The following is a 139,231-nucleotide window of genomic DNA, read 5'->3' as shown; positions in this document are numbered from 1 at the left end:
CAAGACTGTAAGAGTCCTGAAAGCAAAGATCCTGGTCTGTTTTATTCAACGATAAATCCTAAGTGCCTAGAACAAAGGGCTGGCACCCAGTAGGTGTTCAAAAATATTGGTTTAATGAACGAATGAATGAGAATAAAGATGAGATTGACAAGAAAGCCCAGGCAAAGGAGGGTTTTGCGTTTAAAGATGGAGGCAGCCTGATTGTATGTATGGCTTAGGGCAACTCTCCAGTTTGAAAACACAGGAGAGTAATGGGAATTAATGTCTCAAGGTCTTGGAAGTGATGAGTTTCAGAGAACACTTGGAGAGAATGATCTGGTTTGGGGAAGTTGTGATGCTGGGAGGTAGGTTCATTGAGTGTCTTAAGCAAATCTGTCAGGCTGAGTTTGTGTCAGCTGGGAATCCCAGCACTGATGGTCTTTTTGAACAAAGGAGTGACAGATCACTGTGGTGACCGCTCAGGGTCATTGTGTTGCACGGCTCAAGAGACATCACTCACAACCCCATAGAGCACAATGTAAATGTTGTCCTTGGAAGCTGTGTGACACGGCAGCCCCTTGAGAAAAGAGTGGCACTAAGAAGGGTACAAGGCAGAACTGTCTGATGGGAAGCTCCAGAGACACAATAAGGCCTGACGAAGGAGTGGCATGGGGATGGGTCAAAAGTCACTGAAGCCGGGATTTCTGCCTGAGCAGAATTCACACAAATCCAGATCTAATAGCAGGTTGGAAAGTAAGAGGATGAGAAGTAGTGAACGTACGTTGTTTATGGAAAGGCCCTCAGGATGAGACGGCTGTGCTGGGGAGATAATGAACTGAGGTTTTGGTAGTTGCACTTACTCAAGAAAGAAGGAAGTCCACTTAGATATCGTCAATTTTTTAAGAATGATTATAGATAAATTACTAGATAAGACCCATGAAGTTAGTTCAATACATACTCCTAAAAAGGAGGCTATTGGGAGAGCCTGTGACTTTTGAGATTGAGGTAGGGAGGTCACCTACGTCCTACTGAGATCATCTTTAGTGACATGGGATCCAATCCCCTCCCGTGTCCACTGTCCACTCCGTTCAAGTCAACCGTGTTCCATTCCGTTCAATAGACATTAGTTGAGCATCTACAAGTTCCTAGCATCAGAAATAAGTAATAAATGGGATGGTTCTCTGCTCCTGACTGGCTGTCAGGCTAAAAAGGGACAGAGAAAAGCACCTGGAACAGAATGTGGAAGGCGTTACACTGAAGTTTCTGCAGGGAATTGTGGGATGCCAGAGGCAGAAGTTTGGGAGGGTTAAGACCCCTTATCTGTCTGAGTTTCCTATGGAGATGAGGCACAGCTGAGCTTTCATTGGTCATCTTTCTTTCCCAAACCCCAGGAGCTGGGGTGCACAGGGGCAAGAAAGGGTACAAGAAGCTCAGGAATTCACATTCACTCCTAGGATCCCTTACTGCACTCAGAGTCATAGAGGTAGCATTGGACTCAACTCAGCCACTAACTGGCTATGACCTTGGGGTGCCCCTCACTACCTATGAGCTTAGAAGTGGGGGGGGGTGTCTAGTCCTACATGGAGGCCCTCTTGACTGCCTGGTACCTTCCTTAGCTAGCCATGTCAATGAGTAGAGCCCAGGGATGATGAGTTCTGTGCAAAAGCCCTCACCTCCAAGAAGGCTGCCCAGATATCCCATTTCCTCTGCCTGGCAAGAGTCTTTATAAACTCTAAGATCCAGCTCTGAGAAAGCTTCCACTGTGGAGCCTCCCCTGACCTCCCCGGAGATGTTCCCACTGTGGTAGTACTGGGGGGCGGGGGGGTCTCAGTGTGTAAGAGGGAGAGGTTTGCACATCACCCTTCCTAGGTTGTGAATTCCACGCAGCCAGGTACTGGGTTTTACTCCTCGTGTTCCATTACCTAGCACATGGCAGGTGCCCAATGCTTATTGGATAAATAAATGATTGAATGTCAAAATTGTATGTCTTCCTTCACCACCCAGAGCCAACGTCACTGCTCCTGGAAACCTTCCCTTGTTGCCCTGGGTAAAAGTCACCCTCTTTCCTCATACTGTCGTCAAGGGCTCTGAATATCTCCTACGGAGCAGGAGCCGGCGACCATTTTCTATAAAGGACCAGAGAGTAACGATGGCTTTGCAGGGTACAAGTCGCTGTCTCAACTATCTTGGTAAAAAATAGAGCAGCCAGGGACAAAACATGAGTGAAGGAGCGTGGCTGGTCCCAGTAAGACTATTTATGGACCCTGGAATTTGAATTTCATGTCATTTCCATATGTCACACAATATGATTTTTCTGTTGATTTTTTTCCCAACCACTCAGAAGATGTAAAGCCATTTTTAGCCCATGTGCTGAACAAAAACAGGCCGTAATCCCGATTTGGCCTGCAGGCCAGCGTGTCTCAGCACCTGCCACAGAACTTATTTAGATCTGCTTGCTCACAGCCTTATTTTGGTGTCTCCCATTATCCTATGAAAAGAGTAAACTAAGTAAGAACACAGCCTCTGGAGATGGCTGGGCCTATATTCTAATTCTGATTCCAGACGCCCTCCTCTCCCTTCCTTCCTTTTCAGTCACTAGAGGGGGCCTAAAAAGGACAGGAAGATGCCAGAACTCCTACAAGGGGCGGGGGAGAGGTACATTCCTTTCCCAGGGTTGCCAGAACATGCCGGAACAGAGCATTCAAAATAACAGAAATGCATTGTCTCACAGTTCGGGAGACTAGAAATCCAAGATCGAGGTGTCAGTAGAGCCATGCTCTCCCTCTGACCGCTCTAGGGGAGAATCCTTGCTTGTTCCTTCTAGCTTCTGGCATTGGCCCGTAGTCCTTGGTGCTCCTTGGCCTATATGTGTACTCCTCCTTGTGTGTCTACATATCTTCTTCCGTCTGCGAGTGCCTCTATCCAAATTTCTTTTTTATAAAAGGACACCAGTCATATTGGATTAGGGTCCACCCTGGTGACCTCGTTTTAACTTAGTTATCTCTGTAAAGACTATTTCCCAGTAAAGTCCAACTCTGTAGTTTGGGGGGTTAGGACATCGACATATCTCTTCTAGGGAAGGGGACGCCATTTGGGTATCAGAGTAGGGTAGCAACCCAGCAGGGAAGGGGACTACACGCAGGTGGGTAAGCAACCAAGTAAACATACTGAGGACAACAGTGTGGTTTCTCACGGCCAAGAGGAGAGGGGCAGGCTGGAACGGACTCTGTGTCATTGCATTGGAGAGGAGCATCAGTGTGAACTTAAGATTTTCAAAAAGTGATAGATCTAGAAATAACGAGAGCTGTACAAACACGGTTCATGCATGCATTCATTCATCTACTTCCTGGCTCTCTCCACCGCAAGGGCTTAAGCAACAGTGAGCCCTAAATACCATTGCCCACTAATGAAACAAAACAAAACACAACACAACAGCAAGGAAAGAAAAATCTAGAATTCCCGGGAGAAATGCCTGAGCCTAAGGCTGGGGCAGGAGAAGTTCAAGATAAGACGGGCACATCTTAGGGGGCCTGAATGTCAGAGAGGCCTTGAGGAGTAATGGGGATACGTCAGAAGGCTGTGGGAGCCACGTTGAAGGAGCTCCTACTGGCCAAACCTGGGTTGATCCAAACACCCAAACAAATAATTGTGGTGATCGGTGGTATCCATTTACTAAAATAGGAATCCGTAAGTTTACATTGATTAAATACAGAGATAAAAACATGAGAAGAAAATAAAGCTCTTCCTATAGTTACGTTTCTTTCTTTTTTTTAAATATTTATTTATTTTTGGGAGACAGAGTGCAAGCAGGCAAAGGGCAGAGAGAGAGGGAGACACAGACTCAGAAGCAGGCTCCAGGCTCCAAGCTGTCAGCACAGAGCCCAATGCGTGGCTCAAGCCCACGAAGCCCTCCAAGCAGGATCATGGCCTGGGCCAAAGTCGAACGCTTAACCAAGGCTCCCCAAGTTACTTTAGTTTCTTTAGTTAGTTAGTGCCAACTAACAAACATAGAAGGAATGACGCCTTCAAAAGGGGCAACTGTTACGACAGCTGTAATTTAGTTAAGGAGCATCACTGCTTGCTAAATCAGCAGGTCGAAGGAGGGGGATGATGGAATTTCACACAGTCTCAAAATATCTCTCCACAAAATACTCATTGATTTATTCAAAAGGTGGGGGGAGGGGAGGACTAATTTGACAGTGAGAAACTTGGCCGAACCTCCCCAGTCATGTGACAAAGTGAACTTGAAAGCTGACAGAAGGCCCCAAGAAGAACCTAGCATCACTTCTCTGTGATCCTGGCCAAAAATGATACCCTGGGTCGAATTCTGAGGAAACCCCAGACCAGCCTACACAGTGGAGATGTTCTGCAAAACACCTGGCCTACAGACTTCACAGACATCAGGGGGAGGAAAGGCACGGTTCCAGGTCGAAGGAGCCCGTAAAGATGGGACGTATACACACAGAGTGTGGTCCTGGGTTGGCTCCTCTGTTATAAAAGGCCTGACTGAGACAGTGAGGCTTGGAAGGCATCGTGATGTCCTTCAAGGGACTATCGAAGTGCTCAGTGCTGCCCTTAACGCTTTCCATATTTTGAAATTGCTTTGGAACGAAAGTAAAAAGAAAAAAAAACTCACCACGGTAACTACAGTGTTATTATAGACTAGCTATGTTACCTCTGACATGTTATTTCACTTGCTTCGCCTTCGTTTCTTCATCTGTAATATGAACATAATAATGGCTACGTAAAGGATATTGTCAGGAGTAGAATAAATCACCTGAGTAAAGCACGGGGTCTGCTGTCTGGCCACATCATGAAAAGGCTCAGCCCAGAACCGTTATAGTGTCATGTTCTTGCCATCTTTATCACAAATTTCATAGACTTTAAGATGTCACCAATTGTAAGATACATTCTTATTTTATATGCCACTGGGAAATTAAAAAGATGCCCAGTTAGGCTGACAAAGTGATTCTTCTCATGTAGAGTGTTTAATATGTATTGAAAGGGCTAGGTTTTTTTTATTCCAGTATAATTAGCATACAGTGTTATATTAGTTTTAGGCGTACTGTGTAATGATTCAACAATTCTAGCTATTTAAACAGGGAGTACCATATGATCAGCAATTCTACCTCTGGATACATTTTTTTAAATGTTTTAATTTATTTTTGAGAGGGGGGAGAGACAGAGAGACACAGAGACACAGAGACACAGGGGCAGAGTGCAAGATGGGGAGGGATAGAGAGGGAGATACAGAATCTGAAGCAGGGTCTAGGCTCTGAGCTGTCAGCACAGAACCCAACAAGGGGCTCGAACTCATGAACCGCAAGATCATGACTTGGGCCAAAGTCGGACGCTCAACCCACTGAACCACCTGGGCGCCCCAACTTCTGGGTACATTCTTAAAAGAAGTGAAAGCAGGGACTTGAGCAAATATTTGTACGCTCCTGTTCATGGCAGCTTTGTTCTCAATAGCTGAGCAGCTCAAATGGCCATCAACAGATGAATGGATAAACAAAATGTGGTTTAATCATACCATCGAATATTATTCAGACTTTAAAAGAAGGAAATTCTGACTCATGCAACACTGTGAATGAACCATGAAGACATGACGGTAAGTGAAATAAACCAGTTGCCACGGGATGCATGTTGTAGGATTGTACGAAGCACCCAGAACGGTCAGAGTCACAAAGGCAGAAAGTAGAACGGTGGTCGCCAGGAGCTAGGATGAGGGGGAGTGGGGAGTTATTGTTTAAGGGGGACTGACTTCCGGTTTGAGATGATGAATATGTTCTGGAGAGGGACAGTGGTCAATGTGAATTCACCCAATTCGCCCAACAACGTGAGTGTACTTCGTGCCGCTGAACTGTCCACTTACAAGTGGTAAAGATAGCAGGTTTTATGTTATGTATATTTTACTACAATTGTAAATAAAAATATAGGCACTGCTAATTTACGGTGGGAGAAATCAGAGTAATGGTCCCCTTTGAAGGATTGTAATGGGGAAAGGGCACAGAGAGAACTTCTGGGGTCTCAAAACGTTCTGTAGTCAACCTGGTGGTTATATGAGTGTATAGATTTATAAATATCCATTGCATTGGACACTTAGGATTGGTGCACTTTAGAGTATGGAACTTGAAAATATTTTAAATGCAAAAATGCAGGGTGCCTGGGTGGCTCAGTTGGTTAAGCATCCAACTTTGGTTCAGATCCTGATCTCATGGTTCGTGGGTTCGAGCCCCACATTGGGCTCTGTGCTGACAGCTCAGAGCCTGGAGACTGCTTTGGATTCTGTGTGTGTCTCTCTCTCTGCCCCTCCCCTACTCATGCCTGTTTTTATCTGTCTCAAAAATAAATAAACATCATAAAAATTAAAAAAATAATAAATGCAAAAACAATAGAGAATTTTTCTTATTATCTGAGCAAAACTTCAGAAGTCCTGGGCAGAGAGGAGCCAGGCAGCTGTCCAAGGCAAAGCAAGTTTCCAGGGAACCCGTTCATTACCCACCCCTCTCGTCAGAACCACGCTGAGGAACCACACACCTCATCTCCCCTTGTGGGGTCCCTCCCCCACGTCAGAGGCTCCCCTCAAGGACGTGATCAAGCTTTTCTTGTTCTATTTCCTTATCTTTTTGTTGTTGCTTGCTTGTTTTTATATCATTGGCAACTTTATCTTAAAAGCTGCAGGTTGTGGGGGCGCCTGGGTGGCCCAGATGGTTTAGATCCGACTTCGGCTCAGGTCATGATCTCACGGTTGTGAGTTCTAGCCTTGCGTCAGGCTCTGTCCTGACAGCTCAGAGCCTGGAGCCTGCTTCAGACTCTCTCTCTCTCTCTCTCTAAAAAATAAACATTAAAAAAAATTAAAAGTTGCAGACTGTTGAAATCTGATGTACTGTATTCAGGGCACCTCACTGCTGAGTCCTGGTCACACGCTCCCTCCCCACCCCCCACCCCAATCAGTGCTCATCACACGGGGAGCCCAGAGGCTGGGGGGGGGGGTTGCACTTGGGCCACCTGAGGAAAGGGTCTGACCTGCTTGCTGCAAGGAACTCGGCAGAGCTAGGACAGGGAGCGCAGCGGCAGGTACCAGGGTAGCCAGTTACAGCCACCAGCCGCAAGGAAAGAGTTAAGCCTTAACCACTTATGGATGGAAGACGAGAGACTAAGAGACTGTACACCCGCAGAAAGCGCCCTTTCCATTTGCCCCATAGGATGGCGTGGAGGGTGCGGGGATCCTCTCACCGTTGAGGAAGCCATTTTACTGAGCCTGGGGGTGGGGGAGGGGGAGGGCTCAGAGTGGAAAGAACGGGGTGCTGAGTCAAAGTGGGGAAAAGTGTCCAGGTGCTCCTCTCGACTCAGACCTCTCCCCGAGGCCTCCGATGCAAATATGTGAAAGATCGTGACCTTCCAGGGGCCCTGAGTCCTTGACCACAACTCCCTCAGAGGCCCCCTCAGAGAAGACACAGTGTACCCCAGTCTGGTGTGGGAGGGTGGCCTTCCCCACAGGCCTGCCAAGGAAGGCTTCCCGATTGCCCACCGAGAGAGGGCGGGGCGCACAAGTCACACCCAGTTTGTTCCTCGCTGGTGTGGGCGTCCTGCGTTCTCTTGGTGGGCAACGCGGGGCAGGGGGTCCGACTCAAGATATCCCCCAATGTGGGGGTCCAACCCAAGGTATCCCCCAAGGTGAGGCCTTCCACCCACGCCGGGCCCGGCCAGCCCTTCCTGCCCGGAGGAAGGCCAGGAGTCCAGTGGTTCTGTGAAAGGTTCCCGGCCCCACCCCCTCATCCCCACCGCTGCCACCGCATCCCCTTCCCTGGGAGGCGCCCTCCTCCTCTTGCTGTCTTGGCTCTGGAGAAATGGCCCTGTTTTCTCCGTCTGCCTCAGACTCCATTATGATTCACGTAACAGTAGCACTGTTACTGAGTCTATCTGTATTTAAAATGTCATACTCCGGGGGCGCCTGGGTGGCTCTGTCAGTTGAGCACCTGGCCGTTGATTTTGGCTCAGGTCACAATCCCAGGGTCCTGGGACCGAGCCTCATGTCAGGCTCTGTGCTGAGCATGGAGCCTGCTTAAGATTCTCTTTCTCTCCCCTACCCTCTCGCCCACTCTCTCTCTCAAATAAATAAAATAAAATTTCATACTTTGTTGGAGATTTTTTGGTGCTGTTTTCTTACAATATTGCTCTGAAATATTATTTATCTTGGTTGCTGAGTGCTTGTAACCCAAGGGTGTGCCTCGCTCACTTTGCCGTAACCCCAACTCCGCTGTGTGCTCGGGAGTCATTCATCCGTGTATTCCAGACAGCCACTACGAGCCTCCTCTGTGCCAGGGCGTGTGCCAGTGATAGGGATTGAGATTCGGGCCACACACAGGGTTGTGGGACGGGAAGGACAGCCAGGCGCACTGAGAGCTGTGGGACAGTGTGGGGAGCTGCCAAACGTGTCACAGGGAAGCAACACAATGCGGGATAGCCCTCGGGAGCTTCTCTGCAGCGTCACATTGGAATCTCTCCACAACCCTTGAGTGTTTGCGGACGCTTACAAGTGGGTAACGGGTGGGGTCCGGAGGCCTGGCAAAGTCACACGCAGATAACTTGGTAACTCCCGTGAAGTCGCGCTCTGAGCAGGTGGGAGCCGGCCCAGCTCCGTCTGGCTCTGGGCTGTCACCTCCTCCGGTTGTCACAGCCCCCTCCCCCTGTGTCCCCTGGGGCGGCAGAGCAGGCTGCAGGAAGCAACTTGGCTTTGAGCTGATGAGCTGACAGAGGATGGTAGGTGTGTCCAGGGCGGGGGCTGCTCACACAAGGAACAGCACTGACCAAGCCAGTAAGGCCCAGAAAAAAAAAAAATTGGTATCTCGGTGTCCCCAGCTCTAAGAAGCTGGGCAATCTTGTGCGGAGTCACTTGTGCAGAAACAGGGCTGGCCGGTGTCGCTTCCTCTTTCTGCTTCTCTGTTTCCTAACTAGCACGTCAGCATTAATAGGAAGCGTGACAGGCTCCCTGTCGCCTGGACACTCCGGCAGCAGGCTTATCTGTCCCGCCACGAAGAGGTACGGCCTGGCTGTCAGGGGCGGGCTGGGGAGCGGTGGGGGAGACCCAGGCTGCCAACGGAGACCGCGGAGCGCCTGGGAGAGCCTGGGGGTGAGGAGTGGGCAGGCGTGCTCAGGGACTTGGGGAGGTCAGGGCTGGCTCAGTAGATCGTCCGGGCTCCTTGGGCAGCCAGTGGGTGAACGACAGCCAGCAGCGCCTACTTCCTGAGCGTCGTGTGCAGGGCTTTCAGGGCAGGGGGACCTCATCCGGGATCCAGCTGTCCTGGCAGGGAGGACATCTGGGGAAGTGGGAGTCAGACACCTGTGAAGCGTCCCTCTTCGCTTTGCTGCTAAAGTGTTGCTAAGGAGTTGGTGGCAGTGAACCGGCTTCTGCCTCCTTGTCTCTGGAGCCTGAGCACCTATAGCCCTTGATATCCTGGTTTAATTTTTTTTAATGTTTATTTATTTTTGAGGAGGGGGAAGGGGCAGAGAGAGAGGGAGACACAGAATCCAAAGCAGGCTCCAGGCTCCAAGCTGTCAGCACAGGGTCCGACGCGGGGCTGGAACCCACTTACCGCGAGATCATGACATGAGCCGATGTCGGACGCTTAACGGACTGAGCCACCCAGGTGCCCTCCCCCCGACATTCTGGTTTAGAAAAGGAGATCTGGATTGATTTTTGTGCATGGTGTGAGAAAATGATCTAGTTTCATTCTTCTGCATGTTGCTGTCCAGTTCTCCCAACACCATCTGTTAAAAAGGCTGTCTTTTTTCCATTGGATATTCTTTCCTGCTTTGTCAAAGATCAGTTGGCTGTATACTTTTGGGTCCACTTCTGAGTTCTCAATTCTGTTCCATTGGTCTATGGGTCTGTTTTTGTGCCAATACCATACTGTCTTGAGGATGACAGCTTTGTAGTAGAGGCTGAAGTCTGGGATGGTGATACCTCCCGTTTTGGTTTTATTTTTCAGTATTACTTTCGCTATTCGGGGTCTTTTGTGGTTCCATACAAATTTTTGGATAGTTTGTTCTAGTTTTGAGAAGTATGCTGGTGCAATTTTGATTGGAATTGCATTGAATGTGTAGAGTGCTTTAAGTCAGGCAGAGAAGGACAAATACCATATGTTTGCACGTATAGGAGGATTAGGAGGAACTTGACGGAGGACCAAGGGGGAGAAGAAGGGCGGAAATGGTGGGGGAAAGGGAGAGAGGCAAACCATGAGAGACTCTTGAATGCTGACAAAAACTGAGGACTGATGGATGTGGGGGGGAGGGGGGGATGGGCATGAAGGAGGGCACTTTGGGGATGAGCACTGAGTGTTATGTAGAAACTAATTTGACAATAAACTATTTGTAAAAAAAAAAATAAAATAAAATAAAAATAAAATAAAAAAAAAGAAAAGGAGATCTGGAGAGTGAGGGTGTGTGTACGCTTCTATGGATGTCGTGGGGGGTGCAGGGGTGCAGAGAGACTGGGAGGGGAGGGGGAAACCCAGAACTTTGTTGAGTTCCAGCCCAGAGCTTGGTGTGGTTTTGAAAGCTCACTTTGGAAGATGAGAATCTAGGTCCCCCGTGCACAGACACCTAGATTTCCCCCTCGAAGAATGGGTTAGTATCACACTCCACCCTGAGCTTCCGTTGCTCAGTCGGGTTCAGCCCCACGTGTGTGTTCTGCACCCAAGTGTATGAACTGCTGGGGGATGGGGGTAGGGGGTTGCATCTAAGGGGGTTTCTGTCTCAGGGTTTGTGCAGGTGCGTTCATTTGCCCTGTGGATGGGAGCTGGGGTGTTCCCAAGGTCCCCACCAGGGTCGGAGCCTGTGGGGCCCCTCCAGACAGGTCCCAGTGACAAGTTGCAAATGTGTAGTTTCTAGTCTTCAAAGATTCCGTTGCGATTCTGCATCACCAGGTTCTGATTTTCTCTACTTCTCGCCTTCCTAATAGTTTTATAAAGTGTGGAACCTTTTCCGTTAGCTTTTGGTCACTGCCTTTTTTCATTCACCGGTTTACTCATGTCATGCCAACACGCAGATACTGCAGAATAGTTCCTCAGTTGTTGGATGAGCGTGTTTTGTACTAAGTGAACACATGGGTATGTGCTTTACCAAGCGTTAGAATGATCCAGAATTATGCAGCATAAAAGACAAAGTGCCAACTATCCCTATCCACTAGCCTCACATCCTACTCTATACCATACGTGTCCTTTCAAAACATTTTCTAAGCATGCTGCAACTATATAGTTTTCCTTTGTACATAAATGCGAGTCTAATAGACATATTGCTCGGGGCGCCTGGGTGGCTCAGTTGGTTAAGCATTTGACTTCGGCTCAGGTCTTGAGCTTGAGGTCAGTGGGTTTGAGTCCGGCGTCGAGCTCTGTGCTGACAGCTCAGCCTAGAACCTGCTTTGGATTCTGTGTCTCCCTCTCTTTCTTTCTTTTTTTTTTTTTTTATTTATTTCTAGGAGAGAGAGAGAGAGACAGCGTGAGCAGGGGAGGGTCAGAGAGAGAGGGAGTCACAGACTGAAACAGGCTCCAGGCTCTGAGCTGGCAGTCAGCACAGAGCCCGATGCGGGGCTCGAACCCACGAACCGCGAGATCATGACCCAAGCGAAAGTCGGACGCTTAACCGACTAAGCCACCCAGGCGCCCCATGTGTCTCCCTCTCTTTCTCTCTCTCCCCCTTTCCTACTCATGCTTTCTTTCAAAAATAAATAAACATTAAAAATATATATTTTTTAATGTTTATATATATTTTTAATGTTTATTTATATGTATATATATATATACATATATATACACATGTTGCTCTGTGACTTATATTTTCACCTAATATTATTCATCTAATATTATATATATATATATATATATATATACGCAATAAATACATGTTGCTCTGTGACTTATATTTTCACCTAATATTACATTTTGGACAACATTCCACAATAACACGAATCGATTTAAGTCATTTATTAACCTTACAAAATGGGCAGCATGTATTGGTAGGGGCCACACCACAAGTTACTCCATCCCATACTGATAGACATTTTTTTTCCCCATTTTTTTCCACACAGGTGAAGGTGCTTCTGCAGCCCAGATGCCTTGAAGAAGAATTTCTGAGCAAGAGGTTGTGCATTTAAACATTTAAGAAACACTGTCAGATCATCCTCAAAGTAGCTGAATTAACATACACCCCCACAGTCTTGCATAAAGGGCTAATTTCTCTTGGGGAAGATGATCAATCTTTAAGCTGTGTCCAATGGAGGGATGAAAATTATCTGACTCTTGCTTGGATTTTTCCTTTCCCTGATTATGGGTGAAGTTATGTCTCTTCCATATGTTCTTTGGCTCCTTTTACGATATGTATAGAATGTTTTGTCCATTTTCTTACAGGTTCTTTGCCTTTCACATATTTACTGTAGGAGTAGTTCATTTACTAAGTACATTAACAGTTTATTTACATAACCTTTAAATTATGTTTCCAGATTATCACTTGTCTTTTTTCTTTACCATGTTTATGATACTTTCATCTAAGAGTGTGTTAATGACCTTCCAAGTCCAATTTGTCTTTATTTTTACTTTATGCTTTCTGGGTTTGGTGTCTTGTTCAACCCCTAAGGTTAATTAAGTACATGTAATGCTTTTTATCATTTTAGTTTTGACTTTTAGGCCTTTAATCCACCTAGAATTTGGAAGGGCAAGTAATATGTAAAATAATAATCTAGCTTAAAAACATTATCAGCTAATTGTCTCAACGTCATAATTAAGAGTATGTGGCCCATCCTTTCCTCTGTGATTAGAAATGCCACTATTACTTCCCAAATTCCTAGTTGGTTATTTTCCTTATTGTTTACTATTCCATCTGTCTACATTTATACTCCTCATCACTTTTCTGGCTAAGAGAACCCATCTTTCCGGTTTAGCTTGTTATAATCTAGAATCGGTTTGTCAAGCCTGTTAAAAATCCTTTTGGAGTTTTGACTTGCGTTGCGTTGAATTTAGAGATTATTTGGAGAGAGGACTGATCACTAGAGATGGCAGTAGTGGGCAGACTTCCCCTGCTTGTGCCCCCGACAGGAAGGGCACATTCTTCTTTGACTCTGACATCACTACAGATTTGTCGTCGATGCCCAGAAACACCCGCGTGCCCTTCAATGCCTCGTTTGTCAACGTTCACTGGTTCGTGTGCTTAATCAGGAATGGCTTCTGTATTTATCGAATATTGAGAAGCATCTGTGGAGATAAGCTGATCCTTTTTTCCCCCTTTAATCTGTTGGTCTGATTCTTTTAATCACAAAGAGGTTTCTTAATGGCTGTTTCTCTGTTTCTGGAATAATCCCCATGTGGTCATGATACATTCTTCGTTTAAAAGCCTTTGTCAGATTGTCCCATGACGTTCTTTTTGTCTGGAATGAACTTATGTTTTGTTTTGTTTTGTTTTCATTTCCAGTTTTTACTCCTGCCTTACATTTCTTCATGCGTTTGGGAATGTTGGTGTGCATGTTTGTTTCGAGTGAAAAGGCGCTTGGTTTTTCTCTTCTCTGTTTTCCCCTCTTCCTCCTTCTCCCTTCCCTCTCCCTGTCTGCCTTCGCTCCCATGCTTACCCTTCACTCTTAGTGGCTTTTTAACCCTTACCTTTTTAACACGTGTATGTAACATATTTTCCATCAACATTTGGGCGTAACTAACACACATATGTTCCTTCAAAACAGACACGATCCTAAACAAGCTTTCCGTTCTCCACTTTCCACACCTAACCTCATAGCCAATCATCTCACCTTACAGTCATCTGCAGTTATCACATATTTACTTACTTTCACTTTATAAGTAACAGTTCTTCTTTACTAAGTATTAGCCTTAATTGGTTTCTTCTCACACCACCAATTCCAGCATCATATGCTATTTTTCTTGAACTATTTTTTTTCCTGGAGTACATCCCAGAGTAAATTGTGTTTCTCAGAAAAGATCTGAACATTTTCTTTGTCTTTACTACATTTCCAAATGTTGCATTTTTCTGCCCCGGAGCGTCAAAGTAAGCTTGACTTTTAATGATTCTAGGTTTAAACATATTTTCCCTCAGTATTTTCAAGACATCAGTATCTATTTAGAGTTCAGGGTCACTTGTGAGAAAATCTGGCCAACCTAACCCTTGTTCCATTGAAACTAATGTTTGTTTCCTACCGGGACCTTTTCGGAGTATCCCTTTATTCTTGGATGACCGAGAGTTTACCAACATGTGAGTGAGTTTGGCACAATTAAAAATTAAGCTTGTCCTTCACTTCAGTGGACCGGTGTCTCCTTTAAGCCCTGTGAAGTTTTCTTCTATTTCCAATTGTATCTGTTTGGTTGCATGAAAAATCCCCAAACTACAGTGGCTTAACAGTATGGAAGTTTATTTGTGTTCTCAGAGGTAGGCGCTCTTAGGCTGGTATGGTTGCTTCAGAGCGACAAGAAGGGTCCAGGCTTCCCTCTCTCTGTTGTATATAGCTCCATCCTCAAGGCAACCTTACGGTCCAAAATGGCTTCTGGAGCTCCAGCCATCACTTCCAAGTTGTAGGCTAGAAGAAAGAGGAAATGGACCCTTCCTACACTAGCCAACTCCCTTTAAGAAGCCCTTTTTTGGAAGGCATACCCAATGCTTCCACTCACATCCCCTTGGACAACTTAGTGACATGACCCCACCGAGCACATTTCCACCGAGTGTAGGAAATATAATCTTTTATTCTGTGTAGTACCAAGCCCAGCTGAAGCCTGAGCTTCTGTTACCAAGGGAGCAGGGAGCAGCTCAGACGCTGTCTGCCCCATGGTTTGAAAGTTTAATATGATTTAACTTTTTTTAAACTTTTTTAAATGTTTTATTTATTTCTGAGAGGGAGAGAGACAGCGCGAGGAGGGGAGGGGCAGAGAGAGAGGGAGACACAGAATCAGAAGCAGGCTCCAGGCCCTTAGCTGTCAGCACAGAGCCCGACGCGGGGCTCGAGCCCACGAACCATGAGATCATGACCTGAGCTGAAGTCAGACGCTTAACCGACTGAGCCCCCCAGGCACCCCTGATTTAACTTCTTATATTTAAATCTTTAATGGACCTCATATTTGGAGGGTAGTTTGGGATAGAGATTTAGGTGCACATGTTTTACAATGTGATTCATTGTATCTTAGCCCTTTTCATTATCCAGCCCTTCATGTTGATTCATGACCCCTCCTTCATCACCTAGGGCATTCTTGGGTAGAATAGAATTGCCTGGTCTGGATGTCCATTGATGTATTTGCATGTGCGTATGTGTGTGTGCGCAACACACAGCTTTATTACCAGATCTTTACAATAAGTTTTGCTATTAGGGAGAGCCTCCTTGTTGCTAAAAATCTCATTAACTGTCCTCACGTCTATTTTTTTCTGAGTTTCTACAAAAAAGACCATGTTGTTACATTTTGTTTGGACTTGTGTTAAACCTGTAGCTTATCTCAGGATGAATTGCTCTCTTTGCACATGTAGTATTTCTGCTTGTGATTAGACCCAAGTAGAAGCTCTGGATTTTTAGGCTAGTCCCAGGTAGGCAAACGAAGCCGCACCAGCCACATGGACTCACGCCCTTACTCCAGGGCACGGCCTCCAGCTACAGAAGCTGAAGTGGACGAATACTCCCCCCCAGCTCCAAACAACCTGCTCCTCTTTCCGGAGCCTTTATTGGATGAACCTCTCTCTATAAACATCACCGCATCGGGTTCTTCTCACGTGGGATACGTGTATCTGTGCCCCTGTTACCGGTGCAGAGAACAAGGTTCAGGGAGCACTGGTGGATCAGCACAGGCTGTTGGCAGGGAGGGGCAGAGCCTGTGCTGAAGGTCAGGTCCGCTGAGTCCAGAGCCCTGCTTTTCCCAGTAAGAAAGTTGCTGCTCTGTGTGTATGCATATGTGCATCTTGAGTGAAATTTCGGGCAATCTTACAGGGAGAAAAAAAGAGAAGGAACCACCGTCCTCTGCTCTGCTCTCCTGGGTACTTCCCAGGGCGAGACAGAAAGAAAAGAGGAAATCCCCAGCCTTCTGGGGAGAAAAGGGAACAGGCGTTCTGAGGGTGGTGTGGGAGGGATGACAGTAAATGGAGTGTGTGTGTGTATGTGTGTGCGCGGTGTGAGTGAGCATGCGTGTGATCACGCCCGGGGTAGGACACTGCGGCCCCCACACCCTGCGGCCCCTCTAAAGCTGACCAGGTCAGTGGCCTGCAGGGAGCACAGAGCAAGCCAAATACCAGGCTCCCTGTGTGGGTTTTCCATCGCCAGGGGATTGCACAGGCGTTCCTGGCACACAGCCAGGGTGGGGGACTCACTTCTTCAGAAGCCATTCAATGCATCTCCCTCAAAGTCACACCCCAGCCACTGAGACTAAGGGGAAAGGACTGTCCTGGGTGCCAGGCTGAGGTGGCAGGGGGCGCAGGAGCCCATGCGTCACTCCTGGGTTCACTCTGCAACGTGGGTCAAGTCCAGGGAATGCAGGACAGGAGGAGGCAGCTCTCAGCTGATGTCTCTTCTGCAGGCAGAATCCTGGAGAGAGGACTCACAGGAGCCGAGGACATGGGTCTGGCCTGGCCTTCAGCTGAGCAAGAATACATGACTCCAGGGCAGTGAGGACCCCTGCCCCTTCACAGACCTGGACCCACCTAAGCCGACCACCTACTCATTCAGAGCGGACCCAGAGATGGTGCTGACCGTGGTGCTGCTCCCCGTAACTTTGCTGGCTCTGTTCTGGGGGCCCGGCGTGGCGGGAGCCCAAGGTGAGCTCCGTTGCTTCCTGCCCTTCCCTGTGACCCTCCTCACAGCTGGCCCTTGAGCAAGATGACACCCACATGTGCCCAGGAAGCCCCAAGGCCCCCCACCCTCCCTCATGTGCCCCTTCCTTATCCTCTCTGGCTCCCCACTCCCCCTCCTGGATTCTCATTCTTCTCCAGCTTGCTGAATGTCTGTCTCTGCTTGTGTGGCTTCTCTGCCCACCTTCTCAGCATGGCATTCCGGGCATCTCACCTCCAGGCTGGCCGTTCCAGCCTTAGCTCCAACCCCCCAGACACTGCTCCTAACCACTCCCTCCTTTGTGCCTTTGTTCCTGGAGCCCCTCAGACTGGCGGTCTCTCCCTGCTTTGGCCCCAGGACCCTCCTCCTGCTCGGGAGGCCCTGCTGGGTTCCTCTGGCTCCTAAGGCCCACGAACCCCTTCCCCAAGGGCCCCCAGAGAACATGGCTTCTCTGATAACCCTGAGAACCACATTCTCTTTTCACACCATCAGCTGCAGCTGACCAAGAGACCAAGGTGGGAAGGTCCCAGAGGGTTCTGCTATGCTGCCTCTCCTCCCAGGCTGTTCCTCCCGTGCCCAATGCAAGTGTCCCTCCTGGGGTGGGAAGGAGACCCTGTGCCAGGAGCAAGGGCACAGCCGGGTCTCAGGAAATATGCTGTGACTCTTCTAGAATACTGAGCTTCTATCCAGACAGCCGGGCCCTCAAACCCCCAGAACCCCTGCCCTCCCCCTCTGCCCAGGGCCCCTGGGGAGCTCTGTCTAGCAGACAGGAGCCCCTACAGAACTCCGGAAAACCCCTCCCCAGCTCTGGGCACCCCCGAGGGGCTGGGAGGGGGTGACAAGGGATATCCAGTCTTGACCCCCTGTCTGCCTCTTCCTGGGCAGAGACCATTCCGCTGCGGACCCTGAGCTGCTATAACAACTACAAGAGCCACATCACATGCAGGTGGGCGGACACTCGCCATGCCCAGCAGCTCATCAGCCTGACCCTCTTCCGGCGACTGAATGAGTAAGTGATGCCGGGGCTCAGCACAGGGATGCTGCTGTGTGGGGCTGCGCCGGGCAGGGGGGCTGGCAGAGGGCAGGGAGGGGGAGGCCCCAGCCAGGAGCTCCCGCTCCGTTGGGCAGCCTGCCAGGTCTGATGTCTGATGTTGGGGTTTTGGGGGAGAGGCTTCCACATGAACATGGCTGTTGATGGCAGTGGTGGTGGTAATTGTACTTCATCACAGTTCAACAGAATTGCCCTGGGGTCTCCTGGGTGTCTCTGTTGGTTAAGCTCTGACTTGGGCTCAAGTCATGATCAGTTCACAGATGAGCAAACCAAGGCTGTGGAGGGCGAGGTCCACAGGGAAGCTGTGTGACTGAATGGGAAACAGCGCCCCAAGTCTGGCATGTGGGGCTGGGCTCCATATCTCCCCAAGGCGCTGGCTGCTGCCTCCGGAGTGTGGGTTTTCCCCGCACCCCTCACATGGTCTCCACAGTGTGTGCCATTTGGGAAGATTCCGCACAGCGTTCTGGGGTTTGGTGACGGTCTACCTTGTCATGATAGAAATAATTAAATGGCTGGCATCATAGGTGCCGAGAGACCCCCCTGGAGGCAGCCTGGGGGGTGAGCAGCTCCTCACACACCCCAGCATCGCCCTTCAGCGCTCTCTCCCGCTCTCCTTCTTCCTGTCTCCACCCTCCTTGCCCACCCCCACTTCCCACCTTCAGCTGTGGCCCAATTCCTCCTATGCTGAAACACCCACCCACCCCCCCGCCTCCCCTGGATGAGAGGCTCCCGCCCCCTCCATGCTCACACTGCCTGCGCCATCTCTGCAGCCTCTCTGGAGGCTCCCTTTCGTCCTTTCCTGCCCCAGGTCTGTCTAAGGCGCCCCCGGGATCCGCCCAGTCTTGCTGCTCAGGGACAGCATTGGCACTACAGTTCCAATCTCCCTGCAACATGGACGGGCCCTCTCCCGGGATCATTCCCAATCCTGAGCCCTTGTGCCCTGCCCCCCACTTACTTACAGATGCCACCACCAAGGGCTGAAGCACTGGGGTGTCTCCTGACCCCCGTCTCCTCCGGCGGGGCCTACCTCTGCTTCCCTTTGAAGCGACCCTCCTCCAAAGAGTTGTCTAGACTCATGGCATCCAAGGTCTTTCCAGTTATTCTGAACTCTGGCTGGCCCCACCAGGCCGCCCAGACCACTCCCACCCAAGGCAGCCAAGCCCTCCCTGCCGTTAAACCTAATGCTCGGTCTCAGCCTCCTCCCTCCTTGACCTTGGGCAGCACCTGACGCAGACTGACCGTAGCATCCTCATGAAGCACCTGTCTCTCCTGGCCGCCCCACTCACCCCGTCCTGGGTCTCCCTGGCTCACCTTCTCTGTTTGCTCCCTTCTTTTGTCTCTAACCTGAAGGGTGAGGTGCCCTGGGGCTCATCCTTGGATCTCCAGTCTTTTATACCCAATGGGGGGGCGGAGACCCAGCCTCGGGCTGTGCACTGGTGACTCTCACATGCTCTCCAGCCCCGCGTCCCCTAAGCTCCAGGCCTGCACTTGCCTCTCCACGTGGCCTGTAGGGAAAGGTGCCTTCCACCCCCGATGTTCTACACCAAATTCGTGCCCTGTCCCCACACACCGCTTCCGTTCACCCCCCACATCCCACTTCACTAAACAGGGGCTCCTTGAGGTGCCAGTGGAGCCTCTGGGAGGTTTACTGTTGTTTTACCTCCTTTACCACCTTTCCTTCCCCATGGTGCCTCTAACCCATCAGCGAATGCTGCAGACTTGATCTTCAGCTAGGACGTGAATCAGGCCAAGGCTAACACCACCAGCCTGCTGCGAACTATTTCCTATCATGTGGATATGTCAGAAGCTCCTACCTGGTCTCTCAGCTTCCGAGACTACCACCCCCATTCTCCCCAATCTATCCACAGCCCAGAGGCCAGAGGAAGCCTTTCAAAGCCTATGTCACAATATGTCACCCCTTTGCTCATAACTCTCAATCTTCCCCACTCTCAGTGACATCCAAATTCCTCAGTTCCCTTTTAAGTGCTACCACCTGTCACCTTGCTCTACTGGTCTCCCTCCCTCCCACTCACACAGACGCCCCTCCATGCACACTGGGTGACTGCCTAGCCATACAACACTCCAAGCCTGTGCCTGCCCCAGGGCCTTTGCACCCGAGGTTCCCTTTACCTGAACTCCCCTCTCCCCCCAAATTTGCATGGCTCCCTCCCTCACTTCTTTCAAGTTGCCCAAAAGTCACCTTTGCCATGAGGCCTTCCCAGTCTCCCCTATTTCAGGTACCCCCCACCTCACTCCTCTGGTTTCTGTATCTCCCTTCCCTGCTGTATTTGTCTGTGTAAAGTTTGCTCCATTTGACATATGACATATTTTGTTTAGTTGTTTCATGCGCGTCCCCCTCCACCAGGAAGGCAGTTCCCTGGCCCTGGACAGAGCCTCGCATGTGGTGACCGCTTAGTGACCTTTGTTGAATGAGTGATACTTCTTCCCTCTGGGCCGACCATGTTCTCTCCTGGCAGGGACCCTCCAGAGCCAGTGTCCTGTGACCTCAGTGATGACATGGACCTGTTGGGCCACGACTGTACAGGCTGCGTGCCCAGAAGATGCGTCATTCCCTACAAGGTTTTTGTCATCGCCGACAATGACTACTACTCATTCCGACCAGACAGGCCTCTGGGCACCCAGCTCACTGTTACTCTGGACCAGAATGGTAAGGCCTGGGGTCCCCGGATAGGGGTGGCCCCTGAAAGGACAGTGAAACACCTGGGGTGTGGCCAGACTGCAGAAGGGCCAGAAAGTGATAGTCTTCAGGGGGCGGAGACACTGGCTGGGGGTGGGTTTTGTCTCTTGAGAGAGGAGGGCGTGGCCTCCTGACAATGGAGACATTGGAGCAGGTGCAGTGGGAAGGGGCCTTGGGCACTGGGGCCTCCCTGGGCCCTGAAAGCTCCACCACCTGCCAAGATAGGCCTTCCAGCAGTGAAAGCTTCCTTTCTGGGAGAACCATCCTTCCTATTCGGGTAGAAACTTTATAGCTTGAAAACACTCATCACCATATAAGTCTCATCCAACGTCTGCAGCAACTCATTTTATAGATGAGGCGATTCAAGCCCAGAGAGATTATATGACTCTTCCAAAGGCCCACCCCTGAGCAGTCAAGTCAGTGATGGGTCAGCCCTGCCCAGGGCGCCCCGCACTGGAGATGGAGGTCATCACCTCACTGCCCGCCCTGAGTGGCCTCCAGTGAGGGCGCCGTGTGTCCACAGCAGCCTCAAAAAGTCAGTGGTCCTGGGTGGGTGTCAATGATCATTTTATAGAAATAAGCTAGGCTTTGTTTGACTGTGTGTTACACAGAAACATAACCAGCACTTCAACCTCATTAATTCAATTTTATCTGTGCTCACAATGAAACTAAAATAGAGATGTTTGAGGGGATCACCTTTTAAAGTTGAAATGGACATGGAAATGCTACAGGTGGCTGGCTTTTAGGAAGCACTGCCCAATATTATTTAATCATTGCAGTAATTTGTGGTGTCATGCACTACTTTTTTTTTTTTTTTTTACCCCATTTCACTGATATTGAAACTGAGGCTCAGAGAACAGGAATTCGCCCAAGGCCACCCAGATGCATGTGTGTGACTTCAGCATCCTGGGTCCCAAACACTGGGCAGCCCCACTGTAGGTGCAAGCACCAGATGGAGAGGGAGCTCCTGCTTCCTCGTCCTGTCTGTTCTCATCACAGCAGCACAAAGCCATTCCCCAGAGGAGGGGATGGGTTAGGCCCCACCATGAAATGGTGAATTCATTTCAAATAGTGTCTCTAAATGTGCTTGATGGATGGCAAAGGGCCCCAACCCGGTGGGGCCAGGCTGAGGCATCAGGTTGAGAGGTCAGGACGTACCAGAAGTTGGACCAAAGGTGGGTGCCATGTGCCACGTGCTTAGGGGCAGAGGGCAAGGAGCCTGGGGGTGGTGGCGGTCAGGACAGGCTTCCCGGAGGAAAGAGCTTTGCAGGGAAAGCTGAAGGGTAGGTAAGAGGACTGAGCAGGAAGAACATTCCTAGAGGAAACAGCGTGTGCCAAGGCTGGGAGACTGCAGAGGGCAGGGCAGCTTGGGAGAAACGTGAGTAATCGGAGCCCAGGAGATTCAGCATCAAAAGGGCTGGACAGCGCAAGGAAGGAGGAGGGGGCAGAGCAGGCGGGGCCAGAGCTGAAGACTCTGCCTTGTGCCCTGCAAAGGGGTTTAGATGCCACCAACTAGGTGATGGCGAGCCATTGAAGGGGCATGGCTTAGTCAGATGTGAGGAGGCTGGAGGTGGGTGACGCACAGGGTAGATGGCAGTGGGCAGGAAGGGGCAGGAGGCTGGGGCCCAGAATGCAACCTAAGGCATTCGTCCCACAGGGAAATGGTGATGGTTCAACTGGAACGTGGCCAGGGCACGGGAGCAGGGGAGGCACACGAATCATAGTTAGGACACGCATGCACTTCATTCATTAATCTGTTCTCTCACTGGGCACTCACATCCACCAGCTCAGAAGTGAACAAGGCAGTCAGTGTCCCTGCCCCCGTGAAGCTTATGGCCTGGTCACAGGGAAGTGACAATGGTGAACATGGAGACAACTTGAAATGGGGAGGGATGTGTGATGTTTGCCTCCTGGAACCTTTGTTGAGGCTCCAGGGAGGTCAGTTCCAGCCCAGCTATTTTGGCAATGGATTAGGGGAGCTTCTGGTGCTGAGGAGGGACAGGTGTGTGCATCAGACCTGCTCTGAGGCTCCCACATGTGGAGGTCTGGGGTAATTTACTTCCTCTCTCCATTTTTCCACCTGTGAAATGGGCTTGTGAGCTACAATCTCTCAGGTTGGATGGACAGGTTTTCACTCAGGTTCCCAGTCCGTTCAGTGGGTAGCACCTTCGAGAGCTCCGTGCTGAAAGGGATTCCCACTCCCTGAGGGGCTTAGGGGTTAGGAGTGCAGTGACTAAAGAGCAATGTCTGCTGTGGCTGCAAGAGTGGGGGTACAGAAGAGGCGGCACCCTGTATCTGCCACTTGCGGCTTAAGATTTTCTAGAGGCTCCAGCTCTGACATGCTCTCACATGCCACATCCCGCTCAGACTCATTGGATTATTTGTGTTTGAAAGTCATCCCTCAGCATTCAGACACAGAAGCTTCAGGAAGGTGGGAGCTGTGCCATTCAGTAATGAATATGCTCACCCGACAGACACACACTTGCTGTTGTTTGAAGGAATGCCTTCTTGAAAAGTCCGTGAAGGTTGCCTGCGTGTATTTATTCATGTACTCATTCATCCTTCATTCACCTTGTCCCCCAAATTCAGTGAATCACTAATCTCAGGCCATGAGGGTAGGGAAGGGGGTGGAGACCCAAACCCTGCCGCCCATAAGTTCCTGACTACGTGGAAAGGCAGAAATGGAGCCACCTAAATCCACCAGGGCTCTGAGGCCCATACAGTGGGCTGTGGTGGGACAGGAAAAGGGACAATGGGTTCTGCTCAAGCGGAAAGGGGGGATCCAAGAAAGTTCTGGAAAAGGAGACATTTATGCTGGGCTCTGAGAGGAGCAGGACCCTGGGCAGGTGGAAAGGAGGGTGGACAGCGTGATGGGGAGTAACATGAACCACAGCGCCCTCTGCTGGGAAGGGGCCGCAAGGTGGGCAGTGGGGACGGGAGGCTCCATTCAGAGGAGCATAACTGCCAGCACCTTTCATGGAGCTTAGGTGATATCTGCCCGGCTTTCATTCCTGTTCACAGGGAACCCCCACATTTTTGCAGGTGAAGGGCCTGAGGCCCGCAGAGGAAAGGGGTCTTGTCCAAGGCTACTCAGCTGGTAGGATGGCACTCAGCCTGGGGCCCAAGTCTGCTCACACAAAGCATGCAGTCTTACGATCATCCAGCCCCTTATGAGCCCTTGACCTCCCCTTCCTCCAGTTCAGGCCCCTGCACCCAAGGACCTGCAGATCACTCCTGCTGGGGACCGTTTCCTGCTGACCTGGACTGTGGCCCCCCCGGGTTCCCAGAGCCACTGGCTGTCAGGCCTGGAGTTTGAGGTGGTCTATAAGCGGCTTCAGGACTCCTGGGAGGTAAGGACCAAGGCCAGCTCTGCCCTAGGCTGAGGGACTTGCCCAGCCAGCGCTTGCTCCATTAACCCCTCTCTCCCCACAGGATGCCCCCACCTTCTACTGCAATTCCTCCCAGGCTGTCCTGGGGCCGGAGCACCTCATTCCCAGCAGCACCTATATGGCCCGAGTGCGCACCCACCTGGCCCCCAGCTCAGGGCTCTCGGGGAGGCCCAGCCGGTGGAGCCTGGAGGTTCACTGGGACTCCCAGACAGGTAACAAAGTCAAAATTGGGGCAAGGCCCTTCGGAAGGGAAGGTGGCTCAGTCAGCTCCTGGACAGGAAAAGTCCAGGAGTCCATTCTGCGGGGTTCCTCACAAATCTTCTGTGTTGTGTTCAGAATACGAAGACTGCGTAGATAGCATGGCTACACACCACCCAGGGCCCAGGCTCCAGCCCCTGCAGCCTTTCTGTGCACACATTACACTGATAAGCCTTACGTGTGGTGACAGTGGCATTCTGAGCAGCTGTGTTCCCACGAGCGCTATGCTGTGTGTGGACAAACCAACGTTATCATGTTGAGCCCCCCCAATACTGCAACCTGATGCTCTCCCCGTGGTGCGCAAGGGGCTAAGAAGCTTCACGGAATTCACTCTCTGACCTGTGGTCACTACAATTGCAGGCTCAGGCTAACTCTAAGCCCTAGTTTTTCTGGTCCCCAAGCCCCACAATCTCTCTGAGATAAGGCTCATGGTAGCCCCACCCCCCGCCCCGAGAGCGAAGGAATGAACGGAGGAAGGAAGGAATGAAGGGACTGTCTCCCCTCCCAGGGGACAAGGCCCAGCCCCAGAACCTCCAGTGCTTGTTCGATGGGGCCGCCGTGCTCAGCTGCTCCTGGGAAGTGTGGTCTGAGGTGGCCAGCTCAGTTTCCTTCACCCTCTTCTACAAGCCCAGCCCCAGTGCAAGGTGAGCACCCTCTTTCCTCTGCTCCATCCCCTTCTCACCACCTTGTCTCCTCCAAACCTCCCCCTGACTCTGAGTGGCCCCAGTGGAAGCCACGGCTCCTCCTGAGTTTCCCTCCTTCCCGTGGCCCCTGCCTCCCTCTGCCTTCACGTGCACCGTGCTCCTCAGGGAAGAGGAGTGCTCCCCAGTGCTGAAGGAACCGCTCGGCAGCCTCTTGGTCCAGCACCGATGCCAGATCCCCGTGCCCGACCCCAGGAACCACAGCCAGTACACCATCTCTGTTCGGCCGAAGGAGGAAGAGAAGTTTATAAAGAGCTCAGACCACAGTGAGTTCGCCCCCAGCCTTGCGCACTGGTTGCATCGAGTCTTGTCTCGGTGTGTGACCCACGTAAACCCAGGACTCCCAATGGCCCAGTCTTCACGTTGGTCCCTTTCAACAAAACGCAGCCCAGTGAGCAAAGTGCTCAAAAGTCATTCCAATCTCTTCCTGAAGTTCTCAAGAAGCAGGAATCGCACGATGACAACAGCAAATAACACGAAGGAAGGTTCCATAGATACTCCCCAGGAACACGTCTTTAAAGCCTGTTGTCTCCTATTCCTTTAGCTCTGCTTTCCTGTCCTGCTCCACAGCTGCTCAGGACGCCCCTCCTGCCCACCTGCTCCTCCCCCCAAACTTTCCCTTTCGTTCCCTGTTTGGGTTTTTTTTCTCAGATTTCCAAAGTCCTCTGCAGACTGATATTTTCAGTCTTCAAAAGAATCGATCTGTGAGTTACTTCCTCAGTCGGAGGCTAGAATATGTGCAGATGAATGGTCGTTCCTTGCAGGTCGGTACCCCCCATTCCTCTTATGCAGCAAGGACCCCATGCAAAGGCGCCTCCTGTGTTGCTTCATGAGGACCCCAGGGTCTTCCATTCAGTCTTCTGAGTGTGTAGGAGGCCACGGCCAATCTGCCTTGGCCACCCGGGTTGGAATCTACCACTCACTCTGAGGATCTGCTGGGTTACCATCTTCTTCTTTACCACTTGTGAGAAGCCTGTCCTTAGCAAGTTATTTAATCGTTCTAGGGCTCAGTTTCCCCATCTGTGAAGTGTACCTACCATGTTGGGTTGCTGTTAGAATTGAGGGAGAGAGGGGCGCCTGGGTGGCTTACTCGGTTAAGCGTCCGGCTTTCGCTTAGGTCATGATCTTGCGGTTCGTGGGTTCCAGCCCCACGTCAGGCTCTGTGCTGACAGCTAGCTCAGAGCCTGGAACTTATTTCAGAGTCTGTATCTCCCTCTCTCTCTGACCCTCCCATGCTCACTCTCTCTCTCTCCTAGAAATAAATAAAAAAATATATTAAAAAAAAAAAGAATTGAGGGAGAGATTCATGCAGATTGAGCATGGACGATGGTGCCTAAGACATAGTTAATACGTTAGAATAGGACCAATTAATAACGTGTCATGTAAAGGCTGGGGGTGACCCATGCTTTGGTTCACCTCCCTACAAAACGAGCACATCTCAGCAGCTCTCAAGAGAAGGGCTGCTTGGATCAAAGTGGAAAGTATGGCGAAGTGAGGTGCAAGGACCCGGAGAAGGGGTGGAGCGGGAGAGAGCGCGCCTGTGACCAGCATGGAAGGATAAGAACCTTCCATTGGAGGAATGCTGGGAACACTGTTTCCTAAAGGTTTCCCTCCCTCCAGTCCAGATGGCCCCCCCGACACTCACTGTGACCAAGAGCAGAGATGGCTACACCCTGAGCTGGACAGAAGGGGAGATGCTCTACAAACACATAGGTCACACCTTCCAGATCCAGTACAAGCAAGATGTAGACACATGGGAGGTGAGGGCCTAAGCCCGGGAAGGGGGTAGGGGGAGTGGGGGAAAATAGGCAAGTGAGCGCCGACCTGCAGGCACCTGGCTCCCAGCAGGTGACAGGTCAGAGGAAGCCGCTGGGACTTCATGGTCATGACCCTGTGTGGTCAGCTGGTCATTGTCGTATGCTTTGGCGAAGGTACGGAAGCTCACAGAGGTGATGGGACATGGCCAAGGTTAACGATGGGACCCTGACTTGCCAAGGCGATGTCAACATCAGGGCTCAGAGGGCGGAGAGGCAGCTGGGTGCAGGCTTGTCAGACTTTTCTTCAGAGAAATCTTGTCTGGAATGCAGATGTGCAGCTGCTAAGAGCAGAGCTGCTCTGGTAAAGCAGGCAGGGCCCCTGCCTAGAGCTCCCTCTCTGGCCACCACGCCCCAGACAGCTGCGGGGCTGTGTGTGCAGAACCCGGGCTCCTCAGGGCCCCAGCCAGCAGCCCGGGAGCCAGCCCCAGACCTTGAGACTGGAAGCGGGGAAGTGGAAGCCAGGAGGGGCGTGGTCAGCGGTGGAGCTGGGGGCGGGCCATAACCAGGGTCCGGCCTGTCCCCCCACCCCCAAGGAGCTCAGCGGTTGGCGAGGGGGGGTTAGAGTGGGGGTCCTGTGTCCCCAGGATGTCTGAGCCTCCGTGTGGTCCTGTGTCACAGGGGTGCGGTCCCCTGTCCCATCCAGAGGGTTCTGCCTCTGTGTGCCCTGGAGGAGGGCCCTCCTTGGGGCGTGGGAGGACTCAGACCTGGTGATGGGGTGCAGCCAGGGCCTGATGGAGCAGAAAAGCTGGGGCGCTGAGGAGGGGGGAGGGGCTTGCAACTGACTGTCCCCCCCCCCGCACCAGGCAAGTAGCCTCAGCCTCAACTTACCTGCTCACTTGCCTGCGCCCACAGGAGAGCAAGACGGTGACCCTCGAGAATTCCCACGTCATGCCACTGCCACCACTGGAGCCCGTCACCAAGTACCAGGCGAGAGTGAGGGTCAGGCCCACCCCCGGCAGCTACAACGGGGTCTGGAGCCGGTGGAGTGAGGAGTGCTTCTGGGACACTGAATGGGGTAGGTGTCCCAGCCCCACGTCCCCCTTCCGGGTACAGCCCAGCTGGGCAGAAGTGTCACCCCACCCCACCCGAGTGTCCTTTCCTCCACGTGTCACCAGTCACTGCAAAGCGATGGCTGGTGTGCCACAGAGAGACTGCAGGTGAGGTCTTGAGAGCAGGGATGAGCAGTCCTCCCTCAGACTGGACCTTAGCCCTCTGTTAATATGGCCCGTGGTTTCATTAACCTTTGTGACCATCACCGGGTGACCACTCAGCATGAGTTTCTAGTTACCATGGCAGCAAACATCAGGAGCTATGGACCAAGGCCTGGGATTGGAAGGATTTGGTCTGATTTCTTCGTCTCCCCCCATTTCCCTACACTTGGCTGCTTTCCGTGTCCCTCGCCATCGGCCATAGTGGCCCCCAGGAGACAAGTACCAGACTAGGTCCAGGAGGGAGTGGCAGAGAAAGGACTGAGGAGGTACTAGCAGCAAGGACCCCAGCTCCAGCCAGCCTTGCAGAGGAGTCCCAGGGCCATAATCAAGGCAAAAGGAGGGCTGGACACCAGGCCTAAGGGAGGAGACCGATGGAGTCCTATGAGGGGCTCAAGGCTGCCCAGCAGGAAGTTGGGGCTCCATTTCCCCATTTGTGCCTCTCCAAACCTTCCTGTGCCTTGATGCTCAAGCTTATATGCTGCCTCTTATAGGAAGTCCCTCGTGATTGCCATGGGCCATAGTCATTACCCCACCCCCACCCCCATAACACCTGCTACTGGAAAGACTCAAACCCTCTCTGTCCTTGCCAGCACTTGAACATGGGGGGTGGGGGAGGTCAGACCATTGCCCTCTTTTTTTTTTTAATGTTTTATTTTTTGAGAGAGAGAGCGTGAGTGGGTCAGGGGCAAAGAGGGAGGGAGACAGAGGATCCTAACTGGGCTTTGTGCTTCCTGGGCGATAGTGCAAGCCTGATGTGGGGCTCGAACTCAATAACAGCAAGATCATGACCTGAGCTGAAGTCCGACGCTCAACCGACTGAGCCACCCAAGCGCCCCCAATGCCCTCTTCTTTGCCTGTGTCTGGCCTCCCTTCCCAGTCCGCACCCCAAGGCAACGTGCACAGAGCAGTGCCTGAGGGCACTGACCTGGCCTCCCCTCCTCCCACCCCCTAAGCCTCCAGCTCTGTCCCTTCCCAGATGCTAATGTTCTTTTTTCTTCCCGGCCACCCGGAAGTGCTGCCCACGTGGGTCCTGGCACTCATCTTGGTCTTCACCACCTTGGCCTTGCTCCCTGTCCTGCGCTTTTGTGGCATCTACGGGTACAGGTAAGGGGACTCTACGATGGAGAGGGTACTCAGGACCCCAGGAGGTGCCAGGGGACCCCACAACTGGCTCCTTCTAGTCCCTTCTCTGCCACCCACTCCCTGTGAAACCTGGGCCAAACCCCACCTTCTCCTGGGCCTCAGTTTCTTCTCTGTACGTGAGCCTGGGGCAGGCTCCCTGAGGTCTCTGGCAGCTGTCACCTCCCTGGTGTCTTTCCAGGCTGAACCGGAAGTGGGAGGAGAAAATCCCCAACCCCAGCAAGAGTCACCTGTTCCAGGTAAGATCTGAGCGCAAAGGTGGCAGGGTGATAGGGGCTCCTCACCCCTGTGTCCCCGTCCCTGTGTCTTTGACGCCCACTGGGGCTTTGAGTGTGAAGCGTGGGCAGCCTGGGAAGGTGCCAGGAAGCTCTAAGAGGCAGGCCAGCCCCCCGGCAAGTTCAGCTCTGCCATTCTCCGGGCACCTGCAGGCGCCCAGGGCTGGCCCAGTGTGCAGGCCCCTCGGAGCAGGAGATGGAGTCGGGAGTCAGGGTGGCCTCAGCGAGGGGCTCAGTTCTGCCGGGACATGTGGGCTGACAGGAGGCAGAATGGCTTCCCGGAGGACGGGACAGCAGAGCTGAGCTTTGCTCTCAGCGTGATGCAGGTGGGAAAGGTCACTGCAGACAGAAGGCCTGTGGAGGGTGGACGCGGGACCCCTTCATGAAGGGAGCCGAGGGGCACTAAGAAATCAGACCAAATCCCTCCAATCCCGAGCACGTAGTGAGGCTGGGGGCACATCCCAGATGCTGAGATGGTCACAAGGTGAGCGGCAGCAGAGGGGTCCCAGGAGCCCTTTGAGCCAGCAGGGCCAGCTTGCCTGTGGCAGGGCGGGGGGCGGGGGGGCAGGGAGGGGGAGAGCGTCTCATGGCTAGTATGGAGGAAATGAGGACGTGAGTGTGGAGGCAGTGACACCCCAGAATAGTGGCCTTGCAAGAAGAGGGTCCCCATCCTCAAGTGCTCAAGAGCCCATGGGAAGCTCCAGCCCCTCTCTGGGCTTCTCCTTCCTGGTGTCACGGGGCCGAGGCTGGTCCTGGCCTTGCTGAGACTCCTTCTGTGTCTGGGGGCTCCCTGTATCCCCTGTCATGCCCCAGCTCCCACCTCCCCTTCAGCTTCTCTAACTCCCACATGGTCATGGCACTAATGTCCTTTCTTTCCAGAATGGGAGTGCTGGGCTCAGGCTCCCAGGAGGTATATGGGCACTCCCCATCAGGAGCTCCCTGCACAAGGGGCCGAGAGGCAGCTACGTCCCTGATCTGGAGGGGTGAGTGTGTCTGGGCACGGGGTCCCTAGGAGGTGGGAGGGTGGCCCCATCGTGCACGCTGGAGGCTCAGGGGAGGTGGCCTCTGGCCTGTGGCTCCGTATGAAGAGATCTGTGGATGTCAGTTGTTCTAAAGCCAGAGGCATACCCGTCAGTCATCAGGAAGACCTTCCCCATTCCCAGCTTGGGGAGGGCCATACCTTGCACTTGACCCGAGGCAGAAGACTGGAGCAGATGACCTCTCCCTGCCCTGCTGGCCCGGGAGACCCCACACTGGGGTGCTGATGGCACAGTGGGGGGTGAAGTGATGAGGCCATGGCCCAGGTCCCCGAAGCTGGGTGGATATCAAGGAGCAGGGGTGAGAGGAGCCACACCTGACAGAGGAAGGCCTTGAACAAGAACCTTGCCCTGTTCTGTGGTCTCCCTGAGCTCTGGGTGGGGCCAGCCCTTCCCCTCCTCTCCCCTCGCCCCTACCCCCAGCATGAGCTGAGGTGGCTGCCCAGGGGGCCCCAACGCCTCTGTGCCCCGTCTCCCCACAGGGTGTTTCCTGCAGACTGCAGGCACAGCGAGGTGTCACCTCTCACCACCGAGGACCCGAAGGACGTGTGTGAATCACCACCTGAGCCTGACACAGCTCCGGCCACTTCCGACCTGGGCGCGGAGCAGCCCCCCAACCCCCAGCCAGGCCCGTCGGCCCCCAAGGGCAGGCCTGAGAGCCAGCATTCTGGCTTTGACTTCAATGGCCCCTACCTGGGGCTGCCCCGCAGCCACTCGCTGCCTGACATGGCGGGCCCGCCCGCGTCCCCGCAGAGAGGCGGGGGCCCGAAGCCACAGCCCTCAGGGCCCCTGGAGTACCTGTGTCTGCCCGCGGGAGGGCAGGTTCAGCTGGTCCCACTGGCCCAGGTGATGGGACAGGGCTGGGCCAAGGATTTGGAGAGGACCCCTGGCCCGGCGGCTGGAGGGAACCCCTCCCTGGAGTCGGGGGCTGGCCTTGCCTCTCCTGTTCACAGGCCGACAGTGGGCGGTCAAGGCCCAAAGGACAGAGCGCTCACAGCTCTGCCCACGGGCTCTGGGGGCCCCGAGGATGGCATTACGGCCTCTGGCTACGTCACCACTGCAGACCTGGCCCTTCCCTTGCCCACAGCACTGCCATCTGTCTGCAAGGTCCACCCTCCGGGCTCGCCCTCAGCCCAGAGCCCCAGCCTCAGTCTTGGGCCGGCTGGTGAGCCCTGTGGCGTCCCAGCCCCCATGAGGCCAGAAATCGAGGGCTATGTGGACATCCCTCCAACCCCAGGCCAGTGTCCCAAGTCCCCTCTGGGCAGTCCCGCCCCTCCTGCACCCAGCAGCCCCGCCCTGAGCCCAGGGGAGCCCAGAGTGGAGGTGGCCCCCGTCTCCCCACACCCCGAGGGGCTCCTGGTCCTGCAGCAGGTGGGTGACTACTGCTTCCTGCCTGGCCTGGGACCTGGCCCGCTCTCACCCCAGACAAAGCCCTCTCCCCCAGGACCCTGCCTTGAGACCGGAGACCATGACCCCATGTTCCAGGCCAAGAAGACCCTGTGCCCGGCCGTCCCCCAGATGCCAGCCGTCCGGCATTTCAAAGCCCTGAAGCAGCAGGACTACCTGTCACTGCCCCCCTGGGATGTGGGCAGGCCTAGGGAGGTGTGCTGAGCCCCTCCAGGTCCCGGGGTGGTCCCCCTGCGCCCCTCCGCACTCACCTCTGCAGAGCCAAGGAGGGGGTTGGAGCAGGTGGAGACGTGGAAGTCAGTCAGTCAGCCTCCTAGCTTCTCACTTGACCTTGGGCCAATTCTCTCCCCACTGCCTCCCGATCTCTCACACAGACAAGCGCGCTCGCGCACGCACACACACACACACACACACACACACTCTCTCTCTCTCTCCTGTCGTGTGAAGTTCATTTTAAGCTCCAAACTATTGGTGCTCTCTGTATACTCATTCCATTGCCCACTTTTTTTTTTTTTTTATCAGATTTCCTTGCTTTTGCCCCCATCTTCTTTCTCTTTCCAGGGATTTATCATTCTAGGGAGTTTGAGGTCCAGGCTAAGCCCATGCGGAGAGGACGCATCTCAGCCCAAGCCAGGACATGTCCCGTCCGGTGGTGTTAAGGGCTTGCGTCTACAGCTTGGTCCTGGCAGGGGTGAATGCCAGGGGGAGGGAAGAGGCGCCCAGGGAGGGTCCTGGGGGAGGGGTGAAGGCTTGGAAGAACAGTGCAGCCCAGGCACTAGGACAAAATACCATTGACAACGACGGTCACTCCAAGCAATGGGGCAAGAGAGGAGCTGTTCTGAGCCCGTGGGGGCCCCTGCTGGTCTCACCGCTGTGACTGAGGAGGTGGGGACTGCAGGTCGCCAGCCTGAGTGAGCAGTGTCCCTGCAGCCCGGTGTCCCTTCTACACCCGGGCTGGTGGGGCCGAAATTCGGAAGCAAGGGAATCCCGAACCCACATGCACTCTAGAAATGTTGGAAAGAACCACTCGCCAAAGGGAAAAAGGAAGATGAGCAAAAGCTTGTACGCTTTGGGGCTAATAGTCGACGTGGCCCTCCCGCCCTCCCTTCCTCCAGATCAGCATTACAGCCCCCACCCCCACTGGCCGTGGACGAGGGGATTCTGATCTACATCTGGGCCTCCACGGAGGATTACAGTTTCTTAAAATCCTTGCCTTTCTGATATGCAAAAAAAAATGGCATTAAATCATTTATATTTGCATTATTTGAGAACTATCTGGTGGCACATGTTTTCATATTTCTTGGGCATTCCTTTTTTTTTTTTTTTTTTACTGGGCTAAATCCTGTTAAAGACTTTGCTCTGTCAGGTGTTCCTCTTTTTCTGATTAAGATTTTCATAACTGTTTATATGGGATCATTCACGGACGGTGCACATTTTCCCCCCTAGTTTGTAGTGTGGCTTTTCACTGTGTGAGGCTCCTACATGCAGACTTTCCTGCATTTCAGGCAGATTTCCCGGCTCCGCTTTTGACGTCAGACTTACAAAGGCCTTCCCCACCTGGAAACCACATTTGTCGTCATTTATAGTCGCTAGTACTTTTTGTGTTTCAAGCTTTTTATGTCAAATCGTTATGAGTTTGGAAGGGATGCGTGTGAGAGGAAGAACCGCCTCGATGTTTTCGCCAAATGGGTGGCGTGGGTGTTTTTCCATCGTTTGCGGACATGCCCATTCTCCACCCATCCGACTGAATGATGATCTAGAAAGTCCCTGATACATTTCATGGGTTTCTAGACTTTCAATGTTCTTACCTCCCAATGCCGTCTCAAAGGCACCCCTTCTGTTCTGAATGTTCTAGCTTTACAATGTTCTATTAATCAGCAGCCAACCCAATGTTCTTATTACTTTTGTTCCCAAATCCCTGTTCCTTACAGCAGTGTTTGTGGTCAGGGGGAAAGGATTTCTAAACAGTGTATATAATCCACCAATAGTGAAATTAATCACAACACTTGAGGATATTCTAACATAGAATCCTGTGTTACCGATGAATACAGCAGTCAGTCCTACATGGATCAGAAAGAAGTCCAAGATGTGAATTTGGAGATGTTCAGATACTGTTAGCTGAAAAAGCAACCGCAATAAAATATGTTCATGGTAAAACCCGAAACCAAAACCCTTCACTCGTGCATATGTGTTGGAATATCAGGGGAGAGGTGTACGAAACCACAGTTACATTAACGAGGGTAAATTTTGTGAAATAGAAGTCTCATGGGTCTCTGAGACACCATAGTGAGTCTGAGGACAGTGTAGACAGACCGGGAGTACAGTGCCAGCAGGGTGGGGCTCCTGTGACGTGTGATCCCCCCAGATCCTGGAGGGAGCTGGGCTCTAAGCAGAGACCTCCTGTCCCCAGAATTGCTGCAACTCTGCCCACAGGGGAGAGACCTCCTGGCTACTTATCCTAATAAAATCTGTGAGGTGGGTCTGGGAATGGAATCCATTCCCGCTCCAGTGTGGGTGACTCTCTAACCCAGCTTCATCCCCTCCCATTTACCTTGCCAACTTTCGATGCTTCTCTCAGTTTCTCTCTGAGAAAGTACAGTCCCACAGTTTCCATGGGATTTGGAGTCAGAAGGGGAGCCGCCTCCTATCAGAACATGAAGCATCCTTGGAGAATATGAAATGTCAGGAAGGGGAATTGGATGGAGAGGGAGGGAAGGACTGTGTGTTTGAACACCTGGGTGGGACACAGAGCAAAACCCCATGCAGGAAAGCCAACTTGGGGTCTCCTTATAGGCAGGCAGGTGCATGGAGGTGAGTGCAGGTGGATCCACAGGTAATGAGCACACAGTAAATGCTGAGCCAAAAGAATGATGGTTGGAAACAGGATCCAATGTGTCGCAGGCAGGGGTCGTGATCTGTTCACTGGGCCCCGAGGCTGGTGTGTGAACTTGGGTGGCTGGGTGGCCCCCTTCACCCCAGGAAGCCCTCACTGGGACCAGAGCTGAGCTCAGGATCTTCCACCTTGACCGGGCCTCCACCTGGCTGTGTCACCTCGGAGTTCCACTTGCTGTCTTTGAGCTTCACTTTGAAACCAGGCTGTAAAATGTGGGTACCAGATGGCATCTGCCAGCCTGTCCCCTGAGCCTGGCCTCCGTGTGCCTGGGGTTCCCTCCTGCCCTTGCCACTCTGCTGATGTCCCCACATGCACAGCCCAAGGTCCTGAGGACAGCCAGTGTCCAAGCCAAGCATCGTCATCGTAGAACAAGTTTCTGGGATCCGAGAAGAATCCGAAACGTCAGTCGCCAGAAACCAAACATCACTACAACTTTATTATTATACATGTGAGTCTCCAAGCTTTAATTGCTGGGTACTAATACTGGTCACTCCTGGTGTCCTCTCCGACACACACACACACACACAATCCTTAACGAACATTCCTGTTCAACCAGCCGTTTAGATGTTGCCCCTGACCTTCCAGCGCACAGTAGAACACAGGTTGGGTCAAAGTTCCTGGCAATGTGTTTCTAGAAAGAACTTGGTGCTCAGGATCAAGGGCTTAGCCGTATCCTGATAGCCTCATCTGCCAACTTCTGGTCGGTGCTCCAGAGTCATGGTCCCCACAAATCTTTTGTTTCAATGTCAGCCTCCAAACTGCAAGGAGCCGCAGCACCCTGAAGGATTCGCGTCAAGTTTGCTGTGTTGTTTGGAAGAATAGAATCAGCTGTGCCTGGAGCCTCTGTACTCCCAGGTCCCCGTCCTTTCCCCCCACCCCCGCCTTCTGCCCCCATTACACGTCTGCCTCAAAGACACCTGATCGCGGGTGCTGAGCTGCGTTTTGAACTTTGCTCTCTGTGAAATCTGAGCGTGGCAAAAGTTGACATTCTGCTTCTAATTCGCTCGCGCAAGATGTGAGCCATTTTCCGTCAGGTTCTTTGCTCGAAGGATCTGTGACCCTAAAGGAATTAAACCACTCAACAATGAAACAGCATTCGTAAAGAGATTCTGTCCTGCATGAGGAGTTGCTAATCCTCTCGAATTTCCACAGAGAAATCTCTACTTTCTGCCTTTTCCTGTTATTTCAATGTAATAAGCTCAGTCTACAATAGTCCTGGAATGATCAAGCAAACACGCCTTCTTAATATTGGTACGAACCAACGGTCTGTGTCCCTTTTTAACTTTTAAAGCTCTTAATTACGGTTTTCTTCATAAAATTAATAGCTTTCACCATCATTAGTGCAGCATTTTGCTCTCAAAATAATAAATATGTATTTATACTTCCACGGACTGATTCAATTCCAGCATGAGAGGTAGGTAAGGAGATAACGTGGCAAGGAGAGAAAAGAGAAGCAGGTGGGTACATACATAGGTTAAAAGGGGCAAAGTATGCGTAGTGATCAGACACCCCGCGGCTGATGAAGCAGAAACATAGGGAGGTGATGGGTGCTGCCCAGGGGGGTGGCCACCTGGTTTGGGGGTGGCTGGCCTGGGAACCATACATGGAAGGCCCTACGTGTCTGCTGAGGATCTCTCTCCCATCCTGGGGTGGGGGGGTGGGGGGGGAGGCAATTATAAGGATAGTCACCTTGTAACAATTTATTAAGCTAAACTGTTTCATGTGGTTTGGGGGTATTTGTGCTATAAAACGTGTTGTAGGAAAAAAGAATAAAATGCCGATCTGGAAATAAGAAATGCTACATGCCGGGGTGCCTGGGGGGCTCCGTCGGTAAAGCGTCCGACTGTTGATTTCAGCTCAGGTCAGGATCTCACAGTTTGTGAGATGGAGCCCTACATTGGGTTCTACGCTGACAGTGAGGAGCCTGCTTGGGATTCTCTCTCTCCCCGCCCTTCCTGCCCCTCCTCTGCTCTCTCTCTCTCTCTCAAAATAAATAAATAAATAACAAACTTTTTTAAAAAAGAAGAAGAAATATTGGGGCACCTGGGTGGCTCAGTCGGTTGAGTATCCTACTTCAGCTCAGGTCACGATCTCACATTTCCTGAGTTCGAGCCCTGCATCAGGCTCTATGCTGACAGCTCAGAGCCTGGAGCCTGCTTCAGATTCTGTATCTCCCCCTCTCTCCGCACCTCCCCTGCTAGCACTCTGTCTCTCTCTCTCTCTCTCTCTCTCTCAAAAATAAATAAAAATTAAAAACTAAAAAAAGGAATTACTAAATGCTGGGATGTACTATATAACATCAAAGGTGCTTTGATAAATTCCTCGTCCACCTGCCTGCATTCATTCATGCTTTTCCCTTTTCCTTCTGGCCCTGGTGCACCCTTGCTCACATGTCAGCCCACCCCGGAGGGGTCATTGTGCATGAGAAACATGTCCTCTCTCCTCCTGTCTTCCCTCCTGCTGCTCCCCAGCCCCAGGGCCCCGGGCCTCCCCCCACCACACTCCTCTGCTCCGACCACATTGAGCTGAAATTCTCAGCTCACTCATGTCTCCCCTTCTGCCGTGAGCAGCTGGGGACTGGGAGCCAGGCATCCTCCCAGACACACAGTAGACATCCACTGAGTTAGATTTAAACTTGATGTTCCTTCCTGCGCCAATAACATCTCGGGCTCCATTCATGATCTCCAATGATTACTCAGAGCAATATATCTTTTAAGAATTTTATTTTATTTTATTATTTTTTTTCATTTCTTTGGGGGTGGGGGCCGAGAAAGAGACACACAGATTTCAAAGCAGGCTCCAGGCCTTGAGCTGTCAGCACAGAACCCGACGCGGGGCTTGAACCAACAAACTGTGAGATCACGACCTGAGCTGAAGTCAGACTTTCAACCGGCTGAGACCCCCAGGCGCCCCAAGAAGTTTAATAGTCAGAAAAGGGATTTCTAGCAGAAGGTGTTACAGGTTGAACCGCCAGCCCAAAGCGCTGCAGTGACTCACCTACTGCACATTTTCTTTAGGTAACGAGACTTCAGGTGACTTTCATTCTCCCTTTTTGTGAAACATTGTTTTGTCATTTTGCCCATAAAAAATGCCCATCTATGCAATACAAGAATAAAGTAGAATGTTCATTGAGGATGATTTTTTTTTTCCTTTTAATTTGCATGCACGGAGCAGTTAAAAAAAATACCTGAACCATTTTCACTGCAAGTTTATATCTCAAATGCTTGCCTCTGTTTGAAAATGAATGCTGGGGGGGGATTGCCTGCGTGGCTCAGTCGGTTAAGCGTCCGACTTTGGCTCAGGTCATGATCTTACGGGTCATGGGTTCGAGCCCAGGATCGGGCTCTGTGCTGACAACTCGGAGCCTGGAGCCTGCTTCAGATTCTGTGTCTCCCTCTGTCTCTCTGCCCCTTTGCCTCTCATACTCTGTCTCTGTCTCTCTCAGAAATAAATATTTAAAAAAGAGAGAGAGAAAATGAATGATGTGGCCAGTTGTTTCCAAAGATGGTGGCCACTGTCCCTCCCAACCTCATGCCCCTCTCTGCTGTGACTTTGTAGAGCCTCTTATTAAGAGGTGGGAACTACTTCCCCTCCCCCAGGACTTGCATCAGCAGAATGCATCCCGGGCGGGCGGGCCAGGGCTGGAGCTTGCTGGCTTCCCGGGCAGCTAGTGGGTAAGCATCTCAGGCCATCCAGCCGCCGAGGCCTCATGGGGACAGAAGGCCTGGAGGGTGGGGACCACAAGGAGGGGAAGGGGGTGTCCCTGTGACACCAGCACCATCCCTGGCATCCCCGCCCTAGGACGTCCCCGCTCAGCTTCGTGGGGCAGAACCACGCACCTGGTGGTGACGGCTAACAAGTGCTTGCTGTTTCCAGGCACAAATGTGGGTAGTCCGTTTCGGGGCGAGAAGCTGCTGGTTCCTCAGACACATCGCTTTGTCCCGTGGATGGGATGCCCGCTCTGGGGTGATCCAATGGTTGGTCACACCTAAGCGATGCTGGAATCTTCTCCAAAGGGCTTTTCCAAACACCCTTGTTTCTCATGACCATACCCTCTTCCCTACACCAGGCCACCCCTTCCCGTAACCCCCACCCCATTAGCGATCCCCTCTTTGGTCTTTTTCCTTGGACCTGAAGACATAGTCGACTCTCTTCCACCTTCAAAACCCTGGGTGCCCGGCCTCACCCAGCCAGGGCCCACTCTGAGCTCCCACGCCTCCTCTTTCTTCCCTGGGCAGCCACACTTTGCCCAGGCGCCCACTTCCTGTTGGCCAGAGTCGGGCTCCCGCCCACCACACCCCAGCCGCCTCTCTCGCCAACGCCACAGGGGACCTCGCGTGGCTGGTCAGCCTGCCCCTGGGCTCGCTTTGATCCTCAGACATGACAGCCAGACTCGGCCTGTCCCAGGGCCTTAGACACCTCTCCCGTGGGGCACCTTCCACCTCTCGGCTCCCCAGCGCCCCCTCTGACCCGCCGTTCAGAGTCCTCCCCACAGTGCGGGGCTGTGCTCCTTTAAGCAGCCCCCTCTAGCCTCGTGCTCCGACTCCAGGTCCTCGGGCCTTCCCACGTCTCTCATCTCTCCCCATGCGTTTCTCAGGTCACTTCTCTCCTCCAAACCCGACGGCCCGGACCCTACTGCCTGCAGGGCACCTCCACCCGGATGTTCCAGAGATGCCTCAAATTTAGCATCCCGCAGCGTGGCCCCCATCACTCTGCTACTTCTCCTCGCATTCGGGGCCTTGCCCGCGGCCCCTGGTCCTGCTAAGGCCAGAGAAGTGCAGGATCCACCACTACTCGTGGCGGGGGGGGGGGGGGGGGGGGGGGGGGGGGAGGCCTGAGCTCCAAATGGGGACCCAGACAGGAGCTCCCACCCCCCTCCCCAAGCTTCATGCTTTTCATCAAGGGGGTGGGCGTCACCACGCAGAGGGGATACCAGGAACCAACCAGTGGTCACAGGAAGAGAAAACCTCACAGCCCTCGTTCTAGTCACGCGCAGATGAGAAGACAGGGAAGGGTCGGGCTCAGAGAGCTGGCGGCCTCCCTCTCCAGCGGCAGGGGACGCTTATCAACATCCCCTCAGTGGGAGCCGGTGACCGGAATCACATGGAGGGGAGGGCGGTGACTCCTGCTCTGCAAGGGGCTGTGTGGCCCTGAACAAGTTCCTTCAACTTTCTGAGTCTCAACTTCCTCATCTGTGAAATGGGAGCACCCAGGTGTTGCCCTGCCTCGTAAGGCTGCTGTGAGGGTCCAGTGAGATTAGGGTACTCACACTGCCCAGATACCTGGGGCTGTTTCTGTGGACATCAGGCCACCTTGAGGGTGAGGAGAAGCCCAGGGAGAAAAGGGCTTTCTAGACCATAGAGGGTGTGGTGGGAGCCCAGGGAAGAGGTCCTGAGTTGGGGTCTAGGAGCCTGGGCCTGTCCTTGAACGTGGTGCCTAAGAGGGGCCAGGGCTGGAGACACAAGAATGGAGCTGTGCTGCCCCCTCTAAGGGACAGGCTACCCCAGACCCCCAGTCTTGCCTGCCCATGAGAAGGGTTCCCCTGCCACCTGTGGCTGGAAGCTTCCATGAAGATGGTTCAGTTCCCAAGTGGGGTCACTGCCTCCCCACAGCACCCAAGACATCCATAAGCCCCAAATAGGCCAGCAAGCCCTCACCCAATGGGCCAGGTGGAGATGTATTTCCCTGAGTCCCCTCCACCCTGAGCTGGGAATACAGGCGCAAGAGCCACATCGTTATCTTAAAACATAGAGTTGGGGGGCGCCTGGGTGGCTCAGCCAGTTAAGCTTCCAACTTCAGCTCAGGTCATGATCTCATGGTCCATGGGTTCGAGCCCCATGTCAGGCTCTGTGCTGACAGCTTGGAGCCTGGAGCCAGCTTCCGATTCTGTGTCTCCCTCTCTCTCTGATCCTCCCCTGCTCACACTCTGCCTCTGCCTCTCTCTCAAAAATAAACAGACATAGAGCTGGGCGGTAGAGATTGCCAGTAAGGCTCTGAAAGGCCTAGGCATATATTTATATAATCCTCCCAACTTTATATAAAAGATAGAGACAGCCCAGGAGATAAAGCGAATGCCGAGACCTGACACATCTGGTTTATGAATAATGGTCATGGTCCAATTTATTTCTTGCCCCTGGCTTGCTAGAAACTACATCAGCTTTAACCAGATGCTTAAAAATTCCTCTTTGTCTCTTAAAGAAATTTGGAATAAGCAAAAAGATTGCTGAACGCGTCCAAAGGAAGATCACACTTTGTTTAGAGCACACCCCTTGGGGAGGGGGGGTGCAGAGGAGGGAAATCTGATTCTAGACTTCTATTGTTTTTGAGCAGTTTTATAACTCCATAAATTGCACATAACTGATAGAAATGACAACGAATCCTTGTCTATAAGAATGCAAACATGGGGGGGGACACAGACCCCCCCAGTTCATTCGGATGTTCCTAATCCATAAATGCAAATGTGTCCAGGGGTGTCTGGGTGGCTCAGTCTGTTGAGCGTCCGACCTCAGCTCCAGTCATGATCTCGTGGTTTGTGGGTTCAAGCCCCACATTGGGCTCTGTGCTAACAGCTCAGAGCCTGGACCCTACTTTGGATTCTGTGTCTCCCTCTCTCTCACACTCAGTCTGTCTCAGTCTTTCAAAATATAAATAATAAAACATTAAAAAGAATTTAATGTAAGTGTGCCTGTTTTTTGGACTCTTCTTTGGACCGAGTATAATATTTGCTTGGTTTCCTCATTGATAATGAATTACATAAAATCTTTCCCACGTGTTCATTTTCTTCCTGCATGATTTGATCCTCTTTTAAGATGAAAAGACCGTTAAATGGAGGCCCACACAGAGAAAAAGAGTCATGTGATTTGCAGCATTAAGGCAACGGTCCCCAAATTTCCCAAAGTTGATCACGCCCAGGGAGGTGGTCCAGATATACAGTGATGGGCATTTACCCTTGATGAGGGTCCCCTGTGCCAGCCACAGCCCTCAACCCAGAGCCCCTCCCTCCTTGAGGAGACCCAGAAGTGGGTCAGATCGGCTCTTCGGTCAGGAAGAAGACAGCTGAGGTGACAGGTATGCCCACTGCCTTGATCATGGTGATCAGGCAGACCAGGACCTGAGGGTGCCTACATCCTGGATCCACTCAACACCCCCATGCCCACACCAAACCCCAACCCCTATCTCCCCAGGTCCCTGGGGCAGCCCTGAGGTCCAAGCAACCTCCACTCAAATCTCTCAGAACACATGCTTACCACTTCCTGGGCCTCATTCAAAACTACTAATTCAAAAAGAACCACATTCCATCAAGGAGAGGGAGGAATCGAAGAGTCTGGACTAAGCACAGCCCAGGGAAAGGGGGGTTCTCACTCTGGCCCCCAAGGGCTGTGAGTCTGAAACTAGGAATTTGGAATGCAGAGGCTGGGCACCCTGTGGGGCGTGCCTTGGTGGTGATTTGGGGGGATTCCTAGGACAGGGAGGGAGATCCCGGTGGCCTCAGGCTTCCTCCCACCCCTCTGCCAGCTCCCCTGACCAGGGCCAGCCCCCAGGCTCCCCACAGCTGCGCAGGGCCCCAGCTCAGGCCACCTTCTCTGAGCCTGGCGCTCCACACCACCTCCCTCACCTCCTCTGCCGGCCCCTCTGCTCACAAGCAGCCCCTGGATCACAAGCAGCTCCGTGCCTTGAGCCACATCCACAGTATCTGTCTGTCCAGGTCCCTCTTCTGCTCAGGGGTGACCTGTCTGTCTCCTGCTCCTGGGCCCACCTGTCCCCTGGTCCCTCCCCAACTGCCAAGCTGGAGGCGGAGATCCATCCTGAGCCCCAGGACCAGCCCTGGCCCAAGGCAGGGACTATGCATAGGGACACAGGGATCCCCGATGTCCGTGAGCCTCTGTTCTCATCCTAGGGTCCTATCTTATTCCTGAGAATCAGGGCCACCTCGCGTCGGCCCGTGACTGCTGAATTCCTGTCTTCTTCCTCATGCCAGGAACTTTCTTCTAAAAAACTTCAGACACAGGCCTGTCTTGTTCTGCCCCTTCCCAGCTCCCAAATGCACTTCTTGTCCCACACCCCACGTGCTGGATGTGAGACCCCCTTCCTATCAGAGGCTTCCTCTTGGGGCCCCCGGTTTACAAGTGCACACACATCCTTCCCCTCTGTCACTGCTCACAGCTTAGCCTCCAACCCCTGGTTATGTAGTTTCTAGACACTGAGTTTTCATCGATATGGGTGAGTGAAGAAAAAAAAAAAAAACAGGAAAAGAAGAATATTAGCTTTTTACTTTTTTAAAAATATTTTTATTTATTTCTAGGAGAGAGAGAGAGACAGCATGAGCAGGGGAGGGTCAGAGAAAGAGAGAGATACAGACTCTAAAATAGGCTCCAGGCTCTGAGCTGGCAGTCAGCACAGAGCCCGACGCAGGGCTCAAACCCACGAACCGCGAGATCATGACCTAAGCGAAAGTCGGATGCTTAACCGACTAAGCCACCCAGGCGCCCCACGCTTTTTACTTTTAAATCAAGAACAATTTTTACCCTCAACATCATTTTATATTTTTAAAAAGGTCATTTTATTTTTTTTAATTTTTTAATGTTTTATTTATTTTTGAGAGAGAGAGAGACAGCATGAGCAGGGGAGGGTCAGAGAGAGAGGGAGACACAGAATCGGAAGCAGGCTCCAGGCTCTGAGTGAGCTGTCAGCACAGAGCCCGACTCGAGACTCGAACCCACAAACTGTGAGATCATGACCTGAGCTGAACGCAACGCGAGGTGGCCCTGATTCTCAGGAATAAGATAAGTCTGAGCTGAAGTCGGACGCTTAACCAACTGAGCCGCCCAGGAGCCCCTAAAACGGTCATTTTAATACAAAGGAAGTAGACACGTTTCTCATCTCGGATAACAGGATGGTCCCTTTCCACAATGGGCAGGTGGCCCTTCCATCTCCCTCATTTTCCATGAGTTTCTTATTCCAACAAAGGACAGCAGAAAACTTCATCCTGGGCCAATCCGGGTTGCTACAATGACTTTGAGAACCTGCCGTGGCCACCATGTTCTGTATCCTGGCCCGATAAGTTTTCAACTGAGAGAGAGGGACCCACTCTAGCCACCATTACAAACGGAACCTGCTAGGGTGACTACAGTGAGGTCTTCCAGAGTGGTGTTTATCTTGGTGGCTTCTCGGGCAGGATCCACATCTGGCCCGTTGCTCCCTGGGCCTCGAGCATCTGTTTCCGGGGGCCCCTGAGCTGACTGGACTCCAGGAAATCAGATCCAACTCATGGAAGTCATAGAAATGTGTCAGTTTGTCATTTCTTTTTTTTTTTTTAATATTTTTTATTTATTTCTAGGAGAGAGAGAGAGACAGCGTGAGCAGGGGAGGGTCAGAGAGAGAGGGAGTCACAGACTGAAACAGGCTCCAGGCTCTGAGCTGGCAGTCAGCACAGAGCCTGACACGGGGCTCGAACCCACGATCCGTGAGATCATGACCTAAGCGAAAGTCGGACGCTTAACTGACTAAGCCACCCAGGCGCCCCATGTCATTTCTTGAATCGAGAGATTCAAGAGGCAAACTGGGCCGGGTGCTGAACTAGGCCATCCTGCTCACGCACAGTCCGCAGGAACCTTGCTGGCAGGCTGCTTAATAACAGCAGCTGTCATTCCACCTCAAGCCACACGTGAGGGGCCGGCCAGCCAAATGCCGGGTGACGTTGGGCTCTGATGGGGACGAGGATTGGCTGCATCGAGACCAGAGGCACGCAGAGCACACCCTCTGGGCCAGGATATCCCTTTGTCGAGAGGGCTGGAGGCCAAGGTGGACAGCCTCTGCTGCTCCTGGGTGCCGTGGGCTGGCCGAGGGTGGGAATGCCCGCCCTCTCTGGACTTTGATTCTTTGTGATCCCCATGAACTGGCAGCAGTCACCCAACACCAGAAGACTGTGATCAGGCAAAAAAATGTCCCTCTTCATTTCCTCTTTGTTATGTTGCCAGGCACAATCCAGACACCCGGACACCATTCCCAGTCTTCCGCTCGAAGGTGGGGTTCTTCAGCCTCTGAGGAAGGCTGGCTCAATACCCTTCTCCTTGGGATGGCGGCAGTACCGTGGGGTTCACCCATGTCCCGGGAGACCCCCCACAACAGCCAGATGGAGCCGTTCCCAGGGCCCATGTGTTAGGCAATCACGGGTTCCCTTCTTTTCACTTGGGATAATGATGCAATCACTTTTCTCTAACCTTTCAGAGACACATATGCATATCTGACAAGCAAGCAAGTGGGATTCTAAGCACAGAGGGTTTTAAATATAATTTCGAGAAAGCAACTTTGGGCAGAGAACCTCTAGACATGACGCAATCCCTCTTTATTAGAGATGAGCAAGCTTTCCTTGGAAGGATGTGGAGCCCTGGGCACAGGCTGCTTAAGAAACAACAGTTGAAAGAAGGACAGAAGGGCCAAAAGGAAGGGAGAGGGGGCGATAGACTCTCCTCTTCCCACCAGAAGAGAAAGTCTTGATACTTTGGTATCATGAGGTCTCAAGAGGTCTCAAGTTCCGTGTATAGTTTTCCCAAGAGACCCTGATAATGACCCGCCGGGGGTAGGGGGGATGTTAATGTGGATAAAGTCGTGGCTAAGACTCTTTCTGCTTCCAGATTAGAAACCTCATCATCATCCCCCTCATCTTGACTAAACCTTAGATGAACTTCTTCATAACTCTAGGTTCTTGCCTTCCTTTCCTTAGAGAGTTTTCTCTAGAAAACTTAGAAATTCTTTCCCTGCCCCTTTGAGAGATATGTAAATCTTTTTCAAAAGACTCCAGTTTCACAGCACAGAACTGTCTTTCTTAAGGGTCATGCCTCAAAGAGTAATCATCAAGGATGATGGCATCTCACTCTCCCCATCTCCATTGGAGGTAGGAGCCTACCTTGAGTGGGCTCCTTGCTCTGAGTTGTGATACCACTTCCTGTCCATCAAGATAGAAGAAAGTCTGTTTTTCCTTTGGGTAAAGCCAACTAGCAAGTACAGATGGCCTCGTGGTCTCCCGCTCTCACCAGCTCTAATACACAGCCCCCCGCCCCCCAACTACCACTGTTCTTGGTTCAGCAGAGTCAAGTTCAGACTCAGTCTTAGTCTCTCCTCCCTATTACAGTAGTCTTGAATAAAGTCATCCTCATCTGTTTAACTTTGCCTGGTACAGTGTTCGCTTGGACGATTCCCAGCTTGGTGACTTGGAAGCCACACTGTGGGGAGCAGTCCTTCAGAAACCCCAAACCTACCAGGGAGGTAATGGCCCTGGGTTATGGGGAGACTTCTAATGTCATCGGATTTATTGTAGGGCCCCTGCTTTAATTGTTTGTGTTGACTGATTTCTTTTTTTTTTTTTTAATATTTTTATTTATTTCTAGGAGAGAGAGAGAGAGAGAGACAGCGTGAGCAGGGGAGGGTCAGAGAGAGAGGGAGTCACAGACTGAAACAGGCTCCAGACTCTGAGCTGGCAGTCAGCACAGAGCCCGACGCGGGGCTCGAACCCACGAACCGCGAGATCATGACCTAAGCGAAAGTCGGACGCTTAACCGACTAAGCCACCCAGGCGCCCCCGTGCCGACTGATTTCTAATTGGCACTGTCACTGCATTGCTGGAATGAATTGCCAGTGAGATATTCCTTTAAAACATTTCTGTACTTGACTTGCCGATATCTTATTGATGATTTCGGGGTCTGCATGTGTATGTGAGGTTGATCTACAGATCTCTTTTCAGGCCAGCTTTATCAGATTTCAGGGACATCAGAAGAAAAAGTTTTAAAGGATAGTCATGAACAAGTATGGCTTCAACACTTGGATTGCAGTATAAACAAAGCTGTCAAATGGCACATAATTTAAAATTCTGTTGCCGGAAAAGGGAACAGAGGGCTGTCTCCCTTCATGCTTCACTCTTCCATGGGGGCTCCAGAGGCTCTGAATTGCATGCTTCTTTCGGAAATTTGCTGAGTCTGCTGCTGGATCCTTTATGCACACCGACATAATTTTTGAATCATCATCAATTTTCACGAGTTATATAATTTAGCCTGAGCAACATTTCACCAGCATCAGAAACAGCTAAATTATTCAGAGTCTGAATAGGAAGAGCAAGGAGTACATGAACATGTTTATTAGCATCAGAAGTTCTCATTGTTTCTAGGAGGCAGGGCAGAGTTCTGGTAGAGCAAGAATACATTGGCTTTGAGGCTTTTCCCATAGTTTTGAACCCTAGCCTGCAAGCCTGTTGCTGATGCGGTTAACAGGCCTCCACTCTGAAAAGGATCTTCCCCCTTCCTAGGTTGTGATTTCCAAAGTGGGGCTTATATGGTCTCTCCCCACGTTTCAGGAGTGTGAGAGCTGCACTGAATGAATGGGGATGTTTTCCTTCGATCTTTTGCTCTTCTCCCAGGATCAGCTACATAACCTAAGGATTAACCATTACTAACAAGTGACTTGCCCTAAAAGAACTTAAAAACTCAAATGAACTTGAGTGTGGGAGTGTCTGGCCATGATGGGTTTATACGTGGTTCATTATTAAATATGCTTTTCCACTTTTTTCTACCATTATTCTGGTTTTTAGTACCTTACCATTTAAAAGGAGATGTTGGTTTTTGAAAAATGCTTTCTTTTGTGTGTGTGTGAGAGAGAGAGAAAGAGAGAGAGAATCTTAAGCAGGCCCCACCCTCAGCATGGAGCCCAACACCAGGCTTGATCCCACAACCCTAAGATCATGACCTGAAGTGAAATCAAGAGTTGGAAGCTCAAGGGGCACCTGGGAGGCTCAATTGGTTGAGCGTCCAACTTCAGCTCAGGTCATGATCTCACGGTTCATGAGTTCAAGCCCCGCATTGGGCTCTGTGCTGACATCTCAGAGCCTGGAGCCTGCTTCGGATTCTGTATCTCCCTCTCTGTCTGTCCCTCCCCTGCCTGTGCTCTATCTCAAAAGTAAATATGTAAACATTAAAAAAAAATCTTAAAAAAAAAAAAGAATTCAATGCTTAATTGAGGGAGCCACCCAAATGCCTCAAAGATACGTTCTTTTCCTACATGACACTTGGCATTCAGGTCTCAAGTATCTGTGTCCAAAGAAAAGTTGCGCCTGTCTTCTGCAGCAATGTATGAATTCAGGCATCCTATGAAAACCAACAACAGAAAGATTTTCATCTTTTCTCTATTTCTCTAGCATTTCTCCTTCTCCTTGAATTGGTTGTGGTATATATATATTTTTTAATTTTTTAATATTTAACAGAGCATGAGTGGGGGAGGGGCAGAGAAGGAAGGAGACACAGACTCTGAAGCAGGCTCCAGGCTCCAAGCTGTCAGCACAGAGCCCGACACGGGGCTTGAACCCATGAACCGCGAGATCATGACCTGATCTGAAGTCAGACGCTTAACCAACTGAGCCACCCAGGGGTCCCTGGTTGTGGTATATTTTACATGACGGTTGTGCCTTTCAGCGAGATTTTCTAAACTATTGGCATGAATTTACACATAATATTTCTTATTAATCTCTTAATTTTCTCTCTTTCCATGACAGCCTCTTCTTTTCTCCTTTGGACACTAGGTGCTACTGTTTTCTCTCTTAAAAGTGTGAAATGGGCAAGGTCAGCACAAAAGCTTCTAACCACTCGGGATAAAATTATTGATACAATCTTTATGTAAGACATGAAATCATTCATCTCCTCCGCCCAAAACGTTGTGTAAGCTATAAGCAGATAGAGTTCTGGTTAGGACTTCATCTGCATGAACATTCCACCTTGTGGATCATTTTCAGATTTTCTTGGGAAAACTCTCTTCGTAGAACCTAAGACTTCATGATACCGAAGTATCAGGACTTTGTTCTTCTGGTGGGAAGAGGCGAATCTTTCTCTCTTCCAAGTCCAGACGGTTGGTTCTTTGACCTATTTTGAAACAAAACTATAGTTGCATTGGTTGTATTATTAACTTATCTCCATGTTGTGTTTTGTTCCCTACTTAATATGTTTTGTGCGCCTCTTAACCTTAATGATCAATCATTAACTTTGCCTTTTTACCCTTACTTTCTGTTTGCCCACTGATTGTAGAAACCTAATGGGGACAGGGTGGTAACATTCGTCTTGATCTATCTGATCATAACGGTCCCAAATAGCGCCTCACTGTCTGGAAGAATACTTACATCCAGACTGTTTCAAGCACCCCCACTGGAGGTTTCAAGAAACCCTCCTGAATATTCAATTCCCTTCCCAAACATATATAAGCTGTCCTTAGGTTCAACAGGACAAGGCAGCTTCTCACTGGGCTGCCCACAGCTTCCTTTGCTTCTAAACAGGTGTCTCAGATATTGGCTTTCTGCACATCACGTGCACGGACAAGTCTGAGCTCTATAACCCTTCCTCTTTCTCTTTGCTCCTTCCCTTTCCTTCCTTTGTTTTTCTTTATCTAGCTGTTGTCTGTTTCTCTGAAGCAGCCTATGCCACGGGCTTCCTGTTCTTCCTGGAAAAGCTTGCTCATTTCCAATAAGAAGGAGTTACATCATGTCTGCAAGTTGCTCAAAGCTGTTTTCTCAAAATGATTTTCGAGAGACTCTGTGTGGTCGGAATTCCGCTTACTTGCTGTTTCTATATGTGCACGCTTCTCCTAAACGTGAGCAGTGTAAGAAAGTTAAGAGAGAAGATCCTAAGACTTCTTTTCACAAGGAGAATTTTTTCCCTTTGTTTCTTTTCTTCTTTCTTTTTATTATGTTGACGTAAGAAGATGGGTTTCACAATATATGTAAATCAAGCCGTCATGTCGTTTGCCTTAAATTTACACGGTGAAATGTCTCAATTATTTCTTCTTTCTTTTTTAATTTTTTTAATGTTTATTTGTTTATTTTTATTTTTTTTATTTCTAGGAGAAAGAGAGACAGCGTGAGCATGGGAGGGTCAGAGAGAGAGGGAGACAGACTCCGAAACAGGCTCCAGGCTCTGAGCTGGCAGTCAGCACAGAGCCCGACGCGAGGCTAACCCACGAACCGCAAGATCATGACCTAAGCGAAAGTATTACCGACTAAGCCACCCAGGCGCCCCTCAATTATTTCTTCTTAAAACTGGGGGCAGGGGCGGGGGGAATCAAGGCAAGTGCTGACGTCATTATCTCAAGTGAAATAACAGGAACTTGTGATTGCCTGTCACGTGAGGTCAAGGAACAGCTCCATCCGCTTGTCACAGGGGGTCTCCTGGGCCCATCCCACGGGTGCCACCACGGTCCCAAGGAGAAGGGGTACAAAACCAGACCCTAAGACTGTCCTGGACATTGAAGAACCCCACCTTTGAGCAGAGGACTGGGAACAGTGTGGGGGTGTCTGGCTTACGAGAGTGCTATTTATTATCTCATGGTCTCAGATTCAGACCGGATGTGGCTCAGCTGGACCCTTCAGCTCAGGCAAGGTCATGGTCAAGCGCCAGCTGGGGTGGCAGTCACCTCGAGATTCAGCTGAACCACGATTTACTTCCAGACTCACTCGGTGATTGCTGGTGGGATTCAGTTCCCCGCGGACTGTGGGACCAAGAGCCTCGGTTCCTTCCTGACTGTTGGCCAGAACCCAACCACCCCGACCGCTGTTTAGTTCCTTAATACGTGGGCCGTTCTATTCTGTGCTTCACAACATGACAGCCGGCCTCGCCCAGGTCATCAAGAGAGAGCCAGGGGGAGGAAGTCATGGCCTTTTATCACCTAATCTCGGAAGGGACACCTCATCAGTATTTTGTGGGTCAGAAGCAAGTCCCCGGGGCCCAGCGCCCCCTCCAGGGCAGGGGGTTACACAAGGGCAGGAATAGCAGGAGGCAGGCATCTCTGGGCACCATTTTAGAAGGCTCCTGCCTACGAGGGTCTGAAATAAAACCAGGTGTATGTGGGGATTGACTGTAACACAGTGGATGTCATTTCAAATCATAGGAAAAGATGGATTGTAAACACACACATAGTGTTGAAATAAACAACTCTCATTTGGAAGTTAGGTTCCCTGTCTCAGCGTTCACAAAAATAATCTCCAAACTGGCTAAAAAATCTAAATATAGACCACCATGAAAATACTAGAAGAAAATACAGGCAACTGCTTTTATTTAAAATTTTTAAATATTTATTTATCTTTTTGAGAGAGAGAGAGCGGCAAGCAGGGGAGGGGCAGAGAGAGAGGGACACACAGAATCCGAGGCAGGCTCCAGGCTCCAAGCTGTCAGCACAGAGCCCGACGCGGGGCTTGAACTCATGAAGTGCGAGATCATGACCTGAACTAAAGTCAGACGCTTAACCAACTGAACCCCCCAGGTGCCCCTGGGCAACTGTTTTTACGAAGAATCCAGACCCGGGAAGGACAAAGCGTTAGCAGTGTGAATGGCTGGAAACTAGTCAATAACTCAAACTGAGAAACTTCTGATAAAACACGGGAGGTAAAAAGGAAGGTCTATTCATCTCTTTTTCTGAACCTGAACCGGTACTGTTCGAACAGATCCCTGGGGGGGCTGGGGTTTCAGGTGCCCCCAGGGAATAAGCCCCCCCACCGTGGATTCCCCCGAACCCAGGGTAGTTTCTTCCCCAGGGAAACAGAAAGAATGGAGGGAGAAGATGGGGAGAGGGGTTAGGATTCCTCTCCTCCATGGACATCAGGGAGTGTATATGAGTGTGAGTGTGTGCGAGACTGACAGTGTGTGAGGGTGAGTGTGAGAATGTGAGAGTGTGGGGGTGGGAGTGTATGTGAGTGTCCGTGTGTGAGTGTGTGAGTGTGAGTGTGTGAGTGTGAGCGTGTCAGTATGTGAAAGCATGTGAGTGTGTAAGTGTGGATGTGAGTGTGTGAGAGAGTGCGTGTATGAATGCATGTGTGTCAGTGTGTGAGTGTGAGAGTGAGTTACTGTGTGAGAAAGTGAGCATGAGTGTGTGAGTGAATGTGAGTGTGCGAGTGTGAGTGTGTCAGTATGTGAAAGTGTGTGAGCGTGGGTGTGTGTATAAATGAGTGTGTGTGTGTGAGTGAATGAGTGTGAGTGTGTCAGCAGCACATGAAAGAGTTGTGAGTGTGAGAATGTGTGAGTAGGTGTGTTGGGGGAGGGGAGGGCTACCTCTTCCCGATGTTCCATGATAAATGTGGCCCACAAACGACCACAATTATGGCATATAAAGGATTCCCTGAAGAAAATAAAGGAAGACTATAAAATTAAAAGGGAAAAGGGGCACCTAGGTGGCTTAGTCGGTTAGGCATCCGACTTTCGCTTAGGTCATGATCTCGCGGTTTGTGGGTTCGAGCCCCGCGTCGGGCTCTGTGCTGACTGCCAGCTCAGAGCCTGGAGCCTGTTTCAGTCTGTGACTCCCTCTCTCTCTGACCCTCCCCTGCCCAGGCTGTCTCTCTCTCTCTCTCTCCTAGAAATAAATAAAAATATTAAAAAAAAAATTAAAAGGGAAAAAAATCAGGGAGCCTGAGTGGTTCTGCTGGTTAAGCACCTGACTCTTGACTTCCTGCTCAGGTCATGATCTCACAGATTCTGAGTTCGAGCCCAACACTGGGCTCTGCACTCGGGATTCTGTCTCCCTCTCTCCCTGCCCCACCCCCACCGCCCTCCCCCTGTATCTCTCTCTCAAAATAACTAAATAAGGTTAAAAAATGTTTTAATAAAAGAAAAAAAATAAATATAAAAATAAATTAAAAATTAAAGGGACAAAATCTAGGGGCACCTGGGGGCACCAGGGTGGCTCAGTCAGTTAAGCGTCTGACTTCGGCTCAGGTCATGATCTCACAGTTTGTGGGTTCAAGCCCCGTGTCGGGCTCTGTGCTGACAGCTCAGAGCCTGGAGCCTGTTTCAAATTCTGTATCTCCCTCTCTCTCTGACCCTCCCTTGCTCATGCTGTCTCTCTCAGAAATTTAAAAAAAAAAAATCTATGGGCGCCTGGCTGGCTCAGTCGGTGGAGCGAATGACTCTTGATCTCAGGGTTGTAAGTTCGAACCCCATCTTGGGTGTAGAGATTACTTAAAAACAAAATATTTTCCTTTTAAAGGGCAAAAATCCAGAAGATAGTGGATAAGCAGACAACTTACAGAAGAAATACAAATGGCTGATAAAGGTGTAGCAGATCAAGGGTTTTTTTTTTTCTCTGCCTCACCTTTTTCCTTGACCACCTCATTGCTGGGGAGGACAAGACTTGCAGCCAATCAAAGAATATCTTTAGTAAAGGGACGCCTGGGTGGCTCAGTGGGTTAAGCATCCGACTTTGGCTCAAGTCATGATCTCACAGTTTGTGAGTTCAAGCCCTGCATGGGGCTCTGTGCTGACAGCCTGGAGCCTGCCTCGGGTTCTGTGTCTCCCTCTCTCTCTGCCCCTCCCCTACTCATGCTCTGTTTCTCTGTGTCTCTAAATAAATAGAACTTTAAAAAAAATTTTTAAAGATTATCTTTAGCATAAAAGTACATGGAAGTTATGCTACAGCAGATGTTCAACGTGAGCAAGCTTTTCAGGGTTCATTCAGGAAAAGAGAAACCATTCTATGCGTTCTGAGCGTGAAGGATTAAATGCAAGAATTGGAGGCTTTCATACTTTACGGAAGAGCAGAGACAGCAAAGATCAGAGAGGCTACAACCAAAGAGCCCAGCCTCAAACACTGAGGGGGTGGCTCCTGCAAGTTAACCAGGAAACTGTGACTCACATCTGCTTCCAAAGAACAAGGGCTTATCATCAATCGCCCCACCCACATTTCATGGGATCTGCCTCACCAGCAAACCTTAATCCTGGACCCTCCCCCCCCGAGAAAAGAATTATGGGAATTGTAGTTCCTGACTTCTCCATACTGTCCAAGAGAACTCAGTGGCAAAGGCGAGGATGCCAAGGTGAATCAGATGGCCGGGCACAGTCCGCCTGAGTCCACACACATCCCTTTGCCCATGTTTCATGTCCAAAAACAGGCAGTGAGGACATCATGCTTCTGCGTACCAGGAGCCAACTGTCCCTCAATCCAATGGTGCTGGACTCACCCTCTTCCCCAAAGACCTGCATCTCTCCTCAAAGTCCCATTTATCTCGGATCCTTCCTTAGCTCAGTCACAGCTCCCTTAAATATCCAATCACATACGTGTTGGATCAAAAATACTTCGTGTTAGATAGAAAGAAGTGGAAAAGGGAAAGATTTTTTTAAAGAGAGAAAAACGTCGAAGACCAAGGAAACAGTGTTTTATGAGCCGCTTCCCACTTCACGACGTGTTTTGAACTGAAGAGGTCCCTCGGGAATCCCTTAAAAAGAAATGTATGTCAATCAAACTGACTTGATTTTGTAAATGCACGTTCTTCAGAGCACTCGCTTAGTATTTCCTAACCAGTAAAACAAAGTATCACTTTCTTTTCAAAAAGGGGGAAAAACTAAAGAACGCCTACACAGTCCTCCTTTCTGCAATTGGCCATGTGAACATAACGGGAATTAATAATGTTTGGTTTTTTCCATCACCCATTCTCTTTTCCTTGCCCTCAGCCCTTTTGGGCACTCACAGTTCTTTACCCAGCAGGGTGACCCAAGCCATTCTTGAAGGTGGTTCTGCCTCTATTGAGTTGTTGTAATTTTTAAACCAACTTTTGCCACTGAACATGTAATATTAAGGGGCATTGCGGACAATACCCTGGGTCGCTGCTCTTCCCGTCTGCATTGTGTGATAACCATCTTCTTCCCCTTGACATCACCACCAAACCCTCCGACGGCACAGTGCCTGCCTTCTTGCCTGTTGGGTCAGTGGTATGAGAACCCCCGAGCGGCCAGGTGGCAGTCTCAGCTTCTGGGATGACAGAATCCCTATTCGATTTCCCGTTAGAACCTTCCTTCTCTCGGGAACTATGATCTCTAAGCCAGCAGAGCCCGGTGCTGGAGAGACAAGAACAGAATGTTTGCCAGGGGGCCAGTAAGAAAGGGCAGCCCCGATGTTAGCCTTGTTTCTGGAGCAGTAACCTTGAGAATGTCTGGGCACCTCCCCGTGACCTTGAGAATGTCTGGGTACCTCCCAGTAACCTTGAGAATGGGCACTTCCCAGTAACCTTGAGAATGTCTGGGTACCTCGCAGTAACCTTGAGAATGTCTGGGTACCTACCCTTCCCCAGCACAGTGTCTTCGGAGAAGGCACAGAGAAGCACTTACCATACACATTGGTGGCAACGGAGCAGAGTCCTTCCTCGAGAGGACCACCCTCCCCTTCAGTCAAGGGGCTCTGGGTCCATGAGCTGGCTCGCTTCTAGGAACTGGCCAAGGGAGCAGGACATCCTCGTGAGGTGACCCATGTCCCATCTCTGTCCACTAAGAATTTTGTCACTTGCGTAGGCTAAAACTCTGACATCAGAGTATCAGTCCTAAGTACACTGTGGCCCATTAACTCCTGCTAAAGATCTCTGAGGCCATGCTGTGCTGCTCTTACTTCATCTCTGTTTCCCATCATGCTGAACATTTCAAGTTCCTTCTCTCTGCCTCCCTTGCACCTGAGTCCCACCTCCGCCCCCCCTCCCCCCACTGAATGCAGGGAGCATATCTCGAAGGTGGCATCTTCCACCGTCATCCCCAGTCTGCAAAGAAGAAGCACTACGGAACCTTTCAAGGAGGCTGGGGTCCCTCTCACCCCCAAAGCAGGAATGACATTTCCAGAGGACTCAACAGCATGTGGTGTGTTTGATGGAAAAAGACAGAGACAGACCAAAGAGAATGAGTTCTGGGCTGCTAATGCCAAGCATCTTGTAACTTCTGCCCTCCAATGGTGAATTGCACCTGCCCCGAGCGCCTCTACACAGGTTGTGGGAGGTGGGGGGAGGGGGTCACCCAAAAAATCCAGCTGGTGCTGTTAGTTTCTGAGCGCTTGCACATCATCACAAATTACGTCCTGTTCGGAACTTGTTCTAACGACAATCCACTATGAGACACTCTGCGTGCTCATTAGATAATATTTTCGTCTTGTGCAGCTGCACATCCACGGTACAGCTCCGTGCCCCCAGATGACTGCTGGGAGCCGGGCTTCTCCGTCCTCAGGGAGCATCGCCGCGTCTGCTCACACCAGCGTCTGCGTTCTTCCCCAGCTATGACTGACAAGTAAGAAATGCACCTAATTAGGTTGCATACAGTGATTTTTAAGGTACGCAAAAATGATTTCATAGGTGTGCCCATTATGAAATGATCACCACGATCGAGTTCACGAATACATCCGTGGCCTCATATAGTTACTCTGTGTGTGTGTGTGTGTGTGTGCGTGCGTGCACACACGCGCGGTGAGAACACTGTGATTCACTCTCTTAGCAAATTTCAAGTCCACAAGAGAGTATTATTAACTACAATCACCATGCTATTCATTAGGTCCCCAGAACGCATTCCTCTTATAACTGAAAGTTTGCTCTTTGCTAAGTTAGTACCTCTCCTCGTTTCCCCCACCCCTCAGCGCCTGGCCACCCCTCTACCCTCTAGTTCTATAAGTTCGGCTTTTGCAGATTCCACATATAAGCAAGATCATAGAATCCTGGTCTTTCTGTGTCTGGCTTATTTCACATAGCATAATGTGCTCCTGGTTTATCCCTGCTGTCAAAAATGGCAGAATTTCCTTCTTTTCATGGCTGAATAATATTCCATTATATATATGTACACATTTATAGACATATGAACTCACATATATAATTAACTATTGGAATATATATGGAATGAAATCTATATATTGGTTTTTGTTATGTATAGTAGGTTATTTTAGGAGGGTTGTTTTGGCGTTTTTTGTTTGTTTGATTCTGCTCCTGAGTTGTAATGGTTCCTTATGTATGTTGGATATTAGTCCCTTATCAGACATAAAATTTGCAGATATTTTCTGCCATTTGTAGGTTTTTTTTTTTCATTTTGTTGATGGTTTCCTTTGTTGTGCAGAAGCTTCTCAGCTTGGTGTAGTCCCACCTGTTTATTTTTATTTATTTTACTTTTTATTTATTTTTATTTTAGAGAGGGAGAGAGGCAGAGAATCTTAAGCAAGCTCCACGCTCAGTGGGGTGAGATCATGACCTGACCCAAAATCAAGAGTCAGGTGCTTGACTGACTCAACCAACTGAGCCACCCAGGCGCCCCCACCTGTTTATTTTTGCTTCTGTTTCCTGTGCTTCTGGTTACTATTGCCAAATTATTGCCAAAACCAATGTCAAGAGTTTTTCCCATATGTTTTCCTCCAGTTTTCTAATTTTAGGTCTCACGCTTACGTCTTCAATCTGTTTCAAGTTGATTATTGTCTATGTTCCAATCTCCTTCCTCCAAATTTAGGCAGAGAGGTACCAAGGACCCCACGTCTGACAAGAATCACAAGCAATGGGGGTCAGATGTCCTCTCTGGGTTCTGCAACCCCAAATCCTCTGTGACACCCTCTGGCCTTCCCCGCCCCCCACCCCGCATCCCTGAAGTCTGGGTGGAAAGGCGGAAAGATCGTCACAAGGGGGAGTGAGTGGCCACTTGGAAGAGTTGGGGCTCTTCCTGTCTCCCTGTGGGGAAGGGGGCCTGCTCCCCACCACCGCAAGCCAGGCTAGGATGCTTCCAGTAGAACCACTAATCAAGGCTGGGGGTGCATGCAGGAAAGGGGGACTGGCATTCCGCACCCCAGTTACACGGCGGGGACCTTGCTGCTCCGCCTTCTGATCCACCAGCAAGGAGGAAAGAGAACTGGAGACGGTCGTGGGTGCAGTCAGTGGGTGCAGCGGGGCCGTCTGTACGCCCGTCTGAGGGATAACGTTCACCCGGACTCTGGGAAGGTATCGAGGCTTGGGTGGCTACCCAGACCTCACCCAAGCGGGCAGGCCACTGGGTGAGGACCACTCCCCACCCAGCTGGCAGAGGCCATGGGTGTTCTAAGGAGGACAGGACCAGGGTGGGATGGGGAGTCCCTGAGTTCCTTGTACCCCCCTCATCATGACCCTGTGCGTGGAGATGTACCCACAGAGCATACATCCCTTCTCCAGGAGAGGGAGGGCCTGACGGCTGGTCAGAGCCGGCCAGAGAAGCAGCCACGAGTCCCCAGAGACCGTCTGTCCATCCGTCTACACAGGCACCAGTAAAGAGGTATGCCCCTCTCCAGCCCTCCCACGCTAAGAGGTCAGAGAAGCTGGAAACATGAGGAGGGGGGTGAGGGGAGCCAAGGAACCAAGGCCCTCCCGTCTGGTTCTCCCCACAAGGGTTCAAGCCTTCGGGGAGCAGGAATGAGACTGGGCGGAAGTGGGCCTTTAAATAACAGACTGCGCTCCGGTGAATTTGCCCAAGATGCCATTAAGGGATCCACCAGGGTGGTGCAGATGCCCTAACGGGAGAAGATAAAGGGGCACAGAAGAGGCTCAGTCGGTTAAGCATCTGACTCATGACTTCGGCTCAGGTCATGATCTCACAGTTCATGAATTCGAGGCCCACGTAGGGCTCTGCACTAACAGTGTGGAGCCTCCCTACCCACTTGTGCTCGCTCACTCTCTCTCTCTCACTCTTGCTCTCTCTCAAAATAAATAAATAAATAAACTTAAAAACCTGCCTTGTGGGTACCCCCACTGAGAGCAGACTGCTCAATGAACCGGCCGCCTATATTATGCTGAAGTCAGACTTAGGAATATATTGGATCTAAATGCATCATAATAAATGAAAAGTAGGTTGAAGGATGTGTGCAGAACATCAGTATTTAGGGGGAGAATAAAACACTTATATGCGCATTTACATGTGGACGTAAGAAACATGTGCAGGCCCTGGCGCAGGGAAAGGTGTCTGGAAGGACATATGTGCCAAGTTATTGGACAGGAGGAGACACTGCCACTTCCTTTCACAGCCTGAAAACACAAAGACCCAAGTGTCAGGTTATGCGTGATTTTTACTTTTGCGTATGTGCTATTTTCTGTAATAAAATGTGCTGCATTTGTAATCAGAAAATTTTAAGAGACAACAATAAAAAATAGTTAAAATGAAGGAGGAGACACGAATTGGATGAAAATACAGGTTGCTTTGAAAACCGGCCGTGCTTTCTGGAGAAGGGCAGATTCTGGGAGCGCCCAGTGGCACGGGCTCCCATGCTTCGCCCTCTCCGGGTCCCCCAGCTCTTCCTTCCTGACAGCTCGGTGCTGCCACCCTGTGGCCGATAGCAGACATCACTTCAACCCAGATCCGTGGGGACCGCCCCTCCCGCTGCAGGGTTCAGGTTTCATTTTTGGACAACAGGTTTCCGGGCTGGGGATGGGACTTTGTGGGAAATTCCTGTGAAAAGACCAGACAGAAGGACAGAGCGAGACGCAAGGCCTGTGTGCGCGCTAATAAAGCGTTTCAAAACCAGAGCAGGGGAGCCCTACCCCAGGGGTGGGCCCTTCAGATTCTAGGTTGTGTCCCCAGGAAGCCACCCCGGCTTGCACACTTGTATTTGGATGTGCGTGTGTTAGCAGCGTTTGCGCATGCCGCGCACTGGCGTGTGTGTTCACGACCGCCGTGTGTCGTGTTGATGGGCATCTGTCTGTACGAGCATGTGTGTGATGTAAGTACCCATTTTCTTAGGTGATTGTGTGCGTGTTGGAGTGTGGCGTGTTTGGGCTTGTATGTTTGTGTGTGTAAGAGAGAGAGAGAGAGCAAGATTTTGTGTTCCGGGTCATGAGAGCTTCAGGTCTCCAGCAGAGGCTGCTGAGAAATCGCGTCCATGACACGACCCCTAACAGGTGTTCTAGAACTGAAAGAACTCTCAGTGCATAAACAACTCCATCCAAACCCCTGCACCGAGAGACCTGACCAAGCTCTCACATGGCTTCTAGCAGCCGAAGTCTGCATCCCCAGGATGAGCCCAAGCTCCCACTGAAATGCCAGCCCGAACAACCTCACTGCTGCCTAAATTTGCTGTTCTGGCCACCACCTGACGATAGAGCCCTCCGCTCCTTTTCTCAGGGCTGTCACTAGAAAGAACTTGGACTTGCAGATCTTCCCATGGCCCCTTTGATACGTCTCTGGATCGCCTATGACCCAAGAGTGTCTTTCTCCGGGACCTGAAAGCCATTCCTTTGAAATGCAGTCATCTGGAAGGAGAAGCCTCTGTCTCGAGTCTATGTGGGGACCGGAGCCCACCATCTATGACCGCCCGTCAGCAGACAGGCCGACCTGATGGCATTCACGCTGATGACCCTTTGTAACTTGCCACTTGGGCTCCCGCTTCTCCTCCTTACCTTCATTCTCCCTTTCAAAGTCTGTGTTTTCCCCTCCTTAACTGACATCTGGCCTTGTTTACACCCCTGCCCCCTTTCCCATGCGGGGCCCTTCACCTGACTTCCATCCGCAAGTCTGCACAGCCTCCCAGGGGCCTGCAGAGAGGATGCCCTCTGGCCTCTGGGGCAGAGCCTGCCAAGGGCTGCATGTGCCAGGGAGCTGGCGCCCTGGGAGCAGCCGCCATGCCACGTCCTCTGGCGGGACAGCTCTGAAGTCCAGGGTCCGCATGGCATCCGGAGTTTCTTGGAAGAATGGAATTCCTTCCAGCTGTGGGAACCGTAATTTACCAGGTAACATACACTTCATTCATCGGCTTCCTTCTCTCTCCCTTCCCCGCTTCCCTGCCAGCATCTCCCAGGAGGGGGCTTCTAGGATCCACACCCCAAACTCTGAGGCTGCCTCCGAGCCTCATACCCTCGCCCAGGGACTGTTCTTGAGATGTTTGGTGTTGGGTTTTTTTGTTGTTTATTTTTAATTTCTCTCTGCTCAGCCAGCTCACAAGGGACGAGGGCAGGCTGGTGGCGGGTAATGTGTTTATCTGTCTCCTGCAGGCAAACCTCGCTCAGACTCCAGGAAAAGGGGCCCCGGGGGGTCCAATTTCTGACCCTCTAGAACATCCTTCACGCCCTCTGTCAGCTTTCTGCTTCCCAGCTAAAAGGGTTTCTTCCTTTTCTCCTTTCTTTGCTTCTTTCTTTCTTAATGATTTCTGGGGGGCAAGGGCATGTGGACAATAATAAGACAACAACTTTAATCAAGTGCCTGCTCGGTGCCAGGCGCTACTGCAGTGAGCCACTCTCAGGGCGCTTCTACCCCTTACCACCGCCCCCTGAGGGAGGTTCTCTGTCCCCCAAGGCTGGGAGCAGGCTTAAGTAGCTTGCCCGGCACGTCACAGCTGTTCGGTGGCTGGGCCGGCACCTGGGGGTTCGGTCCTGAGACCGGGATCCCAGCGCTGCTGGGCAAGAGTCACAAGGTCACTGAGATACCACTTCACTGGCTATTGTGTGCCTCAGTTTCCCCATGTGTTAAGTAAGAAGGTCCAGGGTCCTCGACGCTTTCCAGGCTTTGTGCTCCGTGCTCTTCCTTAGCGAGGGAGCACATGATCTAAGACTTCTGGTTCACAGTCGGTAGCCTCTAAACACCCCGCAGGGGAATTTTCTTCGCAGATACTGCCTGGCGCTCACTCAAACCAAATGGTCTTCAGCTTTTCCTGCTCCTTCCCCAGCTTTAAAAGATCACTGGCATTTTGTTGTCAGGAAGAAATTAGAAACCTGCAGCAAATATTGAAAATCTCTGTGTGAACTTCCGAGTCTGGATTCTTTATACAAACGTTCTGGAAGCCTCGTCTCTGCCCAAACGAGTTCCTGAGAAAAACCGCTGTTTACCCTTCCTCAGAACACTGCAACCTAGTGGCTAAGGGCATTAGACCACCCGGATTCAAATTGCAGCTCTAGCTTCTTGCTGTGTGACCTTGGGCAAATCACTGGACCTCTCTGTGCTTCGATTTCTGGATCTGTAAAATGGGGACAGACAAGGCACCTACGGTGCAGGGGTGTCGTGACGGAGTTAATACATGGAAAGCCATCAGGGCTGGCTACTATCTCTAATGGATCCACCCTGTGGTGCGAGTCACCAGTCCGGGAGATACAGTCTCAAACATTTGCAAAGAGGCTGGGGAACGGAAAGTTACCCTGGGTACAGGGCTAAACAGATCCAACTGAAAGGCAAAATAGATCCCAGGGGAAATCCCTTAGGAGCCAGAGGTGGAGATGAAGTGAAGGAAGAACCTTATAATCACAAGGGCTTGAGAGCGAGCTGGGGCCCATTAAAACACAAAGAAAATTAGGGCCGCCTGGATGACTCCACCAGCTAAGCATCCAATGAGGGCATGATCTCACGGTTCATGAGTTCAAGCCCCGTGTAGGGCTCTGCGCTGACAGTGCGGAGCCTGCTTCAAATCCTCTGTCTCCCTCTCTCTCTGCCCCTCCCCTGCTCGTTCACTCTCTTTCTCAAAAATAAATAAACTTAACAAATTTCAACTGAGTAAATCTGAGGATCTCATTGGCTTTATTCACAGATCAGGTGGCCTTCCAGGCAGAGGGGAGCTTTGACCAGCTGTACAAAATGGAAGGGTTTTACAGGAAGAAACAGGGCAGGGCAATTAGCGAAAGAAAAGTTCGGACAAGGTCACGTTCCCTGAGGGAGCAGAGGAGGTGCACAGATTACATCTTCCTTTGGTGGGGGGGGCGGATGGAGAGGCCCTGTGATGGACGACCTCATTGGTGCCGACCAGAAGAGCTCCCGGTGGAGGCTGAGACTGCATTTGGTGAAGTATTAAGCCCCCCACCCCCATCCCTATCCCCTGCTTGGTGACTTGGCCTAAGTGACTCCATTTTTCGTCTGGGGTTTTCTTTTTAATGGGAGCAAATGAGCAGCTACGGAGCTCTTCGCTCACTTCTGACCTCCAAAAGGTCAGCAGTCACAAATCCCCTTTCCTCAGATCTGGAATGTTCTGTCTCCCCAGGACCCTGAGCGCCTCCTCCAGGGCTTCAGTGACATTCACCCTAAATCTCCTGTGGCCTGGAGCTGCCCGTGCTGTGCCCTCTCTGCTCATCCTGCCCTGACCCTCTCCTTCCCTGCTAATAGGTTCATCTATGTCCCCCATTATCACACCTCCACCTGGGAGCCCTCCGAGCAGAAGAACAACTCACCCCTGTTTCTTCCATGGTGCCAAGCACCCAGCGCATAGTAGGTGTTCAGTAAATACCAGCCCACTGGAAAGAGATTCGGAATCAGAGAGGCCCAGGCTGGCCTCCGGGCCATTGCCTAGGGCGGGCCACCCTTTGGCTTGTAAAGCAGGGAAGGGAATACAGGGCAGTGAGCAAGGGGCTGGGATAGCCCTCACCCAGCCTGCCTTGTGCAGTACCGGTCATAAAGCTCAGCCCCTTGTCCCGAGGACAGGCTCACTCCGATTACCTGTCTGCTCCCCGGGTCAGAGGCCTGCAAGGCTGGCCAGAGGGAGCCAGTGGCCAGGCTCTTCGGCAGCCATAATTCTCCAGGAACCTTGATAATGAGCATCTTGACTCATACATCGGTCCATTTACCACCTCCCCCTCCCCAGAAAAAAACAGGGTTACTCTTTCTGGGCTGGCTTCGGAACCTGCAATTTAAAAAAAAAATCATTATTATTGTCCCAGGTATTAGTGGCTTGCTCTGTGTGTGCCAGGCACAATGGGGAACAGTGAGCCCTCTGTGCAGCAATGTGGAGCGACACAATGAATTCTAGCACCTTCCAGGTTCTAAGAAGTCTCTCACGAAAGAAACCCGTTCCGTGTTATTTATTTTTTTATTTTTTTAATGTTTTATTTATTTCTAGGAGAGAGAGAGAGAGAGACAGCGTGAGCAGGGGAGGGTCAGAGAGAGAGGGAGACACAGACTCTGAAACAGGCTCCAGGCTCTGAGCTGGCAGTCAGCACAGAGCCCGACGCGGGGCTCGAACCCACGAACCGCGAGATCATGACCTAAGCGAAAGTCGGACGCTTAACCGACTAAGCCACCTAGGCGCCCCCCGTTCCGTGTTATTTAAACCAGCATAACCCCAATTCACTTGACAATGGGACACTTTTTACATAACACCTAGGAACGCATTGCTGTGTTCCCTAAAACCGGACCTGATGGAAAGAAAGGGATGAGCATTTATGGCACCCATAAGAGGGCTATGCACTGCGCCAGGTCCTGCTTCCCAGGGACTCAAGCCCAGTGTGAGAATCACCTACGGATGCAAAGTCTCTTCTCCCATTTGGATTTTCCTCTGCGTTTGCCGCAGCCCCTGTTGCTCTCCCTAACCCCACAGGCCATGAATCCCGGAGGCAGAAAGGGAAAAGGCTCTGTCTGCCACCCTGCACCACCTCAGAGAGTTCAGATTTGCAAAGCTGGCCACACGGACGGTTCACTTTCAGATTAGACATGTATTCACTCAATGGGGCCTGAGGTTCCTCATCTGTAAATGGAGCTGTGGGTGGGGCCAGACGAGGCATGATTAGAAAGATGGAACTTAACATCTCTAGGTCCTGGATGTATGAAGCCCAAGTACTCGGCTTGCAATTTAGAGAAACTGCCACGAGGGGGCGAGCTGGACCAAGGAAATAGCTCTGTGAGGTCTTGGACTGGCTCGGGGGTAGAGAGCATCGGGAGTTGCTTTTTTTAGGTTCTCCTAAAAAAAGGTTGTACTTGATAGATCAGAAATTATGAAGATGGTTCTGAATCCCACTGAGCAAATAAGACGGCATGGATTAGAGGCTGAATAGCTTTCCACCATGTGAATTAATGCTACTTAAGGCCTGGTTCCCGTACCTCCTTGAAACTTAATCACTGTGAATTCCACCCTCCAGGGACCTCAGGAGCTCGGAGAGCAGAGAGCAGTTTTGGAAATAGCGTGACTGGGATAAACGCCTTAAGTAAAAAATAAGTCAAAAAAAATTTTTTTAACCTATGCATGGTTTTTAAAAATTTTTTGTTGTTTATTTTTGAGACAGAGAGAGACAGCACGAGTAAGGAAGGGGCAGAGAGAGAGGAGACATAGAATCTGATGCAGGCTCCAGGCTCTGAGTTGTCAGCACAGAGCCCGACATGGGGCTCGAACCCACGAACCGTGAGATCATGACCTGAGCCAAAGTCAGACGCTTAACCAACTGAGCCGCCCAGGCACCCCTAGACATGTTTTATGTTGCCTGTATTACAGCTTCTCTGTCTCCGGAATATTCCATGTTTAACTTAAAAGAGTTGGTCTTAATGATCTGAGGTGAACTCTTTAACGGAGGCAAAGTCATGAAATCTACTACAATAGCTCGCTTGTGTTGAAACTGGAATTGCCAGCTTGCCTGTAAATCAGCTCCCAGCCTTCCGTGACTCACCCACCCTTTGTGGCACATGGGTTCTCTTGGAGGGCATTTTGGCAGCTCTCTTGCAACTGCAGAAAGCAAAGCAGGGGCGCCTGGCCAGCTCAGTTGGAAGAGCACTCAACTCTTGAGCTCGGGATTGTGAATTCGAGCCTCATCTCCGGTGTTGAGAGATTTTAAAAAAAAATTTTTAAGTTATCCAGAAAGTGAAGCATCTGAAAAGACTGAGTAAATACCATGTGACGCTGAACATCACAGCGCCCTCCCGACCCACCTTCAACCACCGCCCTTTCAGACCCACCTGCATTCACCACATCTATAAGCAACGGAGCGGTTCCGCGCGTGTCTTTCGAAGGTTGCAGAAATGGTGCATTTCATAGGCTCATTCTCCGGACTGTCATTGCCGAGCCCCACGGGGACATACCGGGAGATCTTTCCACGCTGGCGCATGGCAACCGGAGTCATTTCTTTCCCCTGCTATAGATCCCCCCATCGGTCTATCCTCCTGCTGGCAAATGTCCATGGGCGCACAGTACAGCAATGCACGTCTTTGCATGGGCTCCTTGTGTCCACGGAGAAGTTTCTCCAGGCTCCACAGAAATGGAGTTTCTAGGTTATAAGGTAGACCTTCAGTTTTGCTAAATTCTTCCTTGCTGTTCTGCACTCACAGTTCATTGAGTGTATGAGAGGTCCCGCCTCACTACATTTGCTTTTTAATTTTATCTATCTATCTATTTATGAGAAAGAGAGAGAGAAAGCGTGCAAGCAGGAGACAAGAGCAGGGGCGGGGGGAGAGAGAGAGAGAAAGAGAGAGAGAGAGAGAGAGAGAGAATCTTAAGCAGGCTCCATGCTCAGCATGGACCCCAACCCGGGGTTCAAGCTCCCAACCCTGGGATCATGCCCCGAGCCAGAATCAAGTGTCTGTTGGTCATTCAACCAACCGAGAAACCCAGGCGCCCCTACACTTGCTTGTTACTGTTTTCCAACCCAGGGACTTTTAGCACACGTCTCTCTGATCACTGGGAGAGTGAGCATCTCCTCAACTCTATGGTTTGGCTTCCTCAGCCATTATTAACCCTTCTGTTCTGGCTAGACTGCACTTCCGCAGGAAGGGGCTGGGTCTCCCCTCTGAGGCCCTCCCAGGGCGAAGCTCCATCCAGGCCCAGATTTCTCTGTCTGCCTTTCCCATCTGGCTTCTGAGCCCTGCCTCGGGAGCCCTACTGTCCAAGGTCAACAAGACACCCGGGGTGGGTGGGAGGGGCGACCAAGTACGCTGTGCTGGGTTTTTAGTCACATGTGCCCTCTGTCTCGAACGCTGTGGCTCTTCCAGGCCACCTTAATGTACCTATTCATGTGCCAGGACTCAAGAGCTACCTCCACTGTGAAGCCCTCTGTGACCACCAGCCACATCCCCCAAGCTCTCCTTTGTGCTTCTTCTGCCCTGTATGAGCTTCTTGCTGCACGTGTAAAACTGTCTATATATCGATGTGTCTGTCTGTCCACCAGACTCTGGACTCCTTGAGGACGGGCACTACATCTTATTCATCTCTGAACCCCCAGTTCATTGGGCGGAGCTGGGCAGAGGGCAGGTGCATAGCACATGATGGTCAGGTGGAGAGATGAGGCCCCCAGACCAGCATCTCCCACGTCAGACTGTAAGGTCCTTGAGGACAAGAACTGTATTAGATTTGTGTCACTGTCCCTCCTGACGCCTAACAAGGTAGAGTGTTCATGGTGTTCAGTATGTCTTTGTTGGCCTGACAGTAGGATTGTCTGGGGGAGCAGAAGACGGCTTTGGCCAGAAGTTTCTGGACTTCCAATCCCAGCTTCCTGTTGAGCTCAGGCAATTCACATAGCCTCTCCAAGCTCCATGTGAAGCCATCGTCATAAAGATGATAGCTCTGAGGGCTCGTGCCAGGATGGAAGAAGGTCATGTGTAAAGCACTTGACCTATCATCATGTGCGCCTGGCATATTATAATCTCTATATCAGACTAGTATGGGGTCTGCTATCGCTGTAACACTCGGGGTGGCCCGTTTTTCCCAGCTACCACATGTGATGAGCACATAATAGCTACTCAATAAAAACGAAGTCTGCTTTGCCAGCACAAGAGCTGTGCCTTGTAGAAATTAGGTACCCAGTAAAGAGGTTGAGCTGAAGTCAGCACCTTGCACATCATTAGGTACCCAATCAGTAGGAAATCAAGGCAAATTCACTTCTGGTACTGCATCCTGTTCCAGTCGTATCTTAAAGAAGTCTCTGCCTTTTGGGGTCCCACCTCCCAACTCCTGGGAGTGATCTGCTTTCTATTCTTCCAAAGCAGGGTGATCTCTGTGGTAGATTTTTATTGTGGTGAATCCCCTTGAACCCCTCCTGCCTATAGTAATACTCTTGCACAGTCTCCTATTATGAGTCTGGGCTGGACCATGTGTTCTTTTGACCACAGGGACATTAACAAGCCAGTGCAAGAGGTGATTGGCTCTTACACTTTAGAGTCTTATCTTCTTGGAAGGCTGCTGCTTGAAACGCAGTCACCACGTCAAGAAGCTGAAGCTAGCCACAGGGACAGTGGCCCCCCCTCCCCCAGCTATGGCGGCCATCCTTGCTGAGGTACCAAGCACGAGAGAGAAACAGCCGTCCTCACTGCAGATGTCACGCAGGGCAGAAATGAGCCACACTGAGCCAAAGTGCCCAGTCACAAGCAGACAAATGATCATTGTTGTTTTAAGCCTCTAGGTTTGAGGGTGGTTTGGAACACAGCAAATAATAACACGGCAAGTAATAGAGTGTGCACGTCAGTGACCTGAGGGGTGGGGTGTGCTGTCTGCTTGGAGACCCACCAGGTTTAAAAAAAAAAAAAAATCCTTCATGGTCAGCTGGTAGACATGACTCTCTAACCTGGAACCCCATCTCTGGGGGTCTCTTCCCTGGGAACCTAATTCCCGGGGATCATGACTGGTTAAGGATGACTTTGGCTTTAAACAATGCAAAGTTGCCCAGACTCCAATGATATGAAGCCCAGAGGTGGCGGCCTCTGTGCGCCTGGCAGGGTGGATGGGGCGGCTCAGCGAGGTCACGGACAACCCACATTGTGATTCCTCTGCTCCCAGACTGTCTGCCAGCCGCGGTCTGCCCTGCGTCTTCCTCCCTCAACACAGCAAGAGAAAGGGATGCTCCCCAGCTCTCCCAGCAGAGAAAAGAATTTCCCAGAAGGCTCCACACACTCATATCTCTCCTTACATCTCATTGGCCCAAACCGAGTCATACACCCATTTCTGAACCAATCAGTTTGTGTGTGTAAGGACTGGGGCAAGAATTACCCTGAGACCAATCAAACCCACCCCTGCATTGGAGGAAAAGTATGCCTGATTCTTCTGAAGTCCGTGGGCTCCTGGGGGAGGGATGGGTGTCTGGAAATAATTGGAGTTCAGCTAAGGAAGGCATGCAAGGTAAGTTCCCACAGAGTCCACTGTGAGGCCCCTCCCACGGGGCATGGGGGAGGAGCCAGGCACCTCTCAGCTCCCACATCCTGCCCTGGAATTATGAGGGAAGGGGTGTGTGTCTAGGGGAAAGGTCAAGGGTGAGTTTGGGCCCTCGGGGCTTCTCTCCTCCCCCAGCTGATCTCCCCAGTACCTCACATCAGCCCCCACCCCAACATGAAGGGCAGGCATCAAAAAGAGAACATTCAGATGTGTGTCTTTCTTTATTGTTAACGACTTCTCAGAGTGGAGGGCACCTCTTCTCAGTCGTATCTAGTACTTGGAGCCCCTGCTTTTGCGCTTCTCTCCGTATTTCTCATCCAATGCTTTCTGTAAGTTCACATTCATAGCATTTTTCTGGTGCCACCTTCCTGCAGAGAGCAAGGAAGGGGCCAGGTCAGATCACCCAGAGGATCTCTGGAGTGCCCAGGGCCCAGCGGTGATCCATGCCTGGCCCGCCCCAGAGCTCTACCTGTTGCTGTGGTTTCTCTCCGAACCTTGGGGCCAACACACCCCGCCTCCCTCACCCCAGGCCCACACATACCCAGATCATCCGTCTTCCTGCCATGCCAGTGCTCTAAATCCCTCACAGATCTCTCAATCACCTCTGGGGTGTAGGAGGCCTTCATAAGGCTCGTCGTCTCCTCGGGGGCCCCTGTAAAACCCCATGAAGAGATCCCCAGAAGCCCCAAGTCAATGGAGGTCAGGCACTCAAGGATCCATACCTGGGTGTCAGTTTCCCCTATGCATGGTGGACTGTGGGAGGGCAAGGGTACGGAGAGGCAGGCCTGGGTTCAAACACCAGCTCTGCCATTAATGAACAGTGTGGCTTCAGACAAGTGTTTAACCTCTCAGAGCTTTTGTCTCTTCATCTAACCAAAGGAATAACATTTTCTTGCAAGGCTGGGAAGATTACATTACTGGAGATTCATTGGAGTATCTGGCACGGGGCAATTAACATCTCTTTTCAGAAAATGTATTTCTATGTGTACAGTTAAAACACAAAGAAGTAAGTTACCATGATCAAGAGAGAGAAGAAACCCCAAACAGAGGACCAAATCCCCAAAGATAGCAAGGATTCAAATGGTTGGTTACAAAATAGGAAATAAATGTATTTAATGTTTCAAGTCACGAGACACAAAAGGTACAAGCAAAGACAAAGAAACTACCCAGGAAGAACAGATTAGTAAAAGACGCAAATGAGATCTCAGAAAATGAAACATATAATAATTGAAAAATAAGTTCGATGGATGATCAGGGGTCTGGGATTGGCTTTGAAATACTGCAGGGCAGGCAGATGGCTGCATGGGAGAAAAGGTGGAACAAGATTGGCCAGAAGAATTGTCAAAGTGGGATTAAGAGTGCAACATATAGTCATTTAATTATTCTCTCTTCTTTTAAGTTTGAAAATTAGCATCAGAATGTTTAAAAGCAAATTCAGGGTGGGGGCACTTGGGTGGCTCAGTCGGTTAAGCGTCCAGCTTCAGCTCAGGTCATGCTCTCACAGTTCGTGGGTCCGAGCCCAGCATCAGTCTCTGTGTTGACAGCTCAGAACCTGGAGCCTGCTTCAGATTCTCTCTCTCTCTCTCTCTCTCTCTCTCTCTCTCTGCCCTCTTCCCCACTCTTGCTCTCAAAAACTAAGTAAACAGTAAAAAGAAAAATTTTTAAAGCAAAATCAGGGAACAGGGAAAATAGTAGATTAGATGCAGCTAAGAAAAAATAGTCAACAGGAAGATATAACTAAAGAAATTAACTAGAATGCAGCACAGAGAGGGGGAAATGATGAGGGAAATATGAAAACGTGGTGAAGATGAAGGTTTAATGAGAAAGCCTAATATATGTCTAACTGGAGTTCTGAAGGGGGAACTGGACATAACAGGGAGAGGCAACATGTGGAAGACAGAGCTAGAAGTTTTCCAGAGCTGGTGAAATAGATGAATCCTTAGATTCAAGAATCAGTCATTATTTTACCCCATAAATTATAACCCATGTATATTATGTGTAATTTATGTATGTGTATATGCATATATACTGATGTAAACATCCATCAATTTATGGGCACTTCGTGTGTGTGTGTGTGTGCGCGCGCGCGCACCCCAATTGGCATACATAAAAGTTCTTTAGCTATGTACATCCAAGGAAGACGTAAAATACCAGAGACAAAAAAAATCTTAGAAGTAGCCATAAGCTGCGGCATCTGGGTGGCTCAACTAGTTAAGTGACAGATTCTTGATTTTGGCTGAGGTTCATCTCATGGTTCATGAGTTTGAGCCCCGCATCCAGCTCTGCACTGACTGTGTGAAGCCTGCTTGGGATTCTCTCTCTCCCGCTCTCTCTGCCCCTCCCCCATACTCTCTCTCTCTCATAATAAATAAATTTATGTATGTAAGAACATATATACAAACTTAAATATATATATATATATGAAGTGACCATAAATCGACGTATGTTTACATCAGTATACATGTATATATACACATACATACATAAATTACACATAATATACATGGGTTATAATTTATGGGGTAAAATAATGACGATGATCTCTAACCACCTTTGAAGATGTATTATAAGCCAAGCACACAGTTCTCAGAACTTTACAGAACTTACGCATTGAATCTTCTCAACAGCCCTGAGAAGTAGGTATGATTATTACCCCCCTCTTTTTTTTTTTTTTATTTATTTCTAGGAGAGAGAGAGAAAGACAGCGTGAGCAGGGGAGGGTCAGAGAGAGAGGGAGACACAGACTCTGAAACAGGCTCCAGGATCTGAGCTGGCAGTCAGCACAGAGCCCGACGCGGGGCTCGAACCCACGAACCGCGAGATCATGACCCAAGCGAAAGTCGGACGCTTAACCAACTAAGCCACCCAGGCGCCCCATTATTATTACCCCCCTCTTAATGTTGAAGTCACAGAAACACAGAAAGTTTAAGTCATTTGTCTAACGTCACACAGCTGGTCAGTAAAAGCTCTAGGGCCCAAACCCAGACTCTGTGTCTCCAGATTCCTCAGCTTAAACTACTTTGCTTCTGTAGAATTAAAATTCTATAACCTAACAACATGGAAGCTGAGATGGGGCAGAGAGAATAGGATGGAAGCCTGTTTATGTCCTTATATGACTTGGGAAAGCCTAAATATCTTTATTAAATCTAGTGTATTAGCTATACATGTAAAAATGTCAAAAGTAACCACAAAAAAATAGGAAGATTAAAGACATAAATCAGAAAAAAAGAAACCTGACTCAAATGCAAAACAAGAAAGGGAGGAGGGGAAAAACCATCACCAAAAGAAAACACAAAATAAGGTCATAGGAAAAACTCTAAATGCTTCAGAGGTTCGTATAAATATAAATAGAGGGGCCCCTGGGTGGCTTAGTCGGTTGAGTGTCCGACTTTCGCTTAGGTCATGATCTCGCGGTTCGTGGGTTCGAGCCCCGCGTCGGGCTCTGTGCTGACTGCCAGCTCGGAGCCTGGAGCCTGTTTCGGAGTCTGTGTCTCCCTCTCTCTCTGACCCTCCCCTGCTCGCGCTGTCTCTCTCTCTCTCTCTCCTAGAAATAAATAAAAATATTAAAAAAAAAAAAAAACCAATGGACTGAGGACACAGAGATGATCCATATTAAAAATATATATATATAAATAGATTAAGTCCCATTAGTTAAAAAACATGATCAGACTACAGAAAATATTTTCCAAATATATATTATGTAAAGCATACTTTAAAAAATAAAAAGGACACAGATAAAGGATAAACATGGAAACATAGAAAAAGATGTACCAAACATGTACTAACCAAAAGCAATCTGGTCACGTTCTACTGATATCAGACAAACAGACTGTAAGGCAAAGGCATCTCGAGACGAAAATGTGAGATAAATGAAAAACCGCTGCGATTCACTCAGACGATGTAGTAGTTCTAAACTTGCTGCATTAGAATAATCTTGAAATAGATAAAGCAAAGTTGCCAGAGCCTCAGGGAGAAATTGCCAAATCTGCTGTCCTAGGGAAAGATCTAAAGATACATCTTTAGTAATTAATAGATCAAGCAAGAATATAAAGAAGAAACCAGAGACTTGTATAGGAATATTTAACAAGCCTGCTCTATTCGACAAACACAGAAGCCTGAACCCAAGAGACTGTTTCAAACACTTATTGATCATCTACAAAAATTGACTGTCCACTGGGCCATAAAGCAAGTGTCAACAATTTCAAAGGACAGAAACCACGTCAGGCCACTTTCACTAATGACAACGCCATCCAGCCAGAAAGCCACTGTTTTAGACACTCTTGGTGTTTGTGACTTTAGATGCTCACATGACAGAATGTTATTGTTAGAAATTTGGACTGAAAGGGTGCCTGGCGGGCTCAGTGGGTAGAGTGTGCAAATCTTGATGTCAGGGTTGTTAAGTTGGAGGCTCATGTTGGGTATAGAGATTACTTAAAAATAAAATCTTTAAAAAGGGAGGGAAGGAGGGAGGAAGAAAGGAAGGAAAGAAGGGATAGAGAAAGAGAGAAAAAGAAGAAAAAAGAAAGGAAGGAATAGAAAGAAAGGAAGGAATAGAAAGAAAGAAAGAAAGAAAGAAAGAAAGAAAGAAAGAAAGAAAGAAAGAAGGAAGGAAGGAAGGAAGGAAGGAAGGAAGGAAGGAAGGAAGGAAGGAAGGAAGGAAGGAAGGAAGGAAGGAAGGAAGGAAAGAAAGAAGGAAAGAAAGAAAGAAAAGTAAGAAAGAGAAGGAAGGAAAATTAATTTGAACTGAAGGTCTAAAGATGAGAGAGATCAGAAATCAAAGCAAGCTGTGAAGGAAGCCGACTCCTCTGGATGGAAATTTCTAGCAGGCATCTAAAAATCTGCCAGAGGGGGGCGCCTGGGTGGCTCAGTTGGTTGAGTGTCTGACCAGCTCAGGTCATGATCTGGCGGTTCATGAGTGCGCTCTCTCTCTCTCTTCGCTTTCTCTCTCTGTCTCTCAAAAATAAAATATTTTTTAAAAAAATAAAAAGGCAGGCCTTCCGGGGGAACGTACCAGCGTCGAGCTGTGAAATGGTCTGATTTGGAAACTAGCTAGCATATTTTGATCCTTGGCTTCCTATGTGTTGAGTCACCCCTCCTCACCTCCAAACCCAAGGTATTGCCCGCCTCTCCTGTTAAATCTAATTAGAGGGACGCCTGGGTGGCTTAGTCGGTTAAGCGTCCGACTTTCGCTTAGGTCATGATCTCGCGGTTCGTGGGTTCGAGCCCCGCGACGGGCTCTGTGCTGACCGCCAGCTCAGAGCCTGGAGCCTGTTTCAGTCTGTGACTCCCTCTCTCTCTGACCCTCCCCTGCTCACGCTGTCTCTCTCTCTCTCTCCTAAAAATAAATAAAACATTAAAAAAAAAATCTAATTAGAGGCTCCGCAGTGTGGTCACTTGGGGAGCTTGATGTATAGCCCGAGAATCTGGGGGGTATGAGAACTGGGAGCAAAAGGCACTGGCCTGACATGTCAGGGCAGAGAGCGTCCAGCCCAGCCTTCCTTCCACAGACAAGGGTGCTCTGTGGCCCAGGGGTGGGCGAGTGGAGATTAGAGCCAGCCTGGTACCACTTAAAATAAATCCTACTCTCATCTGATCATCCTCCATGGCCTCCCTGCTTCTTCTCATGTCCCACTGTGTTCTGTCCAGACTCAGCGGAACAGCCAGATGGGTCCCTTGAAACGTAAGTAACTCCTCTGTACAAAACCCTACAATGGCTCCCAGTAACGAGGCCAGGAAGGGCCAGTGCCCCCATCGGGTCCCTCTGCCTGACTGTTCTTCCCCAGGAACCCACAGGCTGACCTGCTCCCCTCCTCAGGGTCTCCCACCCAGACGTCACCTTCTCTGCGAGCTCTGCCCAGACCAGTCTATCTACCGTTGCCGAGGGGTTCACACACAGGGGCTAACGCTACAGAGAAAAGCAGGGGTGCTGGTAACAAAAGGCAGGCAGTGCAGGGAGAGAAGCACCGACCAGAACAGGGCAGGTGGCAGGGGAGGGGCTTTTACTATGCTTTAAACTGCACACCTCGGTTTCACACCCTTTTCTACACGGATGGCAGCTTTCACAATTCAAAAGGAAAGTGGATCTATGCTTGTTTAAATGCAGGAAGACACATTTGGTTGAATATTAAAAAATCAGCTAATAGAGGGGCGCCTGGGTGGCCCAGTCGGTTGAGTATCTGACTTCGGTTCAGGTCATGATCTCGCGGCTCATGAGTTCGAGCCCCGCGTTGGGCTCTGTGCTGACAGCTCAGAGTCTGGAGCCTGCTTTGGATTCTGTGTCTCCCTCTCTCTCTGCCCCTCCTCTGCTCGCACTCTGTCTTTCTCTCAAAAATACACATTTTTAAAGATGTTTAAAGGAATAGAAAATAAAATGTATATAAAGTACTTAGAGCTGCCCCTGATGGCATAGGTTATATGTTGTGCATAAAAGTAGCCAATAGTATTATTAAAAAGAAGCCCCAAAGAACCTAAAAATTACTGGAATTAATAAGCAAGCCAAGCAAGGCTTCAGGACAAAGGACTAATATGCAGAAGTAAAAACCACATCTGTGGATACAAGCAGCAAAGTTAGAAAACGTAATTTTAAAAAAGATACCATCTGAAAGAAGCAGCAAAGGAAAAGTTTTTCTAAAGAAAACTAACCAAAAAACTACCTAGTCCTTATAGAAAACAATATATCAACTGTTATTTACAGTTGCTGAAAGATTTACATTAATGAACCTGCCTATCATATTCACGGATTGGAAAATTCCTTATCACAAAGCAGATCGTTGCCCCTAATCTGAGCTATAGATTCAACATACTTCCAGCTAAGATCTCAACAGGGCTTTTGTTTTTTGTAGAAATTGATAAGTTATTTCTAAAATCTTTGTGGAAGGGCGCTTGGGTGGCTCAGTCAGTTAAGCGTCTGACTTCCTCCCAGGTCATGATCTCACAGTTCGTGGGTTCAAGCCCCATGTCGGACTCTGTGCTCACAGCTAGCTCAGAGCCTGGAGCCTATTTTTGGATTCTGTGATTCCCTGACCCTTCCCTGCCCACGCTGTCTCTATCTCTCTCTCTCAATAATAAATAAAACATTAAAAATTTTTTTAAATAAAAATAAAATCTCTGTGGAGGAATCAAGGACCTAGAAAAGCCAAGGCATTAATGCTGCTGGTGGTGATAGAGAGGGAGGCTGGTATCTGCCCAGCCGGAGACTGGACTACCTCTAATACTTGGTCATTAAAAGCATAACATTTGATTTTTTTGTGTGTTTTTTATTTTTTTTTAATTTATTTCTAGGAGAGAGAGAGAGACAGCGTGAGCAGGGGAGGGTCAGAGAGAGAGGGAGACACAGACTGAAACAGGCTCCAGGTTCTGAGCTGGTTGTCAGCACAGAGCCTGACGCGGGGCTCGAACCCTCGAACCGTGAGATCATGACCTAAGCGAAAGTCTGACGCTTAACCGACTAAGCCACCCAGGCTCCCCAAAAGCATAACATTTGAAGCGCCTGGGTGGCTCAGTCGGTGAAGTGGTTGACTTTGGCTCAGGCTCAGGTCATGATCTCGTGGTTCTTGAGTTCAAGCCCTGCATCGGGCTCTGTGCTGACAGCTCGAAGCCTGGAGCCTGCTTCGGATTCTGTGTCTCCTTCTCTCTCTACCCTTCCCCCTCTCACACTCTGTCTCTCTGTCTCTCAAAAATAAAAAAACATTTAAAAAAAATTTTTTTAAAAAGCATAACATTAGACAGTGGGCAGAACGGAGGGCCTGGAAACTGATCCCAGCACATGTGGACGTTTGGTGAATACCAGTGGTGTCATTGGGGGAAGAGGGGGGACGACTCAGTAAAAGGTATTAGGGGAATTGGGAATCCACATAAAGGAAGAATTAAACAGGAATCCCTACTTCTCACTCACAACAGAAATCGACTCCAGGTGGATTAAAGATTTCAATGTGAAAAGCGAAACTAAATATCTTAGAAGACTATGTGAAAGATTTTCTTTAAGACTCACATGGGGTAGAATTTCTTCAACCCGGTCTTTCTGGAACCTTCTCTCTTGGGAAATAGTAATTTCAGCCTCCCAGATTTTCACATCAAAATCTTGAAATCATCCTTAATTCCTCTCTCCTCCACCCCAAATCTATTGATTAGCATACCCTGTATGCTCTAGCTTACAGATACCCAGAAGCCTGCTACATCAGACCACCTTCATCATTATCTGCCTGGGCCGCCATATTGCACAATGGTGCCTCTAGGGTTGTGCAGGGTCCCAAGCCCTGCTCCCTAGACCAGGCCACCATCATCTGCCCCACCTGGATTTTTACAGTCAATTCCTCACTGGTCTTCCTGTTTCTGCCCCAACAACCCTGAACTAGTCCTCAATGACAAGCAGAATGGTCCTCCAACTTAAGTCACAAAAATGTCGTTTCTCCTGCCTGAGATTCTCCCTCCCCTGGCTTCCCAATCCCTCAAGAGAAAAGACTTTCTGGTGGCCTTCCCCACCCAACCCTTTGCCTCTCTGATCTCTCTCTCTCCCTCTCTCTCTCTCAAGTTTATTTATTTTGAGAGAGAAAGGATGAGTGGTAGAGGGACAGAGAGATGGAGGGGGGAGAGAGAGAGAGAGAGAGAGAGAGAGAGAGAATTCCAAGCAGGCTCCTGACTGTCAGTGCAGAGCTCGATGCCGGGCTCGAACCCACGAACTGTGAGGTCACGACCTGAGCCGAAATCAAGAGTCGGCCGCCTAACTGACAGAGCCAGCCAGGCGCCCCCTCCTCTCCCTCACTTTTGTTCAACCACAACCTGGAACCGCTAGCGTGAGGCAGACAGAGGGAGTGGAAACGAAAGGGACACCCGGGCGAAATTCACCGGCAGTTGGTGCTAAAGGTGAAGCCCAACCTGACCGCGCCTGGCCGATTTCTGGAGTATAAATACTACCATGGTTCACTGTAAAATAGCGTTGCGATGCCAATCAGTTAAGGAAGCTTTAACAACGGACCCTTGTGAGCTGGTGCCAGCTGGTTTGAGCAGGCTCTCGCACCAGCCGTGCCAAGGCTGTGTCTCTCGGGCTGGTGATGGGCACACAGTGCTTTTCCCTTTGTGTGGACCTTACCCTACAAGGGTGTGTGTGCTGATGGGTGATTATCGTTACGGAGACACATGGAAGGCAGGAACCCAGAGGCCCCGAAAAGAGGACAATCTGAGCTGTCTTCTCTCTCTCCCCCTCAGCACCACCCCGTCTCTAAGCTCAAAGAAAAAGCCAGAAAGGCTTCCAGTGGCTGTCTGGTTCCTTGGGTGATGGGGATCTGAGCCAGGCGAGGAGGTCTGCCAGGCTCTGGGGACACTGGAGAGGTCCTGGTGTGACGGAAGGAAGAAAGAAGAGGACCGGACAGAGGTCGTATTTTGCAATGAGGCTGAACTCGAACGTGGGGGCAGAGAGAAGCGCCTTGCACGATGGCCTTGGACCTTCATCTGAGCATTCTGTTAACCCTTGGGCACAGGGTCACAGCGGGGAGGTGACCCTCGAGCCGAGGAAAGACTCTGGGGCTTTGGAGGCGGAAAGAAAACATGGATCTGTGCCCCGACCCACCACCTACAACTGAGTGGTCTTGGGCGAACTTTCCGATGCACCTGTGAAATGAGCTAATCATTCTTGCCCCTAAGCAAACAGGATGGTGGTGGCCCCTAAGCAAACAGGATGGTGGCGGCCCCAGCCCCGCAGAGAACACTGTAAAGATGTCTGCATCTCCAGCCGGTCCTTTCCCCCAGGCAATGCCACCACCCTCTCAGGGAAGGAAAACTAATGGCCTGTCAGCTACTCACTCGGAGCCCCAGGCCAAGCGGCTTCAAGCTGCAATTCAGAATCCTGTCGCTGACCCACCGAGGGCCACGTTTTCATTGTTACCTCCCACGATGCCAAGAAGGTGACCAAAGCCAAAAGAGGTGAAGGATCTTGCCTGAGGCCACACCCAGGGAGTGGCAGGGCTGAGCTTTGAACCTAGAAAGCCTGATATTGTCCTCCCTGTGACCAAATTAGGACACAGATTATGACACCCAGAGGTGTCTGAGGGAGTGCCAGCTATTTGCCAACGGGGATGGGTTTTCCGCATGGTGAGGACAGATTGCTGGAGCCGGGACATTCCCAGCACGCGGCACAGGGCCTGGCCCGGGGAAGGCCCTTGGTGACGGTGAAATGTGTGTCCCTGGGAATGAGTCCTGGGTCTCAGACCCCATAGGGGTCCAGGAAGGGGCGAACACCCCAAAGGCCTTCCCTACCCAATGCCTTGGGCACCACAGTTGCTGACGGCCTCCACCCTTGCCCTTGAGCCTGACCTTGAAACAAGTTTGACCGCGTGTTGTAGCCCAGATTGTAGTACTCTGAGAAGATGGAGTTCATTTCCATGGGTTTCTGGGTCCTGCTGGACCCCGAGTTGGCACTCTTCTGGCCCTCAGAGGCTTCGTCGATGGCCCTTTGAGCCTGTGTGACAAGCAAGGAAGAGACAAGGGAAGCAGGATCAGCCCCCTACCCTCCTCCAACTCCCCCTCCCTCTCACTCTGCCCTCGCCACCTCTTAGCCCACCCCTACCCTGCAGCCTCCAACCAGGCCCAGGGCCAGGGGCTGGGAGAGCTGAAGGCCCTCCACCACTCACACCTCCCCACGTGCCACACGGGCATCGGAGCAGGTAATGATCATAAAGCCTCCTCCCTGCTTTGAGCACCTAGTGTATACACCGTCAGGAGAGGTCTGAGAGCACTCAGAGCCCTGATTTTTCTCTAGAACCCAGGCATCACCTAGGGCAGCTCGGGTGGCTGCTGAGATTTCATCAGGGCCAGCTCCTTCCTGTACCAGTGGGGAACCGAGGCTCAGACTGGGTGAGGAACCAGGAAATGGGGGTGTGTATCCCAGTTCTGCCATGACCCAGCTACTGACATTGGGCGAGTGTCTGCGCCTCTCTGGGCCTCAGTTTCCCTACTTGTAAAATGGGGGTGGGGGCCAAAGTAGATGGCCATTGAGGTGGCCTCCAGCTCTGATATTTGCTGGCTCTGGGACACTTGTGTCAAAGCCAGACAGAAAAACCAGATCTCTTGATTCAAGCCCAAGACAATGATGACCAAAGGGAGAAATGACACCATTCCAAGGCCGAGAGGGGCAGTGACAGACAGTGATCACAGAGCCAGCCCTAAGTTGGGACAAGGGCCTCCAAGTGGGACAGGACATTTGGGATTGTGACTTCCCAGACTAGCAGGTGGGTGTGGTCACCACACCTTATAATGACAAAGTAGAGGGGGGACCCAGCCCACAGCCTTTGTGATCCTAGGGATTCTGCTTGCTCATTGAGACCCTAAGCAGCTCGTGTCACCTCTCTGAACTTCTCTTGTACCATCTGTTCAAAAAGAAGCCATAACTTGCACAAGGTAGTCGCTGTGAGGGTTGAGACGATGGCTTTGAAAATATCTGTCAAGATGCCAGAGCAGGAAGAACGCTCTCGCGTTTGACGAGAAATAGCAGTTTTGTCTCAACTTTCAGCTGATCCATAGGGACTCACCGAATGGTGTATCAGGTGGGGAACAGTGCTGGCATCAACTAGTGATGTCTGCCATGTTGTGGCAATGTCGGCATCGACTAGTGATGTCTGCCATGTGCAGGACATGGAAGTTGTGGCATACATGCCATGCCTTTGCCAACCTGGTATAGCCCAACTGCCTCACTTTACAGATGTAGGGACTAGAGCCCAGAGAGGGGAAGTAACTTATCCAACATCACCTAGCATTTGGGGGCAGAGCCAGGATTCAAAACCAAATCTTCTGATTCCCAGTCAATGCCATCCATCCACTCAACGTTGTCTCCTTCAGGAGACTTGTTCAAGTTAAAAGCATCTGATCCAAAAGCCAGACTTCTCACTGCAAGGTCTGTAAAGGCCAGACCATGATAGCCCAGTTTGGATTCTTATCCTATAGAACTGGTTGAGTTTGGTGAACTTAGGTAACGCCTCTAAGCCTTGGGCTCCTTACCCATATGCTGGTGGTAACAATAGTACCTGCCTTACCGGGAAGATCAAATGAGTTGTGCATGAAGACTTTAAACTGCTCAGTGCCTGGCACATCGCAAGGGCACAGTCAACATCACTGTCATCAATGATAGTATTGTAGGGACTCTGTACTTGACAGCAGGCTCCTTGGGGGTCTTCATAAGTCTCCACGCATAACCCATCTGCTGCCCTCAGCCTCCTGTGCCCGCTCTGATACCTGCTCCTCAGAGATCAGCTCGTCCACCATCTTGCTCCCAAACTTGTGACGAATGTTGTTGGGAATGACGCTGCTCTTCTGGTCCCGGGCTCCTATGTTGGGACCTTCCTTTGGTCCCTGGCACAGCTGAGCCTCCTCTTGGATAGAAGCCCTGCTCTCCCTCGAGGAGGGTCTGTAGCCTCCGTTCTTCAGGGACCCACACTGTGAGTCCTTCCCCGAGGACAGAGAACCCCTACTGATGGCCGTTGAGGGTGTGGGCTGGACCTCCTCAGAGTGGGGCTGCCTTAGGGGGCTGCATCCCCGGTACAGGGTCTCCTGTGGGGAGACGGGGGCCTGGTACTTGAACTTGGGGGTGTCCAAAGGGCTAAGGGCAGTTCTCCAGGAGTCCGTGTCCTGCTGGCTTTCCTTGCTGTTCAGATGGGCCCTGGCCATAGAGGTTGTACCTGAATAGGGGGAGAGCGGGAGGGAGGGAGGGAAAGAGATAAATGCAAAGTAGGGGACAGAAAGGGAGACAGTGATGAGGCAAGAAGGAGGAAGAGACAGACACGGAGCCTCAGAGACCTGGAGCAGATAAAGGCGAGGCAGAGAACTGAAGGAACCCCATGAGAAACTGCTTTTTCTGCTCCTTTTCCTGCTTCTGTTCATGCTGGGAACTGTGCGCAGCCTTATCCACACCTTACAGATAGTGTATGCCCTCCTTGTAAAGGTCAAGGGTTTAATGACTTCTTCAGAGTCTTCCAGCACAATAGACAATATCTAAAGAGCGACATGAACGTTTTTCAAGACGGACTCACCCAGACCCCTCACTTCAGGACATCAGTGCCTTACAGAAAATGCCTAAACACCTGTCCTTGCTCCTGGGTGCCTGAGAAGACATGTGCACGGGACCACTGTCCTAAAGGAAAACCCCAGGCCCCAAGCAAAGAGGAGACTCGCTCCCCTCTCCCTTCTGAGTCTCCCAGACACTCTGTCTGCATCTTCACTCTCTACGTCTTCAACAGACCCTGCTCTCAACTTCCTCTCGGCTCACATTTCATTTCCGTGTCCTGTGAGAAGCCAAGGACCCTCTTGGCTGGTCCTTTGAGACCCCTCGCTGGGTCCTCAGACCCAGCCAGCCTGCATCAAAGGGAGGTCAAAGGGACGGGGACAGAGAGCGGTCATAGCAGCCAGAAGCACAGGGGAGAAATCAGGAGAGACAGAGGAAGAAGGAAGTTCAGTCGGCCAGGCCTCCCGCCTCCCACTGGACAGGATCAACCCACATTGTTTTTGACAAGAGCAGCTGGAGCCCCAGGCTGTCAGCCTTGAGGCCCCGGCTGTGTGACCCTGACCTCTCTGTGCTTTGTGAACTAGCTCCAGTAGGTTAGTTCTCTTCCTGGCTTTGAATCCCACAGGGATCCAGTGGAGAAAGCCAGCAGCGGTGGGAACTGGCAGAGGGTCTCCTTGGCTGGCCCAGTCACGGGGCTGGATGGGCCAGGTCTTTGCTCCCCATTCATAGCTGCTCCCCAGCCCCCACTTCCCTCTGCCGTCTTCACTATTCAGGTGGCATCACCCCAGCCACTTCCAGGCTCTCCAACCAGCAGCCGCGCCTTCTGGCCCGGACTCCCAGTCCCTCCTTCTTGTCTTCGCCCATCCCTGGCTCCAACCAAACGGCTCCTCCTTCCCCACCCCCAATTCCCAGTGCCGCCCCCCCGCCCCCCCACCCCGGCCTGGTTCCGCTACCTAGAAGGCCTGCCCCTCCTTCTCAAAACCCTCCCCTTCAGTTCCTTCAAATGCTGTCTCATCAAGAATCCTCCCCGACACCCACCCCAGCCTGGCTTTCCCGCCCTCCAAGATGGGGGGTGGCGGCCTCACTGAAGTGGGGCCTTGGGTGGGTCAATCCTGGACCTCCCGCAGCACCCACCAGACAGCCCCGTGCATCTGAGACGTGGGGTGGAGGCCAGCAGTAAGCCAGCGAGTAGGGGGCTGGAGGGGTGTCAGACCCAGAGTGACACTGCGCGCCGTCAGCGTAACACTTCATTTCTTTTCATGCTCACACCTCTGACATCAGACCGCATCTGACAGTCGATGGCCCGGGTCTAACCGGCGATGTTTTTCTCTTTGGGGCGGGGAAGCCACATAAGTAACGGGGCATCTTACAACCACAGGGATGGTGACTTAAAACACTCGATTTATGTAACGTGTTACGCATTCTATATAATGCGTAGGAGTATATAAATTCTTTCTTCCCTTGTTCATCCTTGTATTTTCTGTGCAAAATACAGAAAAGGAGCCTTTCCCCCACCCCCGGCCTCAACCACCACACACACAGCCTCAGTCGGCCTCACCCCCTGCTCCCCAGGCTTCAATCCCAGGTCACCACTGTCAACGCATTTGGTGAGCTTCCCTCCAAAACATTAGAGATAGCTCCTCCAGCCCTCCTGAAGGATACATAGTTTTGCTTCCCTTTTGTTTATAAAAGGAGATCAGATTCTATGTATCCGCTTTGCAACTTGCTGTTAAAAAACCCCCCACTGTGCCTTGGGTTATGGTGGGAGACTCAGACTGATGGGGCAGGATTTAGCAATTTCGATTTCCAGGGCGCGGGTGTCAGAGATGGCCGATGGACAGCAGCGGGGGTTTGCCAGTTCCTGGGGGTTTTATTTCATTCTCATGGGATCCTCCAAGTACGGGCAGTGCCCTGCGGAAGCCCCTCTCACTTCCCGCCCCCATGAGGAGCTGCAGACCCTTCCGTAGGGCAGTGGAGGCAGAAAACGCTTGCCTTCCTTCCTGCCCCACCCCCCCACCTGTGAAATCAGATGCTGTTTTCGTTCTTGCTCCTTGGCCATCCACACAAAAGGCAGAGGGAGAACTTGTTCCTGAGACCAGACCCGGCGGCCTTCCCTACGTCGAGTCCTGGTTCCGCCCCAGCAAACAAATGGGAGCCTCTGGGGACAACCAAGGCCAGGGCCGGGCACCCTTCTCAACAGAGTGGAGACAGCGTATGAGCTACGCTCAGCACCCACCCCATCAACCACGGCCCTTCCTCCTGCTTATGGTGGGTGGGGGGGGCGGGGCTGAGGCCCAGGGCAGCGATGGGCTCCTACTGGGGTCCCGCAGGATGCCGGGCTCACGACTCAAGTTGCAGGGCTCCCCGTTTCTCCCAGGCCGAGCTCCCGACTGCCTCATTGATCCTCACGTTACAGCGGAATCGCCTGCCCACCTTCCCTCCGCCAGCCCCTTGGGGTGACAAGCTTTCACTGGCCGGACCCGGTCCAGAGAGCCCATATTCACCAACCCACCTGCTGATGGAGCACAAACTGTGTCAGGTGCTGCGTCAGGCACCGGGGACACAACAGTGAACTAAAAGGCCAACCCCTGACCTCTTGGAGCTAAATATTTGTGGAATGAATGAATGAATGAATGAATGAATGAATGTTGGCTGCTGGCGTTTCAGGAACCCCATTGTAACTCTGCTGTTCCTCCTTCCCTTCAGCTGTAAAGCGGGCAGAGCAAGACCAGCTTCACTTGCTGTTGTGAGGGTCAGATGGTCAGTGCTCAGTTTTCCCAGCTTGGCCCTCAATCAGATTCCCGCCCCCAACACGCCCCCACTCATTACATCCGTGGATTCTAGGGCCCCTCCTGACGCCTGCATCAGAGCCTCCCTGAGAGAGGCAGAATCTGAGAGTTTAACATGGCCGGGGTCCGGGGGTTTTTGGAGAGAATTTCCAATAGGCAAGTCCTCCCCGATCTCACTGGATGGCCACACGCCTAGGGCCCCCTCTCAGAGCTGACCTGGCCCAGTCACTCCTGCATTGAAGGCCTCCCCCCTTGTCCTGTAGGCAAAGCCCCCAACTCGGGGATCCAGGCCCAGGACCCAGGAGCCATATTGACTTCTCTAGGTTTCGCCAAAGCACCTCTGACTTCTAGATTTCTGCCCACGCTGTTCCCCACGCCTGGACCCTCCCGTCTCAACTCCTTGGGCCACACCACTCCCTGGGCCCGGCTCACTCAGGACCTGCCCGTACCTTCCAGCCACGAGACCAGGCCCCAGCTGGGTTGTTCCTCAGCACTGCCCTGGGGCGCTCGCCTCCCCCTGAGCCCTGCAAACAGAGACTGGGCACAGCAGAGGGGCAGATGGGAGGGGCCAGCAATATTCCTCTCCCTGCCTTTGATTTCTGTCTTCAAACAGAACGCAGAGGGAGTCAGGGCCCCACCGTGGGAGACCCAAGCAAGACTGAGACCCAGATCGAGGGAGAGGGAGCAGGGGCTGTTCCCTGCTGCCCCCAGGGTGCCCATCCAGAAGCTGGTCCCAGGGCAGCCTGTCCTACCTATTTGGCGGCCCAGCTCCATGGACTCTTGCTCTGGGACAGGTAATTCCAAGCTTCGTCCTGTAGACAGAGAAACACATTTGGTCATCACAGATGACACATGGTCTCTGCAGAGACAGATGAGCTGAGCGCTGAACATAGAGGCCCTTGGCCATCAGCCCGGCCCCACCCAGCGCAGCCTGAGCCAAGGGAACTGGCTTGGCCAACACAGGAGAGCCGAGCACGGGAATCACCCTGGTCCAACCTCAGTCTTTGCTCCAAAGAACAGGCCTCTGGGCCGAATTTGAGGGGCAGCTTCGGAATCTTCAAAGCCTCTGCTGCTCTCGGGTTTGTGTTCCTTTTCCCAGTGATCTTTCCTCATATTCCTAATATTTTATTGCAGTGGCTTTTAAGATTTTCACCGCAAATAAGAAAGATAAAACGACGGATTGTATAGTGAATGCTTCACACCTGACCTAAGCGGTAAGCATCTTTGTAATCAGGAGAGCATGGAAGCTGCAAGTCAGAGCTGGAGGGGGTCTTTGGGATTAACTAATCCAATCTCTTGGTTTTATAGATAAAGGAACGGAGGCCCAGGGAGGGGGAGTGTCAGGTCACCCAGCCCCGCTGGTCTGCTGGTAAAGCCCAGAGCAGATGAAGAGCTTGGTCAATTTTGTTCTTTGGAAAAATGACAAAGCAAAACACCCTATTAATGTTGACACTTGATAATCGTGTGGCAACACCTGTGTGACTGTGCAGCGTCTGATATGGATGCTTCCAATGATCCCTGTCCCCCTGGTATTCACACAGCGTGTTAGCCCCTGGCCACACACACACCCCGCCCTGAGTGTGGGCTGGACTTAGCAGCTTGCTTCTGATCCAAAGGATATGACAAAGTGGAAACATGTCACTTTGAGATTAGATTAGTGCCTTCTTTTTTTTTAAATATATTTATTTTTGAGAGAGAGAGAAATAGAGTGCAAGCCAAAGAGGGGCAGAGAGAGGGAGACACAGGATCCGAGGCAGGCTCTAGGTTCCGAGCTGTCAGCACAGAGCCCAACACGGGGCTCAGACCCACGGACCAGGAGATCATGACCTGAGCCAAAGTTGGATGCTCAACAGACTGAGCCACCCAGGTGCCCCAGGTGCCTTCTGTCTTGTTCACACTCTTTCTCTGGCTCTGCCTGGATTCCTTGCTCTAGTAGAAACAACTGCCGTGTTTTGAGCTGCCCCGTGGAGAGGCGAACAGCTCACGAGGAATGGAGACCCTTGGTCCCATAGTCCTCAGAGAACTACCTGATCCTGTCCCCTCCCCAGTGAGCATGGTCGTGGATCCTTCCCTAGTTGAGCATTCCTATGAGAACACAGCCCAGCAGACACATCCATTATAGCCCATGGGACACCCAGAGGACCCGCCCAGGCCACACTCAGGATCCAGACTCATAGTAACTATGAGATAATAAATTTGTACTTCTTTAAAGCACATAGGTTTTTTAAAAAATGTTTATTTACTTTTGAGACACAGGACAAGCAGAGGAGGGGCAGAGAGAGAGGGAGACACAGAATCTGAAGCAGGCTCCAGGCTCCAAGCTGTCAGCACAGAGCCTGACATGGGGCTCAAACCCATGATCCGTGAGATCGTGACCTGAGCCAAAGTCAAGACACCCAATCGAGGCACCCAGGCACCCCTAAAGCACGTAGTTTTAAGTTGCTATGCTTTGTGGCCATTTGTCACGCAGCAAGAGGTAACCAGCGTATATTTTGGTACCGAGATGGGCCGCTGCTGTAACAAATAACCTAAAAATGTGGGAGTGGCCTCAGAATCAAGCAGTGTTGAGGCGTGGCTGGAATTTGAGGGACTTGATGGAGGAAGCCTACATTTCCTTAACAGATGTGCAGGCACAAAAGGACGCGAGGAATGTGTTTTTCGAACCTGGACGAAGACGCATCCTTGTTATGTAACAATGGAAACTTATGACGTGGCCATTGATGGTTATGTGGAAAGTAGAACATGTGACGGGTGAGCTGGGGGATGTAGCAAAGGAGACTTCCAAGCAAAGGCCCTGAAGACGCCTCCCTGCTTCTTCTTGTAGTGAAATATGAGAGGAAAAAGCAGCACTGAAGGAAGGACCATTAAACACAAAAGAGGCAGGACCTGATGGTTTCGGAAAACCTCATCCTCTTCAAGTGCCAAAAGATGCTGAAATTAAGAAATGTGTTCAGGGGCGCCTGGGTGGCTCAGTCGGTTAAGCGTCCGGCTTTGGCTCAGGTCATCATCTCACGGTTCGTGAGTTCAAGTCCCGCATCAGGCTCTGTGCTGACAGCTCAGAGCCTGGAGCCTGCTTTAGATTCTGTGACTCCCTCTCTCTCTGCCCCTCCCCTGCTCTCACTCTGTCTCTCTCTCTCTCTCTCTCTCAAAAATAAATAAAACATTAAAAAAAAAAAACTCACAGGAGCACCTGGGTGGCTCAGTTGGTTGAGTGTCTGACTTAGGCTCAGGTCATGATCACTTGAGTCATGGGTTAGAGCCCCACGTCGGGCTTTGCACTGACAGTATGGAGCCTGCTTCAGATTCTCTGTCTCCCTCTCTCTCTGTGTCCTACCCTCTCCTCTCAAAAATAAATAAACATTAAAAAAAAAAAACTTTATAAAGATGAAAAGGTCAGGGCCTTATTCAGTCACACAAAGGGCCCTTTCTTTTCTTTCTTTTTTTTTTTTTTACAAATAGTTTATTGTCAAGTTGGTTTCCATATAACACCCGGTGCTCATCCCCACACGTGCCCTCCTCCATGCCCATCTCCACCCTCCCCCCCCCGCCCCCATCAGTCCTCAGTTTGTTCTCAACATTCAAGAGTCTCCCATGGTTTGCCTCCCTCCCCCTCCCCCACCATTTCCCCCCTTCTTCTCCCCCATGGTCCTCCGTTAAGTTCCTCCTAATCCTCCTATACGTGCAAACATATGTTATCTGTCCTTCTCTGCCTGGCTTATTTCGCTCAGCATAACACCCTCAAGGTCCATCCATGCTGCTACACATGGCCAGATTTCATTCTTCCTCATTGCCATGTAGTATTCCATGGTATAGATAAACCACATCTTCTTGATCCATTCGTCCGTTGATGGACACTTAGGCTCTTTCCATGTTTTAGCTATTGTGGAGAGTGCTGCTATGAACATTGGGGTACATGAGCCCCCATGCATCAGCACTCCTGTATCCCTTGGGTAAATTCCTAGCAGTGCTATTGCTGGGTCATAGGGGAGTTCTATTGTTAGTTTCCTGAGGAACCTCCACACTGTTTTCCAGAGGGGCTGCACCAGTTTACATTCCCACCAACAGTGTAGGAGGGTGCCCATTTCTCCACATCCTCGCCAGCATCTAGAGTTGTCTGATTTGCTCATTTTAGCCACTCTGACTGGTGTGAGGTGGTATCTCAGTGTGGTTTTGATTTGTATTTCCCTGATGAGGAGGAATGCTGAGCACCGTTTCATGTGTCTGTTGGCCATCTGGATGTCCTCTTTGGAGAAGTGTCTGTTCATGTCTTCTGCCCATTTCTTCACTGGGTTGTTCGTTTTTCAGGTGTGGAGTTTGGTGAGTTCCTTATAGATTTTGGATATTAACCCTTTATCTGATATGTCATTTGCAACTATCTTTTCACAAAGGGCCCTTTCAAGAGATAAGTGTTCACCTCGAAGACCCCCAGTGGAGTATTAGGACCTCTAGGAAGTTTGTCTCAGCAGGAGCCCCAGAAGAGAGGAGCATAGCTGTTGTCTAGTGGTGTGGGCCCCTGGGGGATTCAGATATTGAGGAAACTATCAGCAAAAGCACTACCAGCTTGGAGGAAAGGGGGCAGAGAAGTACAAAATAGAAAAAGACTGGTGGACTCTCAAATTCTGCGGGAACTACTCAGCCTATACACGTGCTATCTTCTATTTTATTGTATTTTTAAAGCATAATTAGAAGGGAGGAAGCAAGCACCTGCTGGGAATTGCTGAGAACCACGGAGAATTATTTCCACGCCTTGAAACCCAACCAGGGAAAGTTCGACCATTCCCTGGCTGGATTTCAGAACTGCTACGGACCAGTGATTTTGTGTCTCCAGCTTCCTTGTTTTTGAATCGAGATGACTGTAGCTCGCATCCTAGGTGTCCACACCATTGTGTGTTGGGTGCATTCACACAGAGCTTAGTTTCACAAGATCGACTGATGGGGAAGGACTGAGCTCAAGACGCCACAGCCAAGGAGCCTCTTCCACACCTGGGTCCGATTTGTAGAGCCAGATTCTAGATGCAGAATCTAGAGCATCAGCCAGAGCTGATGCTGTAATGGAATGAGCATTTTTTTTTTTGAGATCTTAGGCAGAAATAAATGTATTTTGCACGTGGAAGGGATGTAAATTATTGGGGCCTCGAGGGGACCCTGAAGTAAGCAGTTGACAGGACTCCCGAGGATCCTGTCCCTTGGTATTCACACTCTTGTATAATCCCATCCCTTGCGTGTGGGCTGCACCTGTTGACCTGCTTCTGACCAATGGAGTATTTGATGGGATAATGTGATGGGCTGTCATTTCCAGGATGATTGAAGACTGAACATAGAAGATTGTGACTCCATTGTTCACACTCTGTCAGGCTCTTGGCTGGCTCACTGTGATAAAAGAAATGGCCATGTCGTGAGCTAACCTCAGGAGAGGCCCACCTGGCAAGGATCTGAAGGATGCTTCTGGCCAGCAGCTCATGAGTAACTGAGGCCCTCAATTCAATAATCCATGAGGAACTGAGTTCTACCATACGAGCAGCCCTGGGAAGAGGTCCTCTAGTTGAACTTCGATTATATACTGTGAAAGACCCTGAGACAGGGGACCCATTGGAGTGCATCTGTATTTCCGACCCAAAGAAATTGTGAAATAAAAAAGTGTTCTTAAGCCACTACATTTTGGGGTGATTTGTTACCCAGCAAGAGATAACTAATACAGATCATCTGTTATGCATGCTGACATTTAGTAGATTAATCTGTCTTCATAAGGACGCAGGTGTTCAAAGAAAGTATTAACTCACCCTCTTTCACAGATGGAGAAACTGAGGCTCAGGAAAGAAACAGGAGCTCAGCCAGGTGGTACTGAAACCACGCCCGACATCTTCTGTCTCCTTCAAGTGGGCTGTCTGCTCCCATCCCCATCTCTCATCCCCTGTTACCCACCCCCCTGTCCGCCCCCGATGTGCCCACAGCAGCGTCCCATCTGCCCCCATGACGCCCCCAGCCCCCTGGACTGGCTTGAACAGAAGTGTGAACTCACTGCCAGGTTCTGATGTGGAAAGAAAGGTCCCAAGAAACGTCAGTCAAGGAAGCCAGGGAAGAAGGTCCAGTTGTGTCTGGGCTCTCTTCCCTCACGAGCGGCCCTGAATGGAGAGAGGGACAATGAACTCCTGGGTCCCAGAAGACCCCCGGCCCACCTCACAGGCCTCGGCCTCACCTCTCCACTCTCTCTCATAACGTCAGAAAACACCTGAACCACGCTGGCACCTGAAGAGCCCAGGAGCGCAGATGCACAGGGCAGAACTGCTGCCGAAGGCAGCTGGGAGGTTGCTAGGGTACCGCCCTCCTCCACTTTCATTGGAGTTGCCATGGAGACCGCTATACATAGGGCTCTGTTACCTCAGAGGGCTCGGGGCCTTCCCCACCCCCACCAGGGAACGGGGGAGGGGGGGTGAAGCCAGTACTGAGGGGGAAGGAGGGGCCTTCAGGCATTGCTCGCCTCCTCATCCACTCAGAATGTTTCTCCCTTACATGTGCCAGGTTGTGTGTCGGGCATGGAGGGCTCGGATGCCATCAGATGGAAAGGAAGTTCTTGGAACTCCAGCCGATTAAATAGAGAGAGTGATTAGTGTTGTCTGGGGAAAGGAGTCGGGGCTTTCAGAGGGTCCATTTGGGCTGGACTCTGACGGATGTGTAGGAGTTTAACAGTTTAGAAGAGACTTGAACATTACAGAGTGAACGTGCTTATGAGCACAAGTATAGGCCAAGGGGAGTGGGGAGGGGAGGAAAGGTGTGCCTGGAGCTGTCAGAGCTGGACACGAAGGGATCAGGGGCCAAGTATAAAATGAGAGCAGGATGTGAGAGTCGGCACTACTCCCCCCTCCAACCACGAGGGCAACAGAAGATTCCTAGTTAAGTGGCTTCTGCAGTTGATGCCAGTGGGAACTCACTCCTGTCCGGCTGCTGCTCAGCAGGGGTGGGGGTGGAGGGGATGCTCCCCCTACCCCACCCTACCGCACCCCCACCAACCTTCCAGGGTCTCCCCAGGTGGCAGAGAGCTTGGTTACACTCGGGGGCCCTGAGTCTGGGCCTGCCACTTAAGAAAAGAGTGACGTTGGGGCACCTGGGTGGCTCTCAGTCAGCTGAGCGTCCGACTTTAGCTCAGGTCATGATCTCATGGTTTGTGAGTTCAAGCCACACATTGGGCTCTGTGCTGACAGCCTCAGAGCCTGGAACCTGCTTCCGATTCTGTGTCTCCCTCTCTCTCTACCCCTCCCCTGCTCATACTCTGTCTCTCTCTCTCTCTCAAAAATAAATAATAAATATTTTTTTAAAAAGAGAGAGTGACTTTGGCCAAGTTTTTGGCTGAACTTTCCTGGTGTATAAAACAGATACAGCTCCCCACCAAGGGTAAGAGTGAAAACTGAGGGGCGCCTGGGTGGCTTAGTCGGTTAAGCGTCCGACTTTCACTTAGGTCATGATCTCGCGGTTCGTGGGTTCGAGCCCCGCGTCGGGCTCTGTGCTGACTGCCAGCTCAGAGCCTGGAGCCTATTTCAGAGTCTGTATCTCCCTCTCTCTCTGACCCTCCCCTGCTCACGCTGTCTCTCTCTCTCTCTCCTAGAAATAAATAAAAATTAAAAAAAAAAAAGTGAAAACTGAGTGAAGTCGCTTTCGGGAAATGCCTAGCACATTGCCTGCCACAGAGAGATGTCGCCTGTAACTCAGTGCTGACCTCAGGAGCCACTCGTCAGCAAGGCCTTCCACGTACATCGGACTCGCACGCCCTTAGCCACGGCCGCATCTTCCCCTAGATCCCCCATCCAGACCACCGCCGCCTCCTGTCTCCTCACCCATCTCCTGGTCTCTCTGCCTGTATTAATTGCTCTCTGCCTGTATTAATTTTCTCTGGCTGCATAACCGCATTACCACAAACGTAGCTGCTTTGCACCCATTTATTATAGCAGTTGTTGTGGGTCAGGGCACTGGGCGTGGCTTAGCTGAGTTCTCTGGCCACTGGAGTCTCCAATAAAGGACCTAAAGCTAGCGCGACAAGGACAGTGTGGTGGCGGGAGGGCCCCAGCCCTCTTCCACGCAGACGCTCAGCCTGACCCAGCCTCACATCCCGGTCTCCTCAGCGAACTGAGCACCTGCCTGCCTCAACGTTGGGCTAGAGCCCAGGTTTGTCACGGACACACTTGGTCCCCCGGCCCTCCATGACCCTGACTTTGCCCGGGAAGGCTACACAGGAAGCAGGGAACATCCAGGAGGTGAGGCCTGGGCTCATGCAGCCGATGAGGAGAAGACAGACATCTGTGGGGGCAGCTCGGTGGCTCAGTCAGTTAAACGTCGGACTCTTGATCTCAGCTTAGGTCTCGGTCTTAGGGTTGTGAGTTCAAGCCCCAGTTGGGCTCTGCACGGGGCATGAAGCCTACTTTGGAAGGAAGAAAGGAAGGAAGGAAGGAAGGAAGGAAGGAAGGAAGGAAGGAAGGAAGGAAGGAAGGAAGGAAGGAAGGAAGGAAGGAAGGAAGGGAGGGAGAAGCCGTCCTTAGGTGCTACCAAGACATTTGACAATATGACAGCCCTCCTCATACCCCGAGTCTGGACGTTTAGATTAGGACCTGAGCTTAGGATTCCCACATCTCAAATTCTGTCTTTGCCTTTCTCCGGGCACATATTGAAATAACCTCTTAGAGCTGAGCCCATGAAAACTTAGAGACCTCCGCCCCAACCACCCTGTGCCTAATAGGTGCCTGCTATCCTGCTCTGTCTTTCCCACTCACGTACAACCTGGGACAGAGGACAGCCCTTACTGTGGCTCATCACCACCCCACCCATGTCTGGGATCTGTAAATAATCAGTCTTGCGACTTGATTTCCTCTGTGTGGGTGCACTGAACTGAATCAGTTCAGCAAGCCTGATTATTCTTTTTCTTTTTAATTTTTTTACTGTTTATTTATTAGCGTGAGCTGCGGAGGGGCAGAGAGGGAGGGAGACAGAAGATCCAAGGCAGGCTCTGAGCTGTCAGTACCGACAGAGCTGGACGCGGGGCTCGAACCCACAAGCCGTGAGATCGTGACCTGAGCCGAAGTCTGCGGCTCAACCAACTGAGCCACCCAGGCGCCCCTGAGCGCCTCTTCTGAGAGGGCCTGTGTTGTGTGACACCCCTTCGAACCCTCCTTTCAAAGGCCAGATGCCTCCTCTTCTGTTCCTCTCCCCCAGAGGGCTGGCCTACACCGGAAGGGGGCTGGTGGCCGGCTGGCCTTGCTTTCACTTCTCCCCACCACTTGGGGCCTCTTCCTGGTGGGTCCTCGCATGCCCCGCCGGACATGGGACAACAGGCGACTTCCTCTGCCAAAACTAAGTAATAGAGTGGCCCCCACAGTGTGGGCCCCCCGCCCCCAGGGGCTGCTCTGGAGGCTTCTTGCCTTGCGGGTTCTAAGGAACCTGAAGGGGACGGCAGACGGAGCAAGGATGGGACCAGGTAGAGGCAGGCAAACACAGCTACTCAGAAAAAAAAAACAGTTTATTCCAGTGTCTGGGGGCAAAGGAGAGCTTTGCACACGGTCCTAAAACCTAGGTGGTCTCCTTGGTGGAAGAGGTACGCGGATGTCAGACCGCGGTCACCAAGAGGACGGGGGGCTGCAGGCGGCGAGGAGCCCTGGCGCTCAGGCCTTCCCACGCTGCCCCTGGGACACACGGGTCTCCGGGGGTGCCCGGTGGAACCACTCGAACCAGGAGCCGTCGTAGACGGCCACGTCGGGCTTGCCGCAGAGGTAGGCGGCCAGGGCGATGTGGCAGGCGGTGACTCCCTTCCGGCACGTGGCGATGAGGGGCTGTGCCAGGTTCACCTTCTTGGCCTCGAACATGGAGCGCAGCTCCTCCGGGCTCTTCTCGAAGCCGTCCTCGGTCAAGAAGTCCATGAACGGCATGTTGAGGGAGCCTCGGATGTGGCCGGATTCCAGTCCTGGGCGGGGCAGAAGACAAAGGGGGGAAGGTCAGGGTTAAGAGCGGTATGGGGGCCAAAACCAGCTGAGGCTGTAAGGATGGGGGGTTTGCTCCTGGCCCAACCTACGTTCAATGCTTGCGACGGAAGCCAACGGGCCCTCTCCCCCAAAACCTGCCTTGAAGTAGGGGTGTCCAAAGTCATACTTACTTGAAAGGACAGGGGGGGCCCAGCTCTGCCACTTACCAACCCTTTTACTACGGTTTGCCTTGGGCAAATGCTTTCACTTCTCTGAGTCGGTTTTCTCATCTGTAAAATGGGCTCCATGGTACACACCTGCCACATAGGGCTGTCGAGAAGCAAATGCTACGCGCTGTGCCAGTGGCTAAGAGCACAGCGGAGGAAGGGAGCAATGGCCCTGGCTCTCAGGGAGATTACCGTCTGGCAAGGAAGCCGGATGCTAAACAGATAACTCCACGATTCATTCAATATCATGTTGCTCCATTTTACAGATATATACGCTGAGCCTTTGCAACATGAAAGGGCTCAGCTAAGGCCACACAGAGAGGCAAAGGCAGACCCAGGATTACACCAAGTCCCCTGATGTTCACCAGCAGGGTGACCTTCAGTAAGTCATGTCACCTCTCTGAGCCCCAGTTTCCCACATGTTAAATGGGAATGAGAGTTCACGGGCAGGGGCTGTTGTAAGGAGCAAAGCACCAACTACTGAGGCCGGCCACCCACCTTCAGACGCTGATGCTCCCGCCACTTCACCACCTACCTTGGGGGCAGGTGCAGACAGGGACGCTGTGGTCCCTGCAGGCCCACCCTAGCACCCTGAGAGGCTTGGGTTAAAGTAGAGTGGGGGGTTGGGCTGGTTGAGGTCCATTCCGGAACACTCCCAATGAGGCCGCTCTGCCAAATCTGTTTCAGAATAGCCAGCAAGTGGGGCAAAGGAGTCTAGGCCAAGGTCTCGGTGCCACCCTTAGCATGCCAAAGGTCACTCCTCTCTTCCTCAAGCACCTCACGCCCTGGCAGACTTTGGATGCTGGGAGTGAGGCCCCAGGCAGGTTTGGCCGTCTCTTTGGACTCCCCTTCTTCCAAAGTTCCCTGTCACCCCCTTAATCTGGGCCATGGGACAGAGCAGGACCAAGGTGGGCCGCAGTGGGAGGGAGAGGACTGGACCAAGACACACACAGGGTGCAGCCAGGAGGCCTTTCATCCCTAAGCCTCAGCCTCCCCATTGTGAAATGGGGAGACAACCTCATCTACGTCCCAGGCTTCTGGGGGAAGCTTAGCCACTGTTGGCAGAAGCCCCTAGTGACCCCAGGCACACAGCAAGTGCACAATCATGCCAGCAGTGTCCCATCCCCCGTCCGCTGAAGCCAAAGAGGATCCCAAAATTCACTGGCATGACTCAAGTGTGCCTTCGATTGAATACACATCTCCACTTCTAGATTCTGGGGAGTTTTTCCCGTTGTCACTTTATCTCTTTGTCCGGAAGATTTCCTCTGAGACTGGACGTGTGCCGACCTCACCAGTGAGAAGCCAACAGACCCGTTGCCAGGGCCTCCTGGGCCAAGGAAACCACCTTAGAAATCTCTAGGTATCCAAGCAGTGGACTGAACAGAAGTGCATTTAAAAGCGCGAATGTTTGTTGAGTTCTGAATGCCGTCTTGTTTCCTTCCTCCCACCCCCGATGCAAACAGCACCACTGCTTTCTTGCAGAAAAGGCACCTCTTCGGAGTAAAGAAGTCTGGGGCGGTGGGGGGGGGGGGGGGGGTCTGGCAGTGGTTCCGTGACTCTGGCTTCCCAAACTGGGCCAGCCTCGGGGAGGGGGGGCGTCTTCTTTCTCATCTCTGCCAGCGAGGGCTCAGAGCCTGTCTGAGGAATTTAAACGAGCAGGCACTGAACGCCTATGCACGTCCCAGCCCAGAGAGCTTTGGAGAACAACCAACCGAAGGAAAGCATGTGGGCCCAGAAGCAGGGGCTTTTTCTCCTAAGTCTGGCTTCTACTGCAGGCTCCTGGCTTTCCTCCCTGCAGCAGGCACGCCGCCATACCTCTGGCACCAGGCATCAGGCAGTATTAGCTTGAAAACTTCTTCTCGAATCCTTGCAAAGCCAGATTACCGTCCTGGCGCTGATGGGGAGCCCAGGCTCAGAGAGGTGAGGCAACTTGCTTCAGGACACACAGGTGTGCCAAGTCAGGTCTGTCCAAAGCTAAAAACCTGTGTTCTTGGACTACCCTGAATCTTTCCAGGAGAGAGAGAGGAGGTAGGGGAATGGATGAGATGACCCCTCATATTCCTCAACCGTTCAGAGGCCTGGGACTTTGGGTTCCAGCTTTGGCCAAGAGGAAGCCAGTCACTGGGGGAGACCGTTGAGAGGGGGTGACCACTGATTGCCCCGCGAGCTGGACCCTGGCCCTCAGGGGCTCCTCATCCCCTCCCCTGTCCTGGGAATGTGCATTCTGCTTGCCTTCCCTGCTCCCAGAGGCTGCCCCCAAAGACATGGCCTTGAGATAGTGATATGGCTCCAAGACCAGCCAGACAATATGTATGGGACTCAACCCAGTTAAGGCCTCCATATAAACTTGTAAGACTTGGCAGGTGCGTGCAGAAATCCACGCATCTTGCAGCCGGCCGAGACGAGCCTTGTAAATGAGTCCCCTTGCTTATTAAACCTGCTACCCACATATCTGGAGTGATCTGTCCCCTTTCTTCAGTCCCCCCTGCCCTCTGCATCTGGGGTGGGTTTCGGATTATCCCGGGAAGCTCCCGACGAGGCTGTAAACTAAAAGCTGGTAAGGCAGCCAGGAGACTGAAGAAACGGGCCTTGGGAAAGAGGCATCCACGGGGGCAACGCTACTTGGGCCGTGCCCTCTATGGGAGGAGGGGTGGCCAGAATGTTCGGTGCGTGGGGACCTCTGCGTGAGTACAGGGAGGCCCCGGAAACACCTGCCGCTTTAATGCGCTCGCTTGAGGGGCTATGCACAGAGAAACGAGTGCACGGTTGTCACGGTGTGCTGGCCTCCACCGCGGCCCGTGTCATCTGGACCCTGATGTCCAGCTGTAGGCTGAGCGTCCAGGTGGAAAGCTGGAAGAAGAGTTGAGGTTTGAGAAGGGAGTGCAGGTGTCTGCTACTCTGCCGCCTTCAGGGCCGGCAGCCAAGGCGAAAGAGCAGGGCAGTCTGTCGGAGGCAGTAGGGTGTCGTTTTGCAAGGTGAGGAAGGCACAAGGCTGTGGATTAAGACTCGGGAGCTCATGACAAAGCCTGATTAGGACTCAGAGAGGGGAATCCTTGAGCAAGCGATCAGAATCAAGAGGAGACTGTGGTGGAGAGAAAAATGGAGATGCCCCCATGCCTTCCCACCCCGAATACAAAGGAGAATTTTAAATAGCAGGTGTGGGGTGCCTGGGTGGCTCAGTCGGTTAAGTATCCAACTCCTGATTTCAGCTCAGGTCATGAGCTCAAGGTTCATGAGTTCAAGCCCCACGCCGGGCTCTGTGCTGACAGTGCAGAGCCTGCTTGGGATTCTCTCTCCCTCTCTCTCTCTGCCCCTCCCCTGCTTGTGCATGCTCTCTCTCTTGCAAAAATAAAGAAAGAAACATTTTAAAATAAATAAATAAATAGCAACTGCCCCCAAACCTGGGAGATAACTGACATTCTTTCCCTGTAAAGTCAAAGTTGTGAATTTTATCATGTCTTTGATTCATACACACCCCAGGAGATAACCAAAACACTACCCGCAGAGACTGAAGGAAAAAATCTGGGGTGGGGGGAAGGCACAGAATGCTCTAGAAGGTGCCTTGTCCAAAGACCTTCCCACCGTCTCCCTAAGCTTACTTATCAAAGGCTAAGTTATTGATTCTCTGAGTCTGTTTTTATGTTTATATATGTCTATGGATATATGTTAAGTATACATGCTTTTCTAACTTCTGAAGATATTACCAAAATTAATCTGTAAAAGAGCTCTATTTAATCAGCTTAAAAATAAGCTATCTATCAAAGTGAACTTATGTAAAAAGGAAATTTAATTTTTTCTCATCCGTTATAAAGGATAATGGTTTCTTGAACTCTCAGTCTGTTCTTTATGGGATTGTCAAAGGTTTTTCTTTGCCTTTTAGGTAACCTACCTAGAAAACAAAGATACTGTGGTTTCTCAAAATAATTTCAGGGCACCTAGGTAGCTCAGTTGGTGAAGTGTCTGACTTCGACTCAGGTCATGATCTCATAGTTCGTGGGTTCAAGCCCTGCGTCGGGGTCTGTGCTGACAGCTCAGAGCCTGGAGCCTGCTTCAGATTCTGGCTCCCTCTCTCTCTGCCCCTCCCCTGCTCATGCTCTGCCTCTCTCTTTCTCTCTCTCAAAAATGAACGTATAAAAGAAAATAATTTCCTATGTTTTATGTAGTTTTGATCCGGTCTTGGATTACTTAAGAAAAAACCCAGTCTTCTCTATTAAAGGAGATATGGTTTTTTTAGCTTTTTTTTTTTTTTTTTTACAACCATGCAATTTCTATACTTGCCTTTGAGGTCTTTATCATTTTGGTTAAATGGATAACTGAATATTGTTTCACAAAGACCTATGATCCTATGCAATCATGTATTTTAAAATCTTTTGACTAAAGTCTAAACTTCATTTACATTTCCTTACTTTTTACCAAATGCCCTTATTCTGTTCCGGGACCCTCATCTAGGATACCACATTATATTTAATCTTCCTGTCTCCTTAGAATTCTCTTGGTTCTGACAGGTGTTAAAAATATATTAAATGAATGGATATACTGTATCTGTATTTGTTAATTGTAACAAATGAACCCTACTAACAGAAGATGTTAGTAATATAGGAAACTAGGTATGGGGAATAGGGGAACTCTACTTTCTTTGCAATTTTTGCTGTGAATCTATGCTGCTAAATAAATCTATGAATTAACATAAACAAACAAATAAATAAAACCTTTTGCTATTTTAGACAAACTTTCCTCAAATCAAATTCTAAATGAAGCCTTACCTACCCTGAGCTAACTTTGGGATTTTCTTAGACCATCTCAAAATATTTTTTTTTCTCCTTGTAAAAGAGAAATATGAAACTAATTAGACTCATTTCATATGTCAAATTACATGGGAAGTCAAGTAGGAATGATGGCTAACTAATCTTTCCTTGGGAAATATTTATATGGAAGCTATTAACAGAAGTGCTCAGAAAGTACATAAAATTCCTAAAAATTGGGGCGCCTGGGTGGCTCAGTCGGTTAAATGTCCAACTTCGGCTCAGGTCATGATCTCTCAGTTCACGAGTTTGAGCCCTGCCATCGGGCTCTGTGCTGATAGCTTGGAGCCTGGAGCCTGCTTCGGATTCTGTGTCTCCTCATTCTCTCTGCCCCTCCCCCGCTTATTTTCTCTCTCTCTCTCTCTCTCAAAATAAAAATTTAAAAACGTTAAAAGATATGTATGTCCTGGTATAATAGTATCAATCATAATCTTGGTTGTTACTTTAAAATATCTATCACAAAAATAACCCAATCCCTTGTCAATTGCATTAGCAGGAATTCATATCCGGGTTACTGTTTCACGCTGAGGCTTTTGCAAAGTGTTCCCGCCAAGGTGTTTCATCTTCAGGGAGATTCATGGAAAAGACAGACCAATAGAGGTTTCTGATAACTAAGATCATACCGCTGACCTGAATAAGAATTCATTACATGGGATCGTAACCCGAGAACTGTCTCTATTCTCCTTCCTCCCGTCAGTGCAATGGGCCCATTACATTGACGCTATAATGTTAGCACGTGAAAACCCGCAAACTTCGCTGGAATATCTGTGAGGGAAGAATGGGTGGTAAACCTGCAGAAAATTCAAGGCCCAGGCACCGCAGTAAAGTTTTGGGGAATTGTTTCATCGGGTGAGACGCGTGTCTTCCCAGACATTGCGATGGATACGACACAAGTCTACCCAACCCTTGAGACTGTGAACGGCATGCAGGCCTTTGTAGGGAGTTTAGGGCTTTCGAGGACTTTTATTCCCCACATGGCGCAGCACCGCTGTCCCTTATGCCGCCTGGGAAAGAAAGGGCGACTGGGGATCAGAGCAGAAAGCTGCCTCGGGGAAGGCAAAAATTCGAATGAAACGTTACATATCTGGGCATCTCCCGAGCAGTGTTCTCATTTGAGTAGGTGCGCCTGTTGACTCTGAAGGTAAGGGTCAGACACAGTGGCAGAGACAACAAGAGAGGGTCCCCTTAGGATTTTAGTCGCAGCTCTGGAAGGGGGTAAAACCTCTGTGCACCCCCACAAGGAACCAGCTCCCAGCAGGGTCCGCAGCACTCTCCAGATGCAGACTCACGAGGAGGAACAGACCAGGGCAGCCAGTGGGCTGAACTAAGAGAGGTTTGGCTGATAGCCAGTCTCTGAACCCTGGACTTTTGCACTTTTTGCACTGACTGCTGGGCCATTTTAAAGGGACTAACCCTATTATTGCTTAGGCACTGGGAAGCTGCGTGGTGGATGACCAGGAGTGGGCCTTTGTGGGGTCAGGATATATGGGAGAATGTAGTTCTCAGTTTTCCCGGCTTGTGAGGCACTGACACCACCCCCCCCACCCCCCACCCCCCCCCCNGGGGGGGGGGGGGGGGGGGGTCTGGCAGTGGTTCCGTGACTCTGGCTTCCCAAACTGGGCCAGCCTCGGGGAGGGGGGGCGTCTTCTTTCTCATCTCTGCCAGCGAGGGCTCAGAGCCTGTCTGAGGAATTTAAACGAGCAGGCACTGAACGCCTATGCACGTCCCAGCCCAGAGAGCTTTGGAGAACAACCAACCGAAGGAAAGCATGTGGGCCCAGAAGCAGGGGCTTTTTCTCCTAAGTCTGGCTTCTACTGCAGGCTCCTGGCTTTCCTCCCTGCAGCAGGCACGCCGCCATACCTCTGGCACCAGGCATCAGGCAGTATTAGCTTGAAAACTTCTTCTCGAATCCTTGCAAAGCCAGATTACCGTCCTGGCGCTGATGGGGAGCCCAGGCTCAGAGAGGTGAGGCAACTTGCTTCAGGACACACAGGTGTGCCAAGTCAGGTCTGTCCAAAGCTAAAAACCTGTGTTCTTGGACTACCCTGAATCTTTCCAGGAGAGAGAGAGGAGGTAGGGGAATGGATGAGATGACCCCTCATATTCCTCAACCGTTCAGAGGCCTGGGACTTTGGGTTCCAGCTTTGGCCAAGAGGAAGCCAGTCACTGGGGGAGACCGTTGAGAGGGGGTGACCACTGATTGCCCCGCGAGCTGGACCCTGGCCCTCAGGGGCTCCTCATCCCCTCCCCTGTCCTGGGAATGTGCATTCTGCTTGCCTTCCCTGCTCCCAGAGGCTGCCCCCAAAGACATGGCCTTGAGATAGTGATATGGCTCCAAGACCAGCCAGACAATATGTATGGGACTCAACCCAGTTAAGGCCTCCATATAAACTTGTAAGACTTGGCAGGTGCGTGCAGAAATCCACGCATCTTGCAGCCGGCCGAGACGAGCCTTGTAAATGAGTCCCCTTGCTTATTAAACCTGCTACCCACATATCTGGAGTGATCTGTCCCCTTTCTTCAGTCCCCCCTGCCCTCTGCATCTGGGGTGGGTTTCGGATTATCCCGGGAAGCTCCCGACGAGGCTGTAAACTAAAAGCTGGTAAGGCAGCCAGGAGACTGAAGAAACGGGCCTTGGGAAAGAGGCATCCACGGGGGCAACGCTACTTGGGCCGTGCCCTCTATGGGAGGAGGGGTGGCCAGAATGTTCGGTGCGTGGGGACCTCTGCGTGAGTACAGGGAGGCCCCGGAAACACCTGCCGCTTTAATGCGCTCGCTTGAGGGGCTATGCACAGAGAAACGAGTGCACGGTTGTCACGGTGTGCTGGCCTCCACCGCGGCCCGTGTCATCTGGACCCTGATGTCCAGCTGTAGGCTGAGCGTCCAGGTGGAAAGCTGGAAGAAGAGTTGAGGTTTGAGAAGGGAGTGCAGGTGTCTGCTACTCTGCCGCCTTCAGGGCCGGCAGCCAAGGCGAAAGAGCAGGGCAGTCTGTCGGAGGCAGTAGGGTGTCGTTTTGCAAGGTGAGGAAGGCACAAGGCTGTGGATTAAGACTCGGGAGCTCATGACAAAGCCTGATTAGGACTCAGAGAGGGGAATCCTTGAGCAAGCGATCAGAATCAAGAGGAGACTGTGGTGGAGAGAAAAATGGAGATGCCCCCATGCCTTCCCACCCCGAATACAAAGGAGAATTTTAAATAGCAGGTGTGGGGTGCCTGGGTGGCTCAGTCGGTTAAGTATCCAACTCCTGATTTCAGCTCAGGTCATGAGCTCAAGGTTCATGAGTTCAAGCCCCACGCCGGGCTCTGTGCTGACAGTGCAGAGCCTGCTTGGGATTCTCTCTCCCTCTCTCTCTCTGCCCCTCCCCTGCTTGTGCATGCTCTCTCTCTTGCAAAAATAAAGAAAGAAACATTTTAAAATAAATAAATAAATAGCAACTGCCCCCAAACCTGGGAGATAACTGACATTCTTTCCCTGTAAAGTCAAAGTTGTGAATTTTATCATGTCTTTGATTCATACACACCCCAGGAGATAACCAAAACACTACCCGCAGAGACTGAAGGAAAAAATCTGGGGTGGGGGGAAGGCACAGAATGCTCTAGAAGGTGCCTTGTCCAAAGACCTTCCCACCGTCTCCCTAAGCTTACTTATCAAAGGCTAAGTTATTGATTCTCTGAGTCTGTTTTTATGTTTATATATGTCTATGGATATATGTTAAGTATACATGCTTTTCTAACTTCTGAAGATATTACCAAAATTAATCTGTAAAAGAGCTCTATTTAATCAGCTTAAAAATAAGCTATCTATCAAAGTGAACTTATGTAAAAAGGAAATTTAATTTTTTCTCATCCGTTATAAAGGATAATGGTTTCTTGAACTCTCAGTCTGTTCTTTATGGGATTGTCAAAGGTTTTTCTTTGCCTTTTAGGTAACCTACCTAGAAAACAAAGATACTGTGGTTTCTCAAAATAATTTCAGGGCACCTAGGTAGCTCAGTTGGTGAAGTGTCTGACTTCGACTCAGGTCATGATCTCATAGTTCGTGGGTTCAAGCCCTGCGTCGGGGTCTGTGCTGACAGCTCAGAGCCTGGAGCCTGCTTCAGATTCTGGCTCCCTCTCTCTCTGCCCCTCCCCTGCTCATGCTCTGCCTCTCTCTTTCTCTCTCTCAAAAATGAACGTATAAAAGAAAATAATTTCCTATGTTTTATGTAGTTTTGATCCGGTCTTGGATTACTTAAGAAAAAACCCAGTCTTCTCTATTAAAGGAGATATGGTTTTTTTAGCTTTTTTTTTTTTTTTTTTACAACCATGCAATTTCTATACTTGCCTTTGAGGTCTTTATCATTTTGGTTAAATGGATAACTGAATATTGTTTCACAAAGACCTATGATCCTATGCAATCATGTATTTTAAAATCTTTTGACTAAAGTCTAAACTTCATTTACATTTCCTTACTTTTTACCAAATGCCCTTATTCTGTTCCGGGACCCTCATCTAGGATACCACATTATATTTAATCTTCCTGTCTCCTTAGAATTCTCTTGGTTCTGACAGGTGTTAAAAATATATTAAATGAATGGATATACTGTATCTGTATTTGTTAATTGTAACAAATGAACCCTACTAACAGAAGATGTTAGTAATATAGGAAACTAGGTATGGGGAATAGGGGAACTCTACTTTCTTTGCAATTTTTGCTGTGAATCTATGCTGCTAAATAAATCTATGAATTAACATAAACAAACAAATAAATAAAACCTTTTGCTATTTTAGACAAACTTTCCTCAAATCAAATTCTAAATGAAGCCTTACCTACCCTGAGCTAACTTTGGGATTTTCTTAGACCATCTCAAAATATTTTTTTTTCTCCTTGTAAAAGAGAAATATGAAACTAATTAGACTCATTTCATATGTCAAATTACATGGGAAGTCAAGTAGGAATGATGGCTAACTAATCTTTCCTTGGGAAATATTTATATGGAAGCTATTAACAGAAGTGCTCAGAAAGTACATAAAATTCCTAAAAATTGGGGCGCCTGGGTGGCTCAGTCGGTTAAATGTCCAACTTCGGCTCAGGTCATGATCTCTCAGTTCACGAGTTTGAGCCCTGCCATCGGGCTCTGTGCTGATAGCTTGGAGCCTGGAGCCTGCTTCGGATTCTGTGTCTCCTCATTCTCTCTGCCCCTCCCCCGCTTATTTTCTCTCTCTCTCTCTCTCTCAAAATAAAAATTTAAAAACGTTAAAAGATATGTATGTCCTGGTATAATAGTATCAATCATAATCTTGGTTGTTACTTTAAAATATCTATCACAAAAATAACCCAATCCCTTGTCAATTGCATTAGCAGGAATTCATATCCGGGTTACTGTTTCACGCTGAGGCTTTTGCAAAGTGTTCCCGCCAAGGTGTTTCATCTTCAGGGAGATTCATGGAAAAGACAGACCAATAGAGGTTTCTGATAACTAAGATCATACCGCTGACCTGAATAAGAATTCATTACATGGGATCGTAACCCGAGAACTGTCTCTATTCTCCTTCCTCCCGTCAGTGCAATGGGCCCATTACATTGACGCTATAATGTTAGCACGTGAAAACCCGCAAACTTCGCTGGAATATCTGTGAGGGAAGAATGGGTGGTAAACCTGCAGAAAATTCAAGGCCCAGGCACCGCAGTAAAGTTTTGGGGAATTGTTTCATCGGGTGAGACGCGTGTCTTCCCAGACATTGCGATGGATACGACACAAGTCTACCCAACCCTTGAGACTGTGAACGGCATGCAGGCCTTTGTAGGGAGTTTAGGGCTTTCGAGGACTTTTATTCCCCACATGGCGCAGCACCGCTGTCCCTTATGCCGCCTGGGAAAGAAAGGGCGACTGGGGATCAGAGCAGAAAGCTGCCTCGGGGAAGGCAAAAATTCGAATGAAACGTTACATATCTGGGCATCTCCCGAGCAGTGTTCTCATTTGAGTAGGTGCGCCTGTTGACTCTGAAGGTAAGGGTCAGACACAGTGGCAGAGACAACAAGAGAGGGTCCCCTTAGGATTTTAGTCGCAGCTCTGGAAGGGGGTAAAACCTCTGTGCACCCCCACAAGGAACCAGCTCCCAGCAGGGTCCGCAGCACTCTCCAGATGCAGACTCACGAGGAGGAACAGACCAGGGCAGCCAGTGGGCTGAACTAAGAGAGGTTTGGCTGATAGCCAGTCTCTGAACCCTGGACTTTTGCACTTTTTGCACTGACTGCTGGGCCATTTTAAAGGGACTAACCCTATTATTGCTTAGGCACTGGGAAGCTGCGTGGTGGATGACCAGGAGTGGGCCTTTGTGGGGTCAGGATATATGGGAGAATGTAGTTCTCAGTTTTCCCGGCTTGTGAGGCACTGACACCCCCCCCCCCACCCCCCACCCCCCCCCCGGGCAATCAGGAGGCTGATGCCCTAACCTGGGCACAATCTTCAGTAGACACAGCAGATCGGATGCACGGAGAGAGCAGCCACCCCTGTGCCCACATATCTCCAAGGATGCTGGAAAGCCCCCTGAAATAGTGACTGGGTTACTGTAGTAACGGCACGTCTATCTATTATAAAGAGCACCCAAGGCAACTGGCAAAGGAGCCTGGGGCCATTCACAAGAATTCCCCACTGAGGACAGATTGGCACATTGGTTCTATTGCCTCCTCTCTCCCTTAGTGAGGGTCTTTGTTATGCTTGGTTTGCCTAGACACTGGGTCTGGCCTACCGCAAGCTTTCCCCTGTCACCAAGCCAGGCTGCCACCATTAGGGTATTAGAGAAACTGAATGCCATGTTTAGATGCCCTCATCAACCAGACAGTGATTGGGGAGGTAAACTGCAAAAACGGACAAAAGAGGGGTGCCTGGGTGACTCAGTCGGTTGAGTATCCAGCCCGTGATTTCGGCTCAGGTCATGATCTCATGGTTCATGAGCTTGAGCCCCACACACAACAGATTCCATACTAACAGCGCAAAGCTTGCTTGGGACTTTCTCTCCCTCTCCCTTACTTGTGCATGCTCACTCACTCTCTCTTTCTCTTTCTCTCAAAATAAATAAACATTTTTTTAAAAAAGTGAGCAAAAGAACATGACATAGAATGGAGGTTCCACCCCCCCTATAACCCACAAGCAGTAGAGCTGATAAAAAGGAAAAAGGAAATATCCAAGTGGCAGGTTGAATTACTAACAGGTAAAACTATCTTGGCTGGGTGCACTAAACGGCCGTCCCCGGCATTAATACATGATCAACCAGCAGGGCCTGTTGCCCCGGGTGCCAGACTGGGGACCTCACTGAGACACCCAATGCTGTAAAGGCATGGAAGTGGAGGGAGATAGCCACCGCCCTCTCGCTGGGCACCAGCTCGCTCTGCTGCTAACACTAAGCCCACCACACCTGGGAAAGGTATCCCCTACAGCAATCTGCCATGACATGTCCTACTGGGATTGGAGACTTACTTCACACACCCCTGGGGGCAGGGAGATCTGCCCAGTCTCCCCTGGGATCTTGGGGTCTAGTCGCAAGGCGGCTGCTAAAATGCACTATCCCTGTGGTGGAGGTCCTGGTCTGGTACCCCCTCTTTGCAGTCCACCGCCTCACACCCGACGGCGCGGGCTCCCCCAGTACATGCAATCAGGCAGAGGTCCTAAAGCTGACAGTCTCCGTCACCTCAAGGCCAGGTGGGCACGTTCTCTTTCCCACCAGTCATCGCTGGGCTACTGTCTTGTTCCCCTCCATTGGCCTGGAGGATGGCCCAGCACACGCAGTAGCACTTACTAAATTCACCCAGCAAGCCTTGAATGATGGTCAACAAAACCTGTCCTCACTGAACCTAGAAATACCTTTAATGAGAAAAGCTATCCCCCGACATACGAAGGACTTAGACACCATCGCTGCCCTGCGAGAAGGCACCGTGCCATTAGCTGAACAGAGGGCGGTGTGTTCGTTTCTGATGAGTCTACTATGCGTCATCGTCACTGAATCACATGAGAATACAAGTAGCTGCCCTGAACTGTCTGATCCCCCCCAGCCTAGGGGACTTAATAAATCAATGGTTCTGATGACAGGGCTCTTGACGGAAAATGCTGTCGCCAATTTGGGGGATCACTGGCTTGGTCTATATTTTCTCTTGCACCTGCATTGTGGCTGCAGCATCTGTCTCCAACGCAGCCACACAGCCACCAAAGGAGCCACCACCACGCCCGTGAAACCCCTTGCTGACGACTCTGCACAGTGCAGAAGAGGGGGCGTGTGAGGTTGCAAGAGCTGATATGATGAGTAGAAAGGTCGGGGGAGGTTGTGGAGAGGACATAACCACCAACTGCCTCAGAGCCTGACGGGGACAGCTAAAGATTCCTCTCCCCATCCTCTGTCCTTGGAATGTGCATTCGGCTTGACTTCCCGGTTCCCGGAGGCTGCTCCAAGCACATTGCATTGAGATTGAGACCAGCCGGATGGCGTGTATGTGACTCAACCCAGTTAAGACCTCTGTATAAACTTTCAAGATTTGGCAGACGGGTGCAGAAAGCTCATCTTGTGGCCGGCCACCCAAGACAAGCCTTGTAAATAAGTTCCTTCGCTGACTGAACCTGCCAATCTCAAGTGGCCTGCTCTTTCTTGGGTCTCTCCCTGCCCTCTGCATCTGGGGGTGGGTTTCAGATCACCCCGGGGAAGCTCCCAGCTCCTGAGGAGGCTGTGAACAAACACCGGGTCAAGCAGGTGACTTAACATCTCTCAGGCCATCCTGACAGGTGTGGGTTTTCAAGGCCAGGAAAACCCGTTTGGCTCTTTCTTGCTTTCCTCACAAACACACCACCCCTGGATGCTGGGGGGCAGCTCAGCCCTCTTCCTGCCCCCCTCCCCCACCCTCATCCTACACCAGCCCCCACCCTGGGAGGGAAGACACCGGCAGAGGGGCCACAGGATCCCATGAAGCAACACTAGACTGCGAAGCTGTGCCTGCCCCTCCCCCACTCCCCTCTCCCCCAGTCCCCGTGTTTGCTTACACAACAGTGGCCTTGGGAACAGCCCCACGCTGAGGCCTGCTGCCTGGGGTCAAATTTTGGCCACTCTGCCTCCTTCAAGAATCCACTTCTCCCTTTCCCGCCTGTAAAGTGGGATCAGTCCTAACCCCCCTCCTTCCGCTGCCCGGAGGGCTGATGGCCGCGTCAAGGAGAGAACATGGATAAAAACACTGTGCTGATAGAAGTGCCCGTGAGCCAGTCAATATCCTCTTCACTCACTGCCCTCAAGGTTTATAAAGATAACTGGGCTGGACTGACCGTCACCTCGTTGGCTGGCTTCCCTCCCCGCCCCGCGCGCTCACCTTATAAGGTGAGCCCGTTCCTTTCATTAAGGAGGGAAGGGTTCAGAGGTCAAGGGCTGGCACAAGGCTGCACATGATGCAAGCTCAGGTCTGCTTGGATCTCACCTTGAGCGTCTCACAAACAGGACCAAAGGCCCTGGGGCCACAAGGCTGCAGCCGGAGAAGTTGCTTGCCTGGGATGGGCAGGAAGTGGCTATGGGGTGACCAAGGCCCTCCTCCCAGCGCCTGCTCCGGGACACTCCTTCCAAGGCCTGGCACCCGTACAACCCCTGGGTGTTGCATCTGGACCACGGAGCCCACGGGCTGCCTCCCTGAGCCCACCCCAAGCTGGGGACCGTGAACTCAGAGAGCCTCACGTGCCTTTGCGCCTCCAAATTATGCTGTGCGGGAGGCCAGCAAAGCCTCTCAGGGAATGAGGGAGGGGAGTGCCACTCCGTGCTTTCTGGGTGGCCCTGGGGCTTTGCAGAGCTCCTCACCCTTCTCCAAGTACCCTTCCAGCCAGATGGGGACGGCTGGCATTCCTTTTCTCGTTTTATAATCAGGGAACCCAGAGAGGCCAAGAAATTGGATTGAGATCCCGCCACACAGGAGGGGTTGACCTCTCCTGAGAATCCATGCTCCCTGGGAGCCCGGAGGAGGAGGGAGGAGGGAGAATGGGGAGGGCCTCTTTTCTGAGCCTCAGGGTCCTCATCTCTAAAACGGGATTGAGGAGATTGGATCTGAAGTGGCCTTGACCTGGCCCTTCCTCCGTGCCTCAGTCTCCCCTCTGTCGGATGAGGTGATCTCTCAGGACCTCCAGCTCGGAGAGCGTCCAAAACAGTTTTCACAGAGTCCTCTCCCCTCAGAGGCACAGAAGGGAAGAGACATTTTGCAGCAGGTTAGGAAAACTGCTGCACAGGAGTTAGATTCTGTGGACCCTGCCCGAGCCCAGAGCCCAGAGCCAGGAGGTGCTGGCCATTCGGAGGGCTCGGGCCAGCCGGGGCCACCAGACACCCCAAAAGTAGAGAGGTCCAGGCCCCCAGAGGTGCCCAGGCAGGGGCTGGGGGAAACCCCTCCGGGGTGATGGTGAGACTACTATGGCTCTCTGTTGGAAGGTTCTAGAACTCAGCACGTCCTCTCCTCAGACTCCCCTTCACCCACCTCCAGGAACATAGAACCCTCTTGGCCTAGTCTGCCCGCAGCAGAGGATTCACGAGCCATCTCCCTGTGGATGCCTCGCAGATGCCTGGGTGAGAGCACTGATTCAAAACTAATCGGCACTGGGTAAAATTCCTGACTCTGCCACTTAACAGAGTAACTCAGTTTCCCCCTCTCTGAAATGGGGATATTCAGCCTTGTCGGATGAAGGACAGGAGGAGATAATGCAGCGTCGAGTACCCAGCCTGAAGTCGCGGCTACTTGTACAGGTCCGCAAACAGGCTGCAGCTGTTTGGAAAGGTCAGGGGGGTCCCAGGAGGGCTGGAAGGAGGGAGGGGTGCCGCGGGAAGGGCACTGTTGATGTCTGTGTGGGTTTCTGGGGAACCAGAGAGGCCCCAACAAGCTAGGTGTCCTGGAGAGCTCTGGCCAGAGATGCATGTGTTGGCTCACGGGCGCACCTTTGGGCACGTGGGGAAGGAGCGCCTGGTGCCTGGGCATGGACGTGGGTGATGTCACCAGTCGCCTCTGCTGAGGTCACCCCACACGGATACTAGGTTGCTAGTGAGCATGTGGCTATGGGAAGACACACGTAGGTTCTCATGCCTCACCGCTGAAAAGGCTTTTCGATTTGGCTCTATTCTCTCATTTCACAGATGCAGCCCGAGGCCCGCGTCCGGGGGGCTGGGGGGTTGGGGGGACCTGAGGGCAAAACCCGGACACGGCCCCAGACATCCTCACTCTCCATCATTTCACTGGGCGCCACTCCCCCGGGGATCACCCATCCTCCAGGTCACATACCTACTGCATCTGGTTCTGGCTCGGTGCCCAGGTACCGTCCTTGGGACCTGGCGTCCACCAACTGAAACCTCTTAGACTCAAGGTTCTCCAGCACCTGCTCGTAGGTCTTGAGCAGGGAGCGGTCCAGAGTGGCTTTGAAGTTGGCCGGCTCTGGGCGCGAGGGCTCAGATGTCACGGGGTGGCCCTCCTTCAGCCAGTTCCGGAAGCCGCCATTGAGCACTGACACGGTGCGGTGACCGAACACCCGGAACATCCACCAGACCCGCGGCGCGTAGAAGCAGCCCAGGTTGTCACCATCATACACCACCACGTGCGTCTGGTTGCTGATGCCCAGGCGCCCCACGTAGTCGGCGAAGTCGGATTCGCTGGGCAGCATCATCTCGTAGGGCGACGCCGCGTTCCGGCACTCCTCTATATCAAAGAAGGAGGCGCCGGGCACATGACGCTCCAAGTACTCCTTGCGGGCCTCGCGGGTGCCCGGCGAGTACCAGGACGCGTCCAGCACCCGCAGGCCGGGCCCCAGCTTGCCAGCCCGAACCGACTCCGCCAGCCACTTGGTGGAGACCAGCGCCCGGTAGAGCACCTGATGGGCCATGGTCTCGGCTCTGCGTATCACCTGGCGCGGGTGGAAACCAGGAAAAGAGAGCCGCATGAGGACTGCGTGCGCAGTGGAGCGCGGCCCGGGAGGAGCTTTTTCCCACCGCGCTCCCCCGGGGCGGCGGGTTTGCAGCCTCCCGGCAACGCGGCGGGGCCTGGGCACCCAGGGGACAGGGTTGCATTCCCTAAGGAAGGGCTGCTCCGCCCCTCCCTGGGGCCCCGGCGCGGAGCGGGGCGGGGCGAGAGCTTCCCAGAGCCCCACTGGGGGCGCTGGCCCGGAGGGCATTGGGTTCCGGAAGCTACAATACTGGCATTTGGGATCCTGCCAAAAAAGAGAGGCGAAAAGATGCCCAGGATGGAGGAGATGACCTGCGGAGCTTAGAGCCCCCTCAGTTGGGAGGGTAGGAGAGTGGGCGCATGGCGGAGGGGTCGCTGGAGCCCGTGGAGGCCTTCGCCCGCGTCTCCCGAAATCCTGCCCGCGGCCAATCTCAGCAGCCTGGCGGGGGGACTCGCCCGCCTCCAGAATGCCCGCGTCCAGCCCCGGCTCGGTGCCCTCTGCCCCAGCTTGGTCCGAGGTTCCCAGGGCACCCCGCCCCGCTTTCGCCAGGGGGACCCTCCCCTGGGTTGCAGGGGCCAGATCGGCGGCCCAATCCCGAGCGGCCCGGGCACCTAGCCGCCGCCCCACCCGGCCGCACTCACTCGCCCTCGCCGCCGCCCTGGCGCTCGCCCCTGACCGCTGGAGAAGTTGGCCTGTTCAAACCCGGAGCTCACAACTCGCCGGCCGGCCCGCACCATCGCGCCGCGGCCGGAGGGGGGTACGGCGCGCCGCCCACCGCGCCCCCGCCGCGCGCAGCCCCGCCGCGCCCGCCCCCCGCCGACCCCGCGGCGCGCGGCGCCACTCGGACCCCGGGGACCCACCAGGGGAGGCGCGGGGGGCGCGGGGGCGGCGCGGGGCGGGGCGCGGCGGCACGGGTGTCCCCCTGGCGCGGAGAGTGGAAGGCGCGGGCAGCCGCGGCTCAGAGTGGCCGCGGCGGTGGGCTGTGCCGGAGTCTCCTCCCTTTGGCCGGCCTCAGGTTGGTGGCGGGAGGAGGGGACGACTTCGGGCGCGGGGAGGGGGCGCTCTGCTGTGGGGCCATGACCGAGCCCGGAAGCCCGGAGCCCGAGACCCGGGTAACTGCTGCGGCATCGCGCTTGCCTTTCTTTAGGGGGAGGTCGATCCTTGGGGTGCGCGGCGCGGGGCTCTCCCGTGGGGCCTTAGCGGAGTAGGGGTCTAGGTGGGAAGACGCGCGCCTGGGTTCGCCCTAAGGATGGCTGGGCGCCGCAGCTCGGGGCGGCGAGCAGGGTGACGTCCGAGTGAGTGGCGGGTGGTGGGAGGGGGAGGGGGTGTCACTTGGCGCCACATAGAGCGTAAGAGAGAGGGAAGAGGACCAAAAAAGCGCCACAGAGAGGCCAGGGAGACAAGGCCAGTGACCCAGAGGCTCCAGAAGAAACTGGCAAAGAACTTGCTGGAGCAAAACGAAACTAACATTGGCCAAGGCCTGCTTGCCGAGGCACTTTGCTCCTCGGGCCTTACTGACTTCCCACAACAAACCTGCTGAGTAGGCCAGCGACTTTAAATTTAAAGAGCAGAGACAGGCCTAACGAGTGACCCCACGGACACACCAAGCAGTTGAGGCCCATCAGATCTGCCTTGGTTTACCTAGCTCCTCCCCAAAGCCTCATACTTGTAAAAAGAACTGCCTTTGTTTTTCACTAACGGACTTAATTACAAGGCTATCGCATTTAATCGTGAACAATTTTAACAACCCGTCGACATAATTTCTGGAAAATCTAACAATGGGTCGTTGAAGCTGGTGGGTCTCCCCTCTTCCCACTCAGATTTGCATATGTCCATTGACATGTGCCCGGAATGCTTTTTCGCATCTCCCTTTAAAAAACTTTTCATTCTGAAATAATTGTGGTCTCGCGGGAAGTTAGGAAGTTCATACTCCGGACAAGCCATTTACCTCCGGAATCTTCTGAATGTTCGGCTTTGCCCTGAAGGGGCGGAGGGGGTAACCAGGAAGGAACAGGGTCGGGGGAAGGCCTTGAGGAGAGCCGGGCCTGATGGAAATCCCTCTTCCTCCAGGGCCGCCCCAGATGGGGCAGCCCGGGGCTCTTCCCCCCTCCCCCCACAGGGGGTATAGACACTCCCGAGAGGGACTGGAGGCTGTCCTGTGGGTCCTGGAGTCCTTCACTCCCAGAGCACCCCGGGGCGAGCCCGCCAGGACCTGGGTCCCGCCCTTCAGTGACACACAGCCTATTCCCCGGGGACCCTCCCTTGTCTCCTGCGGTCCTTTGTGAGCACTGCCAATCAAGCATGGAGGGTGGGGGCAGGGTGACCTCAGACCACCCAATCCTGAAATTCTTAAGATTCTAGACTTGCAGTCGTTGCTCCAAGGCCACCAGTGGGAATAACTTTTCAGAAATCACTGGGTTTTTATTAAGCCGTCTTTAATGATTATTAAAAGCAGCCATTTGCAATGCATCATGATGGCCCCTCGACAGTCATTACTGTTCATGAATCTCCGCCATAAGAGCTGAAGGTTGGAAGGTGGAAATGGCCAGCGAGCCTACTACGCCCGCCCTCACACAGTGAGTTAAGGAGCAGAGTGATTCGCACCGACTTGAGGCCGGGGCTCTGATTCCCATTCCAGGATTCTGTCTGGTCTCAATGGATCCTGGGGTAGACAACAAGGAGCCCGAAGAAGCAGGGGGCAAGAGCCACTGTCATTCACAGATGGGTTCTTCAAGAGGGGACCCGCGGCCTCCGCCAACGTTATTCAGTTGTGGTATAACCCACGGACACTGAGATCACCCCTTAGCCAAAGCCGCTCCGTCAGCCTTCTTATCCTGAAGGTCAAGCCGCAGTTCCCTGGGCCCCTGAAAAGGTCAAATCAGTTTGCACTTCCTCCTCCTCCAGGAAGACTTCCCACCTCCTCTGCTCCCACCCCAGGCTGACCTAGTGATCCCTCCCTCCGTGCCTGCACTGAACTCCAGACTTTCTTCAACGATGCTGTCCTTTGAGCAAGCCCGTGGCCTGTCTTTACCCCCAGGGCCTGCCAAGGTCAAGAGTTTCTCAGTGTCCAGCACAGGGCCTGGCGCGTGGGTGGAGTGAGATCCTAAGAGCCAGACTGGGATGGGACTGGAAGAGGCTGGGCACAGGGTGTAACACTGTGGACTCATTAGGCCCTGGTCATCACCGACCCGAGGCTGGGGAAGAAGTCCAGCCTCAGGAGCTGAAATCTGGCTTCAGATCCCTGACCACCTGTGAGCAAGGCCAATGCACTTATATCTCTAGTTGCCTCATGGAGAAGTCAGGCATCGTCGCATGCCCACAACTAAAGGCTGCGGTGCTAGGCGTGTGGCCTGGGCCACTAAGCACCTTTTCTCTACCCACCCATTCCCTCTGTGGCAGGAAGGCCTGGTGTGGATGGTAAGGTCGTGCCCTGTTAAAGGGGTACAGGGGTGTGACCTGCAGCTCACCCGCAGTCCCGTGCTCTGGCGGAAGGGGCGCCCTTCCCTAACCTGCACAGAGGCACCTAACGAACTAGAGGCTGTTTGTACAGCTCAACACATTCAGGGCATCCCTGCCCCCCAAGGCTGTGGCGGGACATGTCACGGTTTGTGTCCTCTCAGTGGCTGGCCCTCAGGGGAGTGGAGGTGAGAGGACGTGAGGCACTATCGCTGCGGCTGCTGCTGCTGCCGCCCGAAGGTTCAGAGACCAAGTTCAGGCTCAAGGGGCAAAATCTGACCTTGATGGACCCCCAGGGCATGCACAGCACTTGCTGATGGGAGTCTGGATTCTGGTGTCAGGCCGCCTGGTGTGAAGCCCCGCACGGCCGCTTTAGCTGTTGACCTTGGCCATCTAGTGCACCTCCAGGAACCTCAGTGGCGCCCTCTGTGACACTGAGACTATTACCTACCACCCTTCTGGAGGCTACTTGTTCAACAAATTAATTGAGAGCCTACTGTGTCCTGCGGGGTTTCAGGGTATTGTGAGATTAAATGGGACACAGTAAGGAGTCAGTAAATTCCCGCTACTATTCGCGAGAGGCCGCTTATATAAACGTTTGATGAATAAGTGTAGGAATTCCCCACCTGGGGACCCTGGGGAGGGGTCCTGTGGGGGAGGGGCTGAGACTTTGCCCCCTGCTTGCCCTCCTGTGCTGGCGTCGGGTCCCTCACCCCAGCAAGCAGCGATGAAGGGCCCGCCTGGCCCTCGCCAAGGGGTCAGGGTCATTGCGTTGCTCTTCTCGGTGTAGATGTCCAGGTGGGGGTGGGGAAGAGAGGTCCCGTGAGCCTCGGGCGGTTTTCTGTGTTCTCTGGACTCTGCCCTCCCGGGGCTCCGCCGCCCCTGCGGGCTAGTGCCAGGCCCAGCGGGTGCGGGCGTTTCTCGCGCCCAGGCCGGCCTCCTCCTCCTCCTCGATTCCCTCCTGACAACCTCCCTGTCGCCCAGGCTTGCAGCCCCGGTGCCGCCGCCGCCATGGCCGCCCCGCAGCTCTTCCGCGCGCTGGTGTCGGCGCAGTGGGTGGCCGAGGCGCTGCGGGCCCCGCGCGCGGGGCCGCCGCTGCAGCTGCTCGACGCCTCTTGGTACCTGCCCAAGCTGGGCCGCGACGCGCGCCGTGAGTTCGAGGAGCGCCACATCCCCGGCGCCGCCTTCTTCGACATCGACCAGTGCAGCGACCGCACGTCTCCCTACGACCACATGCTGCCCAGCGCGGCGCACTTCGCCGAGTACGCGGGCCACCTGGGCGTGGGCGCCGACACCCACGTCGTGGTCTACGACGCCAGCGACCAGGGCCTCTACGCCGCGCCGCGCGTCTGGTGGATGTTCCGCGCCTTCGGCCACCGCACCGTGTCGCTGCTCGACGGCGGCTTCCGCCACTGGCTCCGCCTGGGGCTCCCGCTGAGCTCGGGCAAAAGCCGCCCGGCGCCCGCCGAGTTCCGCGCCTCGCTGGACGCCGCCTTCGTCAAGACGTACGAGGACATCAAGGAGAACCTTGAATCCCGCCGTTTCCAGGTGGTGGACGCCCGCGCCGCCGGCCGGTTCCGCGGCACTGAGCCCGAGCCCCGAGACGGTAACAACCACGCGCGAAGGGGCGGGGGGTCACCTGGGGCGCGGGGTCAGGTGCGCGCTGAGCCCTGCCCCGTCCTTGCTTGTAAAGGACGCCGCACGGGGCGGGGTCGTGAGACCTGGTTTCTAGTCGCCTCCTTGGCTTTATTCCTTAGGAGGGGACAAGAATTCTTGCTCCACCTCCACCCGTGCTTGGGGCGCGACTACCCCAACCTCATTGGGAACCCAGGGTCCCTTGTATTAGCTTAGGGTGAGAAGCCAAACGGCCCCACCCCAACTCTGTGGATGTAGGGGGTCTCTGCGGAACCGGAGGGGCGGCAGGAAAAGCCTCCCGAGGTTTGGGGCCTGATGAGGTGTACACACCCCCGCTGTTGATGGAGGCCGACTGGAGGAGGAGGAGGGGTGTGGGGTTGGGGAGCGAATGGAAGACCCCTGCGAGGGGCCAAGGCTTGCAGAGGGCAGGAGAGCAGGGGCGCTAGAGAGATTGAGGGATCCCCTGCCCCAGGCTGGAGAGAAACTGACTAGAGGTGGCTGCTGGCCTGGGTTGGGACAGAGCCTCCCGTCTGGGAGCTGAATTCCCCAGACACGGAGGCTACAGGGAAGCCCGGAATGAGGGAGGCGCTGAGTCCTCCCAAACGGAACAGGTGGGTCAATGGCCACGTTCGCAGGAGCCTTTCAGTGACCCCAGAGACGGGTGCTGTCGTCGCACAGAGGAGGAAATGGACTCTCAGAATGGCTGCCTCGTTCGGGGTCAGGAGGCAGCCCCGCCGGGGTGTGGGGCGGTACATTTAACTGCAGTGTGCAAGCAGTAATTGCCCAGCCTTTTCTCCCTCAGGCTTTTTACCCGGAGGATGCAAGGAACTTCCTACTTCATCTGAGAGTCTGTCCTTGAACGGCATCCCCCCCACCCCCACCCTCACCCCGGCCCCTGAATCAGGGTGGAGCTTCCGTCCTGGGCTTACAGAGAAACTTGACCCCATCCTGTCCTCTCTCTGTTTTTTTTTTGTTTTTTGTTTTGGACGGCCCGAGGGCAAGGGCCATCCGTGCTCCCGGGGCATCCTGAAGACTAAGCCAATAACTGACCCAGAGTCAGTGTCGCAGAGAGACGTGGGGAATCGAGAAGGACCCTGCCACGTGGAACCACACAGAGCAGTGTTGCCATGGGCTCCAACCATAGGACACCACTGAGAGCCACCCATTTTTGCACCTATGTAGGTGGTGATGTCACATGGTTCAACCTAATAAGGACTCCACCTTGAACCTGTTAGGTCCTTCGGCTCAGCCCTTGGGGTAGGAGGTGGGGGCAGTGAGCCACTGGGCGGGTCAGCTCAGCTCATCTCTGAACTGCAGCGTCCGCGTGTGTAAAATAAGCAGAGAGACGGGGCTTAGTAAGGATGCGGTGAGCATCAGATGTCAAATGAGAACAAACGTACAAAGCCCTCAGCCCGGTGTTCGCACACATAGGTGCACTCAGGAAGACTCATGTCATTACCGTGTGCTGCTTCTGTGCTTGCGGCTCTTTACAGAGGTGGTGGATGCTGCCTCACTCCTACTTGCTCGTCTGTAAAATGGGAGATGATGAGATACGCCGAGCAGGCATGCGTAAAGGCTGGATCTAGATCCACAGAGAGCATCACATCGTTGCGGTCATTCGGCGGGGTGGGGGGAAGCCTGCTTAGCTTGGTGGGGTTCAAGGCACAGGCACAGCCCACAACCTGGGTCTGGAGCTTGCTTGCTCTCCTTGCTCCGGTTCGGTCTCTTGGTGATGCCTCTCAGTGAGCCGTTTCTGCACCTCAGTGGGAATGCAGGACGCCTTCCAACCTCACCACAGACGCTGTCTAGGTGCTGAATTCTAGCGATGACTATGGACGTGGGTCAGCAGTTCTCTGTAGGAGGGTCACCCGCTGCAGGGGGAGATTGAGGCCGAAGCCACTAGTTTATAGAGCCTCACCCTAGAGTCTCAATGGCTGAGATTTTTGAATCATAGGCTGTGAGGGTTTATTTTGTTGCAGATCTCAGTCCTTGGCATGAAAATGGGATTATTAGTAACACCTGCCTCGTAGAGGGTGGTGGAGCCCTAATGACCAGGTTTAGGGGACAGCCCTCTTAATGAACAGCTTTCCAGCCTTGCCTGGGTTCTCTGTGCTGTGATCAAAATGATCTTTTGAAAATGGAAGTCTGGTTTCCCCTACGTCTTTTTTTTTTTTATGTTTATTTATTTTTGAGAGAGAGATACACACAGAGAGTGTGAGAGTAGGGGAGGGGCAGAGAGAGTTAGGTTAAAGCCCTACGGCTTTTTTTTTTTTTAATGTTTATTTTTGAGAGAGAGAGACACACAGAGAGTGTGAGAGTAGGGGAGGGGCAGAGAGAGGAGATAAAGAATCTGAAGCAGGTTCCAGGCTCTGAACTGTCAGCACAGAACCCAACACGGGGCTCAAATCCACAAACTGCAAGATCATGACCTGAGCCCAAGTCAGATGCTCAGCTGACTGAGCCACCCAGGCGCCCCAAAGCCCTACCTCTTAATCCAGGTCTGCTGAGGATTTCCTGTGCCTTCTGGTTCCTCTTGAGCCTCGACCTCCCCCATGTCTGGGCTTTGGCCCAATCACCTTTAACGCTTCTAAACACCCCCCTTCCCCAGCCTGGGGTGCCCTCAGCCCCCGCTGCCCAGACCGCTCTAGCTGATAGCACCCTACTCACCCTCAGCGCCTCAGCTTCCCTGCCCTCGCGGCCTGGTGGTTGGCAGCTGTGGCACGTCTCTGACTTGGGCAGATTAGTCTGTGTGCCTCAGTCTCCTCATCTGTGTAAAAGGGAGGATGATCATTTCTGTCCCGTAAAATTTGGAGGAGGATTAAAGGAGAAAATAACAGCTGATGAGCTCCCAACAGGCACAAAGTAAGTGCTCAGTAGCATCCGCTATTATTATTACTGTTAATACCTTTTATAATGTGACCCCATAACGCCCCACAGGATCCTTGTAACACCCATCATACTTGCAGTGGCTCTGTTATTGCCATGGACCCATTGGGTCAATTTCTTTTTTTATAAACATTTTTTTATCGTTATTTTTGAAACAGAGAGAGACAGAGGGAGACACAAAATCTGAAACAGGCTCCAGGCTCTGAGCTGCCAGCACAGAACCCGATGCGGGGCTCGAACCCACGAACCGCGAGATCATGACCTGAGCCAAAGTCAGACACTTAACCGACTGAGCCACCCAGGCGCCCCCCATTGGGTCAATTTCTGTAGGGCAAGTGCAATGACTCCTAGCCAGGCAGAGGGCTTATTTAGCTTTGCAGCCGCAGGGCACATAGATGATCAGGGGGCAGAGTGAGGCTCTGGTGGGGTCTGAGTTTCGGTTCCAATTCCAGCCAGCAATTTGCTGGATGCGGGACCTTGGGCAGTACCGACCCTCAGCGTCTCTGCCTGTAAAATGGGAATGCCTGTACATCGTGCCTGGGTTGCCTGGCTGGCAGAACTACATGAGATGATGCACATAGGGTTTAGTGGCCGTGGGTGCACGGGAGGCTCTCAGTGGGCCATTTGTCCCCCCTGTGTATTTAATTCCCTCCTTCCTGCCCTCCTGCCGCAGGCATCGAACCTGGCCACATCCCCGGCACCGTGAACATCCCCTTCACGGACTTCCTGACCCAGGAGGGCCTGGAGAAAAGCCCCGAGGAGATCCGCCATCTGTTCCAGGACAAGAAGGTGGATTTGTCCCGGCCACTGGTGGCCACGTGTGGCTCGGGCGTCACAGCCTGCCACGTGGCACTGGGTGCCTACCTCTGTGGCAAGCCCGACGTGGCCATCTACGACGGCTCCTGGGTGGAGTGGTACATGCGCGCCCAGCCAGAGGAAGTCATCTCCGAGGGCCGGGGGAAGACCCACTGAGCCTGGGCAGGACGCAGGAGGCAGCGGCCAGCCTGGTTGTTCCGACTCTGCCTTGACCAAGAAGCGTGTTTCTTCCGACAAGTCAGGGGGCGCATAGGGTGACATCCCGCTGGCTTGTGCGCTCCCGATGGAGGCAGGAGAGAAGAGGGGGGGGCACAGAGGAAGACAGCTGCCCCACATGCCGAGCTGGGGTCCTGCCTCCCTTCTGTTTTCCTGTCGAGGAAATAAAACAGCAAAGTGCTAAATCCTTCTAACTGTGAGGCTGCCTGGTTTTCCTCAGGAGCCTGTGATTCCAGAACGCCCAGCAGAGGGAGCTCGGTGGAGCCTGAGGGCCGTGGGGACCCTGTCCCTGCCTTCTGAGCCGGGCTGGAGCCCCAGAGCCCTTCCATTCCTGTGACCAGAAAGCCCCCAAGCAAACCATTCTCCACCCCCATACATCTGGAGCTCTCCCTTCTGGCGTCTGGACTATTTAAGGTGAATCTTGCTGTGATGTGTCTGGAGCCTGACATAAAAGACCATCCAGGTCAACAGCACATCTCGTCTCAAAACAGAGATGGGTGGGTCCATCCAAACCCATAGGAGGCCGTACACACTGAGGAGGCCTGGCCCAGCCCAGCCAGGACATTCTAGAAGAGGGCTGAGCTCAGCCAGATCGGAATTCAGCCACTCTGGGATCCCACACTTGGAGGGTAGCATCTGGAACTACGAGGGGTTGGTGAACCCGGGGGGGGGGTATCCTTTCTACTCAAGGAAAACCTCTGCTTCCCCCTACCACCACCCCCCTCCCCGGACCTCCTCAGGCCCAAGGGTAGAGGCTGTGTCTTCCTCCCTCTGTATTGTCCTTTGTCAGAAATGGAAATGGTGTCTCAGAAGGCTCCAGATGGCCCCTGCCCGCAGTCCGGTGACCCCTCCCCCCAATCTCCAAGCCCCCGAGGAACCCCTCAGTAGTAGAGGGGTGACATCAGCTGGGGAAAACCCTAGAACGAAACCAGAAGGGGGCAGTGACTTACCCAAGGTCACACGATGCACTTAGAACAGAGCGGGGCGAGACCCAGATTTCCCGACTCCGAATTTACTCTTTGTACCTGCGACCTCCCCCATCACCTTTCCTCTGACGCTGAGTTGCCTCCCAAGTCCACGGGCACCAGGGAGCCAGCAGCCTGGCATCCGGGTTTTCTGAAGGAGCGCTCTCAATTAAGTCCCAACCTCTCTGAGTCTCTTTCCTCACCTGTAAAACGGAAGGAAGGCACACCTCAGAGAAGGCTCTCAGGCAAAGATTTCGTCATTGCAGAGTCCAATTTTTCTAGCTCCGGTTTCTGCAACCTCAGTGCTCCTGACGTTTGGGCGGGATAATTCTTCGTTGAGGAGGCTGCCCTGCGCAATGTAGGATGCGTGGCAGCGTCTCTGGTCCCTAGCCAGTAGTTAGGACCCGCTGTGACAACCAGCAAAAGTCTCCAGACTGGACTGAGTATCCCTGGGGGACAAAAGTCACCCTCGGTTGAGAACCGCTGCTTTGGGAGCAAATAAGACTTGGCCTCAGCAGTGTAGACAAGGATTCCAACAGGGAGGGGGTCATAGTTTCCCCATCATGATCCCCTTCCCCTGAGGCTGAGTTTAGCCGCTCAGAAAACTCCTTCCTTTTATACTTCCTTCTTATGCTTTGAAACCTCATTTTCTATCCTGGAAATAAATGCCTCTTTACTTCCGGGGTTGGTCTACAAATGCATTTGAGTTCTGATCTGGCTCCTGTCTCAGCTACCCCATACAAGGCTGCCTGACCTCGGACACTGCTGAGCCTCTCAGGCCTCAGTTTCTTCATCTCTAAAAGGGGAGTAATCATACTTTCCTTGAGCGAACTGGTTAGCTTGGCACAGAGTAAATGTGAGGCGTTCCTGTTATTTTTTTATTTTTATTATTAATTTTTTAAATTTATTTTGAGAGAGAGAGAGAACAGGGGAGGGGCAGAGAGAGATGGAGACAGGGACTCCCCCAAGCAGGCTTCACACTGTCAGTGCAAAGCCCAACTTGGGGCTCAAACTCACCCACCGTAAGATCACGACCTGAGCCAAAATCAAGAGTAGGACGCTTAACATACCCAGATGCCCTCATTATTTAAAAAAAATTTTTTTTACGTTTATTTTTTTTTAAATGTTTTATTTATTTCTAGGAGAGAGAGAGAGAGAGACAGCGTGAGCAGGGGAGGGTCAGAGAGAGGGAGTCACAGACTGAAACAGGCTCCAGGCTCTGAGCTGGCTGTCAGCACAGAGCCCGACCGTGGGGCTCGAACCCACGAACCGCGAGATCATGACCTGAAGTGAGCCACCCAGGTGTCCCGCCCCGTTATATTTTTTTAAAGGACTTTTACTTATGCAGCCTGTTGAGTGCCTTCTGTACTTCCGGTGTTCAGGGCGGAGGGGACAATGAATATGAGAATTCTGTTCCTGCCCAGGTAAAGCTTCCCAGCCAGGGAGTAAAACTGGCCCGTGCTAGTATTTCCAAGGAAGGGAGTACTGTGAAGTGATGACTGAGTCATTTTATAAGTGAGAAAAACAAGACGGGAGAGGTTCAGGTATCTGCCCAAGGGCACACAGCTAGTCTGAGAGGAGCCTACCTGGAGTTAGAAATTGCAAGATAGGGGCGCCTGGGTGGCTTAGTCGGTTAAGCGTCTGACTTTCGCTTAGGTCATGATCTCGCGGTTCATGGGTTCAAGCCCCGCGTCGGGCTCTGTGCTGACTGCCAGCTCAGAGCCTGGAGCCTGTTTCAGAGTCTGTGACTCCCTCTCTCTCTGACCCTCCCCTGCTCACGCTGTCTCTCTCTCTCTCTCTCTCTCCTAGAAATAAATAAAACATTTAAAAAAATTACATTAAAAAAAAAAAGAAATTGCAAGATAGGAGCCCTTCCAGTGGGTCTTGCCTTTGGTGGTTTTCCAGGTTTCAGGATTAAGGGAGAATGGGGTGTAACTCGGCGTTTGGAGGCACCAGTGACAAGCTCAGGGAAAACGGCCACACATGTCCCAGCACCACAGGGAGAAGCTCTGAGCTTCATGCAAGGTTCTGAGCAAGGGATTCAGCTAGGCTCCCCTTCCTCCTCCCAGCAAGGAACCCAGGCTGATCCGAGCTGAGGCTTTTCCTCCTGGGAAGGTCCCAGATGGGTCTGAACAGGCTCAGAGAACTGCCCTGGGGCGGGAGAAAGGAAACTGAGCTTTGTCTTTCAGGGATTGGGGTGGGGGGGGGAGGGCCGGGCTCAGTTTACCTTTGAGGAGTTGGCCCGGCTCCGCCCTCTGCCTCTTCCAAGTCTGAACTCCCAGAATAATTAACCACTCACCGCAGGGTCCCGGCCTCTGCCAGAGCCCAGCCTACCCACCGTCTGTGGTCCAGGCAGGAACTCACCACCCTGAACAACAAGGATGATGAAATTTTTTGTGCACTTGGCAAATATTTGCCGAACACGCCTCCTGTGTCAGGGACAGTTGGAAGTTTCCCAGCTTTGTCTAACCAGCTGCATGGGAACGCGCTCTCTCCTCGGCCCGTTGCCGCGAGGGATCAGGGCCCGAAGCCCCCACCCCACACTCAGCGGACTGAATAATGAACCAAGGCGCTGATTTGGTCCTGGGGCTGTGGAATCACAGCTGCGCGAGGCCCCAGGAAGGTCTGTCTTCCAGATCCTTCTGGCCGGTGGGGCTCCCGTCCTCTAGTCTGAGAAATGGGAGCGAATTCTAGATGTGATGTCAGGTAAGGTAAAGTTCAAAAAAATATCAGGTGTCACTCCCACTGGAATAACCCAGCTATACGAGCACGAGGGAGCGTTATTCTTAACTCACTGGGAATGAGTCATTCAGGGGGAGATGAAATTTTTAGGTTACTGAAGCTTTATAATAATTTTAAGCACCGAAAGCCTGAACGGATTCACCTGCTGGAAGAGGAACATGGTTACTGGGGGCGTATGGACACTCGGGGGTTTTACCAGTGTATTGCACACCGATCCTCTTGGGGGCTCTTTGCCCCTAAACTAAACGGCCCCAACTGCTGTGACTCTCTGGATCCTTGCAAGTCTGAATTATTCTTGCTGTTCTTCCCGGTTACTGCCATGTTCTTGAGTCTTGCCCTGCTCCTAAGTGGGCCCGCGCTCTCTGGATAATGGATACGCCATTCCAGGGGCTTAACCCACTTTGCTGAACCGGTCGCTCTGAAATCTGGGCCTCTAGCAGCTTGCTGGACCCAGATCCCTACTTATTGCAGATCCCTGTGTCCACTGTCTCTGGTACCCTAACCCTGCTCCCCTGTCTAATATGCAAGCCACCACCCGGGGGTCGCCTGTGCTCAGACCTGGCAGGGAGTCTCCAGATTCCACCTTCCATAGCCACGGCCGGTCAGCACCCAGACCTGTGGATCTCCACCCCTATTCTCACCACCTTGGACGCCCTCCCACCCTGCGCCGGAGACACATAGATGCAGCCTGTCCCATCCGTTGAGTCCGGCACACATTTTCAAGACCAGCCTTGAAAACGTTGGGGGGCCATGGGTGGAGGCTAAACACAGACCCTGAGAGAAGGAACTGGCCCAGTGGGGAGGGGAAGGCAAAGAGACAGCCCACGACAGGAGTAGTGAGGAGTATCTGAGAGACGAGACGGAACTCAGAACCAGAGAGGGTGGAGGAGGCAGGTGGCTCTGGGTCTGAGCGGCACCTTCGCGTGGGGCTGGCAGCAGCCCCTTCGTGAATTCCCTGGATCGTCTTCCGGGTCGCTGTAGGGATCGGGGTTCAAAGCACAGCCTCCCAAGGCCCCCGGACCTCCCGCTCCCTGGCCGTGAATGTGACTTCAGATGCCTCATCTGATGTGGGGTAATCCAGGCCCCGCCTCGTGGGATCAGACACAGGCAATGAACTGGGAACAAAGCCCCCACACAGTAAGCACCACAGAGATGCGTTGTTACTAACATTATGTCCTGCCCCTCACTCCTGCCTCCCTGTGGCCGCCTGTACACCCTCGACGGCGCCTGTCTTCCTGATGGTTCTCCTGGCCCTAGTGCGGTGACTGACATGCACAGGTTTCCATGAACGTTTGACATACACATGCGCACCCTGAGGGGCTGAGACAGACCCTAATAACCCCTCCTGTTTATCCAGCACCTTCCTTGCCAGCGAGGACGCTACGTGTTTTTGTTTTCATTTAATCCACAACCCTGAGAACTAGCATTCTTCTCTCCCATTTTACAGGGAAGCCACGTCAGGGCTTAGAGAGGGCAAAGGAAGGTTAGGGCGAGGATCAGAATCCTGGAGGGAATGGGTACAGAGCCCTAAGAATTAGCTGGAAGAATGAGCCGCGCTGCAGAATGTGTGGCCCAGGACGAGGCAGGAGGGGCCCACAGGAGTCCCCAGGCCAGGTGGGTATCAGGGAGGCTTCCTGGGGCTGGTGGTGGGGATTTATTGCCCCACTGAGGCTGGCCGTGTCTGCTTTTTCCTCTTGCTACCTTCCCCTGCCAGCCTCCACTTCCTCACACAGGCTTTCCCCATTTCTGAACCATGAAAGGTTTGAAAATCAGTTACAAGCCTGTCAAGAGAGCAAGTCAAGTAAACAGGCCTGAGTGGGAGCCCAAGGGCTCTTTCATGGGTGAAAGGGACGGACTTTGATACTTGTGTAACCCACGGGGTAAATCACGCAAAGGGAGAACCTCACCCCAGGAGGGGTATGTTTCTGATGCTGCCCTGTTGGCTTTAAAATAAAGAAAGCAAGAAAGCAGGTAAGTAATGAGTTTTGTTCACTTGGGCTTCTTTCTTTCCCTGGGGTGCCAGGGAGCACCCCTTTCTCTCCTCTCCAAGAGGGCTGGGGTGCAAAGTGGTAGGTAAGCGCTCCCTCTCACCTGTGGAGAGTGGCTTAGGGTAGGAGTTCAGTTCCAAACCCAGCTCTTCCGGACAGACTGGGGCTACAAATGCAGTGCCTGTGGCTTCACACGATTCCGGGAGAGGTACGTGCACGATGTGATGGGCAGGGACAGGCAGAAACAGCTAGAGATCGCTGTGGCCAGGCAAGAGCTCCTGGCCATCAAGAGCTGCTCTGGGCACCTCTGGGAGCAGAGCTGGAGATGTCCCCTGGGGAGGTATGTGGCCTCTGGCTTGCCCTCCCTCCCTCCCCGCTGGCTCCTCGTTCCCCTGGCCTTGAGCAACTTCTGGCTGCCTGGTTGCCCTTCATGGGCCTGGTACTCATGTCTGGCCTCCGCCATCTTGACTTGGTTCTTGGTCTGACTCGCTGTGGGGTTGCTCTGGTGGCTTCTATCTGACAATAGAATACCAGTAAGAAATGTAGAAGAGGGGCGCTTGGGTGGCTCGGTGGGTTAAGGGTCCGACTTCAGCTCAGGTCATGATCTCGTGGTTCGTGAGTTCGAGCCCCACGTAGGGCTCTGTGCTGACAGCTCAGAGCCTGCAGCCTGTTCCGATTCTGTGTCTCCAGCTCTCTCTCTGCCCCTCCCCTGCTCGTACTGTTTCTCTCTCAAAAATAAATAAAACATCAAAACAAATTTTTTTTAACATATAGAAGAAATGATGGCATTCAGAAAAAAATCACAATTTGGAAATCGTCATAGTACTAATTATAGCAAGAATCACCAAAAAGGGGGCCTGGGTGGCTTAGTCATTTAAGCGTCCAACTCTTGATTTTGGCTCAGGTCATGATCTTGAGTTTGAGGCTTGCATATCGAGCTCTGGGCTGACACAGAGAGCCTGGTGGGATTCTCTCTCTCTCTCCTTCTCCCTCTCTTTCTGCCCCTCCCCTGCTTGCTTGTGCTCTCCCTCTCTCTCTCGAAATAAATAAATAAACTTAAAAAAAAAAGAATCATAATGTTAAAATTAATAATGAGATAAATGTGTTGGCTGGAAAACAGGATATTACTATCGCCTCAGTGTATCTCCCCACAAGACACCGATGAATTCAAAGTGCGAGAGAGGGACCCGTACAGGTCAGCGACCTGACTGACACCAACTTATGTGATGGGTTCACCTAATTGGCCATGGGGTAAACTGACACGTGTACCTCGTGATAGGGGGCCCTGAGCGCACAGCATCGCTGCTCTGATGTTCCTGCCAAAAGTGCACACCGTGAGTGTAATCATGAGGAAACTCAGACAAACCCAAACTGAGGGCATCTTACGAAATACACAGCCTACACTCCTCAAAAGTGGGAGGCAGAGAAAGACCAAGGAACTATTTCCCATCAGAAGCCTAAAGAGCCATGCAAATGGAAAGAAAAGCTTTCTGGATGGGATCCTAAAGTACTTAACATCCCCCTCCACTCTTTTGCTATAAAGGACATTAGCAGGAGAAACAGAGGTTTGCAGAGAGCTGTAGATTAATGTAGATCTGTAGTTGATGGTATTGTATCAATGCTCATTTCCTGACTCGGGCCATTGCACCGTGGTTATATAAAATAACGTCCTCATTTGTAGATTGCCCTGAAGAGTTTGAGAGGGAAAGGCCATCAGCTCTCTGACTTACTCTCAAATGGTTCAGAAGAAAAAGAAAAAAAAAAAAAAAAAACAAGACAGAGGATGGAAGAGCAAATGTAGTAAAAAGAAAAAAACATGTTAGCATTTGGTGCATCTGAGTGAAGCCTCCGCCAGAACTGCTGGTATTATTTTTGCGACTCTTCTCAAAGCCTGAAATTGCTTCAAAATAAAATGCTATTTTTTCAACGCAGGCTCTTCTGATCTAGTTCCAGCCAGAGCTGCCAAAGGCACCCACATTCTGAAACAAGGTGCTAGACCTTCTAAAGCAGCGCTTTCAGCCCAGGTGGTTAGGAACTAGTGTTAGAAGCTTCGGGAGACCGTGCCTCCCACCTACAGTGGAGAGAGATGCCACCAGAAGCAGCTGGAAAGGTGGTGGGGAGGTCTCTCTACAGGCGGCTGTTGGGGTGCTGTGGCACTTTTTTTCTCCTGCCCCGTGGGGGGTGGTGCTCCCTTCCCTGAAGTCTGAGTAAGCCTGGTGGGTGTGCCCTGGATTGGCAGGGGGGTGGGGGGCGGGGTGCCGGCGGTGCTCAGAGGCTGGGCAGGACCCAAGCTTGGGAAAGTCCTGAGGCGGGATGCGGAGCTGGCTGGCCGGTCCGTGGAGGAATCGGATGTACAGAGTGAACCCTGTCGATGCCAAGCCTTAGCTTCTGGGGGGCCACAGCCGAGGACCTGGGTTAGGAGTGGTGACTTGTCCAGCAGGGACTTTATGCAGGGCTGGGGCACAAGAGGAGTGAGCACCGGGATCCAGTGGGGGGGGGGGGGCGTCCTTGAGTAGGGTGTCCCAGAGGAGGCCCTGCCCTTGAAGGAAAGCACAGTGTGAGCCTCCCCTAGCAATGTGGGCTCCAAAGAACCCTTCAAACAATCCTTCAGGGAAAAAAAACTAGCCAGCTTGGGCCATCGCTCGGGCCAGAGCAGAGCCACACGGGAGGACATGACACCAGGCAAGGAAGACCTCCCCTTTCTTTTCCCCTCCTCACTCCTCACCAGGCATGGAGGAGCAGAGGAGAGCGGGGTGGAGGAGCAGGGAAATCTGCGGGCGCACAGAACACTCTCAGGGGTCCCCCTCCGTACAATGGCAATTACCATCGCATCTCCCTGTTGGGTTGAGATTAAGAGATAATGCATGAAAGTGCTTGGCGCAGACGTGGGCCCATGGAAGGGCTCATCAGTGTCCCCCGGTTGGCGGAGGTAAGGGTCCAAGGGAGACAGGGGGATGGGCAGTAGCTTCTTGGTTGCGTGTGAGTCTTAATTCAAAACGTGAAAGCAAATCAGCAGGAGTCAGAGGGGGTTGCATGCGAGAGAGATCCCTGGAGAAGGCCGGGAAGACTGAGCCCACCCACTGACAGGGCCCCGGTTCCAGGGAACTGAGCTGACCAGAGACCCAACCGGAGCAGAGGACCCCGTGGGCCGGGGGGTTAGGGGCGCGCCGCCGGTGGAGGCCGGGTGGGGCGCCCCCTGCCGCCGGCGCCTCGGGCCAGGTCCAGACCCGCCGGCTGAAGAAGCCAGAGCCCTGGCTGAGGACCCCGGGGAGGCGAGGGGTCGGGACGGGAGGGGGCGGGAGGGCAGCGTCCCCGCCAGGCCCAGCGGGACTTCTGTGCCAACCGGGGAGAAAGGCGCCCCTTCCTCCGCACGCTCGACTACCTTTCCGCGGTGCGAACGGCGTCCCCCGGAGCCTGCAGAAATTCCGGGCGCGCTCTGTGAGCTCTTCCTGGCGAAGGTCTGCGGCTCCTGGATTTCAGAAACACTACCTTTCAGCGGTCCGGTCGGCTTGGTGAATGCTGCGGATCAGAGGAAGTTCTAGGTAAAATCATCGAGGCATACTTGTTCTCTGATAAATATTCAAGTCTACGGACCAGTGGTGCCGACTCTCTGAGCCCCATCTGTAAAATGGGCACAAGAATACTGATGTAGGCTGGAGTGATACTTCTAGTCCTAGGAGGGCGCGTTGTAAGTGGTCAATTATAATAGCTAGCCTTTGCTGCATGAAATAGTGCTAAGTAGTAGTGTAAAAACTCCCTTGGGCCAAAAAGTGAGGGGCTTGCAAATGAGGAAATACCAGCCATTGTTTGATCTCAAACTCTATTCCGGTAAAAGGTCAGGGGTTGAGCAACCCGGCTTCTCCTGGCTCCAGCAAGTCCCTGAGATGTAAATCTTTAGTGAACATTGTGATTAGAACCGTCAAACATATTCTTCAAGCAACTGGTAAGCAACCCCCACCTCTAACCGCAAAGTTCTCGCTTCTGTACACCGGCTTCGCTCCTCTCCCTATATAAACCCTGAGCTATGGCTGGGTGGGGTGCTCTTCCCAGACTTCTCGGGTGCTCTGGAGGGGCCTCGGGAGGGGCCTCGGGAGGGGCCGTACGCCGGACTAAAATAAACCTGAATAACTACCTCCTTTTGTGTTTTGTGGGCTTTGTTCTCGGTGATTCTCCTTTGGAAAGGGAAGTCTAACAGTAGGAATAACATTATGATGTAAATATTGCAAATGCCACAAAGTGGAGGTCGGAGGTTATGTAAATGTGGGAGCCATGAAGTCCACACCCTGGATCACTGGCCTCTGAAAGCCTGTCCGAATATTTCTGGCTGGTTGGGACACACTCTCCCTGATTGAATATGCCTTGGTTCTCTCCTCAGGTGACCCTAAAAGGTGACTCAGAACCTACACCCCCCACTCCGAGGCAGATGGCAGAACTGATGGCCAAAGGCAGCGATTAGATTGGATTGGATGTAAACACAAAGAGTCGAGGCCGATCAGAATGTTCTGACGTCTGAACACGGGGAGGGAAGGGGCTGAACCCCAAATTCCGGCATGGCTGGGTTACATCTTAGCCTCGGAACTGACAACAGATGTGTGACAAGCCACTCAGACGTGGGGGATGATGCTAACATGAGAAGGTTCAAGACAGGGCGCGGTGATGAGCTTGAGTGAGGACTTTAGGATATATTTTAAGTCCATCCGGTGGGAGAGGGACTCCTGGGTCACTGTGGGGTCTCGGGGGTTATCCTTGAGGATATGGTAGCTGCAGGCTGGGTCCCTGGGGTGGCCTTTCTCTCTGCCTGTCCCTCCAATCCCAGCATGGAGGACTTGGTGAGGTTGGTTCATCCCTGGGCAGTAGGAATGGCCCTGAAGGGGCAGTCTTGGCTCAGGAACTGATCTTGAGTCCAGCCAACAGCAGACAGGGAGGCTGGACTGGTTCCAGCAAAGCCAGTGTTCACGGAAGCTTTGCTCGGGCAGTGTCTTCACCTGCCTTCCTGCGTTAGCTCATGGAGCCCTCACAACAGCATGGACTAGGTATTATTATTCTCGGTTTAGAGAATGGGGAAACTGAGGTGCAGAGAGGTTAAGCGACTTTGCCAAGGTCCCCTGGCTAGCAAGCCATAAAGCCTGGCTGGCATCCTTGTCTGGGAGCCCGTGCCTCTTAATTACCTCTCTTCCTCTCTTACCTTGAAAAGCCCAGTTTAGAGCCTTATTTAAAAATTTTTTCTATGTCTTTATTTTGAGAGACAGAGACAGAGAGTGAGCAGGGGAGGGGCAGAGAGAGAGGGAGACACAGAATCTGAAGCAGGTAGAGCCTCATTTTAAAAAGCACCTGAGGGGCGCCTGGGTGGCTCAGCCGGTTAAGCATCTGACTTCGGCTCAGGTCATGATCTCATGGTTTGTGGGTTCAAGCCCCGCGTCGGGCTCTGTGTTGACAGCTCAGAGCCTGGATCCTGTTTCGGATTCTGTGTCTCCCTCTCTCTCTGACCCTCCCCTGCTCTCTCTCTCTCAGAAAGAAATAAAACATTAAAAAATAAATAAAAAAATAAAAAAAATAAAGCACCCGAAACCTGCTCTTCCAAGAAAGGGACAGCAGGGGGCAGTGTAACCAGCAAGCATTTGAACTTTGGCTCTCCTCCTGGGTAACCGTCATCCTGAGAAACTAGGGGGTGTTTGTGGTGTTGTCCTCTAAATGGGGAAGACACACACACACACACACACACTATAAAGAGTGCCAGTCCGTAATCAGACACATGACTGCCCTGGATTCCATGCTTTGTCAAAGCCACTCCCATCCACCTCCCTGACTCGAAGTCCCCTCTAGAGCAGGGACCACAACTGACATCTTCAGCTCTGTGTTTCAATGTCTGGCACATAGCTGGCACTTGACAAACAGTAAGGCACTGAAGGATGGTTGGCAGAGCGAAGGGGACCAGCCCTGTGACCACAGTATGGTTTCCTCATCCGGTGGCAGGGTTAAGGACACTGCTACGGGACTCCACAGGCGGCGGGATAGCGGGGCGGTCATTGGTTCTGAAGCTCACCATGAGACCAGGTTTGGGGGCTGGCTTGCACTCGGTAGTCATTTCCGGCACGACCTCTGAAGGCTCACGGTCTTGGAGCCACGGTCTTGTCTTCTGTAGGATGGCAGTGGGGACAGATCGTGTTGTGCCGAGTGACGCTGCACCAGGTACTCTGTGGCTCCAGGCCTGGGGCACATCTGTAGAGGCAGGTTGGGTCAGGCCAGCCCTGGGTTCCTGCACCATCAGGACACTGAGCCTCCGTGTTCTCAACTCACTCCTCACGTGACCTTGTTTCAGACTGGGCCATGTGTGGTCGCTATTATGGGCTCTCGTTCCCCCTCCAGACTTTGCATTGTCCTCCCCACCCCCACCTCCCGAGAGACCCTTCCTCGGCCCCCCAGCTCTGGGACTTTTCAGGTCCTCTTTGGGGCAGGGGTGGTCTCCTCTCCTCACTAGGCTCAGGACAGAGGGACAACTGTCACTGGCCCCACAGGCACTGCAAACACACGTTGGCCCCAAACTGACTGCTCGACCCCCTGCTCGCTCCCCAGACCTGATGCTCCCCCTACACCCCATCTCCAGCTTCACAGAACCTCCTTCTGCCTCCTCCCTCCTTCCCCCGGCCCCTTGAGCCCAAGTCTTTCACTTCCGCCTCCTAAGGATCCGCCAGATCCACCCACTTCCATTTCGGCCTGTTGTCACTTGGTTTGGACTTCCTCCAGTCTTGACCCATCGGCCTCCGAACTGGTCTCCCCTGCTTCAAACCGTCCTCCCTGGAGCCTCCAGAGTGACCTAAGTCACAAATCTGACCATGCCACTCCCTGCCTGTAACCTTTAAGTGGAGAAAGCAGCATTTCCTGCTCTAGTTTTGTGTTAGCTGACAGGGGTGAGGGCTCTCACTAAGTCCTGGGAGCGCCATTGATCTTGCAAGGCTGGTCCACATCCCAGCCAGCCAGCCACGCAATATGCTAAAAACCAGGGACTGTGCGGGGGGTTTAATAGACATTATATAATTTAATCTTCACAGCAACGCTCTACGGTAGCAACTATTATTAGAGTTCCCATTTTGCAAAAGAAAAAACAGGCTCAGAGAGGAAGTTCCTCAAGAGCATACACTCTAGCAGCTGTGACCTATCCCCTGCCCAGGGGAGGGGCTTTCCTCTCAGCACGAGCCCAGGCTGCTCGGTGTGGGGAGCCCTGGGGGGGAGGGGGACACTGGGATCACTGAGGGGAGCCTCAGACCCCTCCCCCTTAATCCGGGATCAAAATCAAGCATCTAGGGGCACCTGGGTGGCTCCGTTGGTTGGTTAAGTGTCGGACTTCGGCTCAGGTCACGATCTCGCGGTCTGTGAGTTCGAGCCCCGCGTGTCGGGCTCTGTGCTGACAGCATGGAGCCTGGAGCCTGCTTCGGATTCTGTGTCTCCCTCTCTCTCTGCCGCTCCCCTGCTCATTCTCTCTCTCTCTCAAAAAAATAAAAACATTTTTAAAATTTTGAAAAAAAGATTCAAGCATCGAGAAGGAGAGAAAGTTAAGGAGGACAGCTTCCCCTTCAGCCCTTGTCCTGCCCTGGTCCCAGCAGACCACCCTGCATACCCCTCCCTCCCCCAGGCTGCAGTACTCCTCCCTCCCCCACTCTGCAGTACCCATCATGGCAGTCCCAACTTCACGTTGTCTGGCTGAGAAGGGGACCCACAGAACCAATCCCTCTCCCCCTCCCAAATTACAGCTAGGAAAGCTGAGACCTTGCTCAGTACCTCGGCCTACAAAAGCCAAGATGAACACCCAGTTCTCCTGACTTTGATTCAGTGCCCCCTCTGCCCTTCTCTCCCTAGAAACCTTTCCCAGGGAGCACTGACAGCCCGTGGGAGGGGAGCACGAAAGTGGCCTCGGTGGTGGAAAGGCACCTGGAACCCACCTCGGTCCTTGCTGGCCTGACTCACCAGCTGTGAGTCAGAGAGGTCACTTCACATCGGTGTCCTCATCTGTACAATGGGTACAGTAATACCAACCTCACAGGGCTGATGAGAGCTTCGATGACTAAGACAGACATCCAAAGCATCCGGAATGTAGTGGGTGGCCAGTCAACTTTAAGCCCAACAAAGTTGTCCTCAAAGAACCTATGTTCGTAAAGAACGCAGCCCCCCACCCACCCCCTCAGACACAAAGAGCACTATGAAAGAATCCTGGAGAACAGAAACAGGTGGGTGCTACAGAGCAAACGTTTTCTTCCCAGATCAATTCTTTAATAATCTAGACTGGACCAAGAGAAAACAGTTATAGGAAGAACACACGGGAGGAAGGAGTACCGATTGGGGGTAGCCCTCACCGTTGCCCCAATGACCTCGAACTTGACCTTCCCCAAACACGGTGATTTGCCGAAAGGGCTCCTTCTGGAGGTTAGGTCTGCCGGCCGCGCAGGAAGCGCGGGGCCGGTGGGGCTGGGGGGACGGCGGGCGGGCTCCGCGGACCCCCCCCAGCCCCGCCCCACCCCGCGGCGCGGACTACAACTCCCGGCATGCCCGGCGCGCGGTACCTGCCCGCCCCCAGCCGCCGCGCCCGGAGGATGCAGACGCCGGGGCGAGCGGGGAGGATGGAGGCCGGGGAGGCAGCGCCGCCGGCGGGGGCGGGCGGCCGCGCGCCGGGCGGCTGGGGCAAGTGGGTGCGGCTCAATGTGGGGGGCACGGTGTTCCTGACCACCCGGCAGACGCTGTGCCGGGAGCAAAAGTCCTTCCTCAGCCGCCTGTGCCAGGGGGAAGAGCTGCAGTCGGACCGGGTGAGGCCCTTGCGGTGGGCGGCCGTCGGGCGGGGGTCTTCTGCCCGCCGGAATCGGGGTCGGCCTGGCCGGGACCCCGGCTTCTGTTATTTCCCCAGAGCCGGAGGCAGGAAGAACTGGTGGGAGGAAGAGAGGAGGGAGAGTGCGAGATGTGCCCATTGCCGTGGCAACGGGACAACGCCAGGCCGCGGCCATTTAGGGCATTCAGAGCACTGCCCTGGGCTCCCACCCCAGGAGGCTGGTGGATCGGGACCCTTCTCCCTCTCCTTTGGGGCCTTCCCTCCTTCCCAAACGGGACTCCCGCACCGGGGAAGGAGTTGCTGAGGTGGCTTCCCCAGCGCCCTTTGCGGTGTGGGTGGCCTGGGAGCGCTGCGCGCTGGGTGGAGAAGTCCTGGGGTGCCTTCGGAGCTGGGCTTCCATCAGGGAGGAGCCCTGGCCTGTCGGCCACCATTTCTGGGCTCCCATTCCTGCATGACCTTGGGTGGGACCCCTCCCTGCTCCAGTATCAGCCTCCTGTCTGTAAACCAGAGGAGGCTGGTGGGGAGGTGACCTGTGGGGCCCCCTCTCCCTCACTCCCTGACCCTCTGATGCTGTGACCTTGGGCAAGTCTCCTCCATTTGATGTCTCTGCTTTCCTTCTGCAGAGTTGTCTCAATGCCGGCCCTGCCTCCCTGCGGGCCGAGCCTGTCCAATGAGATAGGGACTCCTTTGGAAACTTGTAAACATCCGACACCCCTAGAACGATGGGGGATCTGATGGAGATAGTGTAGGGCTCACTTCCGGGGAACAGGCTTTAAGCGGGACAATCACTGAGCCATACTCTGGTGGCAGGTGCCATTCAGAACTCACTGGATGCTCCCAATACCCCTGGTTATGGGCGAGCGGAGTGAGGCTCAGAGAGGCCCAGTCTCTGGCCCAAGGTCACACAGTGAGGAAATGGCAGAGGCAGGACTTGAACGGAGGTCCATCTGACAAAAGAGCCTTTCTGCTCAGGCACTCGCCCCCTCCCTCCGTCCCTCCCACCATTGCTGGGCCTGAAGTAAGGGGGTGGGTTGGGGGCAGCCTTTCCCTGCTCTCACTGCCTGTGTGCCCCTTATCTCCTTAGGATGAGACGGGGGCCTACCTCATTGACCGTGACCCCACCTACTTTGGGCCCATCCTGAACTTCCTCCGGCACGGCAAGCTGGTGCTGGACAAAGACATGGCTGAGGAGGGTGAGTTGGTCCAGGGGACTGGCATGGGAGGAGGTACGCGCTCTCTTTCTGTGGGTGGCCCAGTATCTGAGATGCCTGGTGAAGGCTGACAGTCAGCAGGGGAGGGGAGGCAGGGGACTCTTCCCCAAATCCAGCTGCTTGTAGCACAGCTGGGTGTGGGTAGAGGTGGGGGAGGGGGAGCCCATTCCCCAGCAGGGGGTTTGGTTCTTTGGGGGGGAGGGGGGGTTGGGCTGAGGCCCCACTTCCAGCTCCAGCAGATAGCGGGGAAGCCATGCCCGAGAGAATATCCTCAGCCAGGGGCAGGGACTGTATGCAGTGCCAAGTCGGCTCCTCCTTGGGGCACAAGGTGTGGGTCTGGGTCAGCAGACCCAGCCAGGCCAGCTAGGACATGTCACTTCTCCTTCCTGAGTCTCCACGTGTGTATATAAATTTAGGGGCAGTGAGAGCTGTTTTGGCGACGGCAGGGGTCACAAATCCCAGTGTTTGTACCCTGTGGGCGTCTAGCACAGCCCATCCTTCCTCTCTCGGGGCCAACGGTCTCCCCTCCGGACCCCTGTGGGACACTGTGATCCAAAGGCCACGGAGGTCCCAGTGGACTTGGGCTTCAAACTCAGCGCCCACAGTAGGCACCAGCCCCTCACCTTTCGGGCAGCCCCTTAGGGGCACGCAGCCACCCGGGCACGGCTGGGGCCCACGAACGGGGCCCGCAGGGAGGGGATGTAAACATTCCAGCTGCGTCACCGACATCTGTTTACAGGCTCTGGGCTGCTGCCAATTCTGCCACTCCCAGCCCCTCGGACAGGGCGAGGGCCCCCACCCAGGGCCCCAGAGGATCTGGGAGGAGATTTACTAGCTGTGTGACACCCAGGAAGGTCACCTGTCCCTCTGTGCCTCCACGCCCACCTCTATGAATAGTACCCGCCTTCCTAAACTGCTGGGAGGTAGAAGGAATAATATGAGTATGTGATTTAGTGCAGCACCTGGCATCAAGGGTCACTAATGTTGTGTTAGCCATTTGTCATGGGCACACGCTCACCAACTGCCTCCTCTGTATTAGGGGCTGTGTGGGCACCAGGGATGGCAGGCTGATCAGACATGGCCCTGTCCTCAGGGAGCCTGGAGGCCAGTCAAGGAAAGAACCAGAGGGATCCTTGCCCTGGAGGCGCTTAGGAGGCTCCAAAGGCCTGAGGCCATTCCCCTCTGCAGGAAAGGGGACTCTCACTCCGGCTGTGAGACTCCCAGTTCCCTCCGCTGTGTGGGGATAATGCCTGCTTCCCCATGTCCCCAGGGCACATGATGAGTGCAGGAGGAGCTTGGTAAACCGTAGGGTGTGGTAGCTGGGGAGATGGGCAAGCACAGAGATGATGCACTTATAGTGGGCTCTGAAGTCAGAGGAGCTTGAATTTGGACCCCAGCTCTGCCGCTTCCTGGCTGCATACCTCCGACACTTGCTTCTCTTTCCGGGCCTCCGTTTCCCCATTTGTTCAGCAGGGGCAGTGAAAGTACATACTTCTAGTGCCAAGAATTAGCTGCAGGAGAGAATGTAAAATGCCTATAGCACAGTACCTGGCCCTTATTAGCACGTACGTCGTAAACAGGAGCATGTATGGCGGGTCGACCAAGGTCGTCTTCATTGTCCAGCCACAGAGTCTGCTGCCTCTTGCCAGCCCGGAGGCAGCCCCTAGATGAAGGGGCTCATGCTCAGCACAGCAGAGATGTGGGGCTGCCGCCGCCCCTCCTGCAGAGAGCGTGGGCTCCAAGGGAGGAAGCATCCCCTCTTGCTTGAGCCCTGAGCTCAGAGATGCTCAACACTCCCCATGACTGGTGTGGAGCGGAGGGGACACGGGGAGAAGAGGGCACGGGGCCAGCCCGAGTGACCCGGGGGCTGCTTTGTCTGTGCCAGGGGTCCTGGAGGAAGCGGAATTCTACAACATCGGCCCACTGATCCGCATCATCAAAGACCGGATGGAGGAGAAGGACTACCCGGTCACACAGGTCAGGGGCAGCAGGGAGCCAGAGCGGGCTGTAGCGGGAGAGGAGGCCTGGGCTGACAGGGAGGCGGGAAGAGGGTCGGGAGGCCAGGCTGGCCTGTGACAGGAGGGGGGTGTCCAGCTCCCAGACTGCCCAGCAAAGGCCCAGATGGGGAGATGGACTCTGGGTTTGCCTCTGTTTGTGGTGTGACCTTGGGCCCCTCGCGCCATCCTCTGGACCTTAATTTCCCCTTGTGGAATCTAGAGGTGCTGAACCTGCCCCTTCTTCCCTTCCTCACCAGCGAAGGGGGGGTTGGTGTGGAGGGATGGGGAGCCTGGGGGGCAATGCAGGGTTAGTAAATTGTCCGCTTTGTGGCATCAGGCAGAACCCCACCGGGGGCAGAGCGCAAGGTGCTGGGGCTTTTGCTTCTGGGCCTGGTCTGTAGGCAGGGATGGGGGGGTTCTCTGGGTCCCCCTGGAGGAGACGTGGGTGGGGGCAGGGGGCCGGGTGGCCCCTCTGACTGAAGTGGGTTCGCTCCATGTCCTCTCTTCCCCCTCGAATCACCTGGGCTCCTGCTCTGGCGCACTTCAGCTCGGCGACCTTGGGCAAGCCAGGCCCGCTCTGAGCCACCTCTGTGAAGATCCCATAACTCCTAGCGTTTGGGGAAGGGTTAAGGGCGATGGTGCTGCCGAGGGCTGGGCACACGGGAGGTGTTCAGGACACGGCTGCCACCTTCCCGCCTTGCACCTGCCCCTCCTTCTCTCCTAGGGGTGGGCAGTGGGCGGGCAGAGAGGAAGCCACAGGGATGACAGGTGCTCGCCCCGCCCCCGGGTGTCCTCCATGTCACCTCTCTGCCTGCAGGTCCCCCCCAAGCACGTGTACCGTGTGCTGCAGTGCCAGGAGGAGGAGCTGACGCAGATGGTGTCCACCATGTCTGACGGCTGGCGCTTCGAGCAGGTGCGCTGGGGCCACAGGGTCACCCCCGGAACCGCCCGGCATTGGGGTGAAGCTCCCGCCCTCACACTGAACACAAGTAGGGAAGGGGTGCGCTGGGCCGCAGAGTGACCAGAAGGGGAGAGGACAGAAGATCCACCCACTGCAGGGCGGCTTGCAGGGGGGGTTCTCGTGGCCCCCGGGGAGTGGCCTACACAGGGGTAGGAGCCAGTCTCTGGCCCCCAGGCCACAGCTTGAGGACGAGGAGACACGATCCCAGTAGGTGACAAATTCTGCTGGGGACCACCACCTCTCGTGACAAGGCCACGGATGCAGCTTCCGGGGTCCCTGCAAGGGGACCTGCCAAGTCATAGCCTTGCCACATTGGGCAGCGCGAGCAGTGACATCCCATGAAGACTCACAGTGACTGATAGCCCCCCAGTCCGCATGCAGTTTACCAGTCAGGAGAGACGGGTCATAAGGGGTGTCATTCTAGCTGCACAGCTCACGTCACACCTCTCAGGTTTCCAGAAGAACAGAGCCAGCAAGTTAAGCGCAGGTCAGATTTGTGCTTGGGGAAGGAGAAGGGCTTGGCTCGCCCTGTATCTGCAGCTGCCCATGACCCCTTGCACGTGGAGGTTGAGGGAAGGGAGAAGGCCAGGGCCCCCCGGAGGCCAGGCGGTACCGAGGAATAGCCCCATCTGGGAACCAGAGCCCTGGATCTACC

General features: G+C 52.3%; 5 protein-coding genes and 2 long non-coding RNA genes across 16 annotated transcripts in view; 3 read left to right on the top strand and 4 right to left on the bottom strand.

The window, feature by feature from the left end:
• Window positions 1–8,877: 8,877 nt before the first annotated feature.
• On the top strand, window positions 8,878–33,026 carry CSF2RB (colony stimulating factor 2 receptor subunit beta). Of its 2 annotated transcripts, none has more exons than XM_039246160.1 (14): window positions 8,878–9,024; window positions 16,527–16,764; window positions 17,663–17,786; window positions 20,306–20,496; window positions 23,725–23,876; window positions 23,959–24,127; window positions 24,682–24,817; window positions 24,983–25,140; window positions 26,495–26,634; window positions 27,544–27,706; window positions 28,916–29,006; window positions 29,224–29,281; window positions 30,197–30,300; window positions 30,837–33,026. In XM_039246160.1, the coding sequence occupies exons 2-14, from the start codon at window positions 16,689–16,691 to the stop codon at window positions 31,963–31,965; spliced, it is 2,691 nt and encodes an 896-aa protein (XP_039102091.1). In that variant the 5' UTR covers window positions 8,878–9,024; window positions 16,527–16,688; the 3' UTR covers window positions 31,966–33,026. The 2 variants fall into 2 exon arrangements, with proteins under 2 accessions (XP_039102091.1, XP_039102092.1); XM_039246161.1 differs by lacking the exon at window positions 8,878–9,024 and adding an exon at window positions 9,046–9,115.
• A 35,400-nt stretch (window positions 33,027–68,426) lies between these two features.
• Window positions 68,427–90,320, bottom strand: TEX33 (testis expressed 33). The gene is made up of 7 exons (XM_039246155.1): window positions 90,198–90,320; window positions 90,021–90,123; window positions 84,754–84,813; window positions 80,447–80,889; window positions 78,533–78,677; window positions 68,766–68,876; window positions 68,427–68,592 (listed from the first exon to the last, which is right to left on the bottom strand). Exons 3-7 carry the CDS (start codon window positions 84,773–84,775, stop codon window positions 68,495–68,497), a joined length of 819 nt encoding a protein of 272 aa, XP_039102086.1. The 5' UTR covers window positions 84,776–84,813; window positions 90,021–90,123; window positions 90,198–90,320; the 3' UTR covers window positions 68,427–68,494.
• Window positions 90,321–93,485: 3,165 nt separating this feature from the next.
• On the bottom strand, window positions 93,486–111,606 carry TST (thiosulfate sulfurtransferase). Of its 2 annotated transcripts, XM_039246078.1 has the most exons (3): window positions 111,530–111,606; window positions 110,234–110,849; window positions 93,486–93,944 (listed from the first exon to the last, which is right to left on the bottom strand). In XM_039246078.1, the coding sequence occupies exons 2-3, from the start codon at window positions 110,826–110,828 to the stop codon at window positions 93,646–93,648; spliced, it is 894 nt and encodes a 297-aa protein (XP_039102009.1). In that variant the 5' UTR covers window positions 110,829–110,849; window positions 111,530–111,606; the 3' UTR covers window positions 93,486–93,645. The 2 variants fall into 2 exon arrangements, with proteins under 2 accessions (XP_039102009.1, XP_039102008.1); XM_039246077.1 differs by lacking the exon at window positions 111,530–111,606 and having other exon boundaries at window positions 110,234–111,465.
• Window positions 111,607–111,842: 236 nt separating this feature from the next.
• On the top strand, window positions 111,843–120,091 carry MPST (mercaptopyruvate sulfurtransferase). 2 transcript variants are annotated; one of them, XM_039246080.1, is made up of 3 exons: window positions 111,843–111,903; window positions 115,329–115,950; window positions 119,539–120,091. In XM_039246080.1, exons 2-3 carry the CDS (start codon window positions 115,356–115,358, stop codon window positions 119,835–119,837), a joined length of 894 nt encoding a protein of 297 aa, XP_039102011.1. In that variant the 5' UTR covers window positions 111,843–111,903; window positions 115,329–115,355; the 3' UTR covers window positions 119,838–120,091. The 2 variants fall into 2 exon arrangements, with proteins under 2 accessions (XP_039102011.1, XP_039102010.1); XM_039246079.1 differs by lacking the exon at window positions 111,843–111,903 and adding an exon at window positions 111,910–112,000.
• Window positions 113,672–119,819, bottom strand: LOC120241147. The gene is made up of 3 exons (XR_005530844.1): window positions 119,730–119,819; window positions 118,647–118,746; window positions 113,672–113,752 (listed from the first exon to the last, which is right to left on the bottom strand). It is a non-coding gene; the product is annotated as an uncharacterized LOC120241147 (long non-coding RNA).
• On the bottom strand, window positions 119,963–129,376 carry LOC120241146. The gene is made up of 3 exons (XR_005530843.1): window positions 128,975–129,376; window positions 120,848–121,065; window positions 119,963–120,050 (listed from the first exon to the last, which is right to left on the bottom strand). It is a non-coding gene; the product is annotated as an uncharacterized LOC120241146 (long non-coding RNA).
• A 4,801-nt stretch (window positions 129,377–134,177) lies between these two features.
• Window positions 134,178–139,231, top strand: part of KCTD17 (potassium channel tetramerization domain containing 17) — a 10,178-nt gene continuing 5,124 nt past the window's right edge. For all 7 annotated transcript variants that reach the window (XM_039246083.1, XM_039246087.1, XM_039246085.1 and 4 more), the window contains exons 1-4: window positions 134,178–134,387; window positions 135,492–135,600; window positions 137,504–137,595; window positions 138,433–138,528. In XM_039246083.1, coding sequence (XP_039102014.1) covers window positions 134,178–134,387; window positions 135,492–135,600; window positions 137,504–137,595; window positions 138,433–138,528 — 507 coding nt within the window. The remainder of the gene's footprint in view (window positions 134,388–135,491; window positions 135,601–137,503; window positions 137,596–138,432; window positions 138,529–139,231) is intronic.

This window comes from Hyaena hyaena, unplaced genomic scaffold (assembly GCF_003009895.1).
Source record: "Hyaena hyaena isolate Hyena2069 unplaced genomic scaffold, ASM300989v1 scaffold_280, whole genome shotgun sequence".
NCBI classification, from domain to species: Eukaryota; Metazoa; Chordata; class Mammalia; order Carnivora; family Hyaenidae; genus Hyaena; species Hyaena hyaena.
Note: the sequence above shows the minus strand (reverse complement) of the source record. Positions and strands in the feature narration are given on the sequence as shown.

Coding starts and splice junctions, on each gene's coding strand:
- CSF2RB (XM_039246160.1), top strand. CDS start 16,689: ATGGTGCTGACCGTGGTGCTGCTCCCCGTAACTTTGCTGGCTCTGTTC. Junction 16,765..17,662: donor CGGCGTGGCGGGAGCCCAAG/GTGAGCTCCGTT, acceptor CTTCCTGGGCAG/AGACCATTCCGCTGCGGACC. Junction 26,635..27,543: donor AAGATGTAGACACATGGGAG/GTGAGGGCCTAA, acceptor CTGCGCCCACAG/GAGAGCAAGACGGTGACCCT.
- TEX33 (XM_039246155.1), bottom strand. CDS start 84,775: ATGGAGCTGGGCCGCCAAATAG. Junction 80,890..84,753: donor GGAGCTGGGCCGCCAAATAG/GTAGGACAGGCT, acceptor CCCCCTATTCAG/GTACAACCTCTATGGCCAGG. Junction 68,593..68,765: donor CAGGAAGACGGATGATCTGG/GTATGTGTGGGC, acceptor TGCTCTCTGCAG/GAAGGTGGCACCAGAAAAAT.
- TST (XM_039246077.1), bottom strand. CDS start 111,116: ATGCCCTCCGGGCCAGCGCCCCCAGTGGGGCTCTGGGAAGCTCTCGCC. Junction 93,945..110,233: donor GCCAGAACCAGATGCAGTAG/GTATGTGACCTG, acceptor TGCCCCGCCCAG/GACTGGAATCCGGCCACATC.
- MPST (XM_039246079.1), top strand. CDS start 111,965: ATGACCGAGCCCGGAAGCCCGGAGCCCGAGACCCGG. Junction 112,001..115,328: donor GCCCGGAGCCCGAGACCCGG/GTAACTGCTGCG, acceptor CCTGTCGCCCAG/GCTTGCAGCCCCGGTGCCGC. Junction 115,951..119,538: donor TGAGCCCGAGCCCCGAGACG/GTAACAACCACG, acceptor CTCCTGCCGCAG/GCATCGAACCTGGCCACATC.